This window comes from Lampetra planeri, chromosome 52, assembly GCF_965212315.1.
Source record: "Lampetra planeri chromosome 52, kcLamPlan1.2.h2, whole genome shotgun sequence".
Classification (NCBI taxonomy): domain Eukaryota; kingdom Metazoa; phylum Chordata; class Hyperoartia; order Petromyzontiformes; family Petromyzontidae; genus Lampetra; species Lampetra planeri.
Window position 1 is genome coordinate 4,897,909 of NC_136158.1, and position 144,179 is coordinate 5,042,087.

Sequence of the window (144,179 nt, forward strand, 5' to 3'; positions counted from 1 at the left end):
TCCTGCCTTCCCTGCTGGCCAAGGCGCCTACAGGTAACGCAGTTACTGCTGTAGTTGCGGCTACGGTGGAAGTTCCATCGGGAGCGCAAATGCTCATTCCGCTACGTTACCGAAAACCGCTTCAAATGGGAAAGGGTGCGAAAGGCGTGCTATTATCCCCATCGAATTCCGTATCGAAATCTTTTTCTTTGGCGGCGGCACAAACGATTGTGCGCCCAGGTCAGGCACCTTTCATACAGGTCTTGAATGGGGGACCTGATCGCGTTGTTGTTCCGGAGGGATCGGTGCTGGCTCACGCCACTACCGATTTCGCCTCTTGTGAAAAACCGCCGGGCGCTCGGATGCCTGCTGATGGGTCTCCGCATGATCATTCACAAGAACGCTGGATCGCGGATTTATGCGGAGAGAATTCTTCCTTGTCAAATGAACATAGGAACGCCTTGCGTTCGCTGTTGCTGCAGTACGCTGATGTGTTCAGCAGGAATGATTTGGACCTCGGACGCACATCGCTTTTGTCGCACCATATTGAAACCGGTGCATCGCCACCTGTCTGTATGCACCCTCACCGCATGAGCCCGGCGGAAAGGGAACACGTGCGTGGGGCGGTAGATGAATTGCTGGCGGCGGATATTATCTCGCCATCCAATAGTCTTTGGGGCGCGCCCGTCGTTTTGGTTAAAAAAAAAGATGGTGGTGCGAGGTTTTGCGTTGATTTCCGCCGGTTGAACAAAATCTCGGTAGCGGACGCGTACCCCTTACCGAGGATGGATGACTCATTGGATGCTTTATCGGGTGCTAAATTATTTTCCACCCTTGACCTGTCCTCGGGCTTCTGGCAGCTTCCCCTCGATGACGAGTCAAAACCCAAAACGGCATTCCGCACGCCGCAAGGCCTCTTTGAATTTAATCGGTTGCCGATGGGCCTGAACGCGGCTCCGCCCACGTTTCAGCGGCTCATGGAGTTGGTGTTGGCGGGACTGCAGTGGGAAACGTGCCTCATATATCTAGACGATATAATTGTCTTTAGCCGCACGTTCGAGGAACACATCCAACGCCTTGAGTCAGTTTTTCAAACAATGCGTGCGGCTGACCTTAAGTTTAAACCGAGGAAATGCCACCTCCTGCAACACTCCGTCCGTTATCTGGGTCATATTGTCAGTTCGGACGGCGTATCCACTGACCCTCTGAAAACGAAGTGTGTACGTGAGTGGCCCACACCCACTTCAGTGGGTGATGTTCGGCGGTTTATTGGATTCGCTTCCTATTATCGCCGCTTCGTTAAGAACTTTGCGACGTTGGCAAAACCATTACACGTTCTGACTGGCAAAAATCAAAGGTTTAAATGGGGGGCGGAGGAAGAAAGTTCCTTTATGGCACTTCGGGACCACCTCGCCACGGCGCCTACGTTAGATTACCCAGATACGGATGCTAGTTATATCGGCATTGGGGCCGTTTTGTCGCAACGTAAGGATGGGGTTGAGAGAGTGGTGGCGTATGGCAGCAGGGTTCTGTCCCCTGCGGAAACGCGATATTGCGTGACAAGGCGGGAACTTTTGGCAATTGTCCATTTTGTTCGATTGTACCGACCGTACCTGTATGGACGGAAATTCCTGGTCCGCACTGATCATGCGGCTTTGCAATATTCCCTCAAATTGGATCAGCCTTCAGGCCAATTGGCCCGGTGGTTGGAATCGTTACAGGAATTTTCCTTCGATATAACGTACCGAAAGGGAGCCCGTTATGCGAACGCTGATGCGCTCTCAAGGCTGCCGCCCGTTCCTCCGTGCACTTGCCTGACGGGCACGCACCACTGCGCCGCACCGCCCACGTCGCCCTGGCCGGTTATGGGGACGATAGCGAATGAGGACGACGCAGGGGCGAAAGCGAAAGAGGAGGACCAGCAGGTGTCGGTGGACACCGATGACACCTTACGGCTGCCGCACGCGGTCTGGTTGCGCGAGCAGGAGGCCGATGCCTCGCTGTCTCCACTACGTAAATTGGTTGGGAAACAGAAATCGCAATTGGCGGGCTGGAAGTGGCAGATGTTCCGGGGTAAGTCGGGATTGCTAATGTGTACCGACGGGGTGTCTGACCGACCACTCTTGGTGGTGCCCACTTCGCTTCGCTACGACCTGCTCCGTGCTCTGCACGCTGATAAGTTGATGCACCTTGGCGTCCAAAAGACTGTGGCCGCGATGCAAAAGGATTTTTTCTGGGCCGGTATGACGGCGGACATCAATGATTTTGTCCGCTCGTGCCATGACTGTGCGAAAAGGAAGCCGCCTCGGAACCACTATGTACCACCGTTGCGTTCCATTGAAGTGTCCCGTATTAACGAATTAGTGGCTCTCGACATTCTGGGGCCGTTTCCCCCGTCGGCTAGGGGCAATAAATACCTTCTGGTCGGGGTAGAATATTTTTCTCGATGGCCGATGGCCTGGCCTCTGCCCGACCAAACGGCAGCGTCCATCACCGACGCTTTCTTGAACGGGTATGTCATGGACAAGGGGGCACCTGAAAGGCTGCTCACAGATCAAGGCCGGAATTTCTCCTCTAAATTGCTTAGGGAAGTTTGTGACGCGCTAGGTACAAAGAAAGTTCGCACCTCCCCATACCATCCACAAACAGATGGTATGGTGGAACGATTCAACCGTACCCTTTCCGCTATGCTTTGTCACACGGTCAGTGAAAAGCAAACCGATTGGGACTTGCACATACCAGGCGTCTTGGCGGCATACCGCATGGTTCCGCACACGTCCACGGGATACTCAACGTTTTTTTTGATGTATGGCCGTGAAAATGTTCCACCCATCGATGTGCAACTGGGTACGCCGAGTAAACAACCGTCCCGCTCCCTGCCAGACCACGTGCGTGACTCGCTTGAACGAGTAACGGAAGCGCGAGAGGCTGCCCGGTGTGCGACGGCCCGTGCTCAGGCAAGGAACGAGCGGTACGCGCGTCGATCGCATACTCGCATGCGTTGGTCAGTGGGAGACCTGGCGTGGCTCCACTGCCCCCAGGTACCAGCGGGCACATCTTCTAAACTGCACAGGCCATGGCGGGGGCCTGTGACGCTCGTAGACGTTCGGAACTCGCAAAGTATCCGCGTTCAATACGGCAAACGTCGGTGGTATGTTCATTCCTCGCGACTTAAACCCTATGTTGACGCGCGTGTCGGTCCTTCATCCCCAATAGCTGACCTGCCGGGTTCTGCTGGGCCGACTACGCCGCTGGACACGCCCGTTGATCCCAGGGGGGATTGTGTTGTGCCTCCTGCAGATGAACAGGTTCTGAGGGCTGAGGAAGCCCCCGCTGCCCCCCCTCCAACGGGGCCCGCCCTGGACGTGACCAAGCACCAACAACCGACTTCTTCTTCGAGCCTGCCACCTCCTGTCCATCCGGAAGCAAAGCGACCTTGCGCTGGGAGCGGAGAGGGTCCCGTGTCGCGTACGCGGTCGAAATCTCTTCCGTTTCGTTAACGTTTGATCGTTTCGCTGATTCCCTGTCGTTACCGCGCTGCAGGGGCGCCCTAATGTATGTTGTGATTTTTTTTATTATTATGGGTGACTGTTTTAAATGTTGTTAGGCGCGGAAACGCCGGTTCACCCTCAAATTGTTAAACGCACCTTGGTGCCCTAATAAGATGTTGCGGAATTGGTTCTTCACCCTTTTCCCAGCCGAGACGGCTAAATTTTTTTCACCGGGGGGGGGGGGGTGATGTAATAACAGCCATAGAGGGTTCACGTGGGGATTGGCTTGCCGGTCCTGCTTGTAGGCAATAAGGGGTGAGATAGGGACCATGGCCCATGCGTCATCACGACAGGTCATCAGGAGTGATTGGCCTAGCCATTCGGGGCCCCAGCCAATGGGGAGCCGGATGAGGGGCGTGGTCCCGGGATTGACAGGGAACCATCGAGAATGGTCGAAGCTGTCCATGTACGATTGGCCGGGGGAACCACGTGATGAAGGGATTAAGAGCGAGTGGAGGGGAACGATCGGGAGCAGACTGGAACTGACGAGAGCAGGGTCACGCGCGGACGGGGGCTGGGGTTGCCACGTGCGCGGTGGGGACTTAGTGCGTGGTCTGTCCTCTCTCCGTTGTCTGCCAGCAACGGAGAGTGAGTGAGCAAAGTGTATTGTGGAGTGGAAATAAAAAGACCGATTCCGAAGCCGTCTCTGGAAGGATTATTACACACGTATAGGTGTGTGTGTGTGCACGTGTAGGTGTGTGTGTGCACGTGTGTGTATGTGTGCACGTGTAGGTGTGTGTGTGTGTGCACGTGTAGGTGTGTGTGTGTGCACGTGTGTGTATGTGTGTGTGTGTGCACGTGGGGAGTGGTAGCGGTTATCGCGCTGCGCCACGAACCCGGGCGACCCAATCTCGATTCCTGCTCCCGGCAAACACCGGTGACGATTATTTGAACCGGTCCTGGGCCTGTCCTAGGCCGATTCAGCCTCATAACTGATTTTAATGATGGTGGTGGTGGTTTTATGGACGGCCTTTGACTTTGTAAACGTTTTAAAACGGGCATCACTAACGAGCTTTGCATGTCGACAAAGCAAAGCAACGCCATAATGATGATACTAATAATTTCAACTTGCAGCGCGCCACTGCCGCACATTGTTTGTTCGCTGTCTAAGAGAGAAAGGAGAGACAGGGGAAGACTCGGAGGAGCGAAGGAGAGCAACAGACGAGCAGGACGGCAGCTACGCAATGAGCCGGCGCCAACAATTGCCTGAGCTCTGCCAGTCCCCGATATATGAAGGTTGTATCGGCCTAATTAATGAGTGCCTACAGGAAACCTGGGCACCCGGAAAAAATATACACGCGTGCGAGAGCGAAACACTCGATCCCATACAGAGAGAACAGCCTGGAGTCCACATTGCCTGCACCGCCTACTCCTAGCGAGCCAGGCTACGGCTACTCTCTGCCGCTCGCGGGATGGGAGGTTATTTTTAGCAACAATTATCCACAAGCCTTGTGGCTATCTCCACGGTGCGAGGGGGAAACACTCGATCCCATAGAGAGAGGACAGCCTGGAGTCCACATTGCCTGCACCGCCTACTCCTAGCGAGCCAGGGCACGGCTCCTCATTGACGCTCGTGGGATTGTGAGTTCGTTTTTTCACAACAGCGGCTACCTCCGCAGCGGTGGGACTACAGGCCAGGCCACGTGCAGTGTAACCTAACCACCGCCACCAAAAACAATCGGACAAAGAGAGACATTCACCAACGCGTGAGTGGGGAGCCCCGGCGGCTGCGCATGCGGGACATTTGAGACGTTGGTTCGACGTCGAAACGCGCAATTCCGCGCGTCGCTTGATCTCGATTTCGGGGCACATTAATCAGCGGCCAAAATGAAGTCTTCTCCGCACCAACATTTACGCAGTGTAAAATAATACGGGTACGGAGGTGTCATTTATAAGAAGCCGTGATTCATTGTCCAGCGGGGGAGGGGGAGTGGGGAGGCGAAATGTGAAACGCGTGACGCTGCGTTGCAGTTCGCGAAAAACGTCCGGGGAGCGATTTTCTGGACAAACGGCGGTCGGAAACGGACAAATATGATCATCACACGAAACATTCCTGCGCGTATTCACAGAGCGCCGCCGAGGAGAGCCACCGTCTCTCGGTGCGAACGTTCGGCGGATGTGGTCGTGTCCCTTTTGTCTTCGTTCTGGCCACGAGATCACCGCCGCGTTTCACGCAACGACTTAAGCGAACCTCCATGCGTACGATCTCCGCGCGCGTGCGTAAAAAAAAAAGAGACAATTAGGAACGCCCAAGGAATAACATTACCACCGCGCTCGTCCTGAAATTACTGAACTTTAGATCGGCTGTACTGGCTATAATAACATCGCCCTTGGCTGATTTACTGTTGTGTTTTGTTTAAGCAGGTTGGGAGGCCCAATTAGGTTAATTTTCAGCTGTGTATAGTGTAATAGAGTCACGTATGTCTGTGTGTTTGGACTATGCCACCGGGTAATTTGAGAAGGTTGATGTTTTCCCCGCGGCTATGCCTTAATTCCTCCGATATTTGTTTTTGTTAGGAAATCAAAACATTGCATTGTCACTGAATAACGTAGACGACAGCTTGTCTCCTTGTTTAGAGTACCCTTCTAAGAAGCGTTGTGTTACCTAATTCGTGCCAGTAGATAGACCATGACTGTTGATGATGATGATGATGATGTTTGGACAGAGATATATCCGCCACGTGAAGTCATTCTGCAGGTGGTTTGGCTCTAAAGTTGGAGCTTATAACCCACTCATGTGCTCCTATCTTATTTTGCATAGCTGCTGATGTAGACGCAGAGAAACACCTGCAATTTCACATCCCGGTGGTCGAGTTAGATAACCGCGTCGTGAAGCGGCGGAGTGTATCGCTGTGATGTCTCCTTCGTATTAGTGGATCGGGGCATTGCGTCGTTAGATGTTGTATGGTTTCAGAGACCTTTTTAATGTTCCATGTGTTACTATTATCGGCAGCCATGACGTACCCACGGCTGGATGAAGGCCTCCGATTGGTATTTGTGACGGTCATCACGATCGATGCAGCAATCCATTTGACTGCTGCAACCTATTAAAAAATGTTAAAACATTTTTTTTATTGCGTCGAAAGTGGACATCATTTATTAAGTGGAGTTGGCCAATCATCCGAAAATAGGATAACAGAGCTTAGGTAATTGTTAGCACCAGTGCCGGCCGCCTTCACAATGGTTTGTGGTTTCCTGTGCCTCTGAGTGTAAGGGAAACTCTGCAGACTGGAACTAAATAATCAGACATTGCGTGCCTCTCTCTCTCTGTGAACGTTTCTTAATCTAACAACCGGCAGGATTTGAATGGATGCCTCATCTTAGCTTCAAACACAGCTTTGTTTTTGAGTGCTTAGACAAAACTCATCCATTTTTAATTTGATTTAGTTAATTTTAGTTTTAGTTAAATTCCTTATATTGACATGATGACTGGGCCCCGAAATGCATTGCTAAGTGGGGTGTACCTTATCTTCCTACAATGCAATGTGCCAGCAACATTTTTCCAATTTTACTTGTAATATAAATTAACGTATTTAGTAGTACTTGTAGAATTTGGAGAGGATGTGTCTGTTATCCCGTAGCTGATGTTAGCTATTAAAACGTAATAACAAAAATAGAACTGGTAATTATAATTGGTATTTATTTATTTCTCATCAGGCCCAATGGTGCAAAGTTCCGTCTCCTGCTCTGGTCATCCACTCGGGTTTTGCAGACCTCTGCACCAGCTGATACTGTGCAAAAGTAAAAACACATTCCTGCGGAGGGAGCTGGTAGGAACGTTGGGTTGCTCGGTCAATTGCCAGGGTCAACGGCGGCGTGGTGTATTCCGCAAATATGCCTGACTATGAGGGCGGACACAAGCCGGCGTGAGTAGGTTAAACGTTGAGTTTTATAAGGGCACCACGGAGTGACCAGCCCCTCCCCACCCAGCCCCACCCCTCCCACCTCCACCCAGCCCCACCCTCCCCACCCAGCCCCTCCCCACCCTCCCCACCCTCCCCTCCCTCCCCACCCAGCCCCTCCCTCCCCACCCAGCCCCTCCCTGCACGACGGACGCAATAATCCCCTATGGGCTGTTGTAACCAGGAGGTTCCTACCAGTATAAAAATTGTATTGTCAAATGTAAATTAAAAAAAAAGTTGTATTCAATTTGAACCGACAGCCTTTTATTTCAGGTGCGCAATTGAATCATTGAATCGCGTGACCGCAGCACCGCCAGACACGAAATCGACTTGAGTTGATACCTTACACGCGGGACGTTGCGTGAGTCCCGGGCCTCGTATCTCGATGTGCACACGAAACAAATTTAACGCGCGGTTGTGGGCAACGCTGCCAGTTGCCCTCCGGTTCACGCTCGGGTGTCAAAACGCTCACCCCCCAATCCCTTTCACCTCTGGGGCAAAACATTATCAAAAAGAAACTCTCTCTCTCCCGTAGCCAAACGCTGCAGTGACCTCCAGTGCAGGAGATTGAAGCGCTCGCTCGTCACCGTGGCGTGCGCGATGAACACCACAACCACCACCACGTGATTTTTTCTCTTTCGTGTTGTGCGCGCTGCATTTAGCGCCACAGCGCGTGGATGTACAGCGTTTGTTTGCTGGTGACTTTGTGTGTTTCATATCGAAATCGCCTCCAGTGCTGTTGCTGCTGGCGGCAATAAAAGTTGTTTAAAAGTCAAAGTCTATCGCTAGCGCGGGATCGCTCCCCTCCGCTCCCCTTCCTCGCTCACGCGGTGCATTCCTCTTGAGTGCGGGCGAGCGAAGGTCTGTCAGGCGTCACGCTTGCGAGCCAGTTCGTAATGGTTTAGAGGTTGGACGTCATTTGATGCGTCGCTTCAACGGAAAGCGATGGTGGAGATGAGCCTGCAACGCGCCCTCGACACGTTTGTACGGACGGAAGTTTCCTTGGGGGTCCGGACGGGAGGGGCGGGTTAGGTTGGGGGGGGGCAGACCCCGTTGAGGTGAAACCGATTTGATGGGGGTGGTAGAGGCGGTGGTGGTGGCGGGGTTGGTTGTGGTGGTGGTAGTGGTGGTGGTGTCGGTGGAGGTGATGGTGGAGGTGATGGTGGCGGTGTCGGTGGAGGTGATGGTGGCGGTGGTGGTGGCTGTGATGGCAGTGGTGGCGGCGGTGGTAGTGGCGGTGGTAGTGGTGATGGTGGTGGTGGCGGCGGTGGTGGCAGTGGTGGTGGTGTCGGGGGAGGTGGTGGTGTCGGTGGAAGTGGTGGTGGCAGTGGTGGTGGCGGTGGTGGCAGTGGTGGTGGTGGCGGTGGTGGCAGTGGTGGCTGTGGTGGCGGTGGCGGTGGTGGCGGCGGTAGTGGCAGTGGTGGTGGTGTCGGGGGAGGTGATGGTGGTGGTGTCGGTGATGGTGGTGGTTGCAGTGGTGGCTGTGGTGGCAGTGGTGGCGGTGGTGGCTGTGATGGCAGTGGCGGTGGTGGCTGGCAAAAACAACCACCCCACTTCAACGTCTCGTCGTTGCCCCCCGTGATGTAAAAACTCCATCCCCACGGATGTCGTGCTCCAGGCGCGGTACCCTCCTTTGAGCTGACAATCCGTTGTCTCTTCTTGGGCATCGCCTCGTCTGGCGACGCGTCCTCCTCGCGTGCCCACTTTGTATCCACGGCCACCGTGGGCGGCTATGCACGCCTAGATACCAGCCAAGGTCGGTGGATCGCACACAGTTTTTTGTTGCGAAATTCCCTCGCCTAGGTTGTTGTGGTGGCATAACCCCGGCTCTCCATGAGGTGGCGGTGCAGCGGAGAGCGGACTAATGTATCGTCTTAGTTCTTTCGGTAAAGTCACGTAGGTAAAAAATGACGTGACTTTACCGAAAGAACTAAGAGTATGAATCCTTGCAGTCATGAAAGCTTCAAATCTAGAATTAATGTATCGTCCCAATTAAGTGCTTTGCGGTGTCGTTTTCGAATATGGTCAAATTTGACCCTGCGACTCGGGCGCAACAATGATTTACTCTTGCGAATGACAGCAGAGGGATGTTTGACGTCCACTGTGGAACGGACGGAGCAGAGTGGTTGTTGATACCGTTAAGGGCGCCGTGGTGGCGAGATGTTAACTACCTCACCTGGTATACAGGAGGTTGTGGGTTCGATCCCGACCCTGACTCCTGCTGTACATTTTGGAGTTTGCGCTTCTTCCTCTCTCTTTCCCCCCGTGGTCGCGTGGGTTTTCTCCGGGACCTTCGGGTTTACCCCCTTCACATTTAGAAGCAACATCACGCATTTAGAGCATTTGACTGCTGTAATTTTCCACGTAACAAGCCACTTCGTTGGGCTATCATTTGTGGCCAGGTTGCTTCTGCAAAAGAGTTATATCGCTCAGTTGGTCTTACCTGGTGAAATGTAATTAATAGTTTAGTTCAGTTCAATTCTCCCACAGTGTTAACCAGGGCGGCCGCTGAGTTCCAATCGTGAACCTCTGCGACAAGCGGTGAACGTGCTAACCGCCGGGTCCGCGTTCTCACCACGTGAACAATCCCACCGTACGGATTCCGAGCGAGAAAGGTATTTTTCTAGCAGTGGATTGACAAAAAAAGGCTGTTAAACTGAACCCGGTAGAAATGCTGTTGCTTCCCTCGTGAGAACAGTGACAGGCTTGATAAAAAAAATGTGCCTTCGAGAATGTACGGCGAAGTGAAAGCTGCCGGTTATTAGCCGTACTGCCATAGTACTTTACACAGATTAGGTGTCCTTATGCACGAAAGATCAATTGCACAAATTCTGGAAATGAACGAAAAATATCACGCGAATGTTTTTTTGGTGTTTTTTTTTACGGCGAAATGGGTGAGCGTAAGTAAAAAAAATATCCCATTTCGGAAGAATTTGTACGCTTGAAGATTGACGGTAATATAAAACTGCCAAGGAATGGTTGTCATCATTCAAGCCACCATATGCGCGTGTGTGTGTGTGTGAACCGGTCCTGGGCCTCCCCTAGGTCGACTCAGCCTGAAATGAGTACCCGGTGCGGTGTGGAAACATCGCCACTGGGTAGACAAAGGCGTTCGGGCGTGGTGCTGGCCACCCACCCCCTCGTGTACCGTTCCGACCTTCATAGGTGCTCGCTAACAGCACTTGCCCCTACAGTCTGTTAAGGCTATACGGGGGATCTTTGTCTGTATGGGGAGCGGTCGTCTAGCGTTTAGCGCGCTTAGCTACGAACCTGGCAAACCGGGTTCGATTCCCGCTCACGGCCAATACCAGTGACGATTATCTGAACCGGTCCTGGGCCTCCCCTAGGTAGGCTTATCCTGAAACGAGTGCCTGGTGCGGTGTGTAAACATCGTCGCTAGGGAGACAAAGGCGAACGGACGTGGTGCTGGCCACCCACCCCCTCGTGTGCCGTGCCGGCCTTCATAGGTGCTCGATAACAGCCCTTGCCCCAACAGTCTGTTAAGGTTATATGGACAGATCTTTATCTGTATGACACATATGTGAGTGCAAGGGGGGGGGGGAGTGGTGGTGGTGGCGCCGCGGTTAGCGCACTGAACTTCGAACCCGTGACCGGAATAAAATTCCCATCCACCGATAGCATCGGTGTGGAGTGATATCTGAGTGGTCCTGAGTCATTCCCTTGGTCAATTCAGCCATAAATGGTTACTTGCGGTGCAGTATGTCAATATCAGCAAGTAGGAGGCAAAGGTGGTGACGCATGGGGCTTGCCACACCCATCCCCTCTCGTGTCCTGTGCCGGACTTAATAGGTGCTCGCTAACATCACTTGCGCCCCACCAACGGTACATTTCACAATGAGGTCGTTATTTGTCTGCGTGGGTGTGCGTGTGTGCATTCGCCAGGTGCTCGTTAACAGCACTCGCCCTGGCAGCCTGGAGAGGCTACCGGGGCGATCTTTGGCTTGGTTTTCTGTGCCCTAAGTGTGTTTTGTGTGACAAAATATTTGTTTTACCACCATAATATTTAAGTTGTTAAACGCCTGACTTGAAAATTACTTTGCGCTGACAGACACTCGCTCAAACGCACCTTCATTCTTGAGTAATATGTTCCGTATGAAAACGTTAACTCCGATAAATATTGTTGGTCGCACTACGATTGCACATTACATGGGCACCATTACTTTAAATGCAGTGAGTCGAATCTGATTGAATCGAGCACCAAAGCACGGGTGACATTCACACAGACGCAACTCCACAACCTGCTTAGTTTACAGGCGACAAGAGGTAGATGTTACTGGTCAAATGAAGTAAAGGTGCAGCCCTGCAATTGCTTGATCGAGCCACTGTATGTAACGTATGTTGAACTTCTTCCGAGTCGTAAGTAGCCGACCACGCGAATCCGAGGTGCGGGCAGAAGGTCAACAAATTAAACACAAAAAGCAGTTCTAACGAAATGAGTTTGGCAATCTCGATTAATTAATAGCTCCCATGGCTTCCTAATGTGGGAAGGAAGAACGTTCCAGACGGCCGCAGAAGCGCATCTGAAATCGCGCAGTGCGGTGACCACCATCTTTGGGGCCGTCCATAAATGACGTCACGCACCTGGGGGGGGGGGGGGGGTGGTTAGACATTTGGGACGATGTGTGACGAGGTGGGGGGTTGAGAAATGTGACGTCACATCAAAATACGCAACTTTAAATAAATATAAACAACACGTTCTACTTAATGAAATAGACTTTTTAAGAAATGTTTTCTCCTACAACATCAGAGTGCAGCGCCACATTAAATACGCACTACAATGACAATAGTCTAAAGCGATTTGAAGCATTTTTATTTTTGGGGAGGGGGGCAGAGCTTTGCGACGTCATATTTGAGGGGGGGGGTCTGACTTTTTGTGACGTCGTGTGACGAAGGGGGGGGGGGGTCAAAAATCGTCCAAAATCGCGTGACGTCATTTATGGACGGCCCTTTTGTTCGATGGCCAACCAAAAGCCGCCACTGTGAGGATGAGCAGAGTGTCGCGTGATGATGGTTTATGCTCCTTGACGAGATCAGCGAGGTTTTCGTGATTCATTTGTGGAAATAACTTTTTGTGTAAACCTTACAAAGTATACGCTCGGCAAACCCGAAGCCAATGCAGCTCAGTGAAGGGCCGCCACTAGAGGAAGCTGTGGAGAGCCCCTCTCTCGAGGGTACTTTGGCCTACTACTCCAGGCTGGTCAGCCGTCCCGCATGATACGAAGAAACTCGCCACCGTTCAATCTAGATTTGAAGCTTTCGTGACCGCAGGAATACATACTCTTTGGTTCTTTCGGTAAAGTGACGTAAGTAGAAAATCAAATAAATCACGACGTTTCGGGTGCAACACAAGCATCCGTCATCAGATGGGAAAGCATGGTTTGCTGCTGATGCAGACTTAAAAAAAAAAACTTTTTTAAAAATATAAAAAAACTGTCTGCCTCAGCAGCAGACTATGCTTTCCCACCTGATGACGGCCGCTTGTGTTGCACCCGAAACGTCGCCACCGTTGACACAGCTGACACGCCGGGAGATCGAATCAGAGCCTGGCGACCTTCTGAATTGCAATCGCCGGCCAGCGGTAGCATCCACATGGGATAGCGACCTCGCACCTGACCCACCCACCTCCAAGCCATGCGCTTTCACATTTTCCGAACCCATGACCACGCTTCAACAGGACCGAGGCAATGGCAGCTGAAGGGATGTCCATAAAAAAACAAAGAAACAAAAACAATCTTCATAATGCGGCGATGAATGACTCTCGTGTTTGTGAAAGTGGGGAACACGTGGAGAACAATGTGGCTTACATCTGCACAGCACAGGAGGTGAACACATCAGCACGGAGCATCCCTCGTACAGCAGTGGATTTACGAGTGGGCCAATAAGTTTGATGGTCTTTATTGAAGGGATGGCATTGCCAAACGAAATAAGTATCTTCTTGGTTCTTTCGGTGAAGTCACGTAGAAGGGAAATAATAAAATAATAAAAATAAAACATAAAAAAATACAATTCTCACGACGTTTCGGCCACAACGCAAACAGCCGTCCTTGTGGCCGAAACGTCGTGAGAATTGTATTTTATTATGTTTTATTTTTATTATTTTATTATTTCCCTTCTACGTGACTTTACCGAAAGAACCAAGAAGATGAATCCCTGCAGTCACGAAAGCTTTAAATCGAAAAAAAAATAAGTATGTTTCCGTTTATATTTCGATGCAGTTTATTTTCGTGAATTTTGTTTTAGATTTTTTTAAATGCTTCGTTGGTTGATTTTTTAATGCGCCCGTTAGCGCAACGGTCAGCGCAATAAACTTTCAATCCAGAGGACGCCGGTTCGATTCCCTCTCCAGGTCAATCATTGGAAAGATGTCATCAACCACTTTGAGGCCTTGACTTGACTTGTGTGTTTCTTGTCAATCAACCTCCACTGTCAGCAGTGTGGTGTGTGGAGCGGGGTGCAGGGATTTTTGCTGCTGCATTGGCATTGCTGCTGCATTGGCATTGCTGCTGCATTGGCATTGATGCTGCATTGGCAATCGTGCACCGCCGATGCTGCTGGTGCTGTTCATACACTTGGGCTACGCCCATCTCCAAACCTTTATAAACAGTTTGCCTCTGGAGGCTGACTCCTTTGCCTGATGACGAGCGCTTGTGTTGCGATCGAAACGTCGTGATATTTTTATTCACTTTCTTTTTATTATTTTGTTTTTATATCTACGTGACTTTACCGAAAGAACCATAGAAGACACATTTATATTTTCGCGATCTAACCCAAAAACCTACATTATGGATGTTGAAATTCTTTCGCGCCGTGCATAGCCAATCGTGCTAATCGGAGCTGCGGGGGAGGGACAAGACACTCAACACAAAAAACCATCGCTGATAAAAATGTGTATCACTTTGTGGGGAAGTCACAGGTGTGGGGGCTGGGGGTGTCTTGGCCCCCTTCCCCTCCTGATGGCCAAAGCTATGGATATGGCTTATCTTGTACTCGAGTTGTAATCGTGCCAAGCTGGAATGCAATGATGGAAATCTAGACTGCAAGCAAGCCCAGCAGCGTTCCAGAAAATATCGAGACGGAAAGTAAGCCCCTGGTGAAGGCATATTCAGAAAGGACGTCCGCTTATATGGGGCCTTTTTTTGCCAATACCAAAATATAAGAATGGGTTTTCACCTTTATGGCAATTAAACAGTTGTGTTAAGATGTTAAAACACCAAACAGAAACCTTTTTCAAGGAATCCTGTCTGCATTAAGCACACATGCTTGTGGTTAACATGCAAACAAAAACATGCTCTGGTAATGTTTGATGCATTGTCTTTGTATTTGTGCTGTTCGCCTTTTGGCGTTCTCTGGTCTAACACTGTATTTGAGACTAGGCCATAAAGAAAGCTGTCTCTGGTGTGGACCAATCAGTTTCAAAGGCAAAGCATCATATACTATCAGAGCATGTTTTTTTGTTTGTTTGTATGCTCAACACGAGTATGTGGGGTTCATGCAGACAGGATTCCTTGCAAAAGGTTTCTGTTTGGTTTTCGATTTAAAGCTTTCGTGACTGCAGGGATTCATATTCTTGGTTCTTTCGGTAAAGTCACGTAGCTCTGTTCTTCACCTGAGGACGGCTGCTTGCGTTGTGGCCAAAACGTCGTGAGAATTTTATTATGTTTAATTTTTTATTATTTTATTATTTCCTTTCTACGTGACTTTACCGAAAGAACCAAGAATATATTTCTGTTTGGTCTTTTATCATTTTAACGCAACTGTTTTATTGCCATAAAGGGTAAGACATGTTCTTAGACGTCCGCTTATATAGACTTTTTACCTCACAATGCTCCACAACAACACATTATTGATTTGTATAATGGTGTCGTTCTTTGTTGTTGTTGCTGCTGCTGCATTTCAACAGGAACCGGTAATGCATATCTGCTTATAAAGCCAATCCAGAGTTTTCTTAAAAAAATAGGGCTTGGTAATATTGAAAGCAAATAAATAAGCGGATTTACTAACGATATATATTATTTGTATTCTATGCAGAGACACGGAGTTCCACTTACAATTGCTTTCACCCACAACGATCCACGGGATTGCCGTTAAGAGATTGTGTTCGGTGCGGTTTTGTAGACGTGCTTGGGCTCGTAAACTCGTGACCCCATGAACTCCTGACCCCGTGAACTCGTGACCCCGTGAACCCGTGAACCCGTGAACTCAGGACCCCGTGAACTCGTGAACCCGTGAACTCGTGACCCCGTGAACTCGTGACCCCGCCTTGTTTGTGCACCTTGAGAACGATTGGCACGAATGCCCTGGAGAAAGATCTATGATGATTGGCCGATGCTGTTGACATCGCGAAAAATTAGCAGAGGCTGGTGGTGGTGGTTGGGTGTTGTCAGAGCTAAGTGGAGATGACACCCACGATGAAGGGTGGAAGCGTTTGCAAAATCCCAAACGCTTTCCAAAAGTGAACACGGGATGAGCCTGCGTGCCAGCATCGTCTGGGTTAACACCAATCCATGGTCAGGACATAGCTGGGAATGGCAGCCAAAAGGATGAAGCGTTGAGTCGGGTTGGACAGTGATGGTGAGTCAGATGTGAGGCTGAGTGGTACACGAGGGCGAGCAGCGATGGTGAGTGGGATGTCAGGGTGAGTGGTACACCAGGGTGAGTGGTGAGCGTGATTGGTCCATGAGGGTCCGTGGTGTAGGTGAGGGGGATTTGAGGGTGAGTGGCACAAGGGGGTGAGCGGTGAGTGGGACGTGAGGGTGAGTGGTACATGAAGGTGAGTGGTGATGGTGAATGGGACGTGAGGGTGAGTGGTACATGAAGGTGAGTGGTGATGGTGAATGGGACGTCAGGGTGAGTGGTACATGAAGGTGAGTGGTTATGGTGAATGGGACGTCAGGGTGAGTGGTACATGAAGGTGAGTGGTGTTGGTGAGTGGAACACGCGGGTGAGTGGTGTGGGTGAGCGGTGTGGGTGAGTGCTATGGGTGAGTGGTGTGGGTGAGCGGGGTGGGTGAGCGGTGTGGGTGAGCGGTGTGGGTGAGCGGTGTGGGTGAGTGTTGAGACTGTCCCCTGCCATGTGGAGTTGCATGGCTGCAGTCCAGGCCACTGAGTTAAACTCACATGTGGACTCACTCAACGACGATGTCTGGAGATCCTCGTTGTGAAATAAAATAGTTGCCTTGTACACTCCTCGTCGTCGACGTCGTGTAACATGCTCTGAAAAGTGTCATTGTGATTATTGGATAACGTTTTTTTTTGTTTCGCATGGCTGGGATGCGATGGAGTTATGAACACCCTGACATCCCACTTGTTGTGAACAACTCCATCGCTTGGCGTGCAGTGAACCGTCGTGGTGAGCTCCCTTCTTGCGTGTTTACTTTTTTGGGTAATTAGGTCGGTACCATTTGGTGGGTAGGAGCATCGGTAGTCAGGGTGAGCGGGTAGCCAGGTCAATGGGTGGGTGGGTGAATGGGTAGGTGGGTGAGTAGTGAAGTAAATAGTTTGATGGTTGCATTCGCGAAAAGGATGCTGGGTAGGTGGGGAGCAAGGCGGGTGGGTACGTACTGTGGGTAGGTGCGAGGATGGTTTTATTGATGAGTGGGTAGATGAATGAATTGATAAACAATTGGGTTTGGCCATTGAGCGGGCAGGTGGGTAGGTAGGTTGGTAGATAGGTGGCTGGGAATGTTGGCAGCTTAAGTAGGTTTCAAGTTTCATTTAGTAGGTATAGCCCTGTGAGCCATTTGAGTCGGGTGCAACCGCAAAAACAAAATATGAACAGAGAACATCTTAAAGCGACGACGCGCAACAGAAACATCCTGGATGTGTGGATGCTTGACACTGCAGGGGAGGTAGGTTTGGAGCTAGATAGGTGGACAGGACCAAGTCAGCCGATACGGTGTGCTTCTGGCCTCGCCACGCACTCACACGCCAAGCCATACCAAACAGAAGCTCACTAATTGCGGGACATTTTTGTCCCGTGTGTGTGTTCGCTGAATGTATTTGTTTTTACTCACCAAATTAGCAAATCCGCCTCGCTTCCTGAATGCTGTGGCCTTCCAATGCAACGTTTTTAAACGCAGGCCTGCATAGTGTCAAGCGAAAAGCAATTGCTTTTTTTTGGAGAAATGCATAAGCTGTCCGCTACGTTTTTATTAAATAATCATTCATCCTAATTGCGGCCACGTGCTGCAGGGAGTGAAGTCCAGCGAATTGCAAAACGCAATCAGGGGCCGCGGGGGAACGACCCGTCACGACTATGGAGAATGTTGGACAGGTTTTGGCCGTCGAGGCCATAAGAAATCCACGTCCTCCGTTCTTAGGTAAACTGGCTTAGGGTGCAGCCCTGCAAGTTCAAGTTCATGTATTAGGTATAGCCCTGTGAGCCATTCGCCTCTTGAATCGGGTGCAACCGCAACAAACAAAAAAACAAAAACATGAACAAAAAACATCTTAAAGTGAATATGTGACTGAGTGCAAACAGAAAATCCGAGAAAAGACAGCAAAATATTGCAGAAAAAACACCGCACACCAACGCTGTGTGCAAAAATCCCAGTGGGATGCAAGTCAAACAACCAACAACAACCACAAGACAACTTAGATTAAGGCCATCAGTCTAACTCTGTACTACAACAACACAAACATGCAGGTGTCATGTTCGCTCCGCTGCAGGCGATCTGGAAGGCACCGCTAGAGGATATCTGTTATCGTGCTTCTCTCTCGCTTGCACGCTGCAGATGCAAGCTGGATTGGTATATCGCAGGACCGTGTTATGTGTAAGCTCAATGGGCCTTACCAGCTAAAACAAATTAACAAAATAAGTTGTTTTTATTTTACCAGGTACGGCCCACTAAGCTTTGTAACTTTTTTTTCAGAAACGACCTGGCCACAAATGATAGCTCAACGAAGTGGCCTACTATCGTGTGGGCATTTATAGCCGCCAAACACTCTAAACGCGTGTTTCTCAATGTGGAGGGGGAAACCCAAAGGACCAGGAGAAAAATCCACGCGACCACGGGGGAGATCGTGCCCTCTCCAAATATACAGCATGCGTCAGGGTTGGGATCGAACCCGCAAGCTTCCTGTATCATCATCAGGCGGACAGTCAGATTTGTGAGTTTCATCTTTCATCTGGCTGTACGCCTGTTGATGCTAGTTGTAATTACTGGCGAAGCGTCGTACTCAGATTGTAAATGTTGTGGATTCGCTCTCCAACACACCGGTGTGCTGTACTAGTATACTACACTATACACTACACTGCTATACACTACACTATACACTCCACTACTATACACTACACTATACACTACAGTATACACTGCACTACTATTCACTACACTATACACTCCACTACTATACACTACACTACTATACACTACACTACTATACACTACACTACTATACACTACACTATACACTACACTATACACTACACTATACACTACACTACTGTACTATACACTACACTATACACTACACTATACATTACACTATACACTACACTATACACTACACTACTATACACTGCACTACTATACACTACACTATACACTACACTATACACTACACTACACACTACACTACACGCTACACTATACACTACACTATACACTACACTACACACTATACACTACACTATACACTACACTATACACTACACTACTATACACTACACTACATACTACACTATACACTACACTATACACTACACTATACACTACACTATACACTACACTATACACTACACTACATACTAGTGCTGTACTAGTGACGAATTGGCCACGTTCTGTTTACGTGTCAAACCTTACTCATTGGCTGTGTCGGACGGTGGCGGGTTTAACGACACATTTGTATCAACGCGATCTAACCCCAAAAAAAACCTTTATTATGAACACCTTGAGGTGCATTTTTTTAAAGATGAAAGAGTAAACGGGCAGGACTGTCACACATTAGGGATTTCCACATCAAAGACATCAAGATGCGACAAAAAATCTACACACACACGCACGCACACACAACGGCCTCCAAACTTCAACAGCCCATGCTTAAAATTCCCTCAACCCTCAATGCATAAGAATGTGGCCTTCTGCGTTGTATCAACAAATTACAGCAGGAAATATCTACAGTCCAAATCACAGGGCTTGCTCACAAGTCACGATGAATAAAAAAAAAATACAAATATATTTACAGTTTTCATCTTCTTGGTTCTTTCGGTAAAGTCACGTAGAATGGAAATAATAAAATAATAAAAATAAAACATCAAATTATTCTCACGACGTTTCGGCCACAACGCAAGTAGCCGTCCTCAGGTGGAGAACAGGTCTGTCGAGGAGACAGACTCTGCAGTCACGAAAGCTTTAAATCGAAATATTACAGTTCAGACTATAAACATTCTGTGCCGGTCACTGGGTTTGTCTGACCATACTTCACTTCCCTGGTCAGTGCGAGTTGAGTGAAGTGTTGGGGGGGGGGAGGAAACCAGACCCGTTTCACATATTACTGACCACTCCAGGGCTAGCCGAGGAATAGCGTCCAAGAGTCCAACGGCTCAGGAGATGGAGCGATGAATTCGACTCTTGTGTCATTGGCCGGACCGTGACTGATGCAGACTGATAGGGGATGCCTTCATCCAGCGGTGGAGTAATCATGGCCGATGGGTAATGATGATGATGATGGTGGTGATGATGATGACGATGTTTGCCGTATGCCAGGAATTGAGGTCGGGTGGTTAGGTTCAAAGTGGAGCGCGCTAATCATTGCGCCACCGCTCCACCTCCGCAAGTTACGCATCATGTTAATGTTCGTCAAATGATGTTATCTTTTGTTCTTTTCACGGCAACAACATCGTCAAGCGAATTAAACGTCTAGGCTGTTTCTCACGTTGGTTTGATTTATTCACTGCTTTTTCATTTCCATCTGATTATTTTGCCAGTCGATATATTTTAACTCTTTATTTTACCAGGTGAGGCCCACTGAGCTACGTAGCTCTTTTTCAGAATCGATCTCATAGCTCAACGGAAGTGGCTTATCTCACGTGAACATTTATATCAGCCACATTTCTCTAAACGCACGTCGATTCTGAATGTGGAGGTGAAAAGCCGGAGGACCCGGAGAGAAATCCACGCACCCGTGGGGAGAGAGAGAGACAACGCAAACTCCAAATATTAGAGCAGCTGGGGTCAGGGTCGGAATCGAACCCACGACCGCCTGTGTACCAGGCGAGGGAGTTAACATCTCGCCACCACGCCGCCCAATAGGTTCGTGAATTCCACCGTTAGTGGATTTCCATGCGTCTGAATTCAGTCGGGCGTCTCTCTAAATGACATCGTTATTATAATGAATATCTTTTGGAAACTAAGATCTACTCATACGCATTCGGCTCCGTTCCAAAAAATATATATATTAAAACAAATCTCATGTTCAACAAAACCGGGGCGCTTTTTTGCAGCTGACAAAGTCCAGATTCACGTTAAAGATTCACGTAAAAATGTCACGTTATAGATTCACGTTAAAGTCCAAACTCATGGGTAACAAAAACATTCAGTGCCTGCACCCTCAAAACCCACCACTCAAGTTGATTTGCTGCAGTGTTCTTTTTATTTTTGTGCGGTGTCTGACATAATGGGGTTTTTTTATCCTTCCAATCTTCTAAAAAAGATATGTTTCCATGGCAAACGTACGTCCTTAATCTCTGGCGGGCCGTTAAGAAGTACAATACAAATTCACAACGGTTTCCTGTTCAAATGAGCATGAGACAGTCGTCGTTTCCTGTTTACAGCTTTTCAGCCAACTGGCAAAATTCCACATTCTCATGACTGGTGCAAGGGGGAGTCATAGAAATACTATGGCTGACTTCCGATTAAAATGGAACTCGATTTTTATTAAACCTGGAGGGGAGGAAAGGTAAATGATTCTCGTTCCAAATGTATTTAGTTTTACCAGGTGAAAACTCAAGAGACCAGCGCAGATTAATTTGCAAGAGCGAGTGAATGATTGGGTCAAGCCTACGCGTGATGAGTCAATAAATGAGTGAATAAACGAGTAAGTGAGATGGTGTGCGGGTTAATGCGTGGGAATAAATTAGTGGATGAGTGATATGGTGAGTGAGATCGTGTGTGAGTGACTTCGACAGTAAATGACTGAGTGGGTGAGTGAGATGGGTGTCTGCGTGAATGAGTAAGAGAGTAAATTAGTGGGTGAGTGACGTGGTGAGTGGTGCAGTGTGTTAATGAATGAGATTAAATTAGTGGGTGAGTAAGATGGTGAGTGAGATGGTGTCTGAGTGAATGAGAGAGTAAATGAGTGAGTGAGTGAGTGAGATGGTCAAGTCAAAAGTCAAAAAAAGTCAAAAGTCACTTTATTGTCAAGTGTGTTACATGCATAACATACAACACAGATGAAATTACAGTCCTCTCTCTTGGTCCCACGGTGCAACCAAGCAATTAAAAAATGAATCACAATCAACAGACATAAACAAACAATAAACAATCGGCGATCAACACAAGATAAATAATCAAAAATGTAATAGACTTAAAATAAACAACAGTCAAGAATTATAAAATGTAAATATTATTTAAATAAAGTATTTAAAGAAATAAGATATTTAAACCGGTGTGGTAGTGCGATGTACTGCAATGTGCAGTCCAGAGATCAGGATGTACGAGTGAATGTGTGTGTGGGGGTTGGGGTCAGGGGGCAAAGGGGGGAGGGTGGGCAGAGGGGGGGAGTGATGGTAGAGCAGGGAGGGAGTTGATTCTCCTGACAGCCTTGGTGAAAGAAACTGTCTTTGAGCCTGCTGGTCTTGGCCCGAAGACTCCGCAATCTCCTCCCTGACGGCAGCAGGCTGAAGAGGCTGTGAGATGGGTGGGTGGGATCACCTGCAATCTTGATTTCTTTGCTGGTGATGCGGGTGTTATAAATGTCCAGAAGAGGGGGGAGAGAGACACCAATGATCCTCTCAGCTGCACTCACTATGCGCTGCAGAGTCTTGCGGCAGGACACGGTGCAGGTGCCGTACCACACGGTGATGCAGCTCGTCAAGATGCTCTCAACGGTGCCTCTGTAGAAGGTGTGCATGATGGGGGGCGGGGCTCCTGCTCTTCTCAGTTTGCGGAGAAAGTACAGGCGCTGTTGGGCTTTTTTGGCCAGTGATGCAGTGTTGTGACTCCACGACAGGTCTTCAGAGATGTGCACACCCAGAAACTTGGTGCATCTCACCCTCTCCACTGCAGCACCGTTGATGGTTAGCGGAGTATGCTGGGTGTGCACTCTCCTGAAGTCCACAACAATCTCCTTCGTCTTCTCAACATTCAGGTGGAGATTGTTGTCCTTGCACCACGTGGCCAGCCTGCTCACCTCACTCCTGTAGTTTGTCTCATCCCCGTTTTTGATGGCACCCACCACAGTTGTGTCATCCGCAAACTTAATGAAGAGGTTGGAGCTGAATGATGGTGTGCAGTCGTGGGTCAGCAAAGTGAAGAGGAGGGGGCTCAGCACACATCCTTGGGGGACCCCTGTGTTCAGTGTGATGGTGCTGGAGGTGTTGCTGCCAACTCGAACTGCCTGTGGTCTCCCTGTCAGGAAGTCCAACAGCCAGTTGCACAGGGAGGTGTTGAGCCCCAGGTGGTCTAGTTTGTGGATGAGTTGCTGGGGGATGATTGTGTTGAATGCTGAGCTAAAGTCGATGAACAGCATTCTGACGTAGGAGTCTTTAGTCTCCAGATGGGTGAGAGCTGAGTGGAGGGTAGCGGAGATGGCGTCATCGGTCGAGCGGTTAGACCGATACGCAAACTGGAAAGGGTCCAGGGCGGGGGGAAGGACAGACTTGATGTGTTGTAGGACTAGCCGCTCGAAGCACTTCATAAGGATTGGAGTGAGTGCGACCGGGCGGTAGTCATTTTTGAAGGAGGGTGATGACTTCTTCGGGACCGGGATGATGGTGGTAGCTTTGAGGCACGTAGGTACAACAGCCTGTCTCAGCGAGGTGTTAAAGATGTCGGTAAAGACATCTGTGAGCTCCTCCGCACAGTCTCTCAGGACACGACCCGGAATGTTGTCAGGGCCCTGGGCTTTCCTTGAGTTCGTCCTTCTGAGGGATCTCCTCACGCTATCTGGGGATAGTGTCAGCACCTGGTCGCCGGGAGGTGGTGGAGTCTTCTGTGCTGGGGTGCTGTTGTCTGCCTCAAAGCGAGCGAAGAAATCCTTCAGCTGGTTCAGCAGAGAGGTGGAGCTGTCACAGGTCTGCGGAGAGGGTTTATAGTCCGTGATGGTCTGCATCCCTCGCCACAGGTTCCGGGTGTCTCTGCTGTCATTGAAGCGGTCGGCGATCCTCCTGGAGTACTGCCTCTTGGCCAATCTGATGCCTCGCGACAGGTTGGCCCTGGCTGTCTTCAGGCCCATCTCCTCGCCAGCTTTGAAGGCGGCGTTCCGAGCCCTCAGGAGCCTGTGAACTTCCCCTGTCAGCCATGGCTTCTGGTTGGCCCGAATGGAGATGGTTCTGGTGACCGTGACATCCTCCATGCACTTCCTCATGTAGGAAGTGACGGTCTCCGTGTACTCCTGGAGGTCTACGGTGTTGTTGTAGGTGGCTGCCTTTCTGAACATGTTCCAGTCGGTGGTGGAGAAGCAGTCCTGGAGTGCCTCTGAAGACCCCTCAGGCCACACGCAGATCCGCTTTATAACTGGTTTGGTGACTTTAACCAGCGGCCTGTATGCTGACGTTAGCAGAACAGTGGTGTGATCTGAAGCCCCAAGGTGGGGGAGGGGACGGGCTTTGTAGGCACCTTTGTGTGTAGTGTAGACATTGTCCAGGATATTGTTTCCTCGTGTGGGAAAGTTGATGTGTCCCTGGAGTTGTGGAAACACGCTCTTGGGGTTGGCATGGTTGAAATCCCCAGCCAGAATGAGGAAGGCATCTGGGTGGGCTGTCTGCTGGTCACCGATGTGCTGATGGAGTTCATACAGTGCCTCGTTCCTGTTGTTTTCGGAGCCAGGGGGGATGTATAGTGCCACCAGCAATATGGCACTAAATTCCCTCGGCAGGTAGAATGGCCGGCATTTAATTACCATAAACTCCACCAATGATGAGCAGTGTTGGCAGACCACAACAGCGTCGCGGCACCAGGCATCGGTGATGTAAACACAGAGTCCCCCGCCGCGAGTCTTCCCCCCCTCGACGAGCGCTCTGTCCGCCCGGTAACATGTTAGCCCGGCTAGCTGAATGGCATGGTCCGGGACGTTATCGTTAAGCCATGTTTCCACAAACACAAGGACACAGCACTCACTCACAGATGGTGGGTGCGTGGGTAAATTAATGAGTGCGTTACAGTTTCGAGTTTATTTTGTTTAACCAGATAATCGGTCATGGGACCAGGAGGGTCATTTGCAAGAGTAAGCTGGGTCACCAATATCTCAAAAACTAAATAAATACCATGACAAACAAAGAAACCATTTTGAAAATAAAATGTCAAGGCACAGCCCTGCAAATGTATTACTCATGCTACTGCTAGCAGAAGCGCCTCCACGAGAGGGGCACTACAAACCCCTTCTCGGTGGCATTTTGGCCTCCTTCTTCAACGCTGGCCAGATATCTTGTGAGAATTGAGAGTTACCCGCATTTTACTCCACCACCCGCGTAGCGCTGATCGACTAACGGTGGTTGAACCCATCCACACGGCTGACTGGACATGGGCGATGAGTGAGGGGGCGGGGGTTCAAGAAAGCTGCACCACTGTTTCAACTGCCGCGCAGGGCTGAGTCAGTAAGTAGGTGTAGAGGAGTAAAATGGGGACGTGACGTCAGGTGTGCCGTTCAGTGCGATGACGTCACGTCTCCTAGGGTACTTAAGGGAGACCCCGTGACGTAAGCGGGGTCACTGTGGGAACGGGTAGAGTAAGCAGGGTGAAGAGGGAACCAGGGGTAGAGAGAGGGATCGAATAGGGAGTCTGGGGAGAAGCCGGTGGTAGCCGTAGAGGTGCTTCTCTCTCTGCTCGGTGGAATCGGCAGAGTCCACGATCCGATACGAGAGAGAGAGAGACCGGAGCTAGCCAGCAGGGACTCGGACTCAGAGTAGGACCCCTAGCCCCTGGGAGTTGTGTACCCTGCTGTGTGTTATTGACAAGCTTTAATAAACCCTGGCGAAAGTCCATAACTTACCTCCTTGTCAGAGTACGTCCGTGGGAGCTTCTCTACATAGGGTTGGAACAGTTCCCAAACGGGACCCGAACTCTCAACTTTTCAACTGTGATGGGTGTTGCCCGATCGCAGTGCCGTACATCAGAGTCGAATACCTTTGGCCCAGTTATCTGGCACGTTTGATTGTTTGTTAAAAACAAAAACGAAAAGTTCCTGATTTGAAGCTTTCGTGACTGCAAGGATTCATACTCTTAGGTTTTTTCGGTAAAATTAAAATGAATAAAAGTATTAATTTTAATTTTATTTTTTACCTACGTGACTTTACCGAAAAAACTTAAGATTATTACGTAGGTAAAAAAACACATTAAAATTAATACTTTTATTCATTTTAATTTTATTTTCTACCTACGTGACTTTACCGAAAAAAACCTAAGAGTAAAAACTAAAAAGTTCACGAATATTCCGCAGGACGGCTACTTCACAATAAGGAGGCAGAATCGGATTATTTATTTACACTGCAGGAGGAATACGATGAGCTATAAAGCTCTTTTTCACAGATGTCAAGTCGAGGCCACGGGGTCACAACGTTAGAACAATAATGCCCAGGAGGGGTTGCAACCCCTACCCTGCACAGGCAGCTGGACACATCTGGAGAAATCCAACAGTGAACGGCGCGTCGTTAACATGGGGCTCCTTTGGAGTTTTATAAGTGTTTTGAGAGTGTGCATTCCTAAGCCTTGCAATCATAGCTCGTTATAGTGTTCTTAGATGTTGTTCTGTTTACGCGTCCTCAAGTTGTTCCTTCGTGCGATATCGCTGTACATAGGGCGCGCTGCTACCTATCCTAGTTCCATATTTCTTGATGAAAATTTTCTTTGGATTTTTTTGTTTTACCGGGTGAAGCCCACTGAGCTCTACAGAGTTAATTTTTCCAATGCCACTTGGCCACAAGTGATAGCTCAATGAAGTAGCTTGTGGTTGTTGTTGTTGTTTGACCTGCATCCCACTGGGATTTTTGCACAGCGTTGGTGTACGTTGCTTTTTTTCTGGAAGACTTTGCAGTTTTTTCCTGGATTTTTCTGTTTGCGCATAGTCACTTTAAGATGTTATTTGTTCATGTTTTTGTTTTTTGTTTGTTGTGGTTGCACCCGATTTAAGAGCCGAATGGCTCACAGGGCTATACCTAATAAATGAAACTGAAACTGAAACCCTCGTGTGGAAATGCATAGCAGCCAGATACTCTAAATGCACGTTTCTAAAAGTGGAGGCGAAAAACCGGAGGGCCCGGAGAAAAATCCACGGAGGGAGAACATGCAATATCCAAATATACGACAGCAGGCGTCAGGGTCAGGGATCGAACCCACGTAAGGGAGTTCAAGTCTCTCCGATTACAGGCCGATTGCTCTTCCACTGAGCCACCACCTGGCCGTCTGTATGGAAACGTGGGGGATGTGCGGCTGACCATTTACGAGGGAGGATGTTTGACATTCATTTGACACAGGGCAAACACTCGAAGCAAATGTGTTTAAAATATTTCCCGTTAACCACTGCAGCTGTGTGTCCGCATTGAGCGTGTCTGTTGTTGCAATCAGCCCCCTTGCTTGTCCCATGAACGGACTTGAAGACGGGTAGCCCTCGGCCCTACCACAGAGGAAACCGCTTCTTCGTCCATCCGTCCGACCGTCCACTGCAAGTTCCGTTTCCTGCACAAGATCGACTCGTGTGCCCACGCGGCACGACGGAGATTGGCGCGCGGGTTACCCGGCCCAACCACCACCACGACCGTCGCGCCAGCTGATTGAACGTTCGTCTCGGGATGTCGTCTCTGGCCTGCGCGTCGCCTCGCATCGCGGGTGGTGCGACAGAGCCCCCCACCTCCACCTCCTCCCGCCCTGGAGTTCCTTGAAATTATTCCGAAAACCACCACCAGCCACCAATCCGCCCCGAACACTCCAAGTCAGCTCGTCCGTAGAACGAAACTAAAAACGAAGCTACGTTATGTTTTACTCTTTGGTTCTTTCGGTAAAGTCACGTAGAAAATAAAATCAAATAATAATAGAATACGACGTTTCGGTTGCAACACAAGCAACCATCATCAGGTAATAATGAATGATAAAACACAGACACGGTAACAGCATAAGCAGACACGCATGCAGAGAGAGACACACACAAAGACAACAACAACCACCATTCGCCACTAAGTGGCCGTGACGTCACCACGACGCTTGTGCCAGGCCATGTGCACATTGAGGCCACGTGAAGTATCGAACGCCCGCTGGCAGGAGGTCACGGGGCAGACCCAGCAGGTGCCACGGGTCGACTGACTGAGATGACCGAGATGACTGGCTGATGCACCACCTGTGCCCCCTACTGTGCCAACTTGCTGTGCTTTAGCCACCCGGTGCTCCTCTCGTTGTTGTGAGCATCGCTCCTCCGCCCTCCGTTGTTGTTGGAGGGCGACTGCCTCCAACTGCCCAGTAGCGTCATTCACGAGCCTCCTCCGCTGAGGCCGATCTTGACACCGCTGTTACCAGTCATCGGCAAGTCCACTCAGCTCCACGTCCTCCTGTACCACATCACTCCATCTCTTCTCTAGCCCGTGCTGTGCCCATTTAGCCCCCTCGATTCGGTCAGAACACAAAGACACAGAGCGAGACACACACCAAGGCAAACAGTTTGTCTTGGTGTTGCAACCGAAGGGTCGTATTCTATTATTATTTGATTTTATTTTCTACGTGACTTTACCGAAATAACCAGAGAGTAATTCCTGCAGTCACGAAAGCTTCGAATCAAATATGTACGTGTTTTATTTTATTTTAACCAGGTAATGCCCACTGAGCTGAGAAGCGACCTGGCCACATACGAACGATAGCTCAACGAAGTGGCTTGTCGTCATGTGGAAATGCGTAGCGGCCAAATACTCCAAACGCGTGGTGTTGATTTTAAGTGTGGAGGGAAAAACCGGAGGACCCGGAGAAAAATCTACGCGACCACTGATGTGAGAGAGAGACATGCAAACTCCAAATATACCGCAGGCGTCAGGGTCGGGATCGAACCCACCGAACTCCTGTATACCAGGCGACGTAGTTAACATCTCACAGCCACCGTGGCATCCGTTGGCAGTGTATATTTAAGAACATAACAAGAGGTCCTTAAGCAGACACTGCAGTTAGTCATCTCCAAGACCTCTCAAGTTCCTTCCCCGTGCGAAGTCTCGAGCAGCGAGCCTCTAATGCGACGCAAATCATTCGTCCGCCATTTTGGACATAGTGGCGGGGGGGGTTGACCATACTTCACCACGCCGGTCACTGCAAGTTGGTCAAACTGTCTTTTAAAAATGTATTCTCATAGCTGGCGATTCGCCAAATTAATAGCAAAGCCAAATTCGATGTGATTGATTTGTTTGTTTGTGTGCAGTCATTCGTGACCCGGCCGAGACCATCGACTCTCTACACTTGAAAACTTGTCTTGAAGAAGGGACATTGCGAGAAACGTCGGCCAATATATACTTTCCATCATACGGCACTGTTATTGACGAATGCGTTGAGTTGTTGTTGTTTGTGCTTGTGCAGCACTGCCAACACAGCATCATCATCTCCACAACCACCAAACAATTCGTTGAATCACGGACGGCTGCCTGCATTTCCATCCAAACAGGATCTCATCTGGTCCAACACCATGATTCCTTGTAAAAAGGTGTCAGTTTTGTTACCAGAAAAAAGGGTAAAAAACCTATTATTAGGATCTCAGCGGTGCCAGCTCAGGCACTCTGACCTCTCAAACTCTGAGGTTTCATCAGCCTCACCCTCCCCGTGGTGTGCGCTTTCCTGATTGGTCCCCAAAGTGCCGTCACGTGGGTCCTGGCGAGGCTAAATGACGTCATCCTTTTGTTTTGAGCTTGCGGGTTGTGGTGCGTTGCAGGTTGCCATTCCTTCTTGCTGCCCGGTCGATCTCAGTGGGCACGTCCATCGAACCACGGGGGGGGAGGGAAGAAAAAAAAGCACGCGATACACAATGAGTTAGACTGTTCCACATACAACTTGCTATTAATGGAGGCCGGTGTGTGGAGGGGATGGAGGGAGTTATTGTTTTTTTCACAACAAAAGTTTTACAATTGTCATAAACGACCGAAAAGTTTGAGTTGGAAATCGACGGAGGCGCCAACCGTTGCCCAATGCTCCTGCCGCGTGTCAATTCGTTGAGAAACTTACTTTAAGAAATAGCGATAATCAACGACGCAAACGGTTCACGTCCAAAAAAAATCTAGCGTTGCATAAATAGCATTTGACCATTTATCGGTACAAACAGTTCCTAGCTAAATTAAGAAGGAAATAGCAGAGGAAACTGATGTTGAAAGTAGTCAGATATCACTTGCCAGCGATGTTAACCTTTGCCAGGAATTGAACTCGTGCGCTGGGTTCATAGTGCAGTAAACTAACACAGTCACTGCACCGACAACTCCATCCCTCAGCACGATGTACGGTCAATGTAAGCGTCATCTTTTTATATTCTTTGCTGGAATTTTCCTTTAACCAAAAAGTAAAAAAAACATATTACAGCCGCTCATTCTTAGCGCAGACGCGTTACACCTTCCTCGGTGATAAATGTTTTATATTTCGTGCCAAACTCTCCCATCGCCACGTGTTTTACATATTATCAACGTTCGCGTTCAAAGTTGGCGTGTGCTCTTTCTGGATAACTTAGCACGATATTGGGGAGAGAAATCTCTCCTTCTCTCTCTCTCCCACCGTATTCTTCTACGTGTGGAAAAAAAAACTGATGTAAACGAGACGATAAATACAACCAGCAAAGCATCCCTTCGACGAAGAAAGCCAAGGCGTTATTTGCAGGAATGTTAACAGGCGTGCATGAAATAAGGCAAAAGAGCAGCCCTGCTACTGCTGGACCCGTATTTGCTTCGAACACGTGAGTGCCAGTCCGTGTAATAATGTCAAAGTCAAAATAGATCTCCGTATAGCCTTAGCAGACACTTTTGGGGGCAAGTTTTGTTCGCGAGTAGCACCTATGAAGGCCGGCACGGCGCACGAGAGGATGGATGGCCATCACCACGCCCGGCTGCCTTTGTCTCCCGAGTGGCGATCTTTACAGCCGAGTTGACCTAAGGGAGGACCGGTTCAGATAATAGTCACCGGTGTTGGTGGCCGTGAACGGCAATCGAACTCCGATCGCCGGGTTTCTGCCACGGTGTAACGGCCAGTGCGATGGACTTGCGATCTGGAGAATGCCAGCAGTTGAAACAATGGGGTAAGTTTATTAAATCTCCCCCCACCCCCCTTCCCCACCTCTCCCTCTACGTCTGTCTACCCAGCAGCGTCAATCGCTTCACCACAATGTCAGTCGATGGGCAGGTTGCGTGTATTACTTACTGTTAGTAACTCAGCTTATTGTAGAGTATATTTAGTATACTGATGATACTATGTAGTTTATACATTAGTTGTTTACGTGGTGGTTTTAGTTACTGCAGCTACATACTATTAACACTCCTTCCCTTTATTAATGCTACCCCTATCCCCTCCCTTTGATGCTGCTAATCCTGCATAATGCACGGGCATAAGTAGTACTAATCACATACCTGCATTTCCAATAAATATGCTAAATTCCTCTTGATATGCAAATTCCTTTGTCAAGGCGCTCTTCCCCTTCCAACCCAGCTTAAATATACGCTGCCAAGCCTGGTGGTGTTCATTCAGACGCTGTCTTTCTGACAGACCTGTTCTTCACCTGAGGACGGCTGCTTGCGTTGTGGCCGAAACGTCGTGATAATTATTTTATTATGTTTTATTTTTATTATTTTATTATTTCCATTCTACGTGACTTTACCGAAAGAACCAAGAAGATGAATCCCTGCAGTCACGAAAACTTTAAATCGAAATTTAAAGGTTGCGTGTAGTGGGGTGAAGTGTGGCTGCTCCTGCTTGTTCCAAAAAGCCTCGCCAGTGTGGAAGAGTAGGGCAAAATAAACACCCTCTAGAGCAGTGGGTCTTTAACGTGGGCTGCACGGACCCCCTGGGGGTGCGAGATGCCCTTTCTGTGGTGCGAGACATTCCAGATTTGTTTCGAATGTAAATCATAGAAACACGAAGTAAACACGGGCACGTAAGTGCAACTACTTTGTTTCATCAAAGCCTATGTTTTTATTAACATTCTCCGTTTTAAATTTCGATTTAAAACTTTAGTGACTGCAGGGTTCTTTCGGTAAAGTCACGTAGAAGGGAAGTAATAAAATAATAAAAAATAAAACATAATAAAATACAATTCTCACGACGTTTCGGCCACAACGCAAGCAGCCGTCCTCAGGTGAAGAATGAAACACCACCAAGCTTGGAGCGTATATTTAAGCTTGAGAACCAAAGGGGTGCAAGGCTGCAGTAAGGGTTAATAACTACTGCTGTAAAGTTACACTCTCCACCTCCCTCTATACATTTATCTTCTGCGTATATACAACAAATAATCTACAGTTCATGTATAATGTAATTAGTAATACGTATCATTATTTATTGTTTATCATTGCAGCCCTGCGGCTTTCCATTGCTGTTTTAAAGACTTGCCCAGGCCATTTTGGAGAATGTTTTGACCATACTTCACCGCGCTGGTCAATGTAGGTTGGTGAAGGGGGGAGCGTGGGCCGGTTCAGATATCGCTCACCGCTTGACGTTAGCCAGTGGTCAGGATTTGAACTCAGGATTTGGCATGTTCACAGAGCACCGTGTGAGCCACCGAGCCACTCGAAAAATGTAATGGAAAATATATGCACATATGTGTTTTTATACAGTGAGCACGCCTTGTTTTCTCCCTTCATTATGATTGATTAAACATTTACGCCAGGGTTTTGCAGTGAAAGAAAATGTCTTTGGGTTGTTTTAAGTAGTGGACCTTAATGTTTCTCTGATGTTAGTGTTGGCTGAGTTGGGGAGAAATGTTTCTTGAAGGTAGCTTCGCAGCTGCGCAGATTGGAAAATGTGATTGTGGTATAACGTGCTCCCGAGATTATTTTAACGATTGCTGGCAAGCAAAGCACCGACCAAACAAAAAAATCCATTCGCTGCCATTAAGCATCAACAAAACCGAAACGTAGCACGTGCAACTTTTTGTCGGTTGGATTAATGTCTCGTTCATTATTCATTTTTCACGGGAATAATGTTCACACCATACGGTGCTATTTACACAACGTCACAAATTATATATGTCACGGTTTAAATTGAGGACGTCCACGGAAGAAGTGGGGCGATGATACCCGTTTATGTGCGGGTTGGCTGGGTGGATCATTGCTTCGCGAGATCGCGAGAGGTGGCGGCCGCGGTGGCTTTTGGAGTGAGGCCTTTCATCCAGCAGTGGATCGATCATCGATAATGACGCACCCACGATTAGCGCGGTTGGCTCCGTACGGTGTGGAAGAAGTTCAACATACGTACGTACGTACAAATATATTCTGATTACTGTTTTAATTTGAGAATATGTGTGAACAAAAATATATATGTTATCCGCGTCCTCATCATTTCGAATCTAACCAATTCTCTCTGCGGCGATTCGATGGACTGTCACAATTCCGAGGACCATGAATCGATCCTTGTTTTCCCGTCTCGTTCACTTGCCATGAACATAATGGATATGATACAATCAAAAACCCAAATCAACTCTTAAAAAACAAACGCTAAACGCAAGCAGAACGAGGAGCGATATGGATCTACCATTTTTTTCGTCGTTACATTCTGCCCGAGCTCTCTCACCCCCACGTGCGTGTACGAGGTACAATAAAAATTAACCCGTAAAAACAAAGTTTTTCACTATAAATCCTTTATATGCGTGGCGGCTAGAGTCCTCTCGTCCTCTGGCTTGAGATGGCTGCCACCTATGGGTCAGATGATTGCATTGCACCATTAAGCAATTGGTAATTAAATATAATATTTTTGTCCTAAAAAGTGTAAAATTTAGGAAAAAAAAATTCACGAACATTAATTGTCACGCACAACGAGTCTGTGTGGAAAATGTCAGCTCGATTGGATCACGGGAAGTGAGTTAAAAAACGACCGAAAGATTTGCACGGTCCTAAGAAAGCAAGCGAGCTTAATATAACGGATTTAAAAACGGTTTTGACGACGCAGAGCTTAATTGTGCTCATTTTTGCAGAGGCATATTTTTACTTGACTTTGAGATTTTGGAAGGGGGAGCTCAACTCCCCACCCTAATGCCACGGTGGCGAGATGTTAACTACCTCGACTGATGTACAGGAGGTCGTAGGTTCCACGGTTGGCGAGATGTTAACTACCTCGCCAGGTATACAGGAGGTCGTAGGTTCCACGGTTGGCGAGATGTTAACTACCTCGCCTGGTGTACAGGATGTTGTAGGTTCCACGGTTGGCGAGATGTTAACTACCTCGCCTGGTATACAGGAGGTCGTAGGTTCCACGGTTGGCGAGATGTTAACTACCTCGCCTGGTATACAGGAGGTCGTAGGTTCCACGGTTGGCGAGATGTTAACTACCTCGCCTGATATACAGGATGTCGTGGGTTCCACGGTTAGCGAGATGTTAACTCCCTCGCCTGGTGTACAGGATGTTGTAGGTTCCACGGTTGGCGAGATGTTAACTACCTCGCCTGGTGTACAGGAGGTCGTAGGTTCCACGGTTGGTGAGATGTTAACTACCTCGCCTGGTATACAGGAGGTCGTGTGTTTCATCCCAAGCCTAAGGTGTGTATGATATTCACCTCATGTATATTTGGAGTTTGTGTGTCGCGTGGATTTTTCTCCAGGCCCTCCGGTTTTTCCCTCCACATTTTGAATCATCATCACGCGCAACCCGTCCACGTGATGATAAGCCACTTCGTTGAGCTATCATTTGTGGCCAGGTCGCTTCTGAAAAAGAGCTACATAGCTCAGTGGGCCTTACCTGGTAAAGTAGAAATCGTTTGCTATGGTGCCGGCCATCAGTTCTGAGCCAGCGCCGCTGAAAGCCCCCTTCGTTTCCCACTCCTCAACCATCGCACGGCGCTCTATGCAAGGTAGGCCACGGACCAGGATGATTGGTCAGTACCATTTGGCGTGACAAATGTTGCGAGCAGTGTCCACCACGGACATTGTCCACCACGGACATTGTCCACCACCACGGACATTGTCCACCACGGACATTGTCCACCACCACGGACATTGTCCACCACGGACATTGTCCACCACGGACATTGTCCACCACCACGGACATTGTCCACCACGGACATTGTCCACCACCACGGACATTGTCCACCACGGACATTATCCACCACGGACATTGTGCACCACGGACATTGTCAGTCAGTGGCAGTGTCCGTCAGGGGCAGTGTTCACCACGGGCAGAAAGCGTTGCGTACACACGGTGCGTATGATTCTAGATTTGAAGCTTTCGTGACTGCAAGGATTCATATTCTTAGGGGTTTTTTTCGGTAAAGTCACGTAGGTAAAAAATGTAATTAATAGAAGTAAAATAAAAATAAAATAAAAATCACGACGTTTCGGAGGCAACACAAGCTTCCGTCTTCAGGTGGAACCGTCACATCACGATAGCTGTATCAAGTGAGAGAAATTCCAGCTATCGTGCTGTGACGGTTCCACCTGAAGACGGAAGCTTGTGTTGCCTCCGAAACGTCGTGATTTTTTTATTTTACTTTTATTCATTTTAATTACAATTTTTAACCTACGTGACTTTACCGGAAAAAAAACCTAAGGTGTGTATGATATTCACACTCCCTCAGTGTACTCATGTTCCGTAGATAATGGAAGTCACGTACAAAAACATTCTCAATGATATTTTATATCTCTATCAAACGCAATATGGTCATCTTCTTTCACGGCATTTGCAAAGATACCAGAAGTGACTTTGCTATCTTACATTATTTGCGATGTCAAAATAAAATTGTTGAATCAAATCACGGTTAGCACTTTGCCATTATTTTGGCAGTGCCTTAAGAAGCATTGACTACCATCTGGTTTTATTCTCAGCTGTTATGTAACTTGTTGATTCCATACCGGACATTAATGGTGCGTGTAGCAGAATTTCTCATTTTCATTCCAGGCTTAGTCGAGTCTTTAATTTTATATTCGGGTCAACGCACGGCCACTCAACTGCCACAACGGTGTGACGGTCAAGCACACTGGACTTGCAATGCAGAGGTCACCAGTTCAATCCCACCTCTCGAAGCGGCAGCTAAAACGACGGTGCACTTTTAAATCATCTCGATTGAAATTAATTTATTTCCAACTGCTTTTTTGTGTTTTAGTTTGTTGTCCTTCCCCCGCGCCTCTGATTCGCGCTGTTGGCTTACGTACGGTGCGAAAGAAGTTCAACGTACATAGCAATACCCACCACTCAGTGACGGTGACGTCACCACAGCACCTGTGCCAGGCCCGGTGCACTTTGAGGCCACGTGAAGGGTCCAAGGATCGCTGACAGGAGGTCACGGGACATATCCAGGTGGTGCAATGGGTTGGCTGACTCAGATGACTGGTATATGCACCAGCTGTACCCCTACTGTGCTAACTTGCTGTATTTTATCCACCCGGCGCTCCGCTCGTTGTTGTGAGCGTCGCTCCTCTGTCCTCCGTTGTTGTTGAAAGGCGAGCATTCTCCACAGAGGCCGATCTTGACACCGCTGGTACCAATCTTCGACAAGTCCACTCAGCTCCACATTCTCCTGTACCGCATCAGTCCATATCTTCTCCAGCTCATGTCGTGCCCATTTATCCCCCTCTATGCGGCCAAACAAAAACTGATTGAGTATGTGCTGGCTGGGCATGCGGGCTACATGACCCAGCCAACGCAGCCTTGCCTGCATACATACGTACATACATACATACGAACATACATACGAACATACATTTTCCGGGGTTAAAATACTATTAGTAGCCACTTTGATGAAAGCAGTCATTATTTTTTCAACTTCTTTGGTGTTGGATTTTTTCATGGACAGAATAGTCCCTTGCCATGGGAATGTGGAATTACCACCAATGCCCCTCTGGAGGCAACCAACGGATGTGAACACCGCCTCACACTGGGAGACACTGAACACGCATACATACGTGCATAGAGCACCCACTCTCAATCAACCCCCGCGACCAACACGACATCGGGAGACATTCGTCCAGCATGAGATTGACAAAGGGGGCACGCGCATTTCTAAACGGGTGAACGCCCGAGGCGGCTTACACAAGGCAGGCTACTCAAGGGTCCACTGCGTGAATGGAGAAGCCCACTCAGGCTTGTCAACACGCAGCCTAGGATGAGTGAGACGGATGACACAGAGGTCGGTGCGCGTTCCAACGCTGCTCTTTGGAACACACGACCCTTAAATAGCCTCTTTGTGACGCACTCCAGCGGTGTTTTTCACCAAATGTTCGAGAGAGAGAGGGGGGTGGGGGAGGTGGGCAGTTTCGCCGATAAGACATCATCAGCGTGAGTGAGTGACCGCCACACAATTTGAAACCATTGGGGAGTTTGACAGCAGCACGATGATGATGATGGGTGGGTGGTGGTGGTGATGGTGTCACTCGTTGTGTACTGTCGAGGGTCGCCAGTCAGATGCCGCACTCAAGGCCACCAGGGGCCGCACTCAAGGCCACCAGTGACCGATAGAGGACTGCGGGGCCTTGCAACAAAGAACACCGCCACTGTGGTGTAGAAATGCATTTGCGCCTAGAAGGGATTTGTTTAACACGTATGTGGCTTTTGCTTATGAAATGCATGCAGATTTTCAATGCTGACAGACGACATTGGAGGACTGTATTGCATAGAGCACGAACCGTGCATGTGTGTGTGGAGTTGCTTCGTGTCTTGTGTTGGTCATTGAGTGTGCGCTACCAACCCGACAAGCCGAGTTCGATTCCCGCTCACGGCCAACAACAGTGACGATTATCTGAACCGGTCCTGGGCCTCCCCTAGGTCGAATCAGCCTCAAATGTATTAATAGTATGGTGTGTAAACATCGCTACTGGGGAGACAAAGGCGGTTGGGCGTGGTGCTGGCCACCCACCCCGTCGTGTACTGTGGCGGCCGTCATAGGTGCTCGCTAGCTGCACTTGCCCCAACAGTCAGTTAAGGCTATACGGGGGATATTTGTCTTTGTAAGAGTGTATGTGGGGATTGAGCTGTCCTACGAACTTGGCCACCCCAGTTCGATTCCAACATCGGTGACGAATATCTGAACTTATACCGGGCTCCCCCTAGGTCGACTTAGTCTGAAATGAGCACCTGCTGCTGTATGTAAAAGCATCAGCACTGGAAAGACAAAGGCGGACGGGCATTGTGTTCGCTACCTGCCCCCTCGTGCGCTGTATTGGCCTTCCTAGATGCTCGTTAACAGCACTTGCCCTAACAGTCTGACCAGGCTATAGGGGGGATCTTTATCTTTGTGTTTGTTGTGTGTGGAGGTGGGGAGTTGTAGCATAGTGAGTGGTAAGCACACTGTGCTACGAACCTGGCGACCTGAGTTCAAGTCCCGAGAATGGCTAACATCAGGGATGAATGCCTGAACCGTTCCTAGGCACTGGGGGAGACAAAGGCGGTCGTGCGTGTTGCTGGTAACACCACCCCCTCGTGTGGCGCCGTGTTGGCTTCAATAGGTGCTCGCTAACAGCACTTGCCCCAAGAGTCTACGTAGGCCACACGGTGATGTGAGGGGGTCTTTGTATTCATACTCTTGTTTTTTTCGGTAAAGTCACGTAGGTAAAAAAATGAAATGAAAATTAATAAAAATAAAATAATAAAAATCACGACGTTTCGGAGGCAACATAAGCTTCCGTCTTCAGGTGCAACCGTCACAGCAAAATATCTGTATCTTGATGGTTGCACCTGAAGACGGAAGCTTGTGTTGCCTCCGAAACGTTGTGATTTGTATTCTTTTATTTTTACCTACGTGACTTTACCGAAAAAACTAAGAGTATGAATCCTTGCAGTCACGAAAGCTTCAAATCTAGAAGGTCTTTGTATTGTTTATTTGCATCGTGTGCACCGCTGCACGTGTCAATGTTTTTTTGCTTGCGCGCTTTAAATCGGTTATATCACAACTCGTGTGACTGACATCTTCACGCGAAGCGAATCTTTTTTTTTCTCCAGCCCCTGCGCTCACCCCCCCTACCCTCTCCCCCGCATCAGGCAGACAAAGTAGATCCACATGTGTCGTTGTGAAATGATTTAGACGTGACATCTCGGGCATTCGCTTGACATTCCTCAAAGATCCTTCTAACGCAACCCTCTGGAACTTCGCCGTTGTCAGTTGTGCGCACGTGGGCAGAGAGTGACACGTCTCCCCTGGGGCAGAGAGTGACACGACTCCCCTGGGGCAGAGAGTGACACGACTCCCCTGGGGCAGAGAGTGACACGACGCCCCTGGGGCAGAGAGTGGCACGACGCCCCCGGGGCAGAGGGTGACACGACGCCCCTGGGGCAGAGAGTGACACGTCTCCCCTGGGGCAGAGAGTGACACGTCTCCCCTGGGGCAGAGAGTGACACGTCTCCCCTGGGGCAGATAGTGACACGACGCCCCTGGGGCAGAGAGTGACACGACGCCCCTGGGGCAGAGAGTGGCACGACGCCCCTGGGGCAGAGAGTGACACGACTCCCCTGGGGCAGAGAGTGACAAGTCTCCCCTGGGGCAGAGAGTGACACGACTCCCCTGGGGCAGAGAGTGACACGACTCCCCTGGGGCAGAGAGTGACACGACGCCCCTGGGGCAGAGAGTGACACGTCTCCCCTGGGGCAGAGAGTGACACGACTCCCCTGGGGCAGAGAGTGACACGACTCCCCTGGGGCAGAGAGTGACACGACGCCCCTGGGGCAGAGAGTGGCACGACGCCCCCGGGGCAGAGGGTGACACGACGCCCCTGGGGCAGAGAGTGACACGACGCCCCTGCGCTCTGGAGGGCCGTCAGAGCCCCCAATGTCTGGGCATGTTTGGCTGGTTGACTGACCTCCCCGGGTCGTATCGGGGTTTTTTTTTCTATCACCAAATTTTTTTTAATGAACAGCAGAACGGTGGCACTTTGGTAAAAAAATCCCCCGTACAGCCTTAACAGACTGTAGGGGCAATTGCTGTTAGCGAGTACCTGTGAAGGCCGGAACGGTACACGAAGGGGTGGGTGGCCAGCACCACGCCCGACCGCCTTTGTCTCCCCAGTGGCGATGTTTACACACCGCACCAGGTACTCATTTGAGGCTGAGTCGACCTAGGTGAGGCCTAGGACCCGTTCAGATAATCGCCGCCGGTGTTGGCCGTGAGCGGGAATCGAACCCTGATCGCCGGTTTCATAGCGCAGCGTAGCGCTAACCGGGCAAACTGCGTTCGATTCCTACAACGGTGGCGAGTTATAACGAAGCCCAGTCAGTCACTCAGTCAGTCACTCAGTCAGTCACTCAGTCAGTCACTCAGTCACTCACACGCTCACTCAGTCACTCACTCAGTCAGTCAATCAGTCAGTCACTCAGTCAGTCACTCAGTCACTCACACGCTCACTCAGTCACTCACTCACTCAGTCACTCAGTCACTCACACGCTCACTCAGTCAGTCACTCAGTCACTCACACGCTCACTCAGTCACTCACTCACTCACTCAGTCACTCACTCAGTCAGTCACTCAGTCACTCACACGCTCACTCAGTCAGTCACTCAGTCACTCACACGCTCACTCAGTCAGTCACTCAGTCACTCACACGCTCACTCAGTCACTCACTCACTCACTCAGTCACTCACTCAGTCAGTCACTCAGTCACTCACACGCTCACTCAGTCAGTCACTCAGTCACTCACACCAGGAATGACCAGAGTGTTGAAGTATGGTCGCAGAAACTTTACGACTGGCATAGCGTGGGGACGCCTTCGTTCAGCATTGGATTGACGAAGGTCTGTTACGTTAAGTCTGGTGAATTCCATCCTTGCCCAAACAACATCAAGATAAATTGCGGCGAATCCAAAATGCCACATGGAGCCCGTGACTTCACTCAGAACCTAGTAACGGCTTCCTGTCAAATCGAGAATCACGCACCGAATGCCACTCTCTCTCTCTCTCTCTTCGTGCTGTCTGTCAAGCTCAGCTATCATATCTCTTCACCCTCCTTAAACATTTGAGTGCAGAGAAGCGTTGTGTTTTGGCGACATGTTCCAAGATCTGCTGAACGTCCAGAGAAACGGGACTGTCCTGGGTGCTACCGTCACCTGGTTTCTCGGTGCCTGCTAGGGCGCCACTGTGGCGAGATGTTAACTACCTCGCCTGGTATATCGGAGGTCGTGGGTTCCATCCCGACCCTGGCGCCTGAATATGTGGAGTTTGCGTGTTCTCCCCGTGGTCGTGTGGATGTTTCCCCTCCACATTTAGAAACGTGCTTTTGGAGTATTTGTCTCCAATAAATGTCCACATGACGAGCCACTTTGTTGAGCTATTATTTGTGGCCAGGTCTCTGGCCAGGTCGCGGGGTCAATTGAAGACCGGTGGCGAACACTCTGGAGTTCGGTGAACATTCCACTTAAAAACATCATCGACGACCCCAAGAGTGATATGCACGGCGTTGATCTGCCAAGAAAACTGTGGTGCTCCATCAACCGTTTCAGAACAGCAACAGGTCGCTGCGCACAGACAAACGTCAGATAAACGTGTGACTGCGGCCAACCCGAACCAGACAATGGACCATCTTGCAAACAACCGCGTCCTGCGCCCGCTCTCCGGCGGACTGAGCAGTATCAGTCGCGCAACTCCTGAAGCTATCGCATATCTTACAGACTCAAACTTGGACGTGTGATTTGTACACACGCTAGAGAGAGAGAGAGAGGTCGTTTCTGAAAAAGAGCTATGTAGCTCAGTGGGCCTTACCTGGTAAAATAAAAACATTTGTTAATAATAAAATAATAAAAATAAAACAGAATAAAATAATTCTCACGACGTTTCGGCCACAACGCAAGCAGCCGTCCTCAGGTGGAGAACAGGTCTGTCTTCTCGACAGACCTGTTCTCCACTCTGTCTTCTCGACAGACCTGTTCTCCACCTGAGGACGGCTGCTTGCGTTGTGGCCGAAACGTCGTGAGAATTATTTTATTATGTTTTATTTTTATTCTTTTATTATTTCCCTTCTACGTGACTTTACCGAAATAACCAAGACGATGAATCCCTGCAGTCACAAAAGCTTTAAATCGAAATTTGTTAATAAGTTTATTTTTTCACCTGGGAATCTTAGTGCTCTCGGCACCCTTCCAGCTTCGGCTGCGTCGAAGGCATTGCTGTTTGTCTGCTCCTGCCGCACTTTTGATTGCCATTAGTAAAGCCGTTGGTGAGTGGCACTTGAGAATACCATTATAACTTTTTTGTTCCTAAAGTCTGCTAATTTTACACTGGTAACGCAATTGTAATTCTTGGCGCTCGAAATCCCATTTTGAAACGCCACGCGTCAATTGCTCTCAATGTTCTTTGGGTCTTTCGGTAAAGTCACGCAGATAGAAAAATTATAAAATAATTTTTCAAAAATCACGAAGTTTCGATCGCAACACAAGCAATCGTCTTCAGGTGAAAAATACAGCAGGCGGACTGCTGAGGCAGGAAGAAATGTAGCGAGAGAGCTACTGCAGCCAAAGATTATACAGGTTTGAGATGGATATCGAAATACCCAAAGAATATGAATTCCTGCAGTCACGAATGCTTTAAGTCAAGATTTATGCTCTCAATGCTTGCATGGGTCGGCAACCAAAATAACAAGAAGACATTTTTTTTTCAAATTCGGTATAAAAAAGACCCTTTAAATTTCGAGAGCCGTAATGCGCCGTGGTGAATACGAGACGTCGCGAAGCAGGTCATTAAAGAGCCGCATGCGGCCCCGGAGCCGCAGGTTGTCGAGCCCTGCACTCGTGTCACGCGTAGTTTTAGTTCGCGTTGCTTTATTAGGAGGGGACCTATTCTAAGGTTTTTTTCGGTAAAGTCACGTAGGTAAAAAAATTTAATTTTAATTAATAAAAGTAAAATAAAAATAAAATAAAAATCACGACGTTTCGGAGGCAACACAAGCAACACAAGCTTCCGTCTTCAGGTAGAACCGTCACAGCACGATTGCTGTTTCAAGTAACAGCAAACGATTGCTGTTTCAAGTAACAGCAAACGTTTCAAGTAACAGCAAACGATTGCTGTTTCAAGTAACAGCAAACGATTGCTGTTTCAAGTAACAACAAACGTTTCAAGTAACAGCAAACGATTGCTGTTTCAAGTAACAGCAAGCATGCTGTGACGGTTCCACCTGAAGACGGAAGCTTGTGTTTCCTCCGAAACGTCGTGATTTTTATTTTATTTTTATTTTACTTTTATTAATTTAAATTTTTTACCTACGTGACTTTACCGAAAAAACCTAAGAATATGAATCCTTGCAGTCACGAAAGCTTCAAATCTAGAAATAGGATGGGACTGCCAGGATTCGGAACCGAGGATCTGAACGGCCCCGACGCGGCGTTTAGTTTCAGATTTTAACACGAACAACAGCAAACGCGAAAGGCTCCTCTTGGTCGAATGAGCAGTGCCATGGGTGCTTGTCTAAGTTGGCAGCCCAGGGACAGACGTCTAATTTGGCAGCCCAGTAGACATGATGCCTCCTGGATTGTGCACCGTGTAGACTGTGGACTACATCTAGTGGTCATTATATAGAATTGCTCAAATCAGCATCGTTGACGTGCAAGTGGTCGTCACGCAATAATCTCAGAAGAAGAAGTAAATATCGTTGTTGAAGTGGAACAATTTAGATTTGAGCATGTTTATGTACAGCACTGAATATGTCCTTGCTTCAACCATTATCATCATCGTCGTAGTCGTCGTCATTGACCAAGATCAATCCACTGCTGGGTGAATGACTCAACACGACCTTCTCCATCCTTTAACGGTCCTGTGATGCCAACATTCTGTCTCCAGGAAGGACCCAGTTAGCTGGTAAGCTCCACAGTATTTCATGAGCGTCCTGCCCGAAAGAGGAACCGATATATAATAGGCGACGTCCCGAGAAACGTTCCTTCTTCATATCTGTGAGGAAATTATATGTGACATTGCTTCACCAGATGGCGCCGGTTTGGTGAGGTCTTCATTCAGCAAGGGATTTATCACGGCTGATACATTTAATTAACTCAACGTGTCTGTCAGCTAAATATAACATTGGCAGCCCTTGGCCGGTGTCGAAAATTCCACATTGGCATGACAGTCCAGTTTATCCACGGGACAAAACCACACGTGGTACGTATTTTTTACCGATTATGATGATTAGTTGATGCTCACATGCCGGGAATTAAACTCACAATATTTCAGGCTGTCAGTCGAGTTATCTGGCCACTGTGACACTTCCGTGACAGGCGTAAGTGCCCAAAGATATGCGTGTTGTGGGAGCTACACTGTAGTATTAATAATGGTTGTATCAGCATGTGTATGTGTGTGTGTTTAGAGGGGCTGCAGTGTTGTGGTTATCGCGCTGTACGTCGAAAACGGCGACCTAAATTCGATTCTCGCTCGCGGCCACCAACGGCCAGTGACGGACCTGGGCCTCCCCTAGGTCGACTCAGCCTCAAATTAGTACAGTACATAATGTGATGTGTAAACATCGCCACTAGGGAGACAAAAGGCGACCGGGCGTGGTGCTGGTCACCCGCCCCTTCGTGTGCCGTGCCGTCCTACATTGGCGCTCGCTTACAGCACTTGCCCCAAAGGTCCGTCGAGGCTAAACGGGGAACCTTTGTCTTTGCGTACATGCACAATACTGTACAACACATCCGTATCGATTTAGCACCGGGGCTTTCTCAAAACAGGACTCAGCCATCGCGGAAAGGACACAGCGCTTAAAGGTTTGGCCACATCCGAGATCATTATCAATCGCGGTAATTAATTTGCTCCGAGACGAATTCAATTGCCTTGTGCGCGCGTGTGTGTTGAGTGCGATGCTTGTGTGCTGTTCTGTGATCTCAAGGACAGACGAGTCGTTGTGTACGTATTTATTATGCCATCCACTTTGCAATAATAATAATAATCACCACCCACCCACCACCGTCAGTCTAGCCACTGTAGAAAGCTTACGTGCTGCTTGCTGGAGCTATGGCCGTGCCAATTTTATTAGCACAGACATAATGGCACTGCTTTGCTATTATTACCATTTGGTGCGAGATATGAATTGTGCGTCGGCTGGCATTGCTGTGGTTCTGATGTGCCTTGAATATTTTCTCGCTCGACCTTGTGATGCAACAGAAGGATATTATCGGAAACATCCATAGCAAAGCATTATAAAGTAAGATACTTTTTTTTATATTTCACGTTTAATATCTGGTTAATCTATGTTCGTGTGTGTGTGTATGATTTGACATTTGCAGCATTGTGTGTATACATTGCCGCCGCGTATATATATACTGTCATGTATATACTGCCAGTATTTTAGACTTCGTTTCTCATACAGCATGGTGTGATACACACGATACGTTGTGCGCTGGTTATACTGTACGTGTGTGTGTGTGTTTTATACACACACACACACGTACAGTAGTGGGGAGCGGTAGTGTAGTGGTCAGCGCGCTGCGCTACGAACCTGGCGACCCGAGTTCGATCCCCGCTCACGGCCAACATCGGTCCTGGGCCTCCCCTAGGTCGACTCAGCCTCAAATGAGTACCCCGTGCGATGTGTAAACATCGCCACTAGGGAGACAAAGGCGGCCAGGCGTGGTGTTGGCCACCCACCCTCTCGTGTGCCGTGCCGGCTTTCATAGGTGCTCGCTAACAGCACTTGCCCCTTCAGTATATTAAGGCTGTACGGGGGACACGCTGTGTTTGTGTGTCCACTGCCGACGTGTGTAAATCCACTCGGACTGTTAGTATGTAACCTTACGCTGCGCGGTATGCAATGTGTGTGCCTCGCATGTTCATGCCATGTACGTATTACCAGATCTGTGTGCGATCCTGTCGACGGGACACAGGCTTGTGTCGCCCTCACCCCCGTTCAAGAGTTTGCGTGTTCACCCGGTACCGTCCGGCGTGTCCCATTACTCCGTTCGTCTCTGTCATTGTTCTAGTTTTCACCGTCGATCGGCAGGTCGTGGTCGGGTAAAGTCGTGGTGCGTCCGCCGTCCGCCGCCACCTCTTCCAAGACCTCTGAGTAGCGTGGAATATGAGGCCAAATGCCCACTATAGGGGCTTTCTGGAGTTCTCAATAGCGGAAGCCTTTCCGAATCTCAGGGTCGCACATGTTTTAATTTCAGCAAACATGACTGTGCCTGCGTGTTTCTCTCTCTCTCTCTCCCGACAGTTGATGGACGTTTAGCCATAACCTCTCCCTGTCGACGACCCATGGACATCTTTCTTCCGTCATCATCGTCACCACCACCAACGCCATCTCCCGCGGTGATGCTCACCCATTCGAGCCTATCCCACGGGCACCAAGCGGCGCCGAATCGAGTTTCCAAGCCGAGGAAGAAGAACAAGGAGCGGCCTCGGCAGAGGATGGCGAATCACGGCAAGGAGAAGTGGATCCGTCTGCTCACCGTGTTCGGATACGTGCTGTCGGTGTCGCTGGCCGCTATGTTCCTCGCCATATACTACACGCTCATCTGGAAGCCCGTGCCGAACACGATCAACACCAACGCGACTTCAGCACCACGGACAGCAACGCACTTAAGCAACAGCAGCAACAGCGGAGGTTACAATGCCACTCCGGGCCACGACGTGGACACGTAAGGCCGTTCATTCGTTCTGTTATCTGCTCGGTGATTTTCTTGAGCCGCCTTACAAGGTGTAAGGAGGTTCGTTTTTTTTGGGCCAGTACTAAGCTTGCAAAAAAATTATAGATTAGCGTTGCTCTGTGTTAGTGTATCAGCCTTGAACATTGTTATTCATGTGTATGGACGGCCCGTATGTCAAACCATTGCCTGGTGAGAGTCTCCTCCTCAAGATGAACGGATCGTTGCGAGTTACTGGACGCAGGTCAGCGCAAGCTGGTGAAGGTGTTGTTATGAAGAAAGTAAATAAAGTGTGCTACGTAAAGAATGAACCGCGCATCTTCCACGGCAGGGATTGACGGCGACGACTGAAGTGGCGACATTTAAGTCGAACCTGTTTATTTGTTGTGTCCAACAAAAAATACAATGATCGCGCGTATTCATTGAGATTATATAACCTGTGAAAGTCATTTGAAGGGTCTAGTTTTCACAGGCGTCCTGAAGCAATCGATATAAACACATCTAGCTTATACACTTTTATCATTTAATTGGCTTTAATCATTCTAATTTTGCAAATCGCAATGAGGATTTGCATCGTCATGGAATAGCCCAGACATGATAACACACAAGAAACGAGAGCCAAAGTCTTTTATTTTTTCACGGAGCCACAACAGCCAGCTCTGAGGGATGCTTAGCTTCGGTGGTAGATTCGCGTGAAATTCCACGTTCCTATGGCGAGGACCAGTCATATGCTCGTTTGACAAACGCAAACTGTCTACGCCTCGAAGCAGCGCGGCAAGGGGCGTTTGACGGCAACGATGACGAAGATGGCCAATGGCGTCCGCGTCCACTCTCGCGGAGTTCCCGGACACTTACGCTTGAGGTTTTGAGCCTTTGGTGGAAAATCCACGTTGCTATGGCAGGGGACAGCTTTACAAATCAACACAACGACCGGTGTTGGCTTGCAACACCCTTCGAGTGGTGCTCATTTTACTGGCAGATGGATGATGATGATGATGGTCGTGGGGCTGATTTGACGGTGAACGTGGGAATTTAACTAATTTTCTCAAGGATTGAGACCGCAACTGCTCCACTCCGGCCACGCTGATGAATTTAAAGCTGGAGTAAGATTGCTTCAACAAGATGCTAACGGCAAGAAATAATGTTGGCGTGCATTGATGGTGCATTACATGACGTGCAATGCTCAACATTCCTTTTTTCTCCTTTCGCTGGAACGAGCATCAAGGTGGATGCGCATGCGGGCTACGTTTTACTCCACGAATGTATGATTGAAAGCAGGCAACGGAACAGGATGAGAAAACTCAACTTTAAAAAAAAATTATTTGGGTTTTTCGGTAAAGTCAGGTAGATAGGTTGAAGTCACATAGATAGGTTTGAACCTATAGGTTGAACCGATCTACGTGACTTTACCGAAAGACCCAAAGAATATGAATTCCTGCAGTCACGAAAGCTTTAAGTTAAGATTTTTAAAATTATTTTTTTGCTGCGCTATGCAATTGTGGTTTATAGGGAAACATGCTGCTGAAAGCCACGCGGGTTGTAATGGGAATGTCCCGGTGGTAACGATGAGAAAGAACGTGTTTTGTCAAGCCTGTAAAGAGGACTGTTGATGATTTTGTTCACCTTTCCTTCACAGAGAACGCAATCCTCCGTCTGTTCAGCTCACGTGTGCGATGTGCGTGACTGAATTGACGGTGTTCATGACCTGCTTTCGCTTGTAGAGCTTTACATTCAAGTGAAATGACCTCCATACCTGAGAATTTGCTGTGTGAGCAAAGGCGCATCCCAGATATAGGCGGAGTGTGTCGTTCGTTAAAGTCACGTAGGTATAAAATATAAAATAAATTAAATCACGACGTTTCGATTGCAACACAAGAGCAATCGTCATCAGGTGTGGAAACTACAGCAAGAACATTTTTCTTGAAAAAAAGAAATTTTGCAAGAAAAAAAAAACCTACGTGACTTTACCGAAAGAACCAAAGAGTATGGATCCCTGCAGTCACGAAAACTTCAAATCTAGAATGAGTCTCTGTCTCTTTTCCTAAACCTCAACAGTGCCCCTTAGAAGATCTCAGGCTGAAATGTTGAGGTCTTCCTTTCCTCTCTGACAGTCACAGTCGGAACCCATTCTCATTATCTCAAGTTAACCTTATCAATCAGTTGAGTCATCGTTCTTCAATAGATGTATTTTTTTTATATTTCAAATCATTCCGAAACTTGTACATTCTGAAGTGCACAATAATACATTCTCAATAAACACTTTATTACTGCGTATCCTCAATAAACAATAGGTTAAAGGATAGCCAGCGTCCGTTTAAAGATGATTTAACATTAATTAGTGCATGTCAACTGAAGTCACGATAGACACTGTGATGTGCATTCTATGTACACGCACTTATGCTATGGATGTATAGTGTAATATAGGTTGCGTACAATGGACGCGCTGTAGGTTTTAATGCACTGCCGTGGGTGTAACCTGGCGTTCATACACACGCTATGGCCTACACAACTTAGGCCTTTAAATTTCGATTTAAAGCTTTCGTGACTGCAGGGATTAATCTTCTTGGTTTTTTCGGTAAAGTCACGTAGAAGGAAAGTAATAAAATAATGAAAATAAAACATAATAAAATAATTCTCACGACGTTTCGGCTACAACGCAAGCAGCCGTCTTCAGGTGAAGAATGAGAACGTAGGCCTTCTTTATTACAGTATTCCATCATCACCTTTATGAATAGTGTAACATCACTGTAACGATCCCACTTTGTGAGTTTCCCGTGTTCAATGTCCGACTTTTAAAGTCTCTTAAAGAATTCCCACGGGACACACAAATGCAGTCGTAAATCATCATCATCATCAGCCATGGTCAGTCCACCGTTGGATGAAGGCCTCCCCAATTGGTCACAATTCTGCCATGTTAACGACACACCCAGCACGTGCACACACCCGTATTTCATCGCTCCTTCAATAGTGGAGGCCCTTCCACCAGCATTAACCTGAGCATGTAATTGCGGGGCTGTGTCCTTACCTTTTTAGCTATTTGCCTAAGCTAGGTAGAACTTGCATTCGTGGATCTAAGCACGTCAAACATTGCTATTAATCACATTGTTCCCTAAAAAAAATCTGACATTGCTTTAGTTAGATGCAAAGTTGGGAAAATTGAGGGAATGTAGTCATAATCGTTTTGTGTTCGTGCGGAAAAATCTATTCAGTTAAAATTCACTCGGTAGTTTTAAAGTCGTAATAATAATAACTGTTCTTGAGTGCCTTGAAATATTTAAACTATATTTATTATATATTCAATGTTAGGGTAATATGTGTGATAACAAATAGTTATGTTTCTGTGGATGTCTAACCTTTTCCCATGCATATATACACAATACGAGGAAGCATAACAGTAAGTAATATGGGTGAATCTTCCAAGATGAATGTCGCCTACGCAAGTTGAAATATTTAAAGGCGTTTAACAACAAATGAAAAATGACTTATTTAGGAAAACATTGTAAATTGAAGCAAAAAAAATCAATATATCAATTGAATAGTTTTAAATACTGTATGTGTTTGTTCTAGTATTCGTGTACCTTCTATATTGAACACTTGTATTTATCGAGCCAGCTAAAAGCATTAAGCTCCACAAATGTGCAATCATTCGTCCGCATTCAGAATAACGACCATAGCTCGAAACGCAACAAATACAAACCAATGAAAATAGCTCTCCGGTTTATCCATTTCTCCCTGTATCGATGTAGCATTTAAAGTACAGAACCACTACAGCGTTGTCAAGGCCGCGACTTATTTACGTATATATGTTGAACTTCTTTCGCACCGTACGTAGCCAACCACGCTAATCAGAGGTGCGGGGGAAGGACAGAAAACTAAACACGAAAAAAATGTTCTAAAGAAATGAGTTTTCAACCAAATAGTTTTAAATATGTGTTTGTAAAAAATATCAATGTGTCGTTAAAACCCGCCACCACCCGACACAGCCAACTAGTAAGGGTTGTCACGTAAACAGAACGTGGCCAATTCGTCACTGGTATTGCACTAGTGTAGTGTATAGTGTAGTGTATAGTGTAGTGTATAGTGTAGTGTATAGTGCAGTGTATAGTGCAGTGTATAGTGTAGTGTATAGTAGTGGAGTGTATAGTGGAGTGTATAGTGTAGTGTATAGTGCAGTGTATAGTGCAGTGTATAGTGTAGTGTATAGTAGTGAAGTGTATTGTAGTGTATAGTGTAGTGTATAGTGTAGTATACTAGTACAGCACATCGGTGTGTTGGAGAGCCAAGCGACAACATTTACGAACTGAGCACGACGTTTCGCCAGTAATTACAACCAGCTTCATCAGGCGACAGACAGATTTGTGGACAGCCACAAATCGGGTGGTGGCGGGTTTTTAAGGACACATATCTAAATTTACACGATCTAACCCAAAAACCTCTATCATGGATGCTATTGGTCGCGAAAGCCTGCCACGTGTTAAATTATACGAAGCTTTTTATTTTACAGACGTCCAGTAGAAACACAGAACCGCGGGACGCAGTTCGCGCCGTACGTAACCAACCGTGCTCATCGCAGTGCTGTGCTTTTGTGTGTCTGTTTGGTTGCGAGCTGTTTGACCGAGGCGATCCTCCCGTGATCGGCTGATTTTGACGGCGACGTGCGCGGTGGATACGCCGGGAGGATGAATGGATCATTGGGCTCGCCGGGCTTTGCGCGATCAATGCATTAGAGGCAATTGTACATCACCCCCAACCCCAACCCCCCCCCCCCACGGCAATATTTGAACGTGTGTGCGCAGAGTGTACGAGCGTCGACCCTAATACGCGCTTACACACCACTTCGAAAATGCCTTACACTGAACGATCGCGATTGCGATGCTCTCCGTCACGTGCAGCGTACTGCACGGCGCGACGTCTCGAGCTGCACGGCGCTTCCGTGGCTATGAAGTGAAGCGTGGGGCCGCATCGTGGGTTCGCGGACCGTAGGGGGCGCAGGCGTCGACCTACGAAGAGAGGGGTGGAGGATGGGGAAATTGTCCACAATAGGGGTTTTTATTTGGGATTGGGTCGCGTAAATATAAATTATTTTATTGTTTTATTTTAATTTTTTTTATTATTTCCCTTCTACGTGACTTTACCGAAAGAACCAAGAAGATATAAATGTGTCGTTAAACCCGCCACCACCCGACACAGCCAATTAGTAAGGTTTGTCACGTAAACAAAACGCGTGCCAATTCGTTACTAGTTCAGCAACACCGGTGCGTTTAGAGAGTAAAGCTACAACGCTTACAATTCGAGTTCGACGTTTCGCCGGTAATTGCGACCCAGCCTCATCAGGCGATAGCCAGAAATTCATGTTCATGGAGCCCCGAGCAAGGGCACATGCCATCCACACTACGACGTCGCGTCCACGTTTGATGTTATGGTTGCCTGTAGTGCAGCTGACAACCGTTTTGCTCATGGCTCCAGGTGTCACCACTTCCACGAAGGTTGTCGCGGTTGTGCTGTTCTGTTTTTTTCGTTTTTTTGTTTTGTTGCCAGCTCAACTCTCCGATGCGTTTTCGGGTTGCGGCCCACGATGTCCGATTCATCTTCTTGGTTCTTTCGGTAAAGTCACGTAGAACGCAAGCAGCCGTCCTCAGGTGAAGACCTGAGGACGGCTGCTTGCGTTGTGGCCGAAACGTCGTGGGAATTATTTTATTATGTTTTATTTTTATTATTTTATTACGTCCCTTCTAGGTGACTTTACCGAAAGAACCAAGAAGATGAACGGGTGGAACGTCGCTGGGTGTCTGTGTTCCTGTGTGGACGGCGTGATTGGGGATGTGTATGCGCGCATGAAGGGTAACGTGTAAGTCGGGCAAAGGTCTCCTCCTCCCACTGTAGCCTGCAACAGACTGTTCGCGAGCGGCTATGAAGGCCGGGGCGGCGTGGCCAGTAGCAACAAAGCCCGGCCGCCTTTGTATCTCCAATGCTGATATTTTGAGGCACACACACACGCGCGCACGCGCGCACACACGGGTGTGCAGGTGATACGCGCTCGCATGCACGCGCACAGCAAACGTAATGAAAACACGAGCACTGGAGTGTGTGATGCGGTCATGTTATATTTTATATGTGTGTGTGTATATACATATATTAATGCCATGCTGCTCTGCAAAGCCACCTTGTATACATAGAAATTCTAAACACGTATGCGGGCAATATACTGTAAGCATCTTCTTTTGATATGGAAGGCATAAGCAATCTTACTATAATCGCACATTTAACCTGAATAATGAAAACAAATGTTAATAAAGTTAATATGTACACCGCTTTCAAGATGTTTTTTTGGTGAATTTCTGCAATTGTGTTGGTTTCCGTAATTGTGTGTAGCGGATCGGCACAGGTCACGTGTGTCGAAGTGATGCAAGGAGCAGCGATGTGCAGTATCTGTGCTCATCTGCTTACAGCCCTGAGCCAATCGTGAAAATTCCACATTCCTGCGGCGGGTGGTGAGTCTATCCATAGAACAACAATCGTTGACCTCCCCACAAAGTGGTACCCGTTTTATCGACCTCCTCCCCGCCCAGAGTGATGATGGGCTGAGTCAATGCTTCCAACCAAGATTTGAACCTCGCGACCTTCCGATTGCTATCGGCAACCTGCAGGTTCCGAAGCCGATTCTCGCTCACAACTAAGGGGCCGTCCATAAATGACGTCACGCACCTAGGGGGGGGGGGTCAGACATTTGTGACGATGGGTTACGACGGGGGGGGGGGGGGGTTAAGAAATGTGACGTCGCATCAAAATGCGCAACTTTAAATAAATATAGACAACACGTTTTACTTAGTTAAATAGACTTTTTAATCAATGTTTTCTCCTACAACATCAGAGTGCATCGCCACATTAAATACGCACATCAATGACAATAGTTTAAAGCGATTTGAAGCATGTTTTATTTTGGGGGGGGGGGAGCAGAGTTTTGTGACGTCATATTTGAGGGGGGGGGGGTCTGACTTTTTGTGACGCCGTGTGACTCGGGGTGGGGGGGGGCTAAAAAATCGTCCAAAATCGCGTGACGTCATTTATGGACGGCCCCCTAATAGCAGTGGCGAATTTCCGACCCGGGTCCTGGGCATCTCCCTGGGCCAGGAGTTGGCTCTTTAAAGTGACTCCTTCTTTACGTCATTTACTAATGGAACACCACCGTCTCGTATTCAACACACGGTGCATTGCGGGCTCTTGCGATATCGAGAGAGTTGTTTATGACTTTTTTCACCGAATTCAAAAAAAAAAATTGGATCTTCTTCTTGTTGTTTTGGTGACCGACCCCCCGCGATGGCTCCAACGCCGAGCCACCACGTGGACGGGGATCGTGTTGCGTGACGTCACGTGCGTGCGTTGAACTTCTTTCGCACCGTGCGTAGCCAACCGTGCGAATCGGAGGTGCAGCAGCAGATCAGCGAGCTTCGGTTCCACGGTTCCACCTGAAGACGGAAGCTTGTGTTGCCTCCGAAACGTCGCGATTTTTATTTTATTTTTACTTTAATTAATTTTAATTTTTTAACCTACGTGACTTTACCGAAAAAACCTAAGAATATGAATCCTTGCAGTCACGAAAGCTTCAAATCTAGGATCAGCGAGCTTGTTTGCGCGGCGAGAACCATCGACCTTGAAACCCACAAAGGAACCTCGCTACATTTTTGTTCGCCCTCCTCGTGTTGCGCGCGTGCACGTGCGGTCGTGCGTGTGTGTGCGCGTGCGTGTGTGTGCGTGCGTATGTGGGTGTATGTATGCGTGCGTTTGTGCACTTGCCCCTACAGTCTGTTAAGGCTATATGGGGGATCTTTTGTATGTGTGTGCGTGCGTGTGTGCGTATTTGCGTGCGTGCGGGTAGTGGGGAGCTGTAGTGTAGCGGTCAGCGCGCTGCGCTACGAATCCGACCACCCGAGTTCGATTCCCGCTCACGACCAACACCAGTGACGATTATCTGAACCGGTCCTGGGCCTCCCCTAGGTCGACTCAGCCTCACATGAGTACCTGGTACGATGTGTAAAAACATCGCCACTAGGGAGACAAAGACAAAAAAAAGGTGGGCGGGCGTGGTGTTGGCCACCCACCCCTTCGTGTGGCCGTGCCGACCTTAATAGGTGCTCGCTAACAGCACTTGCCTCTACAGGCTGTCAAGGCTATGCGGGGGATCTCTGTCTCTGTGTGCGTGTGGCACGCCAGCCGAGGTGTCTGTCGCGTTGGCGTCACGCGAACCCCGGAGGGACGGTGTTGTTCCAGTAGTAGGTTTTTACACTATGAGACCTCCTTTACCCCGTGCTCTCAATACTCTGATAGTGCGCTGTTTTTGAGTTGTACGCCTTTTGGCGTCATCTGGTCCAACACCAATGGAGACTAGGCTCTAAGGAAAGCTGTCTCGGGTGTGGACCAATCAACTTCAAGGACAGTGCATATTATTATCATTATCAGAGTTGTTTCTTTTTGTTTGCATTTTGACTGCTTGTGTTGTGGTTATTGCAAGCATGATGCCTTGTATAAAGGTGTCAGTTTTGTACCAGTTTAAAGGGTAAAAACCTACTACTATATTTTGCCACTGGTAAAGGAGATGTCTCATAGTGGTGTTGTTCCACTTAAGAGGGCGCAGGGGGCGAGAGTCGGAGTCATCGGTGCGGGGATAACTCGCCTCTCGGTGCCACGCTTCCCTTGTGGGACACGGGCACCCACCCGTAAGTGCACTTGGCTCATCGACCGATCGCGCTTTCTCGAACATATCAGCCCGGTCCCTGGCCACTCTCTTCACCGAATCATTCTGAGTTGAAGATGCTTCATTCGCACCCACGGTGATCTCGGAAGTGACAGCCACGTGACATCGAAAAATAAATATCCTTGTTCCTCCAAATATCTGACTTGCTGAGATGACATCGCTTGAGTGCTACCTTCTGCATCTTGAACTCGACGACAAAGTGAATTACGCAATAATAACAATAATGCAATTTATAACGCGCACAAATTTGCGGACGTAACGGCCGCAACTCAGAGGCGCGGAGCCAATCTCAGAGTCGCTCGAAAGCACGTGGTTGTAGAGGTGAGTTTTTAAGTGTCTCTTGAAGGAGGCGATTGAGGTGATGCTGCGAATGTGCAGAGGGATGATAGCGCTCCAGACTGTTGGGGCTGCCACCGAGAAGCGGCGCATAGATATGACCATCCTGGATCTTGGTATCAAGAGGAAGTCGTGAGTCGCGCTGCGCTGGCATCTGCCGTGTGCTGAGCTGCAAGTTGTCAGTAATGAAGAAAGGTACGGCGGGCAGGCGGATGTGAAGGCATTGTGGCAGAGGCAGGCGATCGTGTATATGACCCTACTGGCAATGGGTAGCCAGTTGAGGGCACGGAGACAGGCAAGTTATCACACGATCCACTATCGTTAGCCATATTCATCATCATCATCATCACGACCCATCGTTGTTGTTGTATCCTCAAATCTTGTAACTCAATTTTAACCCACTTCCCAATGTGGTATCGACTGGAAACTTGGTATACTTATGTCATACTGATGACAATACTAGATTTTATCATAAAAAATTTTTTTTAAATATATACAATCTTTTCACACGCTTTATATTAACTCACTCTGTTGTTGTTGTCGTATGCTCAAATCTTGTAACTCAATTGTCCACGGTCAAATAACGTTGGCTTTAATTGCCCACGGTCCCTTACGTCATGGCAAGCTTCGGGGCTAATTCCTGGAATCGTAGTGTTATTCCATTAATTCTAGATTTGAAGCTTTCGTGACTTGCAAGGATTCATACTCTTGGGTTTTGTCGGTAAAGTCACGTAGGTAAAAAATATAATTAAAATTAATAAAAGTTAAATAAAAATCACGACGTTTCGGAGGCAACACTACCTACGTGACTTTACCGAAAAAACCTAAGAGTATGTTCTTCCATTACTCGTACATTTCATAAAAGCGTGTTTTAAAAACTTTTTTTAATATTACTTATTTCTTACTTCAACGTCGGTCACTCTCTGGGTCCAGCCTTATTCTGAGACCCGGTGAATGCTAAATATATTAGCCACTTGTAGAGGTCGCTGGCACGTGGGACTTGCGCCTATCAGTGAACAACCTCCCAGAAGAGGGCGCCACAGAACCACGACATTGACCGTGGCACAGAGCAGGGCCCTCGGCCCGACAAAAACATCTGGCCAGGCGCGGTTCGTCCACTCGGATATTTGGGGCGTCGCCCCACCAAGCAGCTGGAGATGAGAAATTATTTTTTAATCAATAAAAAAATATATTTAAAAAAAAATTTGTTTATAAACAAAAAATATTATTTCAGTGTGAATTTCCTAATGGAGATAACATTTTAAGTTGTTCATATTCGAAACCGCTGCAACGCCACAGTTTGATTTGTGCCTCAGGGAAGCCTCGGGGGTGGGGGGGGGGGCTGTGAAGGCGTCCGAGTGAGAGATTTCCCTGCATTCGTTGCGATGAGCAGCTTCGAGCATTGTAGCCACGCCGTTTGAGATCCATTCACGGCGGTGAAGAAGGCGGCCATGGCTGTAATGAGAGGCGATGTCACAACGCGAGGGTGCGCTGTGAAAATACAGCATCTCACGGCTGTTGGTGTAGTGTGGACTTGAGGGTCATGGGGACAGCATTTGAGTGCTTTGTTGTTTTGTTCCGTATTGTTTATAAGCGCCTACCGTTGGTAGACAACAAAGTTGTATCACTTTCACGGGAAGGCCAATAGCACGACGAGGTTTTCCTTAATTAGAACACCGTCTGGTCAGAGGTCACTCACAACAGCCCCACCTGGTGGACATGTCACGAGCCTCCACTGCATCTGGTAGTTCACCTGCATTGGATTCAACGCAAGCAAACTCTGGAAATGGAGTGTCTCACCAGCAGACAATAAGCCGCCTTTAAAACACAATCCTGCGGAGGGAGCTGGTAGGAACGTTGGGTTGCTCGGTCAATGGCCAGGGTCAACGGCGGCGTGGTGTATTCCGCAAATATGGCCGACTGTGAGGGCGGGCACAAGCCGGCGTGAGTAGGTTAAACGTTGAGTTTTATAAGGGCACCATGGGGTGGCAAGCCCCTCCCCACCCAGCCCCACCCCTCCCACCCTCCACCCAGCCCCACCCTCCCCACCCAGCCCCTCCCCACCCTCCCCTCCCCACCCAGCCCCTCCCCACCCTCCCCTCCCACCCAGCCCCTCCCCACCCAGCCCCTCCCTGCACAACGGACGGACGGACACAATAATCCCCTAAGGGCTGGTGTAACCAGGAGGTTGCTACCAGTATTATCCATCTCTACACGTGAATAAAACATTTACACAGCCGATCAGTCACACACGGGCCTTCTGGGAGTGCATCATTTCGGCAGCATTGGTGACATGCAAGCTAACCCTGGCAGTACAGTGTCTCATCATCAGCAGAATCAGGCCTGCTTGAACCCAATGCTGCCGACATGATGCACTCCCAGAAGGCTGTGTGTCTGATCGGCTGTGTAAATGTGTTATTCACGTGTAGAGACAGATCTTTAAAGGAGGCTTGTTATTGTCTATGATGGTACCTGTTTTGCCAGTATCAAAGTATGAAAAAATTAACCCGTAAAAACAAAGTTTTTCACTATAAATCCTTTATATGCGTGGCATCGGTTTTATTTTATTATTCATTTCTGTTTTTATTGAGTAAGAGTTTCATTTTTATCACATTGGTATTTTAAATTAAATATGACATATTTTTTTTCCTAAAAAGTGTAAAATTTTTGAAAAAAAATTTCACGAACATAAATTGTCGCGCACAACGAGTCTGTGTGCAAAATGTCAGCTCGATTGGATCACGGGAAGTGGGTTAAAAAACGACCGAAAGATTTGCACGGTCGTAAGCGCGCAAGCAAGCACGTGAACTTAATATAAAGGATTTAAAAATAAGAAAAGTTTTTACCCTTTCTGGCAATAAAACAGGAGGTGTTAAGATGTTCAAACAATCAAAACCTTTTGCAAGGTATCGTCTGCATTAACCACACGTACTTGTAGTGAACATGCAAACTAACATGATCTGATAATATATGCATTGTCTTTGAAAATGAAGAAGGTCGTCTCTGGTGTAGGCCAATCCGTTTCAAAGACAATGCATATCAGAGTACGTTGGTTTGCATGTTCACCACAAGTACGTGTGGTTAATGCAATCATTCTGGCGAATTGCCCGATGATGCTGGATGCAATTACCAGCGAAACGTCGTACTCAAATTGTAAATGTTGTGGTTTCACGCTTCAACACACCGGTGGGCTAAAGCAGTGAACTATTTGTCTTTTGTCAACGTGACACTTTTTTGCTGATTGGCCGTGTCGGGTGGTGGATGGTTACGACACATTTATAAATAACGCGATCTAACCCAAAAACGTTTATTATGAATTTACATACCTGTCAACCCATACGGTTTACCCGTAGTCATGTACAGGGAAATTGAGTTTTCAGGTCCATATGGCGTACAGCCGTTTCAATACAGTAAAAAAAAATGTGACTATTTGTTTGTGTTTCTCCCTTGTGATGGGACTCTGTAGGATGAACGTTGATATTTATAAAGGATACGGGGTGACCAATAAGGTCTGAATTGGTCTGTAATAAGGTAGGCACTGACAAAGGGTTGACAGTTATGCATTCATATTTACGCGATCTAACCCAAAAACCTCTTATTATGGATGAAAAATATTCTCCGTGGCAGGGCAACGTGGGAAAGGGATCTTGGGAGTAGCTCTGTGGTGTCCGCTTCTGTGGGCCGTTCTCTTACTGCGAGTGGGAGGTCGCACTGCTCTACCGTATTCTTAGGGTTTTTTTTCGGTAAAGTCACGTAGGTAAAACATTAAAATTAATAAAAGTAAAATAAAATAAAAATCACGACGTTTCGGAGGAACCGTTCCACCTGAAGACGGAAGCTTGTGTTACCTCCGAAACGTCGTGATTTTTATTATTTTATTAATTTTAATGTTTTACCTACGTGACTTTACCGAAAAAACCTAAGAATATGAATCCTTGCAGTCACGAAAGCTTCAAATATGCTCTACCATAGTTTCCGAATTCATTGTCCAGTGACTGCACTTGCGAGGTCGTGATAGATTCCTTGGGAAAGATTCTGTCTGGCACAGATAATATATGTGTGCGTGTATGAAATGAAACACATGCGCAGAAAAGCAACAACGTTTGGCCACCATTGATTGAAAATTCTCACTTTAATGCTGTGAGCGTTGCTACTGTTACACAGACCTGCACACCGCCTCGCGAATCGGAACATCGCAATTACGCCTCAACTTGACGGCGTTTCAACGTACAGTAGAAAAGCCCCCGTCGAACCAGTTGGGCGAAAAGATTATGTACAAAAACCACACAATACCATAAGCTAACCACTTTTCTTTGGTTAAAGACCGCACAGTATTACTGCTATACTTATACACTGTATAGGGACTCCTCGACTTACGAACATTTGACTTACGAACTTTCAAAGATACGAACAAACCTGTATGTCATGTAGATGCCACATGAAGAACCAGTGGCACCTACATCTGCAGAACATGAATAACCAGTGGCATCTACATCTGCAGAACATGAATAACCAGTGGCATCTACACCTGCAAAACATGAATAACCAGTGGCATCTACATCTGCAGAACATGAAGAACCAGTGGCACCTACATCTGCAGAACATGAAGAACCAGTGGCATCTACACATACAGGAGATTATACAACGTTTAAAGCCATTCCCTGTGTTTAGTGTACATGTCGTGCAACATGTTTGGAATCGACAGGGGGTAAAGTTGGACTTGCGAACAAATCGACTTACGAAAAGACCTCTGGAACCTCACTCGTTCGTAAGTAGAGGAGTCCCTTTAGACGAAATCAGTTTGATATGCTCAATACGACCACATTCCGTGTTGGGTACTCACAGACCATTCCATGTTTTACAGTGTACCGTCAAGTACTCTTACCTTCCTACACACGGGGTGAGCCGACCGACATTTCCGGGCAAATCCCAATCAGCGCCGACGAATATAGCTCTCGCTAAAAATACTCCATTTGTGATGGCCTTTGATTAAAAAAAGGTCACGAAAGGCGATTGCTCGCTCGTTCCACCGCCAACGGAAATGTAATCCACTCCTCTCGAAAGTTCCCTTCCACGTTTCCAGCATCGGTGGGAGATGCCCACACTTGACCCCACCACCGCTACCACCACCGCATGCTACCTGCCGATCGCTTGACTGCGGCGTTACCCATTTAACGCCCGCTGGGCAGATGGAGGCGGGGGAGGGATTTGAAGAAACTCGCACCGTCGTTGCAACAGCCTTGCAACAGCCACGCCGGCAGATTGAACCTGGGGCAACCTCTGAGTTGCAAGTCCCCTCGGTGTGCTTGACCGTTACACCACTATGGCAGCATCCCCAGCTTCTTAGTGTCATTTTTTAAAAGCTTTAAAATTGAAATAAAAATGTTTTGCTTCCCACTAAGAAATCTTTTTTTTTTTTTACAAAATGTTGAAACTTATTTTCCACGATAACGCGAACGACAATGAAACGGCAACCGACGCTTAAACCACCCAAAAATACGATTTGCGTATCGGCGTAGGCCCCGGCAGCGGCGTATCCGTGAGCGAGAGGAATGTAAGAGGGGGTTGTGTTTGACGCGCTTAAGCAGATAATCAGGCGTCAGCATTTCTAACCGCACGGTGCCCCTTAAAATAATTAAATGTTCCCCTTAACAAACCAATTTTTTCAATGTATACAAAGTCTCTCTCTTTGAAGACGGACCATTGCCCGTCAACGTCGTCTCTTGTAAGTATATTTTTTTCTTCTTATTCTACTTTTAAGGCAGTGGTCTTGGCGAATGTGTTGAGTTGGTTGCTTGTTGTTGTTAATTGTGTCTCGTGCACCAACTGCAAATTCAGCAGCAGCATCGCCGAATGAGTTGTTCCCTCTGCTAGAGAATGCCTACATTTGGTTCACAGATCTCAATGAGATCTCCAATGATAGCCATCCTTCCCATCTACCCCCCACCTATCATACCCACAACCTCCCCGCTTGCCCCCCCCAACCCCCCCCTCCCACCACCTTTTCAATTAATAAAATCCGAGTGATATTGTTGGAAAAATATAAGAGATGCTATGAGATAAGAAGAATTGTAGATGATTATCGGAGACACGTTGCGAGGTGAGCAATGTGGACAAGATTGAGATCGCACGTGAATTGGATGTTCAACGTGAACGAGTTCATTGATAATTTCTGATGTGCTCCATTGTTTTATATGTTTTTATCGCCCCCCCCCCCCCAAAAACTATTTGAGGCCATAAGGAGTTCCCTTGCTCTGCTCTTTGCCCGAGCGGTTCCCACGCAACAATGATTTGCCCAGCCTTGCGTGTACCAGGCTAGACGAACATCCGATTCATAATGACAACAGAAACCACAAACTCCCGTCCCCTCTCCCTCCCCCCCCAAAATATATACAGGATATTTACTCGACGAATTCTTTAAGCTTCCCCCCCCCCGACCCAACCCCCCCTCCAGGAGAAAATAATGATACATTTTTAAAAAATGAATACGCATGGCAAAGACCTCCCCCGTGTAGCCTTTAACAGACTGCTGGGGCAAGTGCTGTTTGCGAGCAGCACCTAATGAAGGCTTGGCACAGCGCACGAGGGGGTGGGTGGCCAGCACCACGCCCGGCCGCCTTTGTATCCCCAGTGGCGATGTTTACACGCCGCACCAGGTACTCATTTGAGGCCGAGTCAGCCTAGGGTAGACCCAACACCGGTTCAGATAATCGTCACTTTTGTTGAGTGGGAATCGAACTCGGGTCACCGGGGTTCATGGCGCAGAGCACTAACCGCCACGCTACCGCTCCCCACACACGCACACACACGCGTACACACACACGTACACACACACACACGTACACACACACGCGTACACACACGCGTACACACACGCGTATACACACACACACACACACTTACACACACACACGTACACACACACGTACACACACACACGTACACACACACGTACACACACGTACACACACGCGCACACACACACGTACACACACACGTACACACACACTTACACACACACACGTACACACACACTTACACACACACGCGTACACACACGTACACACGCACATACACACACACGTACACACACACGTACACACACACGTACACACACGCGCACGCGCTACGATCGCCAAACGGCAGGTGGCCGCGTGGCCCTGCATGAAGCAGCACAAACCAGGCGGGGGGGCGAAGTGTGAAACCTAGCATCCCGACGGAAGAGTGCGGAACGTGGAGGGGGGGGCGTGGGACAGCCAGGGGGGGGTAGCTGCAGAGTGGTAGTGGTGCCCCCCCCCCGCCCCCCCACCTCACAAGCCCGTGTATGCCGAACCGTTGACGCCGTTCACGCTGCCCGGCTGCGTGTGCAGCGGCACGCTCTCCAGGCTGTCGCCCGTCGACCCCCGCGGCTGGAACTCGACGTAGGGGGACATGAGCTCGGCGGAGCTCTTCTTGGGCTTACGGTTCTTCCCGTCGGAGACGTCCACTTGCTTTCGTTTGCCGCAGCTGTTGGGCAACACACGAGAACAAGAGAGTCAAGGGCTCGAATCTGCTTTGTCGTTAATTATAGATTTGAAGCTTTCGTGACTGCAAGGATTCATACTCGTAGTTCTTTCGGTAAAGTCGCGTAGGTGAAAAATGAAATTGAAATTAATAAAAATAAAATAATAAAATTCGCGACGTTTCGGAGGCAACACGAGTCTCCGTCATCAGGTGGGACCGTCACAGCCAGATTTGCTGCATCAAGTGAGGCAGGGATTCAAGATGCAAGCTCTTAAATACAAGTGTTTAGTGTTGTTGTTCTTACCCCCCCCCCCCCCCTTGGTTCCTCCGATTAGCCACGGTCGGCTACATACGACGCAAAAGAAGTTCAATATACGGCACGTACATTCAGGAAGCCAATTGGAGCTATGCCCTTTAAAATATAGATTGAAAATTAATTGATTTTAGAATTGCTCTTCGTGTTTGGTTTGTTGTTCTTCCCCCCCGGTACCACCGATTAGCCACGGTTGGCTACGTACGGTGCGAAAGAAGTTCAATATACACAGGAAGGCACTAGAGCGATGCACTTTTAAATATAAATTGAAAACTCATTCTTTAGAACTGGTTTATGTGTTTAGTTTGTTGGCCTTCCCCCCGCCCGCACCTCGGATTAGCCACGGTTGGCTACGTACGGTGTGAAAGAAGTTCAACAACAATATGCAACGTGCTCGCGGATTTGCTTGCCTCAGGGGGGTGGGTGCGGGGGGTAAAAAAAAACTCACGGAGCAACATCCGCCCACCTACCGGCAGCCTCATGCCACGCAGCGGCGGCTGCTACCGGGTGCCCCCTTGGCTAGGCTCTCTTACAATCCCTGCATCCTGAAACTTGAGGCTTCTTCTGCCGTTGGAACGGCCGAGTTGAGATTAAGGCTCATTGAGATGCTGAGGCATTTAAGCGAGCGTCCTGTCGATGCAAACCTCAATTCTTCAACAACACGTGTGACCCCAAAAACGAGGGAATAAATGACAACACGTACCCAAAAACGAGGGAATAAATAATGGTGGCGAGCAGGCACAGGGCAATCACTCCTCCGATGACAGCAATGGTTATGATCACCTCTGTGGAAAAAAAAGCACAGCGAAAACAACAAAGCATTACATCGCTCCACCCATGTACTACACGGTACATATTTTTATACTGATGGCATTTGGCAAGTGTAGATGGAGACATTTACATTCTCTTCATGCGTGTGTGGGATATTCTCAGGGCCCTCCCACGGACTCGAGCAACGAGTCAGGATTTGGCACAAACGTTCAGCGCAGAGACCTGTCTGTAAAACATTATCCTGACACTCCAGAAAGGCTTCTTCGGCCATTTTTTTATTTTTGTTTACACGAAGATGCAAATCTTGACTTAAAGCTTGCGTGACTGCAGGAATTAATATTCTTTGGGTCTTTCGGTTAAGTCACGTAGATAGAAATAAAAATATCACGACGTTTCGATCGCAACGCCTGATGACGATTGCTTGCGTTGCGATCGAAACGTCGTGATATTGTTATTTGTATTTCTATCTACGTGACTTTACCGAAAGACCCAAAGTATACGAAGATGCAAGTTGTAAATGTGACGTGTGCAACATTGGACTTTTCTTTCGGACACGGGCATTGGCCGTCTCTCTTACAATCCCTGCATCCTGAAACTGACAGGCATGTGGACCGCACGATGCAGAATGACCTATCCTTGAATCCACCCACAGGTACTACAACGCTGTTGTGTCATCGTGTTCAATTGCGGGTTTTGTGTGACTCCTATAAGCCACGTTGCATTACCTCCTCACTATTGTTAACACAGACAAAAACGCAAAGATCCCCCGTATAGCCTTGACAGACTGTTGGGGCAAGTGCTGTTAGCGAGCACCTATGAAGGCCAGAACGGCACCTGAAAGGGTGGGCGGCCAGCACCACGCCCGGCCACCTTTGTCTCCCGAGAGGCAATGTTTACACTTGCAAAAAATATAAAACTGTTAATGGAAAAATATCCCAATGCTGAAAAAAGATTCATCTTCTTGGTTCTTTCGGTAAAGTCACGTAGAATGGAAACAATAAAATAATAAAAATAAAACATAATATTATTTTATTGTTTGCATTCTACGTGACTTTACCGAAAGAACCAAGAAGATGAATCCCTGCAGTCACAAAAGCTTTAAATCGAAACTGAAAAAAGATCTGCCAGCTATTTACAATTTTTTACTAATGCCCACCCACTGAGCTTTGTAGCTTTTTTTAAGAAGCGCCTTTGCCACAAATGATAGCTCAACGAAGTGGCTTATTGCGTGGAAATTTCGAGCAGCCCAATCCTCTAAACGCATGTTGATTCTAAATCTGGAGGGAAAAGCCGGAGGACCCGGGGAAAATCCATACGACCACAGGGAGAGACATGCAAACTCTAAATATACAGGTATCAGTGTCGGGGTCGAACCCACGACCTCTTTGATACCAAGCGAGGTAGTTAACATCTCCGCCCCTCCTGCGAACACTTAACAGGACCCTCCTGAAAATACTCTTGACACCCAATTAAGGCTGTCCTGGGTAAACAATTCGAATAATTATTATAATTACTTTTGGGATTGTAAACTTTATCTACTTAAAAAAAGGACACGCATTTTATCAACTGGTGGGCTAAACCATTTAGCCCTTCCACTGGAATTTGATCTCTGAGATTTAAGACTGTGACTCAGGCACTCCCGGCCATGGCACCAGCCCTCCCCTGCATACTTTAAATAACCCACAGGGCCTGTGCCACTCAACGCACGAGGTGACTCATTAGTTTTTGCTATGCACGTACATACGTTGAACTTCTTTCGCACCGTACATAGCCAACCGTGCTCATCGGAGGTGCAGCGGAAGGAAAGATGACTAGGAGATGCTCCGACGCTAACCCTGCCCAACAGGATACCTGTTGGCCAAATTGCTACAAGGCAATACGTGGCTCATGGTTAACAAAATGTACCTCCTTGTGCGAGTATTACTATCGGTCAGACAACCCATGGCACCTGGGGTCTATCCCACGACCTCCTGCCAGCGAGCCTTCGACACTTCACATGGCCTCAAAAGTGCACGTATCCTGGCTCAAGCGCACGTGGCGACGTCACCGCCACTGAGTGGCGAACACCTGTTGTTGCTGTTGTTGTTATGTTGCTGTGGTGGAAGGGATGAGTGCACGGTGACTTGCAAATCAAGAGGTCGCCGGTTTGATTTGATCTCCCGGCACGGCGGCTGAAATAAGTTCCTTAGCTTCCCGTCTTGCCCACGCGACGGAAAATGGATAACGCCACAGCTGTTTGGGTTGGTAGGTCACGGACGTGTGATGGGGTAAAGCGTGGATACTTCCACCTTTTCTTCCCGGATGTCTGGCCAGAGTGGAAGAGTAGGCCAAAGTACTCTCCTTAAAGGGGCTCTCTTCAGATCCCCGTAGTGTGGAGGTCGTTTGACCAGCAGTGATGCGAACGTGCACTTGCAGGTGCTGCGCCTGTACCTACAGGCTCGCTATTCCTAGCTTATGTTGATCGGGAACAGGGGAACACGTGACCTCTAAATGATTCCGGTGAAACCCAATCGGATTCGGGAATGTTGGCAATCCGTTGCCAAGTCTCGAAGCAAAAGTTTGCAAAAAGTTGTATCTGAAGAAGCAGAGAGCACGGGGAGTTCGGGCATGGAATGTGTCCTTCAAGCAGCATTTGCACGCACGGCCAGGGTTACCACGAGGTCAGAGCAACTAGCTGGACCGGATATCTGCTTACACGTTACCATCGTGCGCATGCACACACATCACACACACACACAAAAAAACACCGCACGCAAACGCGCGCTTACACATAGCCTGGACTCGTGTCCGTTGTTAGGAGAAGTGCTGTCGTCAGTTTGCGTAAGAAGTTCCCAGCATGCAGAGCGAAATGTCGGACATCGAGCCGAACAAACCGCAGCACAACACGAGCTCACACGAGAGCACCGTGCAGCACATCCATGGTGCATGAACTCATGGCGTGGACAGCTACAACCACCTTTGTCTTCCCCGATCTGATGTTGGCAGCAACACTGCACCGGGTTGTTTATTTTGGGCGGAGTCGAGCTAATGGAGGCACAGATTTAAACCGAAAAAATATGCTTAAACAAAAAACTATTTTATTTGACCAGGTAAGGCCCACTGAACAATATATATGTATTATCAGAAGCGACCTAGCCCCAAATGATTGCTGAACGAAGTGGCTTATCATCTGGAAATTTCTAGCAGCCAATTACTCTAAACGCACGTCGATTCCAAATGTGGAGAGAAAAACTGGAGGACCCCGAGAAAAATTCACGCAACCACAAGTAGAGAGAAGAGCAAACTCTAAATATACAGGTGTCAGGGTGAGGACCGAACCCACGACCTCTTGTATACCGAGTGAAGCAGATAACATCTCTCCACCACGGTGTTGTGGTCAGTACACTCTATTTGCAATCCAGAAGTTTCCAGTAAAACAACAGACACGTTTATTAAATCACCCCCACCTCTGTCCAACCAAGAGGTAATGAACGGGCAGACCACAGTAATTCTAGATTTGAAGCTTTCGTGACTGCAAGGATTCATACTCTTAGTTCTTTCGGTAAAGTCACGTAGGTAAAAAATGAGATAAAAATTAATAAAAATAAAAAAATAAAAAACCCTTAACCACTCTTGGGACTTCTCTTCACTTGATACAGATATTTTGCTGTGACAGCTTCACCTGAAGACGGAAGCTTGTGTTGCCTCCGAAACGTCGTGATTTTATTGTTTTTTTATTTTTATTAATTTTTATTTCATTTTTTACCTACGTGACTTTACCGAAAGAACTAAGAGTATAGACCACAGTAACTTGGTCGCGTGCGGTGGGGTAAAGTGTCGGTACTCACAACCACTTCCAAGACATCTCGCCAGCCGAGAAAGAGTAGGCCAAAAATGCTCTCTCGAGTGGAGCCCACCCTCCAGGCAGCGACCTGAGCAAGCGATTGCAGGGTTGCACCTTTACCTTTTACCAGCCAGGAGAATCCTCGGACAGATTCTGATATCAATTACCGAGGTTGTGCATGGGCTGACGACACACGTGTCTATGCAAACAAGCATATGTACGCGCATGTCTGTGTGTCTGTGTGTGTGTATACATACATATGGGGATCGGTAGTGTAGCGGTTAGCGCGCTGCGCTATGAACCTGGCGACCCGGGTTCGATTCCCGCTCATGGCCGACAAAAGTGACAATTATCAGAACCGGTGCTCGGACTCCCCTAGGTCGACTCAGCCTCAAATGAATACCTGGTGCGGTGTGTAAACATCGCCACTGGGGAGACAAAGGCGGCCGGGCGTGGTGCTGGCCACCCAGCCCCTTGTGTGCCGTGCCTGCCTTCATAGGTGCTGCTCGCAAACAGCACTTGCCCCAACAGTCTGTTAAGGCTACACGGGGGGATCTTTGTCTTTATTTATATATATATACTGTACATATATTCTTGAGCACATTTTTGCAATAACAAATGCTATATATCTTGCTCATATCCGTCGCAGCCCCACGCCCGCGTCATCTGTAAACGCCACCACCTCCCTATCCACATTCGTAGCAATCAATCATTTTCTTCGTTTGAAAACCATCCAGAAGGTGCATCCCTTGAGCTCGACATTTAACCGATGAGTCTCCCTGGAACAGCGCGACGCGATCTGGCACTGATCGTCTTTTGTCGGCAACATTGCGCGCGTTATAAATTGTATCATTATTATTATTAAGGGAGAATTCTCCCTTTGCTGTTGGGGAGGTTGGGCACTGGAAACCATCAACAGTGACCTGCTACGTGTATACGTGCGCACACGTGGTTGTGCGCCGGCCCGCGTGCACACATTCCACACATTCCAACTCCACCTTAAAGACCGTGTGTTCATTAATTAACCCTTTTGTTTCCAAAATCTACTGCCGAGTGCCTCCCCCCACACCAACCACCACCCCAGCTTTTTAGAAATCAATCTGCTTGAGCAACGTAAACGGAGAATAATTATTCAGAGGGATAGATTCCATTCATCTTTGTCATCAGCAAGCAGATCAGCCACCATCTATCCACTGTTTGCTGTGGGCCTCCCCAAGCCAACGCCATCTCTCACGATCTTGAGATGTAATAATCTGGCTAAAAAAATATTTGTTAAATTCAATGAGCTATTAAAAATATATTCAGTGACATGCTGAGTGACTCTCTGAGAGCATGAACAATTTTACATGTGACTTCCGTAAACAATCGAAATACATATACACGTGTCTCTTGATTTTGTCTTGACTATCAGTGACTCTACTGTAAGAAAATATAAATAAAAAAGCGTGTCTCTTGTTTTCGTGTGGATTATCGGTGACTGTACCGTAAGAAAATATAAATACAAAAGCGTGTCTCTTGTTTTCGTGTGGATTATCGGTGACTGTACCGTAGGAAAATATAAATACAAAAACGTCTTCTTGGTTCTTTCGGTAAAGTCACGTAGAAGGGAAAATATAAAATAATAAAAATAAAACATCATTTTTTATTATTTTATTATTTCCCTTCTACGTGACTTTACCGAAAGAACCAAGAAGATGAATCCCTGCAGTCACGAAAGCTTTACATCGAAATACAAAAGCGTGTCTCTTGTTTTCGTGTGGATTATCGGTGACTGTACCGTAATGATTGCTCCGGTTAGGGTGAAAACGGTCGAATACAGTTGTTCACTCAGTGTCCTCGTGATGCCTCCACCGAGAATACCACGCGCTTGTTGGCATCACCACAAGGCAATGTGCAGAATGTGCTCAACGGTTGCGACGTCACCACGACATGCACAGCATGCTGAGATTCCTGTTCCGTTTCGATGTTCGAGACACCCCCGGAGTGCTGTGAGAATTCCACATTCCTATGGCAAGAGCCAATGGTTATGAACGAGTGATATCTGAACCAGCCCTGATCTGCCCCTTCAACAACCCACACTGGCCATGTTTGTGTGTTTGGCCATTTTTGTTTGTTGTAGTACAGAGTTAGACTGATGGCCTTAATCTAAGTTGTCTTGTGGTTGTTGTTGTTGTTTGACTTGCATCCCACTGGGATTTTTGCACACAGCGTTGGTGTACGGTGCTTTTTCTGCAATACTTTGCTGTCTTTTCTTGGATTTTCTGTTTGCACAGTCACATAGTCACTTTAAGATGTTTTCTTGTTCATGTTTTTGTTTTTGGTTTGTTGCGGTTGCACCCGATTCAAGAGCCGAATGGCTCACAGGGCTATACCAAATAAATCAAACTGAAACTGAAAACTACCTCCTTGACTCCCACGGCTATGGCAAGAGGAGGCCTTTCATCCAGCAGTGGATCAATACAGGGCAATACTTTTATCAAAATAAATATATATATAAACTTCTCAGTCAATATTCTAGGAATCACACGTAGACTTTAAACTTGATGGTTAAATGTTAAATGACTCTAGAACTTCAAGGCTGTAGGGCACCATGGTGGTGAGATGTTAACTACCTCGCCTGGTAAAAATAATTTTATTTCGATTTAAAGCTTTCGTGACTGCAGGGATTCATCTTCTTGGTTCTTTCGGTAAAGTCAAGTAGAAGGGAAATAATAAAATAATAAAAATAACACATGATAAAATACAATTCTCACCAAGAATTCTCACCAAGAATTGTATTTTATTATGTTTTATTATTTTATTATTTCCCTTCTACGTGACTTTACCGAAAGAACCAAGAAGATGGTAAAAAGTAGGTCGGGGGTTCGATTCCAATCCTGATGCCTGCAATATTTGGAGTTTGCATATTCTCCCTGCAGTCGCGTGGATTTTTCTCTGGGTCCGCCAGAGAATCAGCACGCGTTTCGAGAATTTAGCTGCTATAAATTCCCACGTTTCATTGAGCTGTCATTTGTGAGCAGGTCGCTTCTGAGAAAGAGCCATTTCGCTCAGTGGGCCTTACCTGGTGAAATAAAAACAGTTCATAAACGGTAACGGGTTCTCCCATAGCAGTGTGGCATAGCATGGTTGTGGTATGGGCCCCTCCGGCTTGTGGGCCGCAGTGCAGTTGCACCGCCTGTTCACTCCATAGCCACGCTGCTAACCGCTAGACATCACTGAGAAGGATGCTTCGTGGCTCACTGAATTCCTCCAGCGTAAATAATTATATTCTGATTCTGACCGAAGCCCATGGCTGCGTGGACAGTGTGTCTCGCTGATTACACCGCATTGTTAATGAAGCGTGGTCTCAGCATTTTAACATCAACTCGAGCATTCCGTGTGCGTGATTGCGCGCGCTTCGGCCTCTGCGCTTTGATCTGTGTGCTGCGTCGGCTCCCACTGACCCAGACCCAGTGTCCTGACCGCGCGCACACCAGCGGCAACCATTTGCTGGGGCACTCTCCTCGATCCACTGCTAGACGTGGTTCACCAGGCTTGGGGGAGTGTGGGGTTTGGTGATGGTGGCGAGCACACGTGCGGGCGCATAGAGGTGCAGTACAACTATGAATTTCGCTGCACTGCTCTCTGCTGCTGCCCGCAGCAGCCTGGCGTACAGGGTAATGGTCGCCCATCCAGGCGTCATCCAGACTCGACGCCGCTTAGCTACCGAGATCTGACGAGATTGGACGTATTCTGGGCGATTTGGTCATAGTTCCCCCTAGATCAACTCAGCCTAAAATGAGGAGCCCACCTGGTGCTGTGGTGCAGTCAACAGCGACAATTCGAGATTGAAATTTAATTTCTGTAGAACTGCTTGTTGTGTTTAGTTTTTTTTTTCCTTCCCCCGGCACCTCTAATTTGCAGTTGGCTACGTACGGTGCGAAAGAAGTTCAAAATGTTTGTATGTATACACACATGTTGATCAGTGTGTCGGTTCCCATGTATACATACATACAATGGAGAGATAAAGGTGGATGGTTTTGTATGCATTGCCACTCATTCTGATATACTCACAAACCTAATGTGTGTGTCTGGACTCAATAGGTGCTTGCTGACATCACTTGTGCTCCAAGTTTGCACACGCTATGAAAGAGATATCTGTCACATATGTACGTGTGTGTTTGCATGTGTCAAGCGGTGGCGCAGTAAGTTAGCCCACTGTACTACGAACCAGGAGACCTGTAGTCGATTCCCAGCCAAGGCCAACATCAGTGGGGAGTGGATAGTGATATCATAAACAGGCCTGGGTATCCACAGGGTCAACTCAGCCGTAAATCAATACTCAGTGTGGGGTATTAGCCATCGGTAGCAGGGAGACAATGACAGCCAGGAGTGGTTCTCACCACAACGACCCCATCGTCAGCCGTGCCAGCCTCAAGAGGTGCTCGCTAACAGTGCTCGCCCCAACAGTGTAGGACGTTTGCGAGTGCGGCATTGAGTCTATGTACCTTCACTGAGCAGAGATTTGGTTCCTCCCGCCGTGACACCTTGGGTTGCATTGAGCGTCGTTGACGTCAGGTTGTTCAGTAAGGTGGTGCTCAGGGCGGGACTCGAACTCGCCGCGCCGTGGTGGGCCGTTGTCTGGAGCGCAACGTTGCTCGCGGTTCCGCTGGTGTTGCCCCCGGCTGGCTCCGAGGTCGTATTCATCCTGGCAGCCGAAGTTGGTCGGGTTGCGTTCGAACCTGAGAAGTCAAGGAAATGACGTTAACAGCCGTCGGATTTTTATTGTTGGGAGACTCAGCCGGGACACTTGGGTCTCAGGCTCCAGTCAGTTCTCAACAGCCACGCCCACTGAACCGGCAGCGCCGCCCACTCTAATAAAATAAATTACAGACATTCGACTGATAAACTTTCAGAGATAAGAACAAACCTGATCCGTACGTCCAGTTGCCTGTTCGGACCGAGAGTGGTAAGTTCAACCGCAGTGCAATAAATGGTGACGGTGGCATCTACATCTGCAGAACGTAAACAACCAGTGGCATCTACATCTGCAGAACGTGAAGAACCAGTGGCATCTACATCTGCAGAACATGAAGACCCAGTGGCATCTACGTCTACAGCAGATTATACAACTTGTGAAGCCATTCACCGTGTCTAGTGTACACGCCGTACACCATGTTTGGAATCGACGGGTATATAGTTGGATTTAGGAACAAATCGGCTTACGAACAGACCTCTGGAACCTAACTCGTTCGTAAGTAGAGGAGTGCCTGTACTGCTCTCTCATGACCCCCTCGCAGCTAACCCAGCGGTGGATCGGGAGATTCACAAAGCCGCGCGGTTCCACACGGCAGAGGTCGCAATCGGGTACCCAATACCCGTACCCTACCCGATACCCGGCTACCCGTACCCGGCCAGGTACGGGTACCCATTTGCGACCCTGGTGTGGCCGGGTACGGGTACCGGTAGACCGTGAGTCACTGGTGAGTAACCGTTTGTCACTCATTTCCCAACGTCTTGTCTCTTCTCACAATTCAAGTTCTTAAAATCAACCCGCCCGCGCCTGCAACGTGGCTTCATCCCAGAGGTCGCAATCAGGTACCCGATACCCGTACCCTACCCGTACCCGGCCGGGTACGGGTAGGGTACGGGTACGGCCGGGTACGGGTAACCGTTTGCGACCCTGGTGCGGCCGGGTACGGGTACGGGTAAGGAATCAAAACCCGTTTTCGACCTCTGCCACACGGTTCCACAAGGTCTTTTTGCACCGGAGTACCAGGCTACAGGCGTGTCTCCCACCGCCGTAAGTTAGTGCGATAATTAGTGTCGTATTCATGTATGTACTTTGAACTTCTTTTCGCACCGTACGTGGCCAACCGCGCTAATCGGAGGTGCGGCATTCATGGCATCTCCTTCATTGGGTCGTGATGTCACTCATGAGGTGGCGCTCATCTGAAGCGGCCATCGTGAACACCGTCAGCCATGGTCAATTCACTACTGGATGAAGGTCTCTGCAAGCAGTCGCCAAACTCATTCTAAATGGAAAACGAATATCTTCGGAACTGCTTTTTTCGTTCAGTTTGCTGTCCTTCCCCCGCACCTCCAATTAGCACGGTTGGCTGCGTACGGTGCAAAAGAAGTTCAACATGCGTACGTAACGTATGCACGGTCCTGCGATGTATCACAGGAATACGCCCGGCCAGCGCATGCACACGTTAGGATTTCATAGCTCCATCTCCTCCGCGGCCGACCCATCTGGACGTGTCCCATCCCCTGGCTGCCAATCCATCTTCGTCATTGACCATCTCCCATTGTCCCCTTCTCGCGACCAGCGTCCTGCCCAAGCCCCCCGCGTTTACTTTAGTGAACGCGCACGCACACCCAACTCGATATATGTTTATTCTCAATGCGCGCAATGTGTGTTTGCGCGCGTGGAAACACGCACGGCGTGCCAATAATTACCGCAAAGTGTATTTAAACTGCCACATTGAAACCACCACTTGGGGGGACACGGCATTCAATTACAAATACAGTATTCCATACGTGCACGGACACAAAACAGCAGCGGAGGGCCCTAGAGAGCGCGTGTAAATCTCACAGTCGCTCCACTGCTGAACGAGGGCCTCCCTGAAAGGGGGTCGCTTGACCGTACTTCACCGCGCTGGTCGGTTGCGGCCTGGTGACGTTAGCCGCGGCTGGGAATCAAGCTCGATGTCTCTGTGGTGTCGGGAATTGCTGTGGGCATCCCATAAATTGACTCGGATTAAAGCGATCGCCTGTAACAGACCGACAAAAGCAGACGGGCATGGTTCTGACCACACCGGCTTTAATCAAAGACAAGGCTATGATGGGAATCCTCGTTCTTTTCAAACGGGCAACCCTGAGCAAAGCTTTGCGATGTTAGAATTCTGCACTGTACACTGATGGGATTGTTTTCCATCGGCGTCGACCGATAGACAGACAGCCGGCCCTCGTGAGTGCCATTAGTGCTGCTGCTACTGCTGCTGATACAACACGGGGCGGGCGTTGCTCCAAACAATCGGCCTCTTTGTCAGCGGACACCAAATGAGCGCTCGCGCGCACGAACTGCCTGGCATTCTCACGGAGTGCTGCATCATCATCATCATCGTCCTTCACAGTTGAACCGAGGCTCCCAACCCCCCCCCCCCCCGAGCGCCCGGACTCTTTAAACACACACACAAAAATAACGAGACCCCGTATAGCCTTGACAGACTGTTGGGGCAAGTGCTGTTAGTGAGTAGCACCTATGAAGGCCGGCACGGCACACGAGGGGGTGGGTGGCCGGAACCACGCCCGACCAACTTTGTCTCCCCACTGACGATGTTTACTACACACCGCACCAGGTACTCATTTGAGGCTGAGTCGACCCAGGGGAGGCCCAGGACCGGTTCAGATAATCGTCACTGGTGTCGGTGGCCGTTAGCAGGAATCAAACTCGGGTCGCCGGGTTCGTGGCGAAGCGCGCTAACCGCTGCACTACCGCTTACCCCACGAACACACGACACAGCTAGCAGCAGCAGCAGCAGGGCTCGTGTGCTGTGGTCAACTCTGCTGTGGTTTGCCCTTTGCTTTTCAAATGCATCGTCTGCAGTGAACAGAAGTTCAACGTACACTACTGCGAAAACTCTTTATTGAAACTAAACTTTTTGGTTGGTTTTATTTTGAGCTGTGCGGCTATTTTTCAGAAGCGACCTGGACATCGCAAGTTTTAGCTCGACGAAGTGGCTTATCGTCACGTGGATAATTTATAGCAGCAAACGCGTGATGCTGATTCTAAATGTGGAGGGGAAAACCGGAGAACCCAGAGAAAAATCCACGCGACCACGGGGAGACACACAAACTCCAAATATACCACAGGCGTCAGGGTCTGGATCGAACCCACGAACTCCTGTATACCAGGCGAGGTAGTTAACATCTCCTAGCCACCGTGATGAAAATTATGATGAGAGAAGAGAGACGCAGACTCCAAATATACAGCAGCAGGCGTCAGGGTTGGGATCGAACCCACGAACTCCTGTATACCAGGCGAGGTAGTTAACATCTCCTAGCCACCGTGATGAAAATTATGATGAGAGAAGAGAGACGCAGACTCCAAATATACAGCAGCAGGCGTCAGGGTTGGGATCGAACCCACGAACTCCTGCATACCAGGCGAGGTAGTTAACATCTCACAGCCACCAAGGCAACCGTTGGCAAATATGAATCGGGGGAGGGGATTGCTTATCTCTGACTTCAAGCGAGCACAAAAGCCTTGGATTCGAATAAGCATCACAGCTAATGACATTCATGAAACAGCCCAGAAGTTTTAAACCGGGACACAGTTTGCCTGAGAAAACAACCCCTACTGGATCAACATTGGCCTGCTAAGTCTATAAGCTGCTAGATTAACAGTTATTTAATTTTGACTTGGAAAGATAGAAAGGAGGTTAATGTATTTATGTAACTTCATGTTACACACACAAACACGTGTTTAGGGTGCAGTGCTGTATTTAAGAAGGCAAAACCTGTTTTGAGGATGCATTACCTTTTTCTCTAAACAAATATTTTACAAATCGTGTTTATTCGTGTGACAGTTATCATTCTTGTTTCAGTCTTGATATTTAACACATATAATTATGCAATGTACAATGCGCACACTATACCACGGATATAAATGACCGTGGGCTCTGAGTAAGTGGATAAAATGTTGTCGTGGGTCATTTTATCTTCTTAAGTTGTGACTCGGGCATGAGATAGTGGCTACAATGTTCAACTTTCAGAAATAACTTTACAAGATCGTTAAAACTGTAGCTCTTTGTCAGAAGCGACCGGGCCTCATGTGGAAATTTATATCAGCCAAATACTCTGAACGCACATTCATTATAAATGTGGGGGGAGGAAACCGGAGGAGCCGGAGAAAAAATCCACGCGACCACGGGGAAGAGAGACACGCAAACTCCAAATATACAGCAGCAGACGTCACGGTTGGGATCGAACCCACGACCTCCTGTACACCAGGCGAGGGAGTTCACATCTCATAGCCACCGTGGCACCCCTTTAATTCGATGGAAGTTTACGAAGAGCAATGAAATCGGTCCGTGCGTAGGTGCCGGGTGGACTTTTGCATCTCACGATCGCGAGAGGTGGCAGTGGTGGTGGTGGCTTGCAGAGGCCTTCACCAAGCAGTGAATTCAGCATGGCCGATGATGATGATTATGATTAAACAGCTGCACTAATTGCCAGGCCGCTGCGACATTTAAATTAAATGCATGAATGATTATGTTTTTATACTATTTTATTGTACTTACTCTTTGGTTTTTTCGGTAAAGTCACGTAGGTAAAAAAAGAAAATAAAAAAATAAGTATTTTTTTTAATTTCTTTTATTTTTTTGCCTACGTGACTTTACCGAACAAAAACAAAGAGTATAGAGCCTTGCAGTCACGAAAACTTCTAATCTAGAATTGATTGTACTTGTTTACTCAGGACCGTCCCCCTGACTCTCACGAGTCGTCTTCAGGAGGGTCCTGCCAACTTTTCGTAGTGGAAGGGGGCAATTATTGCTGCCGTGTGTGATCCCCATTGTCAACGGAACTGACATCACTCGTGACAAAAACACACACACACACTCAACACCTTCGTCATTAACGCCGTGGCCTTCAAAGTAAACGTATACAATAACAACAATGTGAGAAATACGTTTTAACCTTTCTGGCAATAAAACAGTTGTGTTAAGATGTTCGAACACGAAATAGAAACCTTTCGCAAGGTATCAAGTCTGCATTAGAGGTCGCAACCGGGTACCCGATACCCGTACCCTACCCGATACCTGGCTACCCGTACCCAGCCAGGTTCGGGTACGGGTACCCGTTTGCGACCCTGGTGCGGCCGGGTATGGGTACGGGTAGGCCGTGAGTCACTGGTGAGTCACCGTTTGTCACTCATTTCGGGTAGGGTACGGAACGGGTACCCGTACCCGGCCGGGTACGGGTACCCGGCCGGGTACGGGTACCCGTTTGCGACCCTGGTGCGGCCGGGTACGGGTAAGGAATCAAAACCCGTTTGCGACCTCTGGTCTGCATTAACCACACGTACTTGTGGTCAACATTCGAACAACCCCCGATTGGCCTATTCTCATTTTTAATCCTTTGATACTGGCAAAAAAGGTCCCATGATATAATATTAATTGCAGGCAACGTTTCGGTCAATGGCCCTTCTTCGCAGCATATGACATCACCCACATCACGAGCTCGCAGACTGTTTCAGAGCCAAGAGTTCCAGGCATCGTTGCGATGACCAACTTGGCTCTCCTCCCTTCGGGCATATTTGACACAACACAGATACCTTTGTTATCACGATGTTAATTAGTGTACAGTGCAACAGTCCCCGTGGTTCAATGTGCACGGGGGTGGGGGCGGGGCCACGCTCATCAGCACTGGCAGTTCACCAGCATCGGTTCAAGCAGGCCTGACTCTGCTGATGAGACATCGCGTGTCGAAACCGGTCCAAAGACAATGCACCATCAGAGTATGAGAGCTCGGGGTAAGCCATTGGAACCTCATTTGCCAGTAAAAAATATTATAATTGGTTTTTTACCCTTCTATCTGGCAACAAAACTGACATTTTTTTTTACAAGGAGTCATGTTTGCATAGACCACAATACCTGCAGCCATAATGCAAACAAAAAACATAACTCTGATAATGTATGCACTGTCCTTGAAGTTGATTGGTCCACACCCGAGACAGCTTTCCTTAGAGCCTACTCTGAAGGTGCATTGTCTTTGAGTTGTGCGCCTTTTGGCGTCATCTGGTCCAACCCATGTGAGACTATCTTAAAGACAGGATCCTTGCCAATAACTGGCAACAGTCCAGCAGCATCGGTTCAAGCAGGCCTCACTCTGCTGATGAGACACCACGTGTCGAAACCGGTCCAGAGGTTTGCTTGTGTTGAACCGATAATGCCGCTTAAAACGATGCACTCTCTGATGGGATGTGTAAAAAATTAGTTTTTTGTATATGTATATACCAGTTGCGTAATGTTTAACATTCCAACTACCATAAAAGTGCCGTAAAACCGTGCATTAAAGCCGTGACAACACATTAACCGAATTACATGCGGAGGGACAGAAATCTGCACCAGACGTGCTGTTATTGTCCGCCTGTGTATTAATCACTGGCGGGTGGCGGGCTCTTGAAGCCGTGGCAGGAATTGAATGTTCCAGTCGCGTCTGCAGTCAGTCTTGTCTGCACACGTCCCAAGCCAACCTTGCCCCAGTTGACTCATCACGTGTGGCAGGTGGCTGCTCCTTCTTTTTGACAACGCCGGAGGAACTGCGATCAGAGGATTAACGCAGCCCGGGGTCTGTCCCGGGTTTTAAAAAAATTAACCCGTAAAAACAAAGTTTTTCACTATAAATCCTTTATATGCGTGGCGGCTAGAGTCCTCTCGTCCTCTGGCTTGAGATGGCTGCCACCTATGGGTCAGATGATTGCCTGCCACCATTAAGCAATAGGTAATTAAATATAATTTATTTTTTCCTAAAAAGTGTAAAGTTATGGAAAATAAAATTGTCACGCACAACGAGTCTGTGTGCAAAATGTCAGCTCGATTGGATCACGGGAAGTGGGTTAAAAAACGACTGAAAGATTTGCACGGTCGTAAGCGCGCAAGCAAGCAAGCAAGTGAACTTAATATAAAGGATTTAAAAAAAAAGGTAGAATTTCAACCAGATTTCCTGCTCAACTTAGCATTGTGGCAGTGCTAATCTTCTCTTTACAACCCTAAGCCCATGATGGGAATTCCACGTGGCTATGGCCGAGGAGAGTATGTCCATAGGACAACCACTGTTGACTTCCCCACATAGTGGAACCTATTTTAACTACCGTACCCAAGAGGGATGGATGATAGGCTGAGTCAACCTCCAACCTCGAATTTGGCATCGCAACCTTCTGATTGCGAGCTGCTCACTCTTAGCATTGAGCCACCCCGCACACCACATCCAGTATACTCGTCTGCTATGGTTGTGGCTACTTTAAACGATTTTTATTTTATTTTACCAGGTAAGGCCCACTGAACGACCTCGCTATCACAAATATTAGCTGAACGAAGTGGCTTATCACGTGGAAATGCATAGCTGCCAAATACACTAAACACAAGTTTCTAAAAGTGGAGGGGAAAACCAGAAGTCCCGGAGAAAAATCCAGACGACCAGGGGGAGAACATACAAACTCCAAATATACAGCAGGCGTCAGGGTCGGGATTGAACCCACGACCTCCTGTATACCAGGCGAGGTAGTTAACATCTCGCTACCGTCGCCTGCTCCAGTATACTTCATAGTTGCATGCCCTCTACTCCACTCTACCAGCAACTCGGACAATATTTCTGTACCAGGCACACCACATCCAGTATTATGTGCCTCTCCGGATGGCTGTGATTACTAATCACGTGTCACCTATTCCAGTCTACTAGCGATCCGGGAAAGAAAAATCCGTGAAAATGTAAGCCCTGGCCACGATGTTGTTGATGCAGAAGATGTGTTATCCTTATCTGATGAAGGTCACATTGAGACGCTATAGTATTGTATCGCCCATAGACTCACACAGAGGCCCATAGACTCACATAGAGAAAATAGACTCACGCAGAGACCCATAGACTCACACATAGACCCATACTCTCACACAGAGACCCATAGACTCACAATGAAACTCATCGACTCACGACACAGAAACCCACATACTCACAATGAGACCCATGCACTCACAAAGAGACACGTAGACTTAAAAGAGGCCCATATTTCACACAAACCCATAGACTCACATGGAGAAGCATAGATTCACAAAGAGACCCATAGACTGACACATAGAACAAATACACTCACAAAGTAACGCAGAGACTCACACATAGAGGCCCACAGATTCACATTGGAGGAAAAAATGTCATTTTCTCACGTGGACCCCCCAAATATTATTCGCTGTGCAATGGTTGGCTTTACTCACGGCTGACTGCCATGTTGAGCCACAGGGTAGCAGCGTCAGCTGAAACTTCTAAACTGCTTCAAGCCTCCTGCTAAACCCTGAGCTCCATACGATGCCCATCATCAGCGCGGCAAGCAATTTTGTCTGGCTGTGATACAGGTTTTTGTTGGGCTATATCGTGTAAATATATAAATGTGTCGTTAAACCCGCCACCACCCGACACAGCCAATTAGTAAGGGTTGTCACGTATACAGAACGTGGCCAATTCGTCACTAGTACAGCACTAGTGTATAGTGTAGTGTATAGTAGTGTATAGTGTAGTGTATGGTAGTGTAGTGTATAGTGTAGTGTGTATAATGTAGTGTATAGTGTAGTGTATAGTGTAGTGTATAGTGTAGTGTATAGTAGTGTAGTGTATAGTGTAGTGTATAGTAGTGTAGTGTATAGTAGTGTAGTGTATAGTGTAGTGTGTATAATGTAGTGTATAGTGTAGTGTGTAGTGTAGTGTATAGTAGTGCAGTGTATAGAACAGTGTGTAGTAGTGCAGTGTATAGTGTAGTGTATAGTAGTGCAGTGTATAGTAGTGGAGTGTATAGTAGTGGAGTGTATAGTAGTGGAGTGTATCTTGTAGTATACTAGTACAGCCCACCGGTGTGTTGGAGAGCCAAGCCACAACATTTACAATCTGCGTACGACATTACTAATTGGCTGTGTCGGGTGGTGGCGGGTTTAACGACACACGTGTTATGGATATTGATCGCGAAAGTGTTAATTTTGTCTGGGTTCGCTGAATGTGACAATGAAGCCGATATGAAGTGGACACAACCTCGCATCGGTTACCCGCATTGTACATGCGACGGTGATGCACGCTGCACAAAGTTGACTGCATATACTTGAAACCTGTAATTATGGTACAATTACAGAGTAAATAACAAAAAAAAACGTTGTATTCCGATCCGGCGCGATATTCAACGAGTGTACGAAACTCACTGAGATCACATTATCCCCCACAATGTAACAAACACAATGTTCCACGGGCACACACACACAGGACAGATAATCCCCGATTTACGATGGTTTGACTTACGATATTTCGATCTTACGATGGCGATACGACAAAATTGTTAAATATTTTAAATTTCGCCCGGCAGGCAAACGCAGCAGCGTATATGAATGCATGTTAAACGTTTTTTTTTAGCAGATAGGATTGTTTCCTGAAAAAACTTTCTATTAAATTGCAGTTCATATAGGTACGCTAAGAATTAACCTTGTTTTTTTTTACTTTACATTTGACTGTGTAATACAGAATTGTAATTAATAAATACATACAGTATATAGTTTATACAGTACGGTACTGTTAATTGCTCTGTTTTGCTAAATGATCACCATTCTTTAAGACTCCTGGGTAGGCTATGCCATTTTCGACTTACGATATTTTTGACTTACGATGGGGTCGTCGTAACGCATCTCCATCGTTAATAGAGGACTACCTGTAGTCGGAGTCTCTGTGTGTGCGTGTGTGACCTTCATAACTGCCGCTCGCTAACAGCACGTGTCCCTACAGTCTGTTAAGCCTATACATGTGATTTTTATCTTCGTTACGCAAAGAAAACACTGACACGGCCCCCATCAGCGATCCTCATGTGAACAGCACAAAGACCCCCCGTATAGCCTTTAAGAGAATGTGGGGGCAAGTGCTGTTAGCGAGTAGCAACAACTTCTGAAGGCAGGCACGGCACACGAGGCGGGCGGGGGTGGGGGTGGGTTGGCAAGCATCACGCCCGGCCGCCTTTTTCTCCCCAGTGCCGCCGTTTACACACATCGCAGCGGGCACGCATTTCAGTCTGAGCCGACCTAGGGGCAGGCCCTGAAACCGTCTCGGGTGTTCGGTGGCCGCTCACCGCGCACTGCGCGAAAGCTTCGAACGAAACGCAGCGAGCGACACGCCACTGGCTACGAAGCCTCGAGACGGGAAGAAGAAGTAGAAGAAAACAAAACAAAGATCCCTCTCCAAGTCCCATCGCAACTCACCACTTCGCGGGGATCCCGAGTCGCCGACTTCGAAGTGCTCCAAACCCCAGTCCAAGTCCTCCCCTCCAACCCAACAGCTCTAAGCATTCATTGACGACCCAAGTCTGCCGCTGTTTCTACCGCTGCTGCTGTTTCTTATTTGCCTCTTCCACTAGCACCTCCTCCCCTCCCCCCTGTAGCTTGTTCACGGCAAGGAGAGTCGGTGGTGTTGCGTCTTTGGCGACGGACTGGCGGACGGAGGCGCTCTTTCTTTCTCGCTCTCTCTCTCGAGCGAGCGAGCGCGCGCAGTGTCGAATGACTCCTCCGAGTGGATGGGGCGGGCTGGCTGGGGGGTCATTCAAGCTGAGTGGCTGCAGCCGCGTGGGGACCACCCCCCCCCCCCTGTCTCCTGTGACGTGGGGGAGCGTGTCAAGATCTTGGCACGTTCCCTACCCTACCATCACCACCCACACCCACCACTGTCCTCTTAGTCCCACGCAGAGAGACGGAGGGGGCGAGAGAGACACACTGCGCACGCCGGTTTTATTTATTTATTATGTTACGTGTACCCTCCCACTGGTTCCAGTGCTGGGTTTTTTTTTAAATCCTTTATATTAAGTTCACTTGCTTGCGCGCTTACGACCGTGCAAATCTTTCGGTCGTTTTTTTAACCCACTTCCCGTGATCCAATCGAGCTGACATTTTGCACACAGACTCGTTGTGCGTGACAATTTATTTTCGTGAAAATTTTTTTTCCAAAATTTTCCACTTTTTAGGAAAAAAAAAATTTCATATTTAATTTAAAATACCAATGTGATAAAAAATGAAACTCTTACTCAAGAAAAACAGAAATGAATAATAAAATAAAACCGATGCCACGCATATAAAAGATTAATAGTGAAAAACTTTGTTTTTACGGGTTACATTTTCTCGCTTCCAGGAGCGTCGTCAGGCTTGGGGTAATAAGAAAGGTAATATATACACAGTGCACGTGTGTACAGGCGCAGCTCTGCAATTGCCTGCTCGCGTCACTGCTCGCGGAAGAGTCTCCGCTTGAAAAGTCAGACCCCCCCCTCCCTCAAATATGACGTCACAAAGCTCTGCCCCCCCCCCCCCCCAAAACCGTATTTCCATTTTTAAAATAAAACATGCTTCAAATCGCTTTAAACTATTGTCATTGTAGTGCGTATTTAATGTGGCGGTGCACTCTGACGTTGTAGGAGAAAACATTTATTTTAATAAGTATATATTTAATTAAGTAGAACGTGTTGTCTATATTTATTTAAAGTTGCGCATTTTGATGTGACGTCACATTTCTCAAACACCCCCCCCCCCCTCGTCACACATCGTCACAAATGTCTGACCCCCCCCCCAACCTAGGTGCGTGACGTCATTTATGGACGGCCCCATACTCAGAAGGTTCTAAAGTGTGTCAGCCGTGACATGAATATATAGTGTTAAAGCAAGCACAAGTGCACACATCACACACACACACAAGGTACAAATACGCAACAAAACGTGATTGGCTCAGACGCATGAAACAACTTGACTGGAACATGATCTCGACTCCGATTTAAATCCAGCGTCACCTCTTCAATGAAGACATTTCACGCAACTGCCCTCTCGCGAAATCTCTTCTCAGTGTGCATCGGGCGCTCGAGACAGCGAAGCAATCGTGCTGTATTTGAATCGCAGCCGAGACAAAGATCCCTCCCCCGTGTAGCCTTCAACAGGTTTGTCGGGGCGAGTGCTGTTAGCGAGTAGCATCAGGGCGCATGTCCGATGTAAGGCCGGCACGGCACGCGATGGGGTGGGTGGCCAATACCACGCCCGGCCACCTTTTGTCCGGCCACAATGCTGATTCTAGATTTGAAGCTTACGTGACTGCAAGGATTCATAGTCTTAGGTTTTTTTTCGGTAAAGTCACGTAGGTAAAAAATAAAAAATATATATATGCAAATAAATCAATTAAATCACGACGTTTCGGAGGCAACACAAGTCTCCGTCTTCAGGTGGGACCGTCACAGATAAATTTACTGTATTGACACAGTACACAGCTAAATTTACTGTATTGATACTGTATTGATACAGTAAATTTAGCTGTGACGATACAGTAAATTTAGCTGTGACAGTCCCACCTGAAGACGGAGACTTGTGTTGCCTCCGAAACGTCGTGATTTAATTGATTTATTTTCATGAATTATTATTGTATTTTTTAATGTTTTACCTACGTGACTTTACCGAAAAAAGCTAAGAGCACAATGCTGATGTTTTTCACACCACAACAGGTGCTCCGTTTAAGGCTGAGTCGACCTAGGGGCAGGGGTCGGCAACTAAAATAACAATAAGAAACATTTTTTGTTCGAATTCGGTAAAAAAAACAAACCCTCTCTATTGCAAGAGCTGCAAATCCACGTGGTGAATACGAAACGGTGGTTCCTTCATAAATAACGTCACGAAGTTGCCACTTAAAGGGCCACATTCGGTTCCATCACCTAAAGTTTGCCAATTCCTGACCCAGGAATATGCCCAGGGCGGGTTCGGATATTCGCCACTGGTATTAGTCGTGAGCGGGAATCAAACTCGGGTCGCTGGGTTCGGAGCCACCACTGTGTATTTGTTTAGAAATAAGAAAGACATAGATCCCCCTAAAGCAAGGCCGTAGCCATGGAGTCAACATTGGCGGAGACCAAATCTTCAAAGGGTCTGGGGGTCCCAACCAGGAAAACAAATCTAAATTTGGAAACTCATTTCCTGCCATTTCCTACCTAAAATATTTAAAAAAATTCACTAACACATGGGATGGACTTATTATTATTATTTTTACAATAATTTCTAATAGTGTATTATATTGCTCCGTTTTAACTTTTTTACCATTTCTTGTTTCATTGTATGTAATGTTTGAGATTAGGGATTAATAAAGCACAACCATAATCACATAAACAGGAATCTATGCATTGATTTATATGAAGACAAGTCCAGATATTGTGGCCAAGGTTGAGAAAATTGTTGTTTTTATTTACATAGCATAGCAATTATTATAACTTTTTTATATTTTTATAGCAATATATTGGGGGGGACATTTTGAGCATATTGAATATTGGGGGGGGGGGATGTGTCACCCTCGTTATATATTATAATTACGGCCTTGCCCAAAAGCCTTAACAGGCTGTTGGGACAAGTGCTGTTAGTGAGCACCTATGACGGACGGCAACACCACGATTCCCGCTCACGGCCACCACCGGTGACGATTATTTGAACCGGTCCTGAGCCTCCCCTAGGTGGACTCAGCCTCAAACGAGTATCTGGTGTGGTGTGTGAACATCACCACTGGGGAGACAAAGTAGGCCGGGCGTGGTTAATCCAAGTCCCGGGCGAAGCCGGGTAGTAAAGCTAGTACTTCATATATATTGACATTATATAGTTTAACACGTAGGCTTTCGCGACTAATATCATCCATAATATAGGTTTTTTTGGATTAGATTGCGTAAATAGAAAATGTGTCGTTAAACCCACCACCACCCGACACAGACAATTATTAAGATTTGTTACGTAAACAGAACGTGGCCCAAATTTCGATTTAAAGCTTTCGTGACTGTAGGGATTCATCTTATTGGTTCTTTCGGTAAAGTCACGTAGAAGGGAAATAATAAAATAATACAAATAAAACATAATAAAATAATTCTCACGACGTTTCGGCCGAAACATAATAAAATAATTCTCACGACGTTTCGGCCGAAACGTCGTGAGAATTATTTTATTATGTTTTATTTTTATCATTTTATTATTTCCCTTCTACGTGACTTTACCGAAAGAACCAATAAGAAGAACGTGGCCAATTCGTGCCCGAGCCACCCTCACGCAATCTTCGCACTCAACACAGCACACACCAATCACACACACGGGAACGCCCTCGACGGGGGTCAGGGGATTAAAGGGCAATGACGTCAGAGACGTGGATTAGGAACGAGGGCGGAGTTGGAGGGTTTCAAAGGGGGAGCTGTTAATCGCGTGTTCGAGGTTGGTTTAGGGCAGGGGTCGGCAACCTACGGCTCCGGAGCCGCATGCGGCTCTTTACGGGCTGCTTCTTGACGATATGTACGTATGTACATAGATGCATTGCGGCTCTTGAAATACTGAATTTTGTACCGAATTGGAAAGAAATGGCTCTTCTTGTTATTTTGGTTGCCGACCCCTGGTTTAGGGGGACGAGTGTGGCTGTGGTGTGAAGAAACACATTCCTGCGGAGGGAGCTGGTAGGAACGTTGGGTTTGCTCGGTCAATGGCCAGGGTCAACGTCGGCGTGGTGTATTCCGCAAATATGCCCGACTGTGAGGGCGGGCACTAGCCGGCGTGAGTAGGTTAAACGTTGAGTTTTATAAGGGCACCACGGGGTGACCAGCCCCTCCCCACCCAGCCCCACCCAGCCCCATCCTCCCCTCCCCACCCAGCCCCACCCTCCCCACCCAGCCCCTCCCCACCCTCCCCTTCCCACCCAGCCCCTCCCCACCCTCCCCACCCAGCCCCTCCCTGCACGACGGACAGAATAATCCCCTGTGGGCTGGTGTAACCAGGAGGTTCCTACCAGTATAACGAAGTGCTTAAACCAGTCTCCGTCTCCTCTTCACGAGTACAGCACACCGATGTGTGTGTGTTGGAGAGCAAATCCATAACACTTACAATCTGGGTACAATCTGATATTAGATAGTTCACATATTATTATGACTTCACATATATACTGATATTGTGTCCTTCATATATATTGCTATTACATACCTCGCATATCTATTGATATTACACACTTCACACATATATATTGTAAACGCAGCGAGCGTACACTCCTCCAAACCAGCCCGCGTTGGCTGTGAGCAGCCCGAAGGGGAACGGCTGTAAGAGACGCCACCACCAGACTTACCAGTTTTAGACAGTGTGCCAAAAAAAATCAAGCAGAGCGAGAGAGAGAGAGCTTCCCAGCAACAACGAAAAAAATCTCTCGCGGAGCCAAAAACAGCAACGCCCTGGCCCCCGCGCGTGCCCCCCCCCAAGCTACATTGTTGTAGGTGGCGCGTTTATGATGAGACATCGTCCACGATCGAACTTGTCCGTCCCCTTGTGGGGGGGGGGGGGAAGTCAGACGCGCATCGATTATCTTTCTCGCCCGTACGCCAACTTCTTATTTTGCCCCTGAAATTGAAGTCGATGTATAATTAGTATTTTTTGCTAATGGGGGTTCATCTTCTTGGTTCTTTCGGTAAAGTCACGTAGAATGGAAATAAAAAAATAAAAAAATAATAAAACATAATAAAATAATTCCATTCTATGTGACTTTACCGAAAGAACCAAGAAGATGAATCCCTGCAGTCACGAAAGCTTTCAATCGAAATTTAATGGGGGTTCGTTACACATAAACTCCACAGACGTCTCGTTTTAAAGCTTTCGTGACTGCAGGGATTCATCTTCTTGGTTCTTTCGGTAAAGTCACGTAAAAGGGAAATAATAAAACAATAAAAATATTTATTTTTTATTTCCCTTCTACGTGACGCTTGCCCAGAATGTTAAGCTTTTGCAAAGACAACCCAATCCCTCCCTCCCTCCTCGCTTAGCCTTCACAGAACTGCTGGGCCAAGTGCTGTTAGCATGCACCCATGAAGGCCGACGCGCCACACGATGTTTATGCATCGTACCCGGTACTTATTTGAGGCTGAGTCAACATAGGGGGGGGTGGGGGGTGAGGCCCAGGACCGGTTTAGATAATCGTCACTGGTGTTGGTCGTGTCCAGTTCGTAGGGCAGCGCGCTATCCACTGCGCCACCGCTCCCCCATCACGCTTTTAACACGCGCGCACTGCTACTTGGAATGATATCTCGGTTCGAAAAAAAACCGGTCCACAGTAACCGAGAGATGTGATGTTGAAAGGCCTTTTTTAACATGCGGCAATGTTTTAGACTGCAGCGTGGCGATTCCCGGTTGCGCCGCGCAACTCTCCGCCGGGAGCTGCTCTGGGAAAATGAATTTATGAAGTCGGGGAAGCTCCTGCTGCGAAACGTCGGACATCGTGCCGAACAACCCAAAAGCAAATCCGACAGCAGACACGAGAGTTGTTTTTTTTGTGACCATCTAAAGTAAACAGGCAAAAGGCTCATTCTTGACAACTATAAACACTGAGAATACATATTGTTGGTTTTTTCGGTAAAGTCACGTAGAAGGGAAATAATAAAATAATATAAATATAAAACAATAACAATTCTCACGACGTTTCGACTGCAACACAAGCAATCATCATCAGGTGTGAAATCATTTCACCTGATGATTGCTTTTGCTTTGAGATGCGCATCTGCGGCAGTCTGGAACGCTCTTCCTTCCGATATTAGGGTGGCACTGGAACTATGCACTTGTAAATCATCTATATGGATATCTATGTTTTTTAGAACTGGTTTTTGTGCTTAGTTTGTGTTGTCCTTCCCCCGCACCTCCGATTAACACGTTTGGCTACGTACGGTGCGAAAAAGGTTCAACACACATACAAAGTTCCCCCTTATAAACTTCAGACTTTTTGGGCAAGTGCTGTTAGCGAGCACCTATGAAGGCCCGGAACGGTACAAGGGGAGAGGGGGGGATGGCCAGCATCAACCCCGACCGACTTTGTCTCCTCAGTGGCGAAGTTGACACATCACACCAGGTACTCATTGTGAGGCTCAAGTCTGCAGATAATCGTAACTGGTGTTGGCCGTGAGCGGCAATCGAAATCGGGTCGCTAACCATTGCGCCACGCTCCCACATACATATCCACATATACGTTACACTAACCATAACGTGCTTAACATAAAAGCGCAAACAGAAAAGATACAGCTAACTACGGGACGCTTTCTTCGTGTACAGCGGCGCATTATCTCAGAATTGTGCTCAAGCCCGGGCAGGTCGTTATACGCGGAACTCAAAGCATGACGAACGTCAAACATCCTCTGGGCGTTGCCAACTACGGATAAAGCCACTAATAGCGGCAGCGGTGGCGGCAGCAACAACAGCAGCCAGTCAGCGTGGCTGGAAGGCACAGCAGCGCTGCCCTGCGCTGCTGAGACTTGCCTTAGAGCAAGAGGGGTGGGGAGGTAAGGGGGTTGGGAAAGATGATGAATTTAAAAAATAAAAACCCAGATCGAGTGACGGCATGGGCACTGACCGGCCACGCACGTCTCGATTTTCCCACGTGCGGGGCTAGGGCATGCGGTGTTTGTTCAAGGCCTCGTCCACATTTCTTGCAAACTCGAATAATTAATAATAATTCGACCGCACTAACGCGGATGCACGTGATGACTCAGGTCCATTAAGAATCGGCATCGTTGTTACTGTCGTCAGCGTCGTCGTCATCATTTTTTTGCTTCTTTCGGTAAAGTCACGTAGAAGGGAAGTAATACAATAATAAAAATAAAACATAATAAAATAATTATTTTATTTTATTATTTTATTATATTAAAGTATTTTATTATCTTGTTTTATTATTTTTATTATTTTATTACTTCCCTTCTACGTGACTTTACCGAAAGTACCAAGAATATGAATCCCTGCAGTCACGAAAGCTTTACATCGAAATTTAGTCGTCATCATTGTCATGTTTCTCATGAATGATGACAGTCGTTATAATGGAGTACATTTTGTCTTCGCGTCATTTCATACACCGCAAGGCTATCGCGAATGCACTCTTGGTTTACTGACACCGTCTGTAGTAGTTTGACATTAGGGTGCGATGCTGCTCCGTGTGTATTCTGAATTGAGGGTTAAGCAAGTATTTTTTTGTATTTTATTTGGAATTTGACACTTCCACAAAATGGCCTACTCCATTGAAATGACATTACGGAAGCAGATGGCGTGTATCTGTGCGGTTTATACGCACGGCGGTAATAACCGGGGCGGCCTGGCGGGTTCGAACCACGAACCACAAACCTCTGCAACAAGCGGCAAACACGCTACCGCTGCGGCCACATCATCGCTCATCGACAACCTTTGGTCCATCTTCTTGGTTCTTTCAGTAAAGTCACGTAGAAGGGAAATAATAAAATAATAAAAATAAAACATAATAAAATCATTCTCACGACGTTTCAGCTACAACGCAAGCAGCCGTCCTCACCTGAGGACCTGAGGACGGCTGCTTGCGTTGTGGCCGAAACGTCGTGAGAATTATTTTATTATGTTTTATTTTTATTATTTCATTATTTCCCTTCTACGTGACTTTACCGAAAGAACCAAGAAGATTAATCCCTGCAGTCACGAAAGCTTTAAATCGACTACCTTTGGTCCATTCTCCTCTGCAACGTCCATCCCTCAGCCACCCGTGCTGCTGTTGACTTCCCCTGTCTCTCTGCTCCAGTCCAGGCATTGCACCTTCCCTCTATTCCACTGCCAACGACTGATGACCGCCTGCCCATAAAATAAACATGCGCACCGTTTCCGCGCGGCAACTCGAGATGCAGCCGCAATTAGCCGCGATGAGTCCACGGAGTATTGTATTGTGACTATCGAGCCGCGTCAGGTTTCTACCCGTGTCTTTTTCGCCGTTTGACTGCAGTCGATGCCGAAAACACAGAAACGAAAAGTTCAAATTCTAGATTTGAAGCTTTCGTGACGGCAAGGATTAATATTCTTAGGTTTTTTCGGTAAAGTCCCGTAGGTAAAAATTTTAAATTAATAAAAGTAAAATAAAAAATAAAATAACAATCAAGACGGAAGCTTGTGTTGCCTCCGAAACGTCGTGATTTTTATTCTATTTTATTTTTATTTGACTTTTAATAATTTTAATTTTTTACCTACGTGACTTTACCGAAAAAACCTAAGAATATGAAAAGTTCAAAGATGCATTGTATGTACGTCGAACTTCTTTCGTACGTGGCCAACCGTGCTAATCGGAGATGCGGAAAAGATCATTCTCTTTCCACCGCCCCCATTACAAATTGTAAACAAACAAAAATTTCGAACGAATGCCCCTGCGGTTCCTGGTACGCAGGAAAACGGAGGTTCGATCCCAGACCCTCATATATTTGGAGCCCGCGTGCTCTCTCTCTCTCTCTCTCCACGTGGTTGGTGGTCGCGTTGAGTTTTCTCCGGGTTGCTCATATTTTTCCTGCCCTCCACATTAAGAAACAACACGCGCTAAGATGAAATGGCTGCTGCTCTAAATTCCAACATTTTATTATGATGATGATGATGATGCTATGAGCCACTTCAATTGCCTATCGTCACGTGTGGCCAGGTCGCCCCTGAAAAAAAATGCTCATAGCTCAGTGGGCTTCACCTGGTGGATAACAAAACTTTAGTTTTTAGTTTAACACGTAGGCTTTCAGGACTAATATTATTAATAATAAAGGTTTTTGGGTTAGATCGCGTAAGTATTAATGTGTCTTTCGATTTAAAGCTTTCGTGACTGCAGGGATTCATCTTCTTGGTTCTTTCGGTAAAGTCACGCAGAAGGGAAGTAATAAAATAATAAAAATAAAACATAATAAAATAATTCTCACGACGTTTCGGCCACAACGCAAGCAGCTGAGGACGGCTGCTTGCGTTGTGGCCGAAACGTCGTGAGAATGATTTTATGTTTTATTTTTATTATTTAGTACTTCCCTTCTACGTAACTTTACCAAAAGAACCAAGAAAATATTAATGTGTCGTAATCCTCCACCACCCGACACAGCCAGTAGGGTTTGTCACGTAAACAACGGGCCAATTGGTTTACTACTTCAGCCCACCGGTGTGTTGGAGAGTTTTTAGTTTTTAAAGATCGTGAGCTCCCCTCGGCTTGTCAAGAGAATCGAGACGCCTGCTGCTTTGTGTGACCCTGCAGCACAGCACGCGCCGGTGAGTCATCGCCTCGCCACACCCAAAGAGCGCGGCTCTGGCTTCGGTATGGTACGCATGCTGGACCTCTTTCGCACCGTACATAGCCAACCATATTCTTAGGTTTTTTCGGAAAAGTCAAGTAGGTAATTTTTTTTAATTTAAATTAATAAAAGTAAAATAAAAAAAATAAAAAAATCACGACGTTTCGGAGGCAACACAAGCTTCCGTCTTCAGGTGGAACTGTCACAGCACGCTTGCTGTATCAAGCGCTTGCTGTATCAAGCGTGCTGTGACGGTTCCACCTGAAGACGGAAGCTTGTGTTGCCTCCGAAACGTCGTGATTTTTTTTATTTTACTTTTATTAATTTTAATTTCAATTTTTACCTACATGACTTTACCGAAAAAACCTAAGAATATGAATCCTTGCAGTCACGAAAGCTTCAAATCTATAGCCAACCATGCTCACCGGATGTGCGGGGGTTTAGGTGTGGCCAACGCTACGCCCGGCCGCCTTTGCATTTTCTTTGCGAATGGCCATTGCTGTTGTTGTTGTTCAAAAAGTGAACCTTGTACAGAGATCGTTTCAATGAATACGTGTGAATATAAAGCGACGTAATTGCATTGTCCAGGGAAAGCCTCGCTAAGTTTCAAGTCACTCCATTTTTTGTTCAGGCGGGTCTTGTTTTCAGATGTGTTAGACCGATTCCATCTCAACGAGAACCAAACTCAACACACTCACACAACAACAGCGATGCCTTGAAATTAAAACAATATTTATATTTCGATTTAAAGCTTTCGTGACTGCAGGGATTCATATTCTTGGTTCTTTCAGTAAAGTCACGTAGAAGGGAAAAAAGAAAAAAAGAAAAAAAAAGTATTCTTTTTTTTCCCATCTACGTGACTTTACCGAAAGAACCAAGAATACAATATTTATAATCGGCGACGTTTTGGGCAATGGGCCTTTTTCATGCACCACGAAGAAGGGCCATCACCGATTGCATATATATGTTTTAAGGCCACGCTGTTGCTGACGATTATGTGTGCAGTTTATTTCCTGTTAACTGTGCTAGTAATTATACATGTTGTGGGTTTACTCTCCAACACACCGGTGTGCTGTACTAGTAACGAATTGCCACGTTCTGTTCACGTGACAAACCTTACTAATTGGCTGTGCCGGGTGGTGGCGGGTTTAACGACACATTTAAATTTATGCGATCTAACCCACAAAAAAAGCTCTCTTATGTATAACTTCGCTTGTGCAGCACTTGCTAACGCAGCAGCAGCAGGAGCAGCAACATCGCCAAAGTGATTAATTGGAATGATTTCGATTTAAAGCTTTCGTGACTGCAGGGATTCATCTTCTTTGTTCTTTCGGTAAAGTCACGTAGAAGGGAAATAATAAAATGCTGCTAATCCTGCATAATGCACGGGCATAATATGACTTTGAAACCCCCCCGCCCACCTCCTACGCATTTCCCATAAATATGATAAATTCCTCTTGATATGCAAATTATTTTGTCAAGGCGCTCTTCTTCCCTCTCCAACCCAGCTTAAATATACGCTCCAAGTTTGGTGGTGTTTCATTCTTCACCTGAGGACGGCTGCTTGCGTTGTGGCCGAAACGTCGTGGGAATTATTTTATTATGTTTTATTTTTATTATTTTATTATTTCCCTTCTATGTGACATTACCGAAAGAACCAAGAAGATAATTGAAATGAGTGTTTGGTAACGTCGCCCCCCCCCGCCCCCCCCCCCACAGAACTATGCTCGCCTGCGCTACACAGCGCCCTTGCTGGTCCCCGTCCTGTAGCCTCTCCTCTCATCGTGGTCGGCAGACCTCCTTGACGACATCGGCCGTCAGCTCCCGAGCAAATTTCTGCCATCACAGTGCCTTCACCTTCCCTTAGTGTGTGCTGGTTATTCCTTGCCCCACCCCCATCTCCCCTCATTAAAATCTTCACCGCCCTCCCCTCCGTCTACCCTCCTCATTAAAATCTTCATCTCCGCCCTCCCCCCCCGCGCTTGGCCCCCACTTGATTGGGGCAGCAGTGGGGGAGAGGGGGCCCTACTCCTTTTCGTGTCACCACTTCCGCATGGCTCCACCGTGCTGGAATGGATGTTCGCGGATTTTCTGTTGTATCTTGTTGTTGGAATCTCCCGGTTGTGGTTTTGTCGGGCCACGTCATGTTGTTGCAATAACAACAACAACAAATAGCGCCTTCCTTCACGGTTTCGCCCTGTAAGCACGGTGTTATTTCAAAATGCACCGGTGATTCGATTTGACGTGCAATTAAATACGTTTCGGCCGCCTCCAAAGCCCAACTCTTTCCATCGTAAAATATCGGAACAACAAAAAAGAATAATCGCACCACACATTCCTCTGTCCAGTTTTAAGCCTCTGCTACCCAGGATGGAAATCCTCACTGACACGAACTGGGCACACCCGTGCACTCCAATATCATTACCATCGTCACCGCCTGTCAACTCCAGTCAGATGTGTTACTGAGCAGTGGATGCTGTCTGCGGCCCCTTGCTGCCTCCCTGGAATTCCGGAGAGACGCTGAGTTTCATGCCAAGTTCAGAATGGAAAACGTGGTGATGGAAACGCGCGCTGCAAGTTCAACAGCCCAGGTTTATCGTCATACGGTCTGACACTCGTCTGTGTTGTGCAACAAAATTGCAAGAAATTATCTTGGAATTTTACACGCGAACTATGTTATAAGGGGGTGCCACGGTGGAGAGATGTTAACTACATAGCCTGATATACAGGAGGTCGAGGGTTCAATCCTGACACCTGCATACTTGGAGTTTGCATGTCTCTCTCTCCGTGGTCGCGTGGATTTTTCTCCAGGTCCACCGGTTTTTCCCTCCACGTTTAGAATCAACATCACGCATTTAGGGTATTTGGCTGCTATAAATTCCCACGTGATGATTCTAGATTTGAAGCTTTCGTGACTGCAAGGATTCATACTCTTAGGTTTTTTCACTTGATGCAGTAAATTTAGCTGTGACGGTCCCACCTGATGACGGAGACTTGTGTTGCCTCCGAAACGTCGTGATTTATTATTTTATTTCTATTATTACTTCTATTAATTTTATTTTTTACCTATGTGGCTTTACCGAAAAAACCTAAGAGTATGTATCCCACGTGATAAGCCGCGTCTCATCCCATGCATAGCTACATTAAAAAGGAAGCAAATACACCTTTACGAGGAACTTTTAAATCATCCAGATTTAAAACTCAATTCTTTAGAACTTATTTTTGTGTTTAGTTTGTTGTCCTTTCCCTGTACCTCCGATTAGCACGGTTGGCCACGTACATTGCGAAAGTAAAAAATGCATATGTACATGATGACGATGATTGTGATTTTTTTGTTTCAAAGAGAAATATGTTGGCCACGTCACTGAGGTTCAAAGCCTGTGCCACGAGTGACTGTGCTCCAGAATCAGAATATTTATACTGGAGGAATCCGATTAACGATAAAAACTATTTTTCACAGATGTCCACCCTCCAGACGCCGCCCACTGACCTGCCGCTGCTCGTGAGTTTGTGGGGAGGCCGTTGACAATTGGAGAGCGGTGGGCGATGTGAATCGCGCCAGTCGTCCGCGCTCCAGGATCTGGCGTCGCCGTCGACTCCGTGCCGGGTTTTGCCGAAGTCCCCTTCACCAGCGGTGGAGATCGCGTTCCCAACGAAGGGTCACAGGAGTTCACCCGGGTTTCTGCGAAAGGCAAACACGACCAGCTTTGCACGAAGCGTCGCGATCACACAACCAAAACCCGGGGCCGCGGACACGCTCTGCAAGTGGCGGGTATCCGTTCGAGCAAATGGTTGCCAGAGGATTCCCGCACCTCCGATTGAGTTCCCATGCAGAACAAGGGATGAACGTACAGCGTAACTGGTTTTGGCAAGTGCTGCAAATTACTCTAAATTGATAACTCGTTTCTCAATTTAAAACTCGTTTGTTTATAACAAGTATTTTGTGTTTAGTTTGTTGTCCTTCCCCCGTATGTCCGATTATCACGGTTGGCTACGTACTGTGCGAAAGAAGCTCTACATTCATTCTAGATTTGAACCTTTCGTGACTGCAAGGATTCATATTCTTAGGTTTTTTCGGTAAAGTCACGTAGGTAAAAAATGTTTTTAATAAAAGTAAAATAAAAATAAAATAAAAATCACGACGTTTCGGAGGCAACACAAACTTCCGTCTTCAGGTGGAACCGTCACAGCACAATAGCTGTATCAAGTAAGAGGGATACAGCTATTGTCACAGCACAATAGCTGTATCAAGTGAGAGGGATACAGCTATCGTGCTGTGACGGTTCCACCTGAAGACAGAATCTTGTGTTGCCTCTGAAACGTCGTGATTTTTATTTTATTTTATTTTTATTTTACTTTTATTAATTTTAATTTTTTACCTACGTGACTTTACCGAAAAAACCTAAGAATATGCTCTACATACATTTGGGCGAGATTACCGGAGGTGGGATTTGTGACGATTTCATTATTATTATTATTCTTGTTATACGGAGACAACAGAAAATAAATAGTACACCACGTGGCTTTACACTGCGTCTAGCTGCACATGCGTCTCAAGACACTGCACAGAAACAGTGGGCATATTGATTTTGTCGAGAGAAGCGGTCGGTCATAGGCAGAGGAAAAAATAAGTTCCGAGACTGGGCGTGGACGGGGGCTAGGAGTGGACATCATGGACCGTCGAGGGGCAGGGAGTTCCAAACTATGTGGGGGCATCTTCTTGGTTCTTTCGGCAAAGTCACGTAGAAGGGAAATAATAAAATAATAAAAATAAAACATAATAAAATAATTCTCACGACGTTTCGGCCACAACGCAAGCAGCTGTCCTCAGGTGAAGAACAGGTCTGTCGGGGCAGCAGAGGAGAATGATTATTATGACAATGACGATGATAGAAACGATGATGACGATGATGACAATGATAATGATAATGACGATGATGATAGTGATGATCACGATGATGACAGTGAGCAATGATGATGAATTGATGGTGATGACGACAATGACAATTATGATGTTGACGGTAGCAATGATGACGTCGATGCTGATGATTGTGATGACGCCATTGATGATGATGATGACGATGATAACAATTATTCGTTCATTCAAGTTGCTGAGTCAAAAACGCTGATCAGGATTCGAACTCGTATCTCACGATCTTGAGCTCCGCCCCCCACCCCTAGGCTGTGATTTGCATGAGCTGCTTTGCCCTTCGCTCGATGTTCACCGGCCGGCTTTTCATTCATTTTTTACCCAAAAAAAATTTCCAGGATGTGCAAGTGAGGTGTGTCGCGTCTGTTTATGCACCGTTGCCACGGAGACCCCTAACAAGGTCACACGGGGTCACCGACGCCTTCTCACCGCGACAGGGCAGGCTGCAGCACCCGTTCCACTTCAATTCCAGACAACATGATAATCATTACAGCACTGTGCTGTGTAATGTTATAAAGCGAAATACTTAACAAAGTCACTGGTCCTTTTAACGTCACAACTAAATGTGAGCATCCATTGGACCCTTTTGCCAGTATCAAAATAAGAATAGGTTTTACCCTTTATGGCAATACAACAACATATGTTCAAACACCAAACAGATACCTAGAAACGATGACAACCCAGCTTAAATATACGCTGCCAAGCCTGGTGGTGCCCATTCAGACGCTGTCTTTCTGGCAGACCTGTTCTTCACCTGAGGACGGCTGCTTGCGTTGTGGCCGAAACGTCGTGATAATTATTTTATTATGTTTTATTTCTATTATTTTATTATTTCCCTTCTACGTGACTTTACCGAAAGAGCCAAGAAGATGAATCCCTGCAGTCACGAAAGCTTTAAATCGAAAGATACCTATTTCAAAGCATTAAGTCTGAATTAACCACACGTACATACATACATGCAAACACACATGACCTAATAATACATGCATTGTCTTCGTAACTGATTGGCCCACACCAGACAGCCTTCTTTATGGCCTAGTCTCACCAGTGTCACACCAGAGAACGCCAAAAGATGAACAGCACAAAGGCAATGCAAAGTATTAATCGGTCGGGTTGAGCAGTTATATCTACGGGACCTTTCTCCCAATATTCGATTAACATCCAAGTGAATCTCTGAAACAGGTATCTATTTGATGGTTGAAATCTTATAACGCATGTGTTTATCGCCAGAAAGCGTAAAGCCTATTCTTCTTAACATTTTTGGATTAAGAAAGTATTAGTTCTCTAGATTTTAAGTTTTCGTGACTGCATGGAAACACACGCGCTTGTGTTACGCCCGAAACGTCGTGATTTAATTCATGTTATTTTATACCCACGTGACTTTACCGAAAGAACCAAAGACTATTAGTTATCTGTGTCACGTTTGAAAGAAAATTTGCTCCGAGGGGCTAAAGGCACAGCTCTGATATTGCTTTATGCTCATGCCACTGCTGGCGGAAGGACGTCCAGCAAATAAGTGCTGCTTACTGCTGGCCGCTTGGCATTTTGGGCATTGGGCACAGCCGTGCTGTGCAAGCGTGATGAAAAAAAAATCATATATTTTAAATCTATTATCTCTATCATAAATGCCCGGCATTCCATCAACTAAATGATAAATGCCTTTCAGAAGGCATGAAACAAAGAGTTATGGAAAGCGAACCCCCCCCCCCCCCCCCAGATGTGGGGGTAAAAAGTTGATTTAACAATATTCGAAATAAATTTCACTCCCCCACCCCCAACAAAGACATTTCTTTTGTAGGTATATATACCTACACACCCTACATACAATAGAGTCAGTAGTGTCTGCACACATTGGGGGGGGGGGGGGCAGAGCAGAAGATGAAATCATTGGGGGCGAAGGGCAAGAAACCCTCCGAATTAGTGGTGGTTGTGGTGGTGGTGGTTGTGGTGGTGGTATCGGTGGTGGTCGTGGTGGTGGCAATGGTCGCGGTGGTGGTGCCGATGGTGGTCATGGTGGCGGCAGTGGTTATGCTGGTGTTGGTGGACGGTGGTGGTGCTGGTGATGGTGGTGGTGCTGGTGATGGTGGCGGTGCTGGTGGTGGTTGTGACGGCGGTGGTAGGGGGGGAGGGGGGCACCTGAAGCGTTGTAGCAGAACGCATCGAGGCGCGCCGTGGAGATGGGGTCGAGCACGACGCCCGTGAGGTTGTGGGCACACTGGGGCAGCGGGCGCACACGCGGCACGGCGCTCACACCACCCTGCACCCAGCCGCTCCTGCAGCCCACACCCGGTGCATACAACAGAGCCACAACAACAACAACCATAGCAATACACGTCATAACAAGTGGATGCGTTGTTCCATCGAAAAACTCAGAGGCGTGGAGCCAGAGCTGAACGTTTCTCTCATGCTGGCCTACATGGGTGATAGCCTGAACAGGTGAAAGCCTGAACAGGTGGGAACCTGAACAGGTCAAAGCCTGGACAGGTGAGAGACTAAAATCAGGTGAGAACCTGAACAGGAGAGAGACTGAACCAGATGAGCGCCTGGACCAGGTGACAACTTGGACCAGGTGAGAGTCTAGACCAGGTGAGGGCCTGGACAGGTGAGGGCCGGAAGATGGATGATAGTGGCTGGATACTGCTGCTGCTGCTGTTGCTGCGTGTGTGTGCAGCAGTGTGTGGGTAGCGGTGGTGTAGCGGTTAGCGCTAAGCTGCGCTATGAACCCGTCGACCCGGGTTCGATTCCCGCTCACGGCCAACACCAGTGACGAATATCTGAACCGGTCCTGGGCCTCACCTAGGTTGACTCAGCCTCAAATGAGTACCTGGTGTGGTGTGTAAACATCGCCACTGGGGAGACAAAGGCGGTTGGGCGTGGTGCTGGCCACCCACCCCTTCGTGTACCGTTCCGGCCTTCATAGGTGCTCGCTAACAGCACTTGCCCCTACAGTTTATTAAGGCTATACGGGGGATCTTTGTCTTTTTTGCGTGTAGCAGTGTGTGTGAGAGAGAGAAAGTTCCAGACGGCTGCTGCCGGTCGTGGCAGCAACAGCCAGGACGGAAAGTGCTTGGCTGTGGGTGCGTTCATCAGCAGATCGTGCGATGAGCAGCACATGGTGCGATGATGAACTCCGTAGGGTGTAGCGGTTTACCGCGGGCAGGGTGGAGTGCGAAGGGTGGAGAGCTATGGCCGAGAGATTGTTGAGAGACAGAGAGGTGTCAAAGGATAGCAATCTTGCGCTCGATCCTTGACTTGATGTGCAAGCCAGTACAAGGTTTTGTAGCGTAGACATGGACACCATATGATCACACATCATGCATCAGTTGATTTTTTTTTCATGAAATAAAATAATAAGAATGATTAGTGCTAATGATTTGTTATTGATAAGAATTGCACTGCTTTCAGTTGGGGTGTCGCAGAGCACCGTACACAAAGACAAAGATCCCCCCATGTAGTCTGAACAAACTGTTGGGGCAAGTGCTGTTAGCGAGCACCTACCTATGAAGGGCGGCACGGCACACGAGGGAATGGGTGGCCAAACACCACGCCCAGCCGCCTTTGTCTCCCTCGTGGCGATATTTACTACACATCGCACCAGGTACTCGTTTGAGGCTGAGTCGACCTAGGGACCGGTTCAGATAATCGTCACTGGTGTTGGCCGTGAGCAGGAAATGGAACCATTGTCGCCAGGTTCAACGCACGTACGCACGCACACACATCAACCGCCATTCGCCACTAAGTGGCGGTGACGTCACCACGACGCTTGTGCCAGGCTATGTGCACCTTGAGGCCACGTGAACTGTCGAACGCCCGCTGGCAGGAGGTCACGGGGCAGACCCAGCAGGTGCCACGGGTCGACTGACTGAGGTGACCGAGATGACTGGCTGATGGACCACCTATGCCCCCTACTGTGCCAACTTGCTGTGCTTTAGACACACACACACGCTCACACACACTTGCACACACACACGTGCACACACACACGCACACACGCGCACACACACACACACGTGCACACACACACGCGCCCACACGCGCGCACACACGTGCACACACACGCACACACACACGCTCACACACGCACACAAAGATCCCCCGTATAGCCTTAACAGACTGTAGGGGCAAGTGCTGTTAGCGAGCACCTATGAAGGCCGGAACGGTACACGAGGGGGTGGGTGGCCAGCACCACGCCCGACCGCCTTTGTCTCCCCAGTGGCGATGTTTACACACCACACCAGGTACTCATTTCAGGCTGAGTCGACCTAGGGGAGGCCCAGGACCGGTTCAGATGATCGTCACTGGTGTTGGCCGTGAGCGGGAATCGAACCCGGGTCGCTAGGTTCATAGCGCAGCGCACTAACCGCTACACTACCGCTCCCCACACGCACACACACACGCTCACACACACGCGCACACACACGCACGCACACACAAACGCTCACACACACGCGCACACACACGTGCACACACGCACACACACACCCTCAAGGGCGAGCCACGGACCTGCACACCTGAAATCCGTGCGCGTTCGCGTTGCGCAGCTGCTCCAGGGTGGCGAGTTCTGTGCCCGCAGCGCGGCACAGCGTCCACGCGTCCTCGAGCGAGAGGCGGTAACGACCGCGCGGTGACTCGGCGTGCACCACCCCCATCACGGCACACGGCGTGAGCGCTGTTGGTACACACAAAGACAAAGATTCACACCCCCCCCCCTCTCCAGTGTAGCCTCGACAGGCCGTCGGGGCAAGTGCTGTTTTGTAGCTGCGATGGATGGCACGCGTGGGCTGGCTGGGTGGTCGACACCGTGCCCAGTCGCCTTTGTCTTCCCCCAGAACATTTCAAAGAGACAAATTTGCCTTCCAACAGAGGTTTTTTTTGGGTTAGATCGCGTAAATGTATAAATGTGTCGTTAAACCCACCACCACCCGACACAGCCAACGAGTAAGGGTTGTCACGTAAACAGAACGTGGCCAATTCGTCACTAGTACAGCACTAGTGTATAGTGTAGTGTATAGTTTAGTGTATAGTAGTGCAGTGTATAGTAGTGTAGTGTATAGTGTAGTGTATAGTAGTGTATAGTGTAGTGTATAGTAGTGTAGTGTATAGTGTAGTGTATAGTAGTGCAGTGTATAGTAGTGTAGTGTATAGTGTAGTGTATAGTAGTGTAGTGTATAGTGTAGTGTATAGTAGTGTATAGTGTAGTGTAGTGTATAGTGTAGTGTAAAGTAGTGTAGTGTATAGTGTAGTGTATAGTAGTGTATAGTAGTGTAGTGTATAGTGTAGTGTATAGCGTAGTGTATAATAGTGTATAGTGTAGTCTATAGTAGTGTACAGTGTAGTGTATAATAGTGTATAGTGTAGTGTATAGTGTAGTATACTAGTACAGCACACCGGTGTGTTAGAGAGCCAAGCCACGACATTTACGTATCTGCCTCTTTACGTACATGAATCATCGTTATTACTTTACACATCACATCAGTCGCACGCCCCCTGCCTTCTGCGAGCGCATCATTTCAGCGGCAGTGGTTCAACAAGCATCAATAGACAGTCGACCCGAGGCTCGACATCCAGTCTCCCTTGAAGGGATATTGGGAAAGAGGCGTTGCAGTCTGCGTATTTTTGGCTCCGCTTGCGTTCACCACAATGATGCCTACAATCGGTTATTTTGACTTAGAACGAACGACTCAGAGAGCGGGCAGGAAGGGATTGGCTCCATCGCATCCGCACGTTTCCTTTCGCCGGGCAATGTCAGAGCAACAGTTGTGGATTTTTTTGCATGCTGTACGTGGTGTTCTTTCTGGTAGGCTTTCGCGACCAATATTCTTCATAATCAACTTTTTGAGTTTAGATCGCGTTATTTATAAATGTGTCGTAACCCTCCACCACCCGACACGGCCAATCAGTAAAAAAGTGTCACGTTGACAAAAGACAAATAGTTCACTGCTTTAGCCCAACGGTGTGTTGAAGCGTGGAACCACAACATTTACAATTTGTCTTTTGTCAACGTGACACTTTTTTACTGATTGGTCGTGTCGGGTGGTGGAGGGTTATGACACATTTATAAATAACGCGATCTAAACCCAAAAACGTTCATTATGGACAATGTATGTGTTGCCCTTGATATGGAAAGGCATGTCAGGGGGCAAGAGGCCATGCTAGTGTAATGCGGGCGTAAACGGCCTCGCGGATATGACGTCATGGGGGGGAGGAGTTAGGTCACGTGTGAGAGAGGGGTGAGGTCTTAAGGGAGAGATACCGGAAGAGACGGGAGAGTGTGGGAGATAGAGACAGAGTGAGGCCACGCAGGGCGGAGGTTGGAGAGTGGCGAGATCGCCACCCACGCAGGGTAAGACTCGGCACTGTCGGCCAGCGGTGACCGAGCACGGAGGAACGAGGAGCAGCGGTGGAGCTGCAGTGAGGGCAGCCGGAGGACTGCACAGGGGATCTGCAGCGGAGCTGCAGAGGCGAGGAGGCTACGGGAGCGAAGGCAGCTGTGGAGCTGCCAAGCGGAGAGGCTCTGAGCGAGGGCCGTGTGGGACAAGTGTAAAGAACCCGAATAAAGGACAACGGAGACAGACCCAGTGATCGAGTCCTTTATTACACTAGGATGTCATGCTGGGGTTTGAGACCGCCCATTTCACTCTCCAGGTCTCCCTCGATCTGTTTCGTTTTGCGCGATTTCGCGTTGCGTACGCGGCAAACTTGTTTCCACCCAAACTTCGCCGTGTTATGCGGTTTGAAATCAATCCACATGCGGCTATGCGGTCGGACGTGGGACGACATCAGAGGTCGCAAACAGGTTTTGATTCCTTACCCGTACCCGTACCCGGCCGCACCAGGGTCGCAAATGGGTACCCGTACCCGTACCCAGCCGGGTATGGGTACCCGTTCCCTACCCGTACCCTACCCGAAATGAGTGACAAACGGTGACTCACCAGTGACTAGCGGCCTACCCGTACCCGGCCGCACCAGGGTCGCAAACGGCTACCCGTACCCGTACCCGGTCGGTTACGGGTAGCCGGGTATCGGGTAGGGTACGGGTATCGGGTACCCGGTTGCGACCTCTGGACGACATTGTGCGTGCTATGTGTACTGTGTGTGTGTACTATGTACTGTGTGTGTATTATGTGTACTCTGTGTGTACTGTGTATGTACTGTGTGTAAACTATGTGTACTGTGTGTGTACTGTGTATGTAGTGTGTGTATACTGTGTGTGTACTATGTGTGTGTACTACTGTGTATGTAGTGAGTCTATACTATGTATGTATACTGTGTGTGTACCGTGTGTACTGTGTGTGTACTGTGTGTGTACTCTGTGTACTATGTGTGTGTACTGTGTGTAAACTATGTGTACTGTGTGTGTACTGTGTGTGTACTATGTATGTGTACTGTGTGTGTACTGTGTGTACTGTGTGTGTACTGTGTATACTATGTGTACTGTGTGTACTGTGTGTGTAATGTGTGTGTGTACTGTGTGTACTGTGTGTGTGTACTATGTGTGTACTATGTGTACTGTGTGTGTACCGTGTGTACTATATGTGTGTACTATGTGTGTCTACTGTGTGTGTGTACTGTGTGTACTATGTATGTGTACTGTGTGTGTACTGTGTGTGTGTACTGTGTGTATATTATGTGTACTGTGTGTACTGTGTGTGTGTACTGTGTACTATGTGTATTGTGTGTGTACTGTGTATGTGTACTGTGTACTATGTGTACTATGTGTATTGTGTGTACTGTGTATGTACTGTGTGTGTGTACTGTGTGTGTACTATGTGTACTGTGTGTGTACCGTGTGTACTATGTGTGTGTACTATGGGTGTCTACTGTGCGTGTGTACTGTGTATGTACTGAGTGCTAATCGACAGACAGCTGCCTTCTCGTGCCGTTTCGTTTTGCGCGCCAATTTTCTGGAACGCATCTACTACTTACTACTGCCGCATACATCGAGGGGAAAAACCTCTACTCAGAAACCCAGTTTACTTCAAACGGTGACCGAGATTGCCATCTCTGATGTACAAAAAAAATCAGGACATATCACGATAAGAAGATACATCTGACAGTGTTGGAAGATGCGAGAGCTAAATATAAAAGTATTGTCTTGATTGGCTTCAGACATAAACGGAGACTTTGAACGCCCCTTGGGAAGAGTGGTGGATTTCTCCAGGACAACTGCAGTCTTCACGACGAGAGGACGGCTCGTGGGAAAACCAGGAGCGGAGACAACGTGGTGATCAAGCATGGACATACAACACCCACGATCGGTACGGCATGGGGAAGGCCTTCGTTCAACAAATTATTTGATGATGATGTTGCTGCTGCTGATGATGATGCGATGGCAGTGGTGCATAAGCATAGCTAACCAAACCACTCAGCACACCCGTTAACAGCACTGTGTGGTCTTAAAAGAAAACAAAAATATTACAGACGACGTTTCAGGCAATGGCCCTTCTTTCTAGCACGTAAACAAAGAGGCTGGAGAGATAGAGTGGACGATAAGAACTAGCGACTTGCACTTGATTACACCACGGGCTTTTGATGAGAATTAAAAAATATTCTGATGACCATATTTGAAATTGGCGTTTGAATTGTTACACTGATCGCTACACTAACAGTTACACTAATAATTACACTAACAGTTACACTAACAGCAACACTAACAGCTACACTAACAGCTACACTAACAGCTACACGCAAAGTTACGGAACCAATCCTTTGCTATCGATTATTTATGGCAGCGTGGCCTCCGCCGGTGCAACTTCACCCAAGTGAGGGCCCTCTTCTTGAGACGTCTCACGGACACAGCAAATGTCCACTCTCAATTAAGTGCTGCCCCCTTGTGTGTGCGCGGATACAATGAGAGGTGGCGGTAGAGCTCCCTCCTTGGGCCACCACTCCGCCGTGAGTCTCGACCTCCGAGTTTTCGTCCTTTCGAGTCGTGGACGCATCCTGCCCAAGACACCCCCCCCCCCCCACTGGCTTGTCTGAACAGTCCGTGTGATCTCTACAATAAGAATCAGTGCTTAATAACGAATTCCATGCATACATAAGCCAAATTGCTCCTTATTCCTGCTTGAAAGTCTACATAACCTACTTTCCGACGACGCACGAATGGAACCCAGAAATGCATATCCGATGGAGATTACGTTATTCCATTGTTCCAAAATTTTTTTGGGGCTAACCCAGGAAGGATTGCCACCTCGGAGGTACACAAATCCGGGGGCTCTGTCAACTTCCAATAGATGCATGGGCTGGAGGGTGCCACTGATTAAAAAAAAAATCTAGATTTTCTTAACGTCCCAAAAAAAAAACTGATTTCCCTGCAGGGATAGCCACCTTCAAAGTGAAGGCGAATGCCTGAATGAAGGAAAAAAAACCCAGGACGGGTGGCAACCTCATCGCCAAGCCGCTGTCAAAATAACCGTGGCGCTTTCCTCTGTTTGACCTCGCGAGGAGGGGAAAAATAGCTCCGTCTCCCGTGACAACGTACCTCGCCAATTTCCTCCCCATAACATTGCACGGAAACAGGCACAGGCCTCCACGAAGCAACGCGGCGTTTCCACGAGGTACACTGCGATTTGATGTATATGTGGGTCAAGCCATTGGTGTGTGTGTGTGTATTATATAATAATAGTACAATACTGGCTTTTAATGTATGTGTGTATGTTGAACTTCTTGCGCACCGTACGTAACCCACCGTGCAAATCGGAGGTGCGGGAAACTATAAAAATGATACTCTTACAGAACTACAGTACTTTAATATGCTTTTTGAAAATGTCTCCCATTTCATTTCGCCACGTCCTATCTTTCCCAAAATGCTTTGCTCGTGTCGTCTCTGCAGTGTCCGCTCATTTGATTGTTTTCACAAATTCTTCTACGTTAATACACCTCTAACGTGCCTTATAATGGGTTAGTTTATAACAATATTGCCGGAGCACTGGTTAGTGCTATGCACCATGACCTCGGTGACCCGAGTTCGAATAACGGCCACGGTTAACATCAGTGGCGAGTGCTCTCAATTTATAAATCAATGGACCGTCCCTGGGTGCCACCCTCCCTCCCTCCAACCACCCTTCACCAACCTACACTCACCAGAGTGGTGAAGTATGGTCAAACAACCTCCATGACCGACATGACAGGGTTGATGCCTTCATCTAGCAGTGGATTGCAAAAGCGCCGTAAAATATCGTTATTTATTACTACAGTTAGTTCAATGTGTACCGATTCATTGGTCATCGATAACTATCATGCTGCTTCCAACATTATCAGTCGATCAGGCGAAACCGCTCCAAAGGCTGTAACCGGTTCAGTCGAATCGGCAACACGTGCGTGGGAAAAAAAGTAGCTCTGCTTGATGTCAGTGTCAAATATTATTAAACGCTGCACTGTACACTACGTACAATTTAAACAATGAAAATACTGCACGTACATACATCACCCCGTGATGCAGTCTTCGAGATTGGAGTGGTACGGCACAGTAAAATACAGTGACTTTTTTTACTGTATTAGGATGTTTATTTATGCAAATTTCGCATAGGAAACTAATTTAAAACACGAAAAAAACACATAACAACACCTAAAAACACGTCATACAGATATGTGCACAAACAACGTTTTTTTATAATAAGGATTAGTGATTATCCGGCGTGTTTGATAATCCCCCCAATCCCCTCTCCCCGAATAATCGATGATCTACTGTATTTTCATTGTTTTCAAAAGATTCCAAGCAGACAATGTTGAAAGGGGGAAATGAAGGTGTCATCAGCTTGGGTGAATGCAGGAGACAACAGCTGCCAATGCGAACAGATGACACTCCAAATCGCAGTTTCCTTCACCGATCTCGATTTGTGGTGTGCAAGGTTTGGCAGAGATATTTTCTGATTTGCCGAGCTGGGCATAGCCAACTAAAATGGTGTTAGTTTATGAAATGAAGTCCTGCTGTTCGCTAATGAAATTTATCCCTGCTATTAGTGAATACGAAATGAAGTCCTGTTGTTAGTTAATACATTTACACCCTGGTAGTTAATTAAATTAAGTTCTGCTATTAGTTAGTGAAATGAAGCCCTGCTATTAGGTGATGAAATTAAGCCCTGTTGCTAGTTAATGAAATTACGTCATGCTATTTTAATGAAATTAAGTACTGCTATTAGTCAATAAAATGAAGCCCTGCTATTGGTTATTAAAATGAAGCCCTGCTATTGGTTGTCAACAGTGGCTCTCTTATTGATAGAATCATCCCCGTCATATGAATGTAGAATTTCCACCACTGGCTTGATGCTCATTGGAGCAGGAAATCCATCTGACTTTCGACTTATAACTATCAAAATTGCAAAACTACTGTAATATGTGTATTGTGGTTGCATTGCGACTAGTAGCAAAACCCATACTCCCAGAGAGGAAGTGAATTTGAGCTCTGGGGCAAATCCCATGAGGATGAACACGCGTCTGGAGTTTCTTAGCAAGGGTTGAATCATCGCCTTTTCTCGCGCACAAGCACACACACATCCAGCCGTCTTTGCTGGGGAGAAGAACCGTTGGGGCCTCAGTGGGAATAGACTTGTAACATTTGCAAAAATACATCCACTTGACCATGATGCACAGTCATGTGCTGGGAAGGCGACCTTTGAAATGTAATCCGTCTCTGATTTCTGACTACTTGCAGGTTCTAAAAGTGGTGTAATGTTAGAACGTACTTGGCCTTGTCAGGGTAACGCAGATTCATGGAACTTCCACCAATATGTTCTCTCAACACAAAAGTGATTTGTTGATTGGGGATCATCTCCTGTTTACGGGCGAGTTGTGGAAATTTAACATTTCTATAGGGAGGGGTGGGGTGCGAATATATCCAAAGCACAACCACTGTTGACTTCGCCACAGCGTGGTAGTGATTTTAATTACCCCCGATAGGATGATGGGACTTAATCAGCCCCCCGGCCAGGAATTCAAATCACAACTTTCCGATGGATGAGCCGCTCGCGTTGCTGCTCTGCCACGTGGCCGCGATGAATCAATTGGATACGGCAGTTCCGGCAAATATGTTTCGAACATCACAAGCAACTGTGTTTTTTGTTGTATCCATGGCACACCACGAGATGAGTTGAGTCAAGGACGCAATGGGAAAAGGAACAGTAAAGAGAGAAGACAGAAGATAAAGGATGATAAACGAGAGGCCGATGATGGAGAAAGAGCCGAGAGATGGGAGCGAAGGGGTCGGGGAGAGGTGAGGATGAGGGAGGAGACTACAGCAGGGTACGTCCACGCTGCAGCTGCACGGAGCGGCGTCTGTTTTCACAGCGGGCGCCTGCGAGAGGGGAGGGGTTCAGAGTGGGGGTGGCCACACGGAAGCCACGTGATTCACGGGCAGCTTGAGATGAGTTTACTATACTGCGTAGATATTGTATGCTGTCATGTACAGTGAGGGAAAAAAGTATTTGATCCCCTGCTGATTTTGTATGTTCGCCCACTGACAAAGAAATGATCAGTCTATAATTTTAATGGTAGGTTTATTTGAACAATGAGAAAAAGAATAACAACAACAAAATCCAGAAAAACGCATGTCAAAAATGTTTTTAATTGATTTGCATTTTAATAAGGGAAGTCCTCACTGTATGTATTAATTTATGTGGCTGCGTGACAGAGAAGCTTAGAGCAAACATTTGGAAGTTTACAAGTTCAAATCACCTTTTGAGTATCAACTGAGCCCATCATCTCTCCAGGGTCAATAATCGAGTACCATTTTGTAGGAAATCGGTATGTGATCGCTCATGTGACTACACTCGCCCCCGCCAAAGGAACATGGAATTTCCACCACCACTTCTATGTTATAGTCAGATGAGTACCACCCACATTTTTCAACAAGAAACCACGACCACCAACATCGATTACGATCATCTGAACCGGTCCCGGGCCTCCCCTAAGTCGACTCAGCCTTAAATGAGTTTCTGGTGCTGTGTGTGAACAAGGCAGCTGGACGTAGTGCTGCCCCCCAACCCCAACTCGTGTGCCGTGCCGGTCTTCACCACAGTCGCTCGCTAAAAGTCTGCGAAGGCTACTTACTAAGCACACGAGGGGGTCTTAGTCTTGTAATTGTCAGCGCACCTGCGGTGTGGGATTGTGGGATGCGCGTCTCGACCGGCAACTCACAGTTGGGAGCGACTTCTGCGGCGGAGAAGCGGCAGTGGTGGACGTGCAAGAGGCAGAACATCAGCAGGACCCTCGAACACTCGGCGACGACGACGCCGTTGGGCATGTTGACCGATGTCCGCCTGCACCTTACACATATATATGTAACGCACGTTGAACTTCTTTCGCACCGCACGTAGCCCGACCGTGGATATTTGAGCGAAGATGCAAAAAGGCACTCAGAGTAAAGTGAGCGCGAACAGAGTCGGGGCTGGGCACGTCTCGCGCGAGAAGTCTACTAGGGTCGAGACGACGAACATCGCCCACCGCGCAGCAGCTGTCAAGGGATCGTACCAGTGGCGCAAAAAGAACACGGAGCACGCTCGCGTGAGTGAGCGGCTGCCGGGGGGATTGGGGGGGGGGTAGAGGATTCGTCAAGCGGAGTGATGCCGAGGGAGGTGGGAATGGGGGCGGGGGGGGCGTCAACAGCCCCCCCCCCCCATTCAACCACGCCCCCCCCCAACCACGCCCGCCCATTCCGTCCGGTTCCACCCAAACGGACGCTCGGTCCGCAGTGGAGAGATGGGCGTCGCCCTGACTCACACCCTCCCCCCCCAGGCCGACACTGACCCCCTCCCACACCGACCCCCCGCCTCGTACTCAGAGCGCAGAGCCCCCACCACATGAAGGCGCTTTGAGTGAAGATCCGAGACGCGGACCCTTTAAGGCCAGCTGGCACGCCTGGGTTAAGGTCAACAACTCGCGATCCAATGCTGGATGGGTGGTGATGCTGGCACAGTGGTAAGTGCTAGGTCAGTGGTAGTTCTGGCTCAGTGGTAATGTTGTCTCAGTGGTAATGCTAGCTCAGTATTGGCTCAGTGGTAGTTCTTTACTCAGTGGTAACTCCATGGTCGTGCTGGCTTTGTGGTTATGTTGACTTAGTGGAAGTGCTGGCTGAAGACTGGTTCAGTGGTAGTGTTGGGTCAGGGGTAGGTCAGTGGTAGTGCTGGCTGAATACTGGTTCAGTGGTAGTGTTGCGTCAGGGGTAGGTCAGTGGAAGTGCTGGCTGAATACTGGTTCAGTGGTAGTGTTGGGTCAGGGGTAGGTCAGTGGTAGTGCTGGCTGAATACTGGTTCAGTGGTAGTGTTGGGTCAGGGGTGGGTCAGTGGTAGTGCTGGCTGAATACTGGTTCAGTTGTAGTGTTGGGTCAGGGGTAGGTCAGTGGTAGTGCTGGCTGAATACTGGTTCAGTTGTAGTGTTGGGTCAGGGGTAGGTCAGTGGTAGTGCTGGCTACGTGGTAGTAGTAGCTCAGTGGTAATGCTGGCGTGGTAGTGTTGTCTCAATGATGTCTCAGTGGTAGTGCTGGTTCAGTGATTGTGCTGGCCCATTGGATACTCCGAAGTCAGACGTATATTGTCCCCCCTCCCTCCCCTCGTAGCGAGATGCCGGGAGAGAGATACAGACGAGAGATGAATTGGCTTGTTACATTTGCGAGGATCTGAATTGGAGCTGATGTTTCGAGAAGCCGTATAAAGCACTGCGTGTGCTCGTTTTCCTTTTTGGGAGGAGGGGAGAGTCATGAATTCCGCGGCCCCTTGAGCTTTTATTTAGTTTGCGTTGTGCCTTAGCATCGCCACTGCTCTGGCCGAGTGGCACGATGGTTAGAATTCGCCACTCGCAATCGGAGAGTTTACGTATGTATGTGTGTACGTTGAACTTCTTTTCGCACCGTACGTAGCCAACCGTGCTCATCGGTGGTGCGGGTAAAGGACATCAAGTTCAAGTTCATTTCTTTGGTATAGCCCTGTGAGCCATTCGGCTCTTGAATCGGGTGCAACTGCAACAAACAAAAAATAAAAATATGAACAAGAAAACATCTTAAAGTGAATATGTGACTAAGTGCAAACAGAAAATCCACATCAAACTAAACAAAAAATATCAGTTTTACAGAAATGAGTTTTCAGTCTACAAGACGGTTCACGTGTCTTGTGACCTTCATTTAATTCTCAAACTTTTTTAAAGTAAGGTTTATTTCAAGCAGTAATGAATATGCAAAGAAAGTTTTTTAGAGTTCAATAAAAGTTTTCAAATTATCTTTAAACCTAGTTTATTTAAAAGTGCATAGCTCCGGTGGCTTCATAATATCGGAAGGAAGAGCGTTCCAGACGGTCGCAGAAGCGCATCTGAACGCGTGCGATGCAGTTGTGAAGTTGAGTACTAGGTAGGGAATTTAGAATTAGAATATGTATTAAGACTGGAGGAATCCGATGATCTGTGAAGCTCTTTTTTACAGATGTCCAGTCAGGGCGGGTCAGAAATTTACAACAACAAACAATTCGAAAACACGATAGGAGTGAAAAGTATAGGAAAAGTAAGCAAACGGTAAGGAGATGGCAGGGTGGCTCAGAGCTCAGAGCAGTCGCTGGGCTGGCACTGCTGAAATTGTGGCTTTGAATCTGGGCGCATCTGCCCATGATTAAATCGGGTGATCCTTAAATGTAAAGAGTTCATGGTTTCAACCTGGGCGCACACACAAGACAACCCCTTTTTGACCGCACACACACACAAAACTGATATCCCATACTCGGGCGCCACGGTGGCTAGGAGATGTTATCTCCCTCGCTTGGTGTCCTTGAGGTCGTCGGTTCGATCACAACCCTGATGCCTGCTGTATATTTTGAGTTTGCGTGTGTCTCTCCTCGTGGTCGCGCGTGGATTTTTCTCCGGGTCTTCCGGTTTTGTTCCTCCACATTTGGAATCAACATGCGATTCGAGTATTTGTCTGCTATAAATTTCCACATGACAAGCCAAGTCGTTGAGATGTCAGTTGTGGCCAGGTCGCATCTGAAAAAGAGCAAATTAGCTTAGTGGGCCTTACCTGGTTAAATAAAAAAAAGTTTAGTTTTAAATATCTTAGTTTATATTTGGTCTTTCGCTTAATTTGGAAGGAATTCCAGCGGCCGGGGTTAAAACAACACGCTCGTGTCGACTGTGATGCTGTGAATATATCTGTAGCACGCAAGGCGCGTGGGAAAGTGCAGTCAGACTCGTGGCTGTGAATCTCTCGTTTAAGAAGGGAGACGCTTTTGACTTTTAAACCTTTTACTTGAAATCATGGCATACGCCCACAAGGCATCAATCATCGTAATCGTCCGTGAACTATCCACCACTGAATTAAGGTTTCCCTAAGCTGTCGTCATCTCTCACAGCTCTGCGATGCGATGATAATATCTATTGGTCCGGCGGAGGCGAGCTGATCTTCATGCAAATCCTCATGCGCGAAAGTTCGCAGGATTTATAAATCGTGGGACCGTGAGAGATTGCGGAGCGCCATGGGGAAGGCCTTCATCCAGCAGTCGATAGATCATGGCAGCTCATGATTGATGATGATAAATGAGATAAATCCTCTTGAGATTACATATTCATTTTGAAACAGCTTAAGTGAAATTGGTACAACAATAAACGTTACTACCTATGTATGTTGATCTTATTTCGCATCGTACAAAGAAAACAGTGTTCATCGAAGGTTACAGTATTATTTATTTTAAGCGACACATTTATCTGGGTGGTTACCAGAAAATAGCAACATGCAGATCGGGCCCATTTTTTCCAACTCTTCGAGAGAAATATATTTAAACGCTCACGAGATAACTTGGCCTGAGAACTACGAAAAGTTAAAAGTGCAGAGCGAGCTTCTAGAATCTCGTCAGGGGCTGTACAGTACACAATTTAAAATCGTCGACGCTCCCTCCACCATTGCTCTGGGACATTTTCATCCCAACAGTGGCCGTGTTTGTCCACGTGTGTGCGTGTGTGTGCCCCAACACGCGCGCGTGTTTTCAGACTCCATTCTCTACTTGTTGCGCTGTTTCGTCCGCACGTTTTGGTACCTTGCTGACCTGGTCAACGAGCATAAACCATCACGCGAACTCCGGTCATCCTCGCAGCAGAGGCGGCTTTTGGCTGGCCATCAAACAAACGGTCAACGCGCGCTTTCAGATGCATATTCAGTCACGAAAGCTTCAAATCTAGAACTTTCAGATGCACTTCTGCGGCCGTCTGGAACGCTCTATGTACTGTTAAAGCATTTGGATTGAAAACTAATTTCTTTAGAACTGCCTTTTGTGATTAGTTGTCTTCCCCCGCACCTCCAATTCGCACGGTTGGATACGTACGATGTAAAAGAAGTTCAACATACATCACTATATACTGAAATACTATACAGTACACTATACACTACACCACTTTACTAGATTGAAAACTCTTTCATTTAGAACTTATTTTGTGTTTAGTGTGTTGTCTTTCCCCCGCACCTCCGATTAGTACGTTTGGCTACGTACTAACACCGTTTTGAGACTAGGCTCTGGTCTAACACCGTTTTGAGACGAGGCTCAAAAGAAAGCTGTCTCTGGTGTGGACCAATCAGTTTCAAAGACAATACATATATTATCAGAGTACGTTTTTTGTTTGCATTCTGACCACAAGCGTTGTGGTTAATGCAGACATGATTCTTTGTAAAAGGTTTCAGTTTGGTGTTTTAACATCTTAAAACAACTGTTTTGTTGCCAGAAAAAAATGGGAAACCTATTCTCAAACATACGCAATCAAGTCGTTGCGGGGTCAAACTTGTCAACGCGCTGACTGTACGATGTGAAAGGAATGTTGCTGGATTTCCATCCTCCTATTGCTGAGCCCCATCACTGCTCCCACGGCAGAGAGCGTGCCCCCGCTGGGACGGGACCCTTACCAAGGAGCACGCGGTCCGCTTTGAACGGCATCCAAACATCGCACGACATGTGCGGCAAACCACCCGTGGGTGACACCGGTGGGAGATGAAAAGCGTCTCCCCCCCCCCCAGATTTGAAGCTTTCGTGACTGCAAGGATTCATATTCTTAGGTTTTTTCGGTAAAGTCACTTAGGTAAAAAATTAAAATTAATAAAAGTAAAATAAAAATAAAATACAAATCACGACGTTTCGGAAGCAACACAAGTCTCCGTCTTCAGGTGGAACAGTCACAGCACGATAGCTGTATCAAGTGAGAGTTATTTATTATTTTACTTTTATTAATTTTCATTTTTTACCTACGTGACTTCACCGAAAAAAACCTAAGAATATACGTCTCCCCCCACCCCGCTCCCCTTCCACAGTGCCCACGGTGCGACCGTGGCTGTCAGAGCCAAAAAACACGGAGCGCATCGTTCAGTAATGCCCGCGCTCCGCTCAATAGCCAGCAGCGTCTCAGACATTCACAAACATCGCTCCCGCGATTTCAGCCGCATCACCTCTACATAACAAAAAGGCTCAGTCCCTTTTACATGCACCTTTACATCAACCGCACCTAGTTTACACAACAAAGGCTCATTCCTAACAGCTTGCTTCAGCCACACCGAACCTCACAAAAATAATATTCAGGGCCTACCTTGCCTCCTCCCACCCTCAACCAGTATATATACAAATACTGTTTCTTGGAATTTCTCTCACTTGATACAGCTATCGTGCTGTGACGGTTTCCACCTGAAGACGGAAGCTTGTGTTAGCCTCCGAAACGTCGTGATTTTTATTTTATTTTTATTTTACTTTTATTAATTTTTAATATCGCTCCCGTATCCCTCAACTGGCTCAGCAGCAGCATTGACCTCAACATAAATACAGCAATGCTGGTAAGGTGTGGTTGGGCGAGAGGGAGGGACAGTACACACAGAGTGCTTGCAACAAATGAACCACAATACCTCGCTGGTCTCGTCGATGAGCATAACCCATCAAGCAAACTCCGGTCATCCTTGCAGCGGCGGATTTTGTCTCGCCATTGAGCAATGACGGTCACTGCATCTCGCGTGGCGCTTTCAGATGCGCTTCTGTATCAGTCTGGAACGCTCTTCCTTCCGATATTAAGAAGCCACTGGAGCTGTGTTATTTTAAATATAGATTGAAAACTCATTTCTTTCGAACTGATTTTTGTGTTTAGTTTATTGTGCTTCCCCCACACCTCCGATTAGCCACGGTTGGCCATGAAAGAATATCAACAGCAACAAGTGTATGTGGTCACTGCAATGGTGATTCGGCGCTTGGGAGTTTGAACTTCTGTGGTTCAAAGTGACATTTGGTGGTGCAGGGCCGGCCCCAGCATGTCCTTTAGAGCCGGCGCAGCTGCTAATCGCGGAAGCATACGGGCGAGGAAGACGCAGCCTCATTTTGACTCGCAATTCCAAGCTCAGCGTATAAGTTCCACGTGATTTTGAGTTGAGACACACGCTTTGTGTTTTGCACTGTGTCTGTATGGAACGAGCCAATGACAATAAACAGGAAAGTTAAATAAATGTTGGTAGCCTCGGGCCTGTGATAGCGTCCAATAAACAAGCACGACGTTTCTCTATCTCGCCTATTCGCATCAATATCCAGCCACGATAGGTCAGACGTCAGCAGAAATAAAGCTTTGCGTGCAGAGCACAACATTTTTGGCGAGCTCACACGCAAAAAAACAAAGATACTCTTCTAAACCGAAGTTAGATTATTGGGGAAAACGGCCATTGAGTGCCTCTTTGGGCCGGATTGAACATGGAACGTTTGGGTCATTGCCTTCCTATTGTAAGAATGGCCAGGGCTCCGTTTAGGCTGAGTCACCGTAGAGGAGGCCAATGCCATACAGAAATACCCATATCCCTCATGTGCTAGAGCAAAAAATAGAAGCAAACATTGATGCAATTGCAACGGCGTACAGTATTGTAACGTCACTGCTCTACAAACTCACACACACAAGTTGTGGTCCCTTACAAAGATAAAGATCCCCAGTAAAGCCTGAACAGAATGTTGGGGCAAGTTCTGTTAGCGAGCACCTATCAAGGCCGGCACGGCACACGTGGGTTTGGGTGGCCAGCACCACGTCCGGCCGCCTTTGTCTCCCTAGTGGCGATGTTTATATACCTCACCAGATACTAATTTAAGGCCGAGTCGACCTAGGGTCTGTTCTGATAAATAAATTGTCACTGGTGTTGGCCGTGAGCGGGAATTGAACTCAGGTCTCCGGGTTCGCAGTGCAGCGCGCTAACCGCTACACTACCGCTCCCCACTCACCCAGTAACACTCACCAGAGGTCGCAACCGGGTACCCGATACCCGTACCCTACCCGATACCCGGCTACCCGTACCCGGCGGGGTACGGGTAGCCGTTTGCGACCCTGGTTCGGCCTGGTACGGGTAGACCGTGAGTCACTGGTGAGTAACTGTTTGTCACTCATTTCCCAACGTCTTGTCTCTTCTCACAATTCAAGTTCCTAGAATCAACCCACCCGCGCCTGCAACATGGCTTCATCCCAGAGGTCGCAATCAGGTACCCGATACCCGTACCCTACCCGTACCCGGCCGGGTATGGGTAGGGTACGGGTACGGCCGGGTACGGGTACCCGTTTGCGACCCTGGTGCGGCCGGGTACGGGTAAGGAATCAAAACCCGTTTGCGACCTCTGACACTCACCCAAGAGGATTGCTACCGGTCCGGAATTGAGCCAGTCAGTCATGGGATTTGACATGTGTTCGAGTGGCAGCAGGAAATGGATTTGTGCTGAGAACCGGCACACGTATTGCGTTGTATGTATGTTGAACTTTTTTCGCACCGTACGTAGCCAAACGTGATAATCGGAGGTGCTGAACTTGTATGACAGTTTACAGCACAGTTTTGATAGAACCAGCCCGGCTAAGAAACTGGTCTGCAGGGTTTGGTCTGCGATGAAGGTGGCAAACCGAGCTTGCGACTGATGGAATCCATGACGGAGGATCCAACTCAGGTGGAGATTTTTTTTGTAGCACCATGCACGAACGACTGCACCAAAACTACCGCTCCTAACGCACACACACACACACGCAGAGGGACAGCGATGTTTGGAAGAAATTTGAAAAAATCCACAGCTTTTGCAGAAAGTCAGCTGGTGTTGTTGTTGGCCGAGTGGGAATCACTGAAGGCCTGCATTAGGCCAATGACTTCCTCTTGAGATTAAACAGCAGAGCCCTGCCAGCCTCTTGTATTTTATTGAATGTTTGGACACTGACACAGAACACTTCGCTTTGTTCACTCGGCCAACACTCCACGTGCGCTTGGGACTGCCGTTATCATAACACATCAATGGAACAACTCCCCCCCCCCACAAACTATAAAGAACGTGATAAGAATGGTAAGTCTTCTTGGTTTTTTCGGTAAAGTCACGTAGAATGTAAATAATAAAATAATAAAAATAAAGCATAAAATAATTATCACGACGTTTCGGCCACAACGCAAACGCAAGCAGCCGTCCTCAGGTGGAGAACAGGTCTGTCACGTCGTGAGAATTATTTTATGATGTTTTATTTTTATTATTTTATTATTTCCATTCTACGTGACTTTACCGAAAGAACCAATTAGATGAATCCCTGCAGTCACGGAAGCTTTAAATCGAAAAGAATGGTAAGCTTTGCTTGTAAATGCGCAGCTCTGCAATTGCCTGCTCACGCCACTGCTGACTGAAGGGTGTCCAACCACATAGAGCTCTATAGAGCTTTGGTCTACTCTTCCACACTGGCCAGTACGTCTTTGAAGAGGTAGTACTACCCACACTTTACCCCACCACACTCGGCCTGCCGATCGACCCTGGAATACACATTTATAAACTAGACTAAACTATACTATTAGACCTCCTTTACCAATGGCAAAATAAAGTGATAGGTTTTTACCCTTTCAACTGGTACAAAAACTGCCTTGTATAAAGGTGTCAGTTTTTGTACCAGTTGAAAGGATAAAAACCTATCACTAGAATAAACTATGTTCATTTTACCAGGTAAGGCCCACTGAACTGGATAGCTCTTTGTTCCGAAGTGACCTGGTCACAAATGATAGACCAACAAAGTGGTTCATCATGTGGAGATTTCTAGCAGTCAAATACTCTAAACGCTTATTAAAATAAAATATTTTAATTTTATTTTTTATTAATTTTGATGTTTTACCTACGTGACTTTACCGAAAAAACCTAAGAATATGAATCCGTGCAGTCACGAAAGCTTCAAATCTAGAACTCTAAACTCTTGTTTCTAAATGTGGAGGGGAAAACCGGAGGACCCACAGAAAAATCCTTGCGACCACGGGGAGAGAGACACGCAAACTTTAAATATAGAGCAGGTGTCAGGGTCAGGATCGAACCCACGACCTCCTGCATACCAGGCGAGGTAGTTAACATATCATAGCCACCGTGGTGCCCCAGATGAGAGAAGTCGTGATATGGGAGGCTGCAGATGACTAAGATAGACAGTCAGTAACATTGGTAGAGTAGAGAGGAGTGGACGCGTGACTAGAGGCAGGAGAGGACGATACATATTATTTAATTTATTTACTTTCTACGTGACTTTACCGAAAGAACCAAAGAGTACACAGTGGACGATGTCAATTGCGATCCACTCGTGAAATGTCCCGCTTAGCCGAAGTCAGTGGCCTCCTTTCAGTCCAGACACTCCCCTTTATTTTGATTTAAAGCTTTCGCGACTGCAGGGATTCATATTCTTGGTTCTTTCGGTAAAGTCACGTAGAACGGAAATTATAAAATAATATATTGTTTTCTATTAATATTATTTCATTATTTCCCTTCTACGTGCCTTTACCGAAAGAACCAAGAATATGACTCCCCTTTATTTAAAGTATCAGAAACTATCTTAAGGCAAATGAAAGCGTGTATTTACAAAACAAAACATTTTAAAGACATATATATACACGACACACCATCATTCTGCACACCAAACAGACGTTAATCATGCAACACTAAACAATTCAACAGACATCCTCTTCCTAAGCTTTGCTCATTTAGAACATCTATTAAGAGAGCGAAATGTTTTAAATTGTGAGTGACAGGCAAGCTCTTACAACCGTACTCAATTTAAGAACCTTGCCATTAAAACATAGAAGATTGCAAGTTAGATCGTGCTGTTTTGTTGCGAACTGCTTGGCGTCGTGGTCCCGCGTTCAGCGATTGTGAAGACAAAGCTTATTGGATAATATAGGTTTTTTTGGGTTAGGGGCCGTCCATAAATGACGTCACGCGATTGTGGACGATTTTTGACCCCCCCCCTTCCCTTCGTCACACGGCGTCACAAAAAGTCAGACCCCCCTCAAATATGACGTTACAAAGTTCTGCCCCCCCCCCCAAAATAAAACATGCTTCAAATCGCTTTAAACTATTGTCATTGTAGTGCGTATTTAATGTTGCGCTGCACTTTGATGTTGTAGGAGAAAAATGGATTAAAAAGTCTATTTAATTAAGTAGAACGTGTTGTCTATATTCATTTAAAGTTGCGCATTTTGATGTGACGTCACATTTCTCAACCCCACCCCCCCTCGTCACACATCGTCATAAATGTCTGACCCCCCCTCCCTATGTACGTGACGTCATTTATGGACGGCCCCTTAGATTGCGTAAATATTAAACCCGCCACCACCCGACACAGCTAATTAGTAAGGGTTGTAACGTAAACAGAACTTGCCAATTCGTTACTAGTACAGCAAATACGCAACATTTACAATCCCAGTACGAAGTTTCGCCAGCCATTACAACTAGCTTCGTCAGGCGACAGCCAGATTTGTCGAGAAATTCTATTTTGTTCCTTAAATAGACGGATAGATGTGATGACATCTTGTGAGGTGCCAAGGGGGGGTGGGGAGAAATGAAAACATGAATTACAATGGATATCCGTTGCCGGTTGGGTTATTCATATGGTAATCAGCGTACATTATACATGCACGCAGTTGCGGCTTTAACGCCACATTCATATTTACGCGATTTAACCAAACATACGTATATTGTATTTCGATTTAAAGCTTTCGTGACTGTAGGGATTCATCTTCTTGGTTCTTTCGGTAAAGTCACGTAGAAGGGAAGTAATAAAATAATAAAAATAAAACATAATAAAATAATTCTCACGACGTTTCGGCCGAAACGTTGTGAGAATTATTTTATTATGTTTCGGCGAAACGTCGTAAGAATTATTTTACGATGTTTTATTTTTTATTATTTTATTACTTTACCGAAAGAACCAAGAAGATACGGATATTGGTCGCGAATGCCACGTGTTAAACCAAAGCTTCATAGAGCGGTGAGGGGGGGCGGAGCGAGCGTGGGATGGGCGTGGCCTGCGGGTGTGTGACGTCACATCATTAAGCCCCGCCCCTCGCACGTGACCTCGCTTCACGGTGACGACACGCAATATCGTAATCACGCACGCTGCTAATCCACGTTATTGCGGATCAAGAGTTTTAAACATGAATGATTTATTCAGGGGCTTCTCAGGGCCTACACAGATACCGACGCGTGTGTGTTTCTGTGTACACAAGTGTCTGGCCATGAAAACCACTGATAATGTTGCTTTACATACAACATAACAGAGTGTCTGCACACACTCATTGTTGCTCAACCATATATTATCTCAGGTGTCTCAGTGCTTCTGTCTATATGTGTCTCTCGCCATCTCTGTCTTTGTACTTTACATTTCTCTACTTATCCCTATGTGTGTCTCTTAAGTCCAGTACCTGCATCTCGTTGTCTTTTTGTGTCTCTGTATGTCTGTGTCTCTCGATCTCTGTATTGGTGTGCTTGTGTGTGTCTCTGAATGTCTCCATGTTTCTGTGTGTGTCTCTCTGTATTTCTATGTGTATCCATGTCGTGTGTTTATTATGCATGTTTCAGTGGGTGTGTTCTGTTTGTTTTTGTGTCTTTACGTATTTTCGCGTGAGTCCATGTTGGTGTATCTGTATCTATTCGTGGATAATATGATGTATGTTTCACGTGAATCTTATCCGCAAAATTCACAGATAATAGGGTTACATAATACGATGTACTCTTGGATTCCTTCCATTCCTTGGCTGCTACACCACTAATATTTTCGACCTTTATCCGTAATTTTTTATGGTGACCAATTTGTTGTAATTAGTTGCATATGGGTGCCCGACCCCATGCATACCAGTAATCACATTCTGGAAAATACCAATAAATTTCAATTACCAATTAACCTGACGTTTTTAGACTATGAAAAGGCATTCTACTCAGAAATATCAATATGCATATTAGGAGGGAAGTCAGACAAGCTGACACTTTTCTCAGAATTATTCACAGTGAAATTAGGAAAATATTATTTAATTGTAGAAACAAACATACAGTAGAACCCCACTTAACGACCACCCCTGATGACAAGTAGTGTACAGTAGTGTAGGGCCTCCATAGAGCCCAATGTTTCGATATAAATTGCTTGCATAAATCAATGAGCGCCGCAACATTAATCAATCAAAGTGCTTCGTGGTGGATCCATTGAGCAGGGTTGGGGGCAGGAATTAGGTGACCTTACCAAAGAAAATTCCAACGTTTGCCAAAAGCTATTTTGAACATCGATGCAATCATCGCTCTGTGCTTGTGTTTCCAATACTGACCACTGTCCGTTTAATCTCTCTCTGCTTTTTCTCCCACAGTGTCCTCACGGAAGCCATCCACGCAGACCATTGGACTGTCTGCTCACAGCAATGTGGCACTTCACAGGAAAACCTGTGTAGGCCACAATAAACAGGAGCAGTTAAAGAAAGACTTGCAGGAGCAGCCGCAGCCATGTCAGCAAAAGCAGAAAAAAACAATTCAACTTCAATTCATGCGCATTGGCTACGAGCGCACTGTGGAAATTGACATCCCAGAGTCCAGGGATTGGTCGACTGAGGGCACCTGCTTGGGACAGGAGGTGGAAAAGGAGGCGGTCACGGTGCAGTCCCGGAAGAACGAAGTCCTCTCGGAGTGAGTAAAAGCAAGCGAAATGAACAAGCTGCAGATGCGTTGCCACTGCAGCTGCACAAACGCACAATCAGCAGACGCACGGCTAGCGGAGAGGGATTCTAGCCCGGCACAATCAAGGGGCAGGTCAACGCCCCTGTCCAAAAGGACGAGCTGGCCGTGGGATGCCGTGAGCTGGGACAGCCGTTCCAGCAGCAGTGACAGGGACATAATGGTGCTGAGAGTGAGCTGGGATTGATGTATCTCTTTTCACAGCAAGGTTGTGCTCACCTCAGCAGACACAGAGGCGAATTCGAGATGTCATGCCGGAATCAGACCAACCCTCTCATTGAATTTTCATCCGTAGTCTGTCTAGCGAGCGATCATGGTCTGGGTTTTCTCAGAGGAGAGAGAAATTGGTGAAGATCTGACATGATGGGCACAATAACGGCTTAAACCATTAATGAAAAGGGGGTGGTTGGTGAGCCATGACGTTGCCAGAAACGCTGGAGTGTCAGGCCGCAGTGTAGGTAAAGTAACGAGTGATGAACACAACACAGGGATAAACAATCGTTAAAGGGCTGCTACAAAGTGTTTTGAGGAAGAGGTTGGCTTGCATCGTGATTATAACTTGGGAAAACCTCCAGCTCCATATGAATGGCAGTTGTGTACGGTTGTGGCATGGTTGTTGTGGATAGTGGAGGTTATAGAGTGGTTGTAGCTATGGTTCTTTGTTGTAAGAATTGCGATAGCCTTTCTCACATAGTAAACATAATTTATGGTGAACATAATTTATTCCACTATATTCAATAATGATAAACTAATAGTTGATTACGACTAGCTACTTCCCCCTTATTCTGCATTCTATTTCAGAGTTCAGCCTTTTGACATTCTTGCCGCTTGTTGTTTCTTGTGTTCACAGCAAGGAAGATGCCACCATGACTGCCCTGAGCACCGCCACCACCACCACCAATGTCTCCGCCGCTGCTCCGGATAATGGCCTCGCCACCAGAGCAAGCATGAGCCCACAGCCAAGGGAGTTCCACAACTCGCTGATGAAGAGTAAGTAGCAAACGGCATTGCCAACTCGGGGGAGGAGGGGGCAGACATAATTAATAGTTTAAACGTTTGAAACAATTATATGACGGAAACAGTTTCAAAGTTGTTTCTGTGCTGCACTGTGAATTATGAGCCGCGGCTATCATGAGTGGTGAGTCATATTTATGTAATAAAAGACTTGACCACGATCTCTGGCTCAGTGTCCTTTATTTGGTCCGTACTGTATTACCCACACGGCTGTCTCCTCTTTGCTCAGTCCCCACAGTGCTGACTCCGATGTCTTCCCAGTCTCCACCAGCAGCCCCTCTGTTGGCCTCTGTCGCTCTTGTAGCCCCCACAGCAGCTCCGCTGCTGTTACTCTCTCCCAGCCTCCCTGGCTCTCACCGCTGCAGCTCCTCTCTCTCTCTTGCTCTCTCCGCAGCTCTGACAGCCTCGTGCTGTCTCCCCACACACACCGCTGCAGCTCCTCTCTCTCTCTCTTGCTCTCTCCGCAGCTCTGACAGCCTCGTGCTGTCTCTCTCTCCGTCGCTCCTGCGACTCTCTGCAGCTACACCGCTGCCTCTGACACACAGCCTTCCTGGCTGTCCGTGCCCCCCTCCTCTCGTTCGCCCGCGTGGCCCCACTCTTTTCCATTCACACCGCGACTGACTTCTCTTTCCGGTTTACCCACTTAAGGACCACAACCTTTCACCCACGTCACCTGGCTCCGCCTCCCCGTGACGTCACATCTGGAAGGTCGCTTACGCCCGCATTACACCACCCTCCCCCGTAGAAAAAACCCAGCCGACCTCGGCTGAACAATACCAAAGCGTAATGCGGTGAACCGACCTTCCGCGCTAAAGGACACCAAGCATGCAATATAACAACAGAACAATAACAACAAGTAACATCAACGGACGTACAGAAAGCATGCAATAAATACAAGGGTATAAACAAGAACAACAACACAACATACAATCAACGAAACTTAAGTGATTTAGAGCGTGTGCGGGTCGCCGGACCGTCCCGGACGGTCGGCGGCCCGCTCGCAGAACGGGAACGCGATGGAACTCGATGAATGACAGGGGGTAATTCTCCTGTTGCGGTTGGAAGTCCACCAACGTCCCGTGTTCCTGAAGAATCAGTCTTGGCCGTGTCCTTCGAATGTGCCTGCGGCGGGGTCAGAAGGGCTGCAGGGCTCGAAGGTCTCGCAGAGCTGGCAGGCGCCCTCCGAGCAGGGCACCTCGTCCCCCTCGGTGTCACGGCCGACCTGTCTGGAACAGGTACGACAGGCGCTCTAGCAAGATCAGTGGACGCAGGCAGGGGAGAGTCGGCGGCAACAGACCCCGGCAAGGCAACATTGGGAGATGACGCATCACGTAGGGGAGCAACATATGGTTTCAACCGCGACGTATGAACAAACCATCGGCGAGAACCAATCTGAACGCGCGCCGACTGTGGATTGGGAACCTCAATGAGGCGCACAGGACCATGCCAAGGTTTGTGCAATTTAGGAGAGGTTCCCGGCCGCACCTGCGGGCAATGGAGCCAGGCCAGGTCTCCAACCTTCCAGGGGCACTCCCCCTCGGACCGCCGAGCATACCGCTCGTTCCGGGCCTGGGCTTTGGCCGTAGCTACGCGGGCATTTTCCCGCGCCTCCGTGACCCGGCGAACCGTGTCCTGAATGTATTCAGGAAGTGGTTTACGAGGTCCCTTCACCCCAGTACCCAATTGCACATCCACCGGAGGCACGTTTTCCCGACCATACATAAGGTAAAACGGCGAATACCCTGTAGCCGCATGAGGCGTCATCCTGTACGCCGAAAGCACTCCGGGGATGTGCAGATCCCAATCTGATTGCTGTTCACTCACAGTATGGCAAAGCATGGCAGACAATGTCCTGTTCAGCCGCTCGACCATACCATCCGTCTGCGGATGGTATGGGGATGTCCGTATTTTCTTAGTCCCAAGGCCCGCGCACACTTCCGCCAATAATTTAGAAGAGAAATTTCGGCCCTGGTCCGTGAGGAGTCTCTCAGGCGCCCCCTTATCCATAATGTACCCAAACAAAAAGGCGTCGGTGATGGCTGCGGCCGACTGATCGGGCAACGGCCAGGCCATCGGCCAACGGGAGAGATACTCAACCCCTACCAGCAAATATTTATTTCCCCTCGCCGATGGTGAGAAGGGTCCCAATATGTCCAGTGCCACCAATTCATTGACTCGAGACACCTGAATCGACTGGAGAGGCGGCACGTAAGGATGTTTAGGCGGCTTACGTCGGGCGCACTCAGGGCACGCGCGCACGTGCCCTACGACATCAGTCGCCATGCCGTGCCAAAAATAATGACGTTGCAACGTCAACAAAGTCTTCTGCACCCCTAAATGTAAGAGTGTCTCACAATGGAGAGTCCTAATCAACTCGAATCGCAAGGACGTCGGTACCACCACACGCCAGCTTTCCTGGACCCCTTCTCGCCACATAAGCAGACCATCTCGGAGAGCGGTTCGCGGCCCCACAGCCGAACTCGGACTCCCATTGTCCCTCGTAGACCGCTTCCGCATGGACAACAACGACTCATCCATCATCTGTTCCCGAATCCAGACAGACCGCGGCAGATTCAAAACCCCGTCAGTCGGTCCCGGTTCCATCGGAGTATCCGACTTCTCGACGGCCAACGTAAGCGGCTGAGGGGGGTTCAGAATCGGCGAACACCTATGCGTCCCCGACTCACATTTGCAAGGGGCTCGCCGCGGTAATCTGGAAAGTGCGTCAGCGTTCGCATGGCGCACTCCCTTCCGATGTTGAATTTGGAAGGAAAATTCCTGTAGCGTGTCCAACCAACGTGCCCACTGTCCGGATGGCTGGTCCATTTTAAGTGCATATTGCAAGGCCGCATGATCCGTTCGCACAACAAAGGAACGACCGTAAAGGTACGGTCGAAATTGCCGTAGGAAAAAAACAACCGCCAAAAGTTCTCTACGAGTGACACAGTAGCGAGTTTCCGCAGGAGACAAGACTCGGCTACCATACGCCACGACGCGCTCTACACCCCCTTTAGACTGTGATAACACCGCCCCAATACCTGTGTCACTCGCGTCCGTATCAAGAATGAATGGGCGATCAAAATCGGGATAATCCAATGTTGGGGCCGTTGCCAATAGATCACGCAGACTCCGAAAGGCCGCCTCTTCCGGCTGTCCCCAAACAAACTTCCGTCCTTTACCCGTAAGGAGATGCAAGGGCCTCGCAATCGTCGCAAACCCCGGCACAAATCTTCGATAATACGAGGCAAATCCCAAAAACCGCCGAACATCCCCCACGGTGGCCGGAGTCGGCCAATCCCGGACGCACGCCGTCTTTTCCGGATCCGTGGACACCCCCTCAGCACTCACAATGTGCCCCAGATAACGGACGGACCGTTGCAGTAGGTGGCATTTCTTTGGTTTAAATTTTAAATTCGCAGAGCGCATCCTCGTGAACACTGTCTCCAGCCGCTTTAAATGTTCCTCAAATGTGCGGTTGAAGACAATGATATCGTCCAAATATATAAGACACGTCTCCCACTGCAACCCCGCCAAAACGAGCTCCATCAATCTTTGAAATGTGGCAGGGGCCGCATTCAATCCCATCGGGAGGCAGTTAAATTGAAATAACCCCTGCGGCGTACGGAAAGCGGTTTTCTCCCGTGAGGACTCGTCAAGGGGGAGCTGCCAAAATCCCGAAGAGAGGTCCATCAGGTCTCCTTTTTGCTCAGTCCCCACAGTGCTGACTCCGATGTCTTCCCAGTCTCCACCAGCAGCCCCTCTGTTGGCCTCTGTCGCTCTTGTAGCCCCCACAGCAGCTCCGCTGCTGTTACTCTCTCCCAGCCTCCCTGGCTCTCACCGCTGCAGCTCCTCTCTCTCTATTGCTCTCTCCGCAGCTCTGACAGCCTCGTGCTGTCTCCCCACACACACCGCTGCAGCTCCTCTCTCTCTCTTGCTCTCTCCGCAGCTCTGACAGCCTCGTGCTGTCTCTCTCTCCGTCGCTCCTGCGACTCTCTGCAGCTACACCGCTGCCTCTGACACACAGCCTTCCTGGCTGTCCGTGCCCCCCTCCTCTCGTTCGCCCGCGTGGCCCCACTCTTTTCCATTCACACCCCGACTGACTTCTCTTTCCGGTTTACCCACTTAAGGACCCCAACCTTTCACCCACGTCACCTGGCTCCGCCTCCCCGTGACGTCACATCCGGAAGGTCGCTTACGCCCGCATTACATTTAGAACAGATTCCAGGTTGCATTTTGCACCCACCTGCAGTGTCGAGCACAATCACGAATGGTAAAATACTTCCCATGACTTTCGTGGCATTGGGGAAGGTGTTTTTCATTAAGCAATGGATTGACAAAGGGCTGTATATTTCTTATTATTTATGATCTTACAACAGACGTAAACACAAGATCATAAGGTAGTCTGACAGAGTGTGGAAAGAAGGAGGAAGATAGTTTGTCCTCGAATGTAATGTGTGTGCATGGTAGAGCTCAGGAAACGGTCAACCTAGTAAATTGAGTCCTTGACATTAGCAGAGGTATGAAGATATTAAATGTAAGATAACTATGGCCGTGGTAATAACTATCCATTGTTGACGAGGAAGCCAATGAACGACAGGATGGCTGGCATGAATAAATGATCGTCACAGCATCAATCAATCAAAGTGCTTCGTGGTGGATCTATTGATCAGGGTTGGGGGCAGGAATTAGGTGACCTTACCAAAGAAAATTCCAACGTTTGCCAAAAGCTATTTTGAACATCGATGCAATCATCGCTCTGTGCTTGTGTTTCCAATACTGACCACTGTCCGTTTAATCTTTCTCCACTCTCTCTCTCACAGTGTCCCCACGGAAGCCATCCAAGCAGACCATTGGACCGTCTGCTCACAGCAATGTGGCACTTCACAGGAAAACCTGTGTAGGCCACAATAAACAGGAGCAGTTAAAGAAAGACTTGCAGGAGCAGCCGCAGCCATGTCAGCAAAAGCAGAAAAGAAACAATTCAACTTCAATTCATGCGCATTGGCTACGAGCGCACTGTGGAAATTGACATCCCAGAGTCCAGGGCCGGGTCGACTGAGGGCACCTGCTTGGGACAGGAGGTGGAAAAGGAGGCGGTCACGGTGCAGTCCCGGAAGAAGGAAGTCCTCTCGGAGTGAGTAAAAGCATGCGCAGTGAACAAGCTGCAGATGCGTTGCCACTGCAGCTGCACAAACGCACAATCAGCAGACGCACGGCTAGCGGAGAGGGATTCTATCCCGGCACAATCAAGGGGCAGGTCAACGCCGCTGTCCAAAAGGACGAGCTGGCCGTGGGATGCCGTGAGCTGGGACAACTCGGACAGCCGTTCCAGCAGCAGTGACAGGGACATAATGGTGCTGAGAGTGAGCTGGGATTGATGTATCTCGCTGATGAAGAGTAAGTAGCAAACGGCATTGCCAACTCGGGGGAGGAGGGGGCAGACATAATTAATTGTTTAAACGTTTGAAACAATTATATGACGGAAACAGTTTCAAAGTTGTTTCTGTGCTGCACTGTGAATTATGAGCCGCGGCTATCATGAGTGGTGAGTCATATTTATGTAATAAAAGACTTGACCACGATCTCTGGCTCAGTGTCCTTTATTTGGTCCGTACTGTATTACCCACACGGCTGTCTCCTCTTTGCTCAGTCCCCACAGTGCTGACTCCGATGTCTTCCCAGTCTCCACCAGCAGCCCCTCTGTTGGCCTCTGTCGCTCTTGTAGCCCCCACAGCAGCTCCGCTGCTGTTACTCTCTCCCAGCCTCCCTGGCTCTCACCGCTGCAGCTCCTCTCTCTTTCTTGCTCTCTCCGCAGCTCTGACAGCCTCGTGCTGTCTCCCCACACACACCGCTGCAGCTCCTCTCTCTCTCTCTTGCTCTCTCCGCAGCTCTGACAGCCTCGTGCTGTCTCTCTCTCCGTCGCTCCTGCGACTCTCTGCAGCTACACCGCTGCCTCTGACACACAGCCTTCCTAGCTGTCCGTGCCCCCCTCCTCTCGTTCGCCCGCGTGGCCCCACTCTTTTCCATTCACACCCCGACTGACTTCTCTTTCCGGTTTACCCACTTAAGGACCCCAACCTTTCACCCACGTCACCTGGCTCCGCCTCCCCGTGACGTCACATCCGGAAGGTCGCTTACGCCCGCATTACACCACCCTCCCCCGTAGAAAAAACCCAGCCGACCTCGGCTGAACAATACCAAAGCGTAATGCGGTGAACCGACCTTCCGCGCTAAAGGACACCAAGCATGCAATATAACAACAGAACAATAACAACAAGTAACATCAACGGACGTACAGAAAGCATGCAATAAATACAAGGGTAAGAACAAGAACAACAACACAACATACAATCAACGAAACGTAAGTGATTTAGAGCGTGTGCGGGTCGCCGGACCGTCCCGGACGGTCGGCGGCCCGCTCGCAGAACGGGAACGCGATGGAACTCGATGAATGACAGGGGGTAATTCTCCTGTTGCGGTTGGAAGTCCACCAACGTCCCGTGTTCCTGAAGAATCAGTCTTGGCCGTGTCCTTCGAATGTGCCTGCGGTGGGGTCAGAAGGGCTGCAGGGCTCGAAGGTCTCGCAGAGCTGGCAGGCGCCCTCCGAGCAGGGCACCTCGTCCCCCTCGGTGTCACGGCCGACCTGTCTGGAACAGGTACGACAGGCGCTCTAGCAAGATCAGTGGACGCAGGCAGGGGAGAGTCGGCGGCAACAGACCCCGGCAAGGCAACATTGGGAGATGACGCATCACGTAGGGGAGCAACATATGGTTTCAACCGCGACGTATGAACAAACCATCGGCGAGAACCAATCTGAACGCCGCCGACTGTGGATTGGGAACCTCAATGAGGCGCACAGGACCATGCCAAGGTTTGTGCAATTTAGGAGAGGTTCCCGGCCGCACCTGCGGGCAATGGAGCCAGGCCAGGTCTCCAACCTTCCAGGGGCACTCCCCCTCGGACCGCCGAGCATACCGCTCGTTCCGGGCCTGGGCTTTGGCCGTAGCTACGCGGGCATTTTCCCGCGCCTCCGTGACCCGGCGAACCGTGTCCTGAATGTATTCAGGAAGTGGTTTACGAGGTCCCTTCACCCCAGTACCCAATTGCACATCCACCGGAGGCACGTTTTCCCGACCATACATAAGGTAAAACGGCGAATACCCTGTAGCCGCATGAGGCGTCATCCTGTACGCCGAAAGCACTCCGGGGATGTGCAGATCCCAATCTGATTGCTGTTCACTCACAGTATGGCAAAGCATGGCAGACAATGTCCTGTTCAGCCGCTCGACCATACCATCCGTCTGCGGATGGTATGGGGATGTCCGTATTTTCTTAGTCCCAAGGCCCGCGCACACTTCCGCCAATAATTTAGAAGAGAAATTTCGGCCCTGGTCCGTGAGGAGTCTCTCAGGCGCCCCCTTATCCATAATGTACCCAAACAAAAAGGCGTCGGTGATGGCTGCGGCCGACTGATTGGGCAACGGCCAGGCCATCGGCCAACGGGAGAGATACTCAACCCCTACCAGCAAATATTTATTTCCCCTCGCCGATGGTGGGAAGGGTCCCAATATGTCCAGTGCCACCAATTCATTGACTCGAGACACCTGAATCGACTGGAGAGGCGGCACGTAAGGATGTTTAGGCGGCTTACGTCGGGCGCACTCAGGGCACGCGCGCACGTGCCCTACGACATCAGTCGCCATGCCGTGCCAAAAATAATGACGTTGCAACGTCAACAAAGTCTTCTGCACCCCTAAATGTAAGAGTGTCTCACAATGGAGAGTCCTAATCAACTCGAATTGCAAGGACGTCGGTACCACCACACGCCAGCTTTCCTGGACCCCTTCTCGCCACATAAGCAGACCATCTCGGAGAGCGGTTCGCGGCCCCACAGCCGAACTCGGACTCCCATTGTCCCTCGTAGACCGCTTCCGCATGGACAACAACGACTCATCCATCATCTGTTCCCGAATCCAGACAGACCGCGGCAGATTCAAAACCCCATCAGTCGGTCCCGGTTCCATCGGAGTATCCGACTTCTCGACGGCCAACGTAAGCGGCTGAGGGGGGTTCAGAATCGGCGAACACCTATGCGTCCCCGACTCACATTTGCAAGGGGCTCGCCGCGGTAATCTGGAAAGTGCGTCAGCGTTCGCATGGCGCACCCCCTTCCGATGTTGAATTTGGAAGGAAAATTCCTGTAGCGTGTCCAACCAACGTGCCCACTGTCCGGATGGCTGGTCCATTTTAAGTGCATATTGCAAGGCCGCATGATCCGTTCGCACAACAAAGGAACGACCGTAAAGGTACGGTCGAAATTGCCGTAGGAAAAAAACAACCGCCAAAAGTTCTCTACGAGTGACACAGTAGCGAGTTTCCGCAGGAGACAAGACTCGGCTACCATACGCCACGACGCGCTCTACACCCCCTTTAGACTGTGATAACACCGCCCCAATACCTGTGTCACTCGCGTCCGTATCAAGAATGAATGGGCGATCAAAATCGGGATAATCCAATGTTGGGGCCGTTGCCAATAGATCACGCAGACTCCGACAGGCCGCCTCTTCCGGCTGTCCCCAAACAAACTTCCGTCCTTTACCCGTAAGGAGATGCAAGGGCCTCGCAATCGTCGCAAACCCCGGCACAAATCTTCGATAATACGAGGCAAATCCCAAAAACCGCCGAACATCCCCCACGGTGGCCGGAGTCGGCCAATCCCGGACGCACGCCGTCTTTTCCGGATCCGTGGACACCCCCTCAGCACTCACAATGTGCCCCAGATAACGGACGGACCGTTGCAGTAGGTGGCATTTCTTTGGTTTAAATTTTAAATTCGCAGAGCGCATCCTCGTGAACACTGTCTCCAGCCGCTTTAAATGTTCCTCAAATGTGCGGTTGAAGACAATGATATCGTCCAAATATATAAGACACGTCTCCCACTGCAACCCCGTCAAAACGAGCTCCATCAATCTTTGAAATGTGGCAGGGGCCGCATTCAATCCCATCGGGAGGCAGTTAAATTGAAATAACCCCTGCGGCGTACGGAAAGCGGTTTTCTCCCGTGAGGACTCGTCAAGGGGGAGCTGCCAAAATCCCGAAGAGAGGTCCACCAGGTCTCCTCTTTGCTCAGTCCCCACAGTGCTGACTCCGATGTCTTCCCAGTCTCCACCAGCAGCCCCTCTGTTGGCCTCTGTCGCTCTTGTAGCCCCCACAGCAGCTCCGCTGCTGTTACTCTCTCCCAGCCTCCCTGGCTCTCACCGCTGCAGCTCCTCTCTCTCTATTGCTCTCTCCGCAGCTCTGACAGCCTCGTGCTGTCTCCCCACACACACCGCTGCAGCTCCTCTCTCTCTCTTGCTCTCTCCGCAGCTCTGACAGCCTCGTGCTGTCTCTCTCTCCGTCGCTCCTGCGACTCTCTGCAGCTACACCGCTGCCTCTGACACACAGCCTTCCTGGCTGTCCGTGCCCCCCTCCTCTCGTTCGCCCGCGTGGCCCCACTCTTTTCCATTCACACCCCGACTGACTTCTCTTTCCGGTTTACCCACTTAAGGACCCCAACCTTTCACCCACGTCACCTGGCTCCGCCTCCCCGTGACGTCACATCCGGAAGGTCGCTTACGCCCGCATTACATTTAGAACAGATTCCAGGTTGCATTTTGCACCCACCTGCAGTGTCGAGCACAATCACGAATGGTAAAATACTTCCCATGACTTTCGTGGCATTGGGGAAGGTGTTTTTCATTAAGCAATGGATTGACAAAGGGCTGTATATTTCTTATTATTTATGATCTTACAACAGACGTAAACACAAGATCATAAGGTAGTCTGACAGAGTGTGGAAAGAAGGAGGAAGATAGTTTGTCCTCGAATGTAATGTGTGTGCATGGTAGAGCTCAGGAAACGGTCAACCTAGTAAATTGAGTCCTTGACATTAGCAGAGGTATCAAGATATTAAATGTAAGATAACTATGGCCGTGGTAATAACTATCCATTGTTGACGAGGAAGCCAATGAACGACAGGATGGCTGGCATGAATAAATGATCGTCACAGCATCAATCAATCAAAGTGCTTCGTGGTGGATCTATTGATCAGGGTTGGGGGCAGGAATTAGGTGACCTTACCAAAGAAAATTCCAACGTTTGCCAAAAGCTATTTTGAACATCGATGCAATCATCGCTCTGTGCTTGTGTTTCCAATACTGACCACTGTCCGTTTAATCTTTCTCCACTCTCTCTCTCACAGTGTCCCCACGGAAGCCATCCAAGCAGACCATTGGACCGTCTGCTCACAGCAATGTGGCACTTCACAGGAAAACCTGTGTAGGCCACAATAAACAGGAGCAGTTAAAGAAAGACTTGCAGGAGCAGCCGCAGCCATGTCAGCAAAAGCAGAAAAGAAACAATTCAACTTCAATTCATGCGCATTGGCTACGAGCGCACTGTGGAAATTGACATCCCAGAGTCCAGGGCCGGGTCGACTGAGGGCACCTGCTTGGGACAGGAGGTGGAAAAGGAGGCGGTCACGGTGCAGTCCCGGAAGAATGAAGTCCTCTCGGAGTGAGTAAAAGCAAGCGCAGTGAACAAGCTGCAGATGCGTTGCCACTGCAGCTGCACAAACGCACAATCAGCAGACGCACGGCTAGCGGAGAGGGATTCTATCCCGGCACAATCAAGGGGCAGGACAACGCCGCTGTCCAAAAGGACGAGCTGGCCGTGGGATGCCGTGAGCTGGGACAACTCGGACAGCCGTTCCAGCAGCAGTGACAGGAACATAATGGTGCTGAGAGTGAGCTGGGATTGATGTATCTCTTTTCACAGCAAGGTTGTGCTCACCTCAGCAGACACAGAGGCGAATTCGAGATGTCATGCCGGAATCAGACCAACCCTCTCATTGAGTTTTCATCCGTAGTCTGTCTAGCGAGCAATCATGGTCTGGGTTTTCTCAGAGGAGAGAGAAATTGGTGAAGATCTGACATGATGGGCACAATAACGGCTTAAACCCTTAATGAAAAGGGGGTGGTTGGTGAGCCATGACGTTGCCAGAAACGCTGGAGTGTCAGGCCGCAGTGTAGGTAAAGTAACGAGTGATGAACACAACACAGGGATACACAATCGTTAAAGGGCTGCTACAAAGTGTTTTGAGGAAGAGGTTGGCTTGCATCGTGATTATAACTTGGGAAAACCTACAGCTTCATATGAATGGCAGTTGTGTACAGTTGTGGCATGGTTGTTGTGGATAGTGGAGGTTATCGAGTGGTTGTAGCTATGGTTCTTTGTTGTAAGAATTGCGATAGCCTTTCTCACATAGTAAACATCATTTATGGTGAACATAATTTATTCCACTATATTCAACTATGATAAACTAATAGTTGATTACGACTAGCTACTTTCCCTTATTCTGCATTCTATTTCAGAGTTCAGCCTTTTGACATTCTTGCCGCTTGTTGTTTCTTGTGTTCACAGCAAGGAAGATGCCACCATGACTGCCCTGAGCACCGCCACCACCACCACCAATGTCTCCGCCGCTGCTCCGGATAATGGCCTCGCCACCAGAGCAAGCATGTGCCCACAGCCCAGGGAGTTCCACAACTCGCTGATGAAGAGTAAGTAGCAAATGGCATTGCCAACTCGGGGGAGGAGGGGGCAGACATAATTAATTGTTTAAACGTTTGAAACAATTATATGACGGAAACAGTTTCAAAGTTGTTTCTGTGCTGCACTGTGAATTATGAGCCGCGGCTATCATGAGTGGTGAGTCATATTTAGAACAGATTCCAGGTTGCATTTTGCACCCACCTGCAGTGTCGGGCACAATCACGAATGGTAAAATACTTCCCATGACTTTCGTGGCATTGGGGGAGGTGTTTTTCATTAAGCAATGGATTGACAAAGGGCTGTATATTTCTTATTATTTATGATCTTACAACAGACGTAAACACAAGATCATAAGGTAGTCTGACAGAGTGTGGAAAGAAGGAGGAAGATAGTTTGTCCTCGAATGTAATGTGTGTGCATGGTAGAGCTCAGGAAACGGTCAACCTAGTAAATTGAGTCCTTGACATTAGCAGAGGTATCAAGATATTAAATGTATGATAACTATGGCCGTTGTAATAACTATCCATTGTTGACGAGGAAGCCAATGAACGACAGGATGGCTGGCATGAATCAATGATCGTCACAGCATCAATCAATCAAAGTGCTTCGTGGTGGATCCATTGAACAGGGTTGGGGGCAGGAATTAGGTGACCTTACCAAAGAAAATTCCAACGTTTGCCAAAAGGTATTTTGAACATCGATGCAATCATCGCTCGGTGCTTGTGTTTCCAATATTGACCCCTGACGGTTTCATCCCTCTCTGCTGTGTCTTCCACAGTGCCCGCTGGGAAGCTGCACACGTGGACTCTCCAAAGCCACCTCCTGTACAAGAGCAGCCGTGCAGTCCTCGAGCAACAGGAGCTCATAGAATGTGCACAGGAGCAATATCATCGTCAGCAGCAGCAGCAGCAGGAGCTTGTTCAGCGCAGCTCGTTGAGACAGCAACCGGCACAGGAGCCTGCACAGGAGACGGCACGGGAGCCGGAACGGGTGCCGGTGTGCCAAGATCCACAAGAAGAAAGGCCTCTGGAAACGACTCAGGATATTCTTCCGCCGATGAATATAATTTTTCCAGAGACCTGTTCGCATCTGAAATGGATGTGGATACAGGCACATTTGTCAATGTGATTTGTAAATATTTTTCATAATGTATCAAGAGTTAAGATTAGAATGTACATTTTTATCGAGGTAGTGTTTGTTGCGAATGTAAATAAATATTATGATTCTGACTTACCGTGAGTCCTGATGCTGGCTTTATTGTCGGAAGGAGTGCAATCAGTCAACACAATTGTACACACCGGGGCAGGCATGCACATGCACACATAAAGAGATACACGGGGAATGCACGTACAAATACCCTACTGAGTGACGGTGATGTTACCACACTGCCTGTGGTAGGCCAGGTGCATTCTGAGTCCACGTGAAGTGTCGAAGGCTCACTGACAGTGGGTCATGGGATAGACCCAGGTACAATGGGTTGACTGAGATGACTGGCAGATGCACCACCTGTGCCCCTTGCTGTGCCATCTTGCTGTGTTTTAGCCGCCTGGCTCTCCGCCTGGCTCTCCACTCGTCGTGAGCGTTGCTCCTTTTTCCTCTGTTGTTGTTGGAAGGCGACTGCATCCAACTGCCCAGTGGCGTCCTGCACGAGCCTCCTCCAGAAGCCAATCTTGACACCACTCGTACCAGTCTTTGGCAAGTCCACTCAGCTCCATAACCTCCTGTACTGCATCGGTCCATCTCTTCTCTAACCCGTTTACCCCCCTTTATCCAGCAAAAATAAGCCTGGTTAAGCCCATGATGGATCATAGGCAGGCCAGCCTGAATCTTTCTAATCGGCGCAGATGTTCCATTAGAGGGGTCCACGTTTCACAAGCATAGAGAAGGGATGGAATGACCGTGGCTGAGAAGACCCGAAGCTTCGTGTGGAGCGACAGATCAGGGTTGTGATCAAATCCACGACTTCCTTGCATCGCAGACGAGGTAGTTGACATCTCGTCACCACAGCTGGCACTGCTAAACACCATTTTACGGTTTTGTTTTTCACGCTGTGAGACATTTTTCATGATTAATGTTATCTTCGCCATCATAATTGTAGCCTGTTCGAGTACCTGCTTCTGTAAAACCTAATAAAAGTGGGTGTCACCACGCTACACGTGTACCAGGCCTACGCCTTGTTATTTAACTTAAAATGAAACATATTCACATCAAACTTGTAAAATGCACCAATTCCGTTATGAACGTTTGTCGCGGAATTTATTGGGCCAACAGTTTTGGTCAACAGTGCCACAAAGTGTTCCATTGGTCCGTTTATTACATCGCGTTTCTGAAAACGTGTTTATTGACATAAGTGTCAGGACAAATTATCAGGGAAACATTGTTGAGAAACATTTATTTTCCATGCGTTTACAGCGCAGGATTGTGATGAGGGTTCAGCAACTAAAAAGTGTATGGCCCCAAACAGCTCGAGGGGTCCTGGATGCATCATGGGAAAAAAATGGCAGCAGAGCTGTGCCAAATATCTCAATTCACATCCTGATAACAATTAAAAAGCTCCCCATTCCAATGGTACTGTGCAAAACAAGTTACAACGTATTTCAGCCTTTGTTTCGTGCAACTTTGCGCTATTCTGTAAACGGAGTTATTAATAATCATTCAAATGTTTCAAGCACCCTTAAACAATCGTTCTCAGGGCGCTATGCATGGGAAGGTGGAAATTAGTTGAACGTCAACCAAGGAAAAGAAGTGAAGAAGACGTTTCAAAATAACTAAAGAGAGAAAGACATTTTAAACAGATGCGTTTTTAGTCCAAAATTTAAGATTTGTGTCTAGGAAGTCCTGACCTCGAAGGAGCAACGAGTTTCAGAGTTCAGGTGCCGCAATTGCAAAGGCACGGTCGCCACCCAAGTGTGACGCTTAGACCGTGGGACAATGAGCAATTCTAGATTTGAAGTTTTCGTGACTGCAAGGATTCATACTCTTAGGTTTTTTCGGTAAAGTCACGTAGGTAAAAATAAATAATAATAAAAAAAAATTATAGAAATGTTTTTTTTTATTTTACCTACGTGACTTTACCGAAAAAACCCAAGAGTACAATGAGCAATGCACAGTCTGAGAAATGTAATGATCTTGATCGAATATGTCTGGAGGAGGTCCTGAATGTAGGGAGGAGAAAGTCAATTTCAACTGCTCCGCTTGTAGTCACGTGATGCACCCAAAAGAAATGTGTCCACCTAGGGCCCCCAATGGGCCCGCACCACTGCTGCCCATTCCACATTCTCAGTATCGTGGTGTGCTCCGGTTGTGGGTAGCTTGTAGAGAACATCGCAAACATGCAGACACACCGACGTCAGCAAGCAGCAAGCTTCCTGGGGTTAGCACAGTTGCAACACCACGGAGGCTATCAGATGTTAACGACCTCGCCTTGGTATACGGGATGTCGTGGGTTCGATCCCGACGCTGACGCCTGCTGCTGTGTATTTGGTGTTTGCACGTTCTCCCCGTGGTCGCTTGGATTTTTGTCCGGGTTTTCCCTCCACATTTAAATTCTGGCGTTTAGAGTTTTTGACTCATATCGATTTCCGCGTGATAAGCCACTTTGTTGTTGAGCTATCATTTATGGCCAGGTCGCTTCTGAAAATTAGTTCTAATAATAGTTCAGTGGGGCCTTAACTGCATGGTGAAATAATTTAGTTTTTAGAGTTTAGTTACTTAGTAGGGCAGACGAGACATCATCCCAGGGTCGCCACGACGCTTCTGAAAACGCGTCTCCTAGTCTACGTTGTGCTGTGGGACAAATTCTCACTCGACTTGTCCGGGCGTATTGTCTGGACAATGTGCATTGTTGATTGACGTATTACATCTGCAACACTCTTAAAAAGGCTTTGACGAGGCACTCCGTCCTCATTATCTCAAACGCCCCTTTGTTTTGGCGCTTCGAGATGTTCTCCAGAGGAAGCCGATATGCGTATGAAGAATACATTATGATGATGATGATCATAATGTATGATGCTAATGGCTCCATCGCCATCATCATCACGGTAGTTATAAGAACTTAGGAACAGAGATGATGGGAGGCGATTACAAAACTGAGCAGTGTGAGTGTAGAAGCGCCAAGGGAAGTGCTGTGACCTACAGGAACGGTGATTTGAATATGATGTCCCTAAACTTGCATTTGCTCTCCGATCCTTGCATTGCTCTCTCCGTGTAGATCTAAATTCCCATAATTATAAGTACAAACAACAAAAACAACAACTCAAAATCGTTCATCAATAATGCCGTCGTAAAAGAGATGCAAAAAAATGGCCACTGACGTTTCGGGCAATAGCCCTTCTTCATTGATTGATGTGTTATGCAGAAATGTCGCCAATTATATATTCGTCATGAAGCAGCGGCGTTATTGAGGAACAAAGACGGCCAACTGCATCACGTGCTTTCAGATGGACATCGCCGGCCGTCTGGAACGCTCTTCCTTGCGACATCACTCAACATCTTTAGAACTGCTTTTTTTGTCCTTAGTTTATTGCCCCCCCCCCTGCACCTCACCTGGGTTGCCTACGTACATCTCGAAAGAAGACCAGCAGACATACTGTCAACAACGCAGCAGCATCAACCACCAAATAATTTGTCAAATTCCGTACGGCGCAGCACCGGGCAGAGAGTGCGCGTTCACGTCACGCACCGATAGAGGCGGTAACGGGGCGAAGTGAGTGGGCCAACGAGATCGGCAGACGTTGGAATGACGCGTGAGTCATGGGAAATTACAGCACGAGTTCTCGGACCGCACGGGGCTTCTTAGGGTGGAGTGGGCGCGGAGTGGCGTCTAGTTAAAACAGGTCACAGGAAGCGTGGAGTGACTTTTACGCGGCCGCACGTTTTTTTGCTTTGACAGACGAGATCGCGACATGATAATTGTTTTTTTAAAATCCTTTATATTAAGTTCGCTTGCTTGCTTAGGACCGTGCAAATCTTTCGGTCGTTTATTAACCCACTTCCCGTGATCCAATCGAGCTGACATTTTGCACACAGACTCGTTGTGCGTGACAATTGATTTTCGTGAAAAAAATTTTCCATAACTTTACACTTTTTAGGGAAAATGTTTTAATATTTAATTACCAATTGCTTAATGGTGGCAGGCAATCATCTGACCCATAGGTGGCAGCCATCTCAAGCCAGAGGACGAGAGGACTCTAGCCGCCACGCATATAAAGAATTTATAATTACAAACTTTGTTTTTACGGGTTAATTTTTACCCTTCTATCTGGCAACAAAACTGACACCTTTTTTACAAGAAGTCATGATTGCATAGACCACAATACCTGCAGTCATGATGCAAACACAAAACATAACTCTGATAATGTGCACTGTCCTTGAAGTTGATTGGTCCACACCCGAGACAGCTTTCCTTAGAGCCTAGTCTCACATGGGTTGGACCAGATGACGCCAAAAGGCGCACAACTCAAAGACAATGCACCATCAGAGTCTGAGAGCTCGGGGTAAGCATTTACACCATTGGAACCTCATTTGCCAGTAAAAAAAATGATAATTGGTTTTTTACCCTTCTATCTGGCAAGATCGCGACATCTTTGGTCTGTGCGTGGCTGTGCCATCGCACGTTCTATTGGGGCACCACATCTCCCTGTTTGATAAGAGCTCGGATCGGTTTTAGTTTTTTTTTTATCACACGCATTAGCTACGTTAAAAAAAGAAGCAAATTAACCTCCCGGAGGTATAATATTAAAATGCCCACTAATGCCGGAGAAAGCTTCGTATTAACGTTGACTGTCTCTAAATATCAAAGTGTTTATGCTTTACTCTTTGATTCTTTCGCTGAAGTCACGTAGGAAGAAAATAAAACAATAATATATCACGACGTTTCGATCGCAACACAAGCGGTCGTCCTCAGGTGGAAAAAAGAAGTGGAACTGCTGAACCATCGAGAGAGCAGTTACAACAAGAGGTTGATTATGTGGCAATGGGCAAGCAAGCGGGGTCTGAGCTGGAAAGGAATTCCATCCCTGGACGCAAGCACGTCAGTTGTGTTAATGGGAGAGATTAGGGAGAGAGATTAGCATGAAATGAGCTTACGTCACCGCACAAGAGTATCATCTCCGCATGTGCGCGCAACAGCAGTGTTAATGAGATATTAGCACCATGAAAGTGCAATCCAAAGGACGTGTGAGCATGAGAGTCCAATCCAAGAGATCCTCTGGAGGGGGGGGGGGGGGGAGAAGCGGGGGAGAGGGGGGGGGCAGAAAGTGAGACTCTGCTAATCCTGCATAATGCATGGGCATAATGACTTTAAACCCCTCGCCAAACCTCCCACGCATTTCACAATTAGTACTAATCGCATATCTGCATTTCCCATAAATATGCTAAATTCCTCTTGATATGCAAATTATTTTGTCAAGGCGCTCTTCGCCCCTCCATCCCAGCTTAAATAGTCGCTCCAAGCCTGGGGCTTGTCATTCAGACTCTGTCTTCTCGACAGACCTGTTCTCCACCTGAGGACGGCTGCCTGCGTTGTGGCCGAAACGTCGTGAGAATTATATTTTATTATGTTTTATTTTTATTATTTTATTATTTCCATTCTACGTGACTTATCGAAAGAACCAAGAAGATCTGCAGCAAAACTCTTTGATTCTTTCGCTAAAGTAACGTAGGTTATAAAATAAAATAAATCACGACGTTTCGATCTCAACACAAGCGACCGTAATCAGGCGGAACAGACGCAGCAGGAGAACTGCTGACATCGCTCCTATATCCCCAAAGGACGAGAGAACACTGGGGCAATAACAATGATTTTAACTTGTACAGCGCGCAGCATTCACTCGCCTCTCAAAGAGAATGACTCAGACGCGCGAGGAAGCAGACACGTGGGAATATTTACACATGTGGGAAGAACAAACCGAAGGACGTGGAGGAAACCCACGCGTGCTAGGGGAACACACTCGATCCCATACAGAGGGAAGAGATGGAGGCCACATGTTCAATCCCACATTCTGCTGGCGAGCCAGGGTATGGCTCTATCCTTGATGCTCACGGGAAGGGAATTTCATTACATTTGTGCAGTCATCCACTCACCCTTGCCTCCACAGAGCAGGATCACAGGCATGGGCGGCGTCATGCCGAGTTGTCTCCAAATATTGTTAATGTTCAACTGCCCCCAATGCTGTATTAATAACATGAATAGCAGAATACCAGTGTGGTGGTACAAATCATATGTTACGCTACTCGTATATTTGGAGTCGAGCAGTGGCGTGGTGGTACAGCGATAAGCACCTTCCACTCTGAACCTGACGGCCTGAGTTTGATTCCTGGTCTCATCTTGGTCAGCACATTATAGATCCGTTGGACAAAAACACCACCGTAAAAGCTGAACTCCTGACGGGGATTTGAAACTCACCACCCCTCCTGAGTGAGGCTAGTGCTCTAACCGCACGCAGAGACGCTCCAAACTCAGAAGCACCGAAACCCATTTGAACCATCTGCCGCAGGGGTTGGCAACCAAAATAACAAGACGGTACAAAACTCCAGTATTTGAAGAGCCCCAATGAATGTGAATGTGTAGGGGTGTCAGGGGAAGGATTCCCACCAATAGATGGGTTAGTGGGAGGGGTGATCGAGGAGATATAAGGAGAGAACGGGCGGGAAGAAGGGGCCTTTGGCGGGAACGAGATTGGGACGGCTGGGGACAGGTGTGAATGGAAGGACAGGAATAAAGGACTAGACCCCTGCAATCTCGTGTCGGCTCCCCTTTACATTTGGTGGCAGCGGTGGGATCTTAATGGATACAAAGAAGAATCCCCGCGGGAAAGAGCCGAGGGAAGAGAAAGCAGGGGCCGGGGATCCTTCCCATCCCGGGCAACAAGGGGGCCTGCTATCAGAAGCAGCAGAAGGGGGCCCGGATCGCCTGGAGGACCCCATGGAGGACCGCATGGCCCGCGTGGAGAGGGCACTCCAGGAGCTACTGCAAGGCTCCCTATGGGGGGCCCGCCAGCACCGGGACCCCCACCCCCACGCATACTACGGGAGGAGAGGCCACGGGACCCGGAGGCCGACCAGTCGGCCGGGCGGGAGCCG

At 47.9% G+C, this 144,179-nt stretch overlaps 2 protein-coding genes across 2 annotated transcripts in view; one reads left to right on the forward strand and one right to left on the reverse strand.

Moving 5' to 3' along the window:
* LOC144734638 (uncharacterized) overlaps window positions 1-3,547 on the forward strand; it is a 4,490-nt gene extending 943 nt beyond the window's left edge. The window contains exon 2 of the mRNA XM_078616910.1: window positions 3,280-3,547. Within this exon, the coding sequence (XP_078473036.1) occupies window positions 3,280-3,294 (15 nt within the window). The 3' untranslated portion in view covers window positions 3,295-3,547. The remainder of the gene's footprint in view (window positions 1-3,279) is intronic.
* A 55,942-nt stretch (window positions 3,548-59,489) lies between these two features.
* Window positions 59,490-102,165, reverse strand: LOC144734575 (uncharacterized). Its single transcript, XM_078616820.1, has 6 exons — window positions 102,057-102,165; window positions 99,682-99,818; window positions 96,106-96,297; window positions 72,274-72,507; window positions 63,896-63,977; window positions 59,490-62,882 (listed from the first exon to the last, which is right to left on the reverse strand). Exons 4-6 carry the CDS (start codon window positions 72,470-72,472, stop codon window positions 62,687-62,689), a joined length of 477 nt encoding a protein of 158 aa, XP_078472946.1. The 5' UTR covers window positions 72,473-72,507; window positions 96,106-96,297; window positions 99,682-99,818; window positions 102,057-102,165; the 3' UTR covers window positions 59,490-62,686.
* Between the last annotated feature and the right edge of the window lie 42,014 nt (window positions 102,166-144,179).

Excerpts from the sequence above, each read along its gene's own strand:
- LOC144734575 (XM_078616820.1), bottom strand. The coding sequence starts at position 72,472 with ATGAATACGACCTCGGAGCCAGCCGGGGGCAACACCAGCGGAACCGCG. Across the intron at positions 63,978-72,273 it reads CAAATCTCTGCTCAGTGAAG|AGGTGATCATAACCATTGCT; the intron begins GTACATAGACTC and ends TTTTTTCCACAG. Across the intron at positions 62,883-63,895 it reads ATTTATTCCCTCGTTTTTGG|CTGCGGCAAACGAAAGCAAG; the intron begins GTACGTGTTGTC and ends GTTGCCCAACAG.